This window comes from Miniopterus schreibersii, assembly GCF_964146895.1.
Source record: "Miniopterus schreibersii genome assembly, chromosome: 2".
Taxonomy (NCBI): Eukaryota; Metazoa; Chordata; class Mammalia; order Chiroptera; family Miniopteridae; genus Miniopterus; species Miniopterus schreibersii.
The window spans coordinates 116,745,864-116,890,042 of record NC_138102.1 but is presented as its reverse complement, the minus strand read 5'-3'; the positions used below and the strand labels follow the sequence as shown (position 1 = coordinate 116,890,042).

The 144,179-nt window shown below is 36.7% G+C and overlaps 1 protein-coding gene across 9 annotated transcripts; it reads right to left on the bottom strand.

Moving 5' to 3' along the window:
* Positions 1-81,626: 81,626 nt before the first annotated feature.
* SLC6A15 (solute carrier family 6 member 15) lies at positions 81,627-123,889 on the bottom strand. Of its 9 annotated transcripts, XM_081127404.1 has the most exons (13): positions 121,965-122,047; positions 111,818-112,286; positions 108,005-108,162; positions 107,513-107,639; positions 106,153-106,334; positions 98,716-98,826; positions 94,993-95,234; positions 94,699-94,891; positions 93,620-93,812; positions 90,607-90,766; positions 88,793-88,955; positions 87,601-87,730; positions 81,627-82,119 (listed from the first exon to the last, which is right to left on the bottom strand). In XM_081127404.1, exons 2-13 carry the CDS (start codon positions 112,104-112,106, stop codon positions 81,923-81,925), a joined length of 2,145 nt encoding a protein of 714 aa, XP_080983530.1. In that variant the 5' UTR covers positions 112,107-112,286; positions 121,965-122,047; the 3' UTR covers positions 81,627-81,922. The 9 variants fall into 9 exon arrangements, with proteins under 9 accessions (XP_080983530.1, XP_080983527.1, XP_080983531.1 ...); XM_081127401.1 differs by lacking the exons at positions 81,627-82,119; positions 121,965-122,047 and adding an exon at positions 123,540-123,889 and having other exon boundaries at positions 86,366-87,730; XM_081127405.1 differs by lacking the exons at positions 81,627-82,119; positions 121,965-122,047 and adding an exon at positions 123,540-123,846 and having other exon boundaries at positions 86,366-87,730; positions 98,716-98,754.
* Positions 123,890-144,179: the final 20,290 nt, after the last annotated feature.

Below are 144,179 nucleotides of genomic sequence, written 5' to 3'. Positions count from 1 at the left end.
TTTGGCGAGTCCTCCCCGCACACAGCCCGCAGGCAGGCGCCATATTTGAATCCCCAGCACCTGACTCACATCTTTGGCCCCGCCCCGTGATTCCCGGAGGCCCCGCCCCTCCCCACCTGCAGCTCATCCAGGCCATTTCCAGGGGCTTTTCTGTGCAAGTGGCTTCTCGAGCCTCATGCTTAGAACTTTCCTAAAATCTCTCAAACAAGCAGCAGCGGGTCCCATACAGCTTGGTAAGCTGCCCCAGGCCTGGCTCTAGTGGCAGCCTGCATTGGTTCATGGCTTGGCCTCTCCTGGACACTGCCAAGCCCAGCACAAGTAGCAGCCAACTACGGTTTGCTGTGTAGCTCATGCGGGGTGGCCCTGGCCAAGGCACTGGCACAGGCTGACTTTGCACCTCTCCAGAGGCCCCAGAGACAGTGCACCTGGTGGTCAGACTCGACCACGCTGGATTACAACCCTACCACAGCCACGAGTGGCACACTCAAGGGGCGCACTTGGTGAACCAAAGCTCCACTGAAGTAAATCCTGCTCCATAGGGGTGTCTCCAGCACAGCAGCTCTTTGGCTGTAGTTGCAGCTGGTCCTCACAGCTGATTGGCCTGGGGGTCAGTTCCTCCCAGTGACACCAACAGCAACCAAGGCTCAACTACAACAGGACAGTGCACACAGCCCACACAGGCGAGCACCTAGAAGGCCCAGCTCAGGTGACTGGGGAGGCTGAGCCACTGGACTCTACAGGACACCTACTACACAAAGCCACTTTACAAACTCCAGGAGACATAGCAGCTCTACCTAATACATAGAAACAAACACCTGGAAGCAGCCAAAATGCGGAGGCAAAGAAACATATCACAAAGGAAAGAACAGAAGAACTTTCTAGAAGAGGAACTAAATGAAATAGATCCAAGCAAGCTAACAGATACGGAGTTCAGAATTTTAGTTATAAGGATGTTTAAGCAGACTATTAGGAAAATAACTGAGAAAATCGATAACATAATAAAGTACCAATTTGAAATGAAGGCTACAGGAACTGAAATAAAGAATAATTTAGAGGGAGTCAACAGTAGAGGACGCTGAGAATCAAATCAGCAATTTGGAACATGAGGAAACACAAAACACCCAACCAGAAGAGCAAAAACAAAAAAGAATCCAGAAATATGAAAATAGTATAAGGAGCCTCTGGGACAACTTCAAGAGGCAAACATTCATATTATTGGGGTGTCAGAAGAGGCAGAAAGAGACCAAGAAATTGAAAACCTGTTTGAAAAAATGATTAGAGAAAACTTCCCCTACCTGGGGAAAGAAATCGACTTTCAAGTCCAGGAAGCACAGAGGGTCCCAAACAAGAGGAACCCAAAGAGGCCCACAGCAAGACACATCATAATTAAAATGCCAAAGGTTAAAGACAAAGAGAGAATCTTAAAAGCAGCAAAAGAAAAACAGTTAGTTACCTACAAGGGAGCCCCCATACGACTGTCAGCTGATTTCTCAACCGAGACTTTGCAGGCCAGAAGGGAGTGGCAAGAAATATTCAAAGTGATGAAAAACATGGAACTACAACCAAGATTGCTCTACCCTGCAAAGCCCTCATTTAGAATTGAGGGTCAAATAAAGAGCTTCACAGATAAGAAAAAGCTGAAGGAGTTCATCACCACCAGACCAGCACGACAGGAAATGTTGAAGGGTCTTCTTTAAGAAGAAGCTAATGAACAAAAGAATCTGATGAACTAAATAGATCCAGAGACATTGACGCATGCAACAGATGATCATATTTCAGAGGGAAGAGGGAAGGGGGGTGGAGGATGGGAAGAGATTAACCAAAGAAGTTATATGCATATATGCATAACCTATGGACACAGTCAATAACAGGGTGAAGGCCTGGGGAGGGGGTGGGAGCGAAGTGGAGGGGGTCATTTGGGGGGGGAAATGGGATACCTGTAATACTCTCAACAATAAAGATAAATTTAAAAAGTAAAAAAAAAAAGTTAGCAACATATAAATAATGCCAACTAATTGCCATATATTTACATAAATAATTTTCAAATATAAATGCATTTATTTAATTGTTCTTCAGCAACATTTGATTTAATAAAAATATTGCTAAACTTTTAACAATAAATATAGAAAATGCATTAGTACAAATCAGTTCGTATATTATCAATTATATGAAGGAGCACATAAAATATTTGAATTAAATTTTTTAAACAGTTTATATTTAATAGTACATTCACATTATCCCCAACTCAACTATTCATATAATTAAATGATAAATACAAAAAATGTACCATCATACATTATTATACCCCATCTCTTCCACTTACTATGTATATTAATTGTCATCTTAAGCAAATTATTTATACTCCTCATGCTTCACTTTCCTCATCTGTGTGGTGAGATGTTAATGGCACTGTTATTAGGTTAAAATGAGTTAGTAATACACATTAAGCACTTAGAATAGAGCCCACTAGGTTGTAATCACACAAAAATATTGGGAGCTTGTATTATTTATTTTAATTATGATTAATAGTAAAGAAGTTGTGAATAAGGTACTGTTCTTTGGGTAACCAAACTCCAATCTTCTTGCAGGCTTCACTGTGAAGACTGATATGGTTAAAACTTGCTTTCCCAGCCAGAATCCTGGGTCGGAGTAGCTATGTGACATAGTTCTGGTTAATGAGTCTGCTGTGAGCTTCTGAAAGCTAGTTTCCCTTTGCTTTTATTTATTTATTTATTTTTAAATTTATCTTTATTGTCGAGAGTACTACAGGTATCCCATTTTCCCCCCCAATTGATCCCCTCCACTTCGCTCCCACCCCCTCCCCAGGCCTTCATCCCATTATTAACTGTGTCCATGGGTTATGCATATAACTTCTTTGGTTAATCTCTTCCCACCTCCCACCCCCCTTCCCTCTTCCCTCTGAAATATGATCGTCTGTTGCATGCGTCAATGTCTCTGGATCTATTTAGTTCATCAGATTCTTTTGTTCATTAGCTTCTTCTTAAAGAAGACCCTTCAACATTTCCTGTCGTGCTGGTCTGGTGGTGATGAACTCCTTCAGCTTTTTCTTATCTGTGAAGCTCTTTATTTGACCTTCAATTCTAAATGAGGGCTTTGCAGGGTAGAGCAATCTTGGTTGTAGTTCCATGTTTTTCATCACTTTGAATATTTCTTGCCACTCCCTTCTGGCCTGCAAAGTCTCAGTTGAGAAATCAGCTGACAGTCGTATGGGGGCTCCCTTGTAGGTAACTAACTGCTTTTCTCTTGCTGCTTTTAAGATTCTCTCTTTGTCTTTAACCTTTGGCATTTTAATTATGATGTGTCTTGCTGTGGGCCTCTTTGGGTTCCTCTTGTTTGGGACCCTCTGTGCTTCCTGGACTTTGTAAGTGGATTTCTTTCCCCAGGTAGGGGAAGTTTTCTGTAATTATTTTTTTAAATAGGTTTTCAATTTCTTGGTCTCTTTCTGCCTCTTCTGACACCCCAATAATGCGAATGTTGTGCCTCTTGAAGTTGTCCCAGAGGCTCCTTATACTATTTTCATATTTCTGGATTCTTTTTTGTTTTTGCTCTTCTGGTTGGGTGTTTTGTGTTTCCTCATGTTCCAAATTGCTGATTTGATTCTCAGCGTCCTCTACTGTTGAATCCCTGTAAATTATTCTTCATTTCAGCTCATGTAGCCTTCATTTCAAATTGGTACTTTATTATGTTATCGATTTTCTGTTATTTTCCTAATAGTCTGCTTAAACATCCTTATAACTAAAATTCTGAACTCTGTATCTGTTAGCTTGCTTGGATCTATTTCATTTAGTTCCTCTTCTAGAAATTTCTTCTGTTCTTTCCTTTCTGACATGTTTCTTTGCCTCCACATTTTGGCTGCTTTCAGGTATTTGTTTCTATGTATTAGGTAGAGCTGCTATGTCTCCTGGAGTTTGTAGAGTGGATTTTTATAGTAGGTGTCCTGTAGGGTCCAGTGGCTCAGCCTCCCCAGTCACCTGAGCTAGGCCTTCTAGGTGCTCCCCTGTGGGCTGTGTGCACTGTTCTGTTGTAGCTGAGCCTTAGTTGCTGTTGTTGTCACTGGGAGGAATTGACCCTCCGGCCAATCGGTTGTGAGGACCAGCTGCAACTACGGCCAAAGAGCTGCTGTGCTGAAGACACCCCTATGGAGCAGGATTTACTTCAGTGGAGCTTTGGTGTTCACCAAGTGTGCCCCTTGAGTGTGTCACTCGTAGATGTGGTAGGGTTGTAATCCAGCATGGTCAAGTCTGACCACCAGGTACACTGTCTCTGGGGCCTCTGGGGAGGTGCAAAGTCAGCCTGTGCCAGTGCCTTGGCCAGGGCCACCCCGCATGAGCTACACAGCAAACCGTAGTTGGCTGCTACTTGTGCTGGGCTTGGAGGTGTCCAGGAGAGGCCCAGCTATGAGCCAATGCAGGCTGCTGCTAGTGCCAGACCTGGGGCCATTTATCAAGAGGTATGGGGCCCACTGCTGCTAATTTGAGAGATTTTAGGAAAGTCCTAAACATGAGGCTTGTGAGGCCCCTTGCACAGAAAAGCCCCTGGAAATGGCCTGGATGAGCTGCAGGTGAGGAGGGGCGGGGCCTCCGGGAATCACGGGGCGGGGCCAAAGGTGGGAGTCAGGTGCTGGCGATTCAAACATGACGCCTGCCTGCCGGCTGTGTGCGGGGAGGACTCGCCAAAGGAGCCAGGGCCTCTGCCAGCTCTTCTGCCTGGGAGGAAGCCACCCCTCCACCTCTCGCCCGGATCTCAGGCAGGTTAGTTCCTCCCCGAGTGTCCCGGGTCCTTTCAGGCTGCTGTCCGGCGCTGGGCTCAGAGGGAGCGTCCGAATGAGTCCGTGCCGGGCCCTTTAGGAGGAGCTTCTGGGGCTCCTGCAGCCTCTGTGACCCTCAGGGACAGTCCCCGCTGGCTTCACAGCCCGGATTTTGGGGATGTCCCTTCCCGGCCCTGGAGCCCTGGGCTGGGGGCCTGCTGTGGGGCTGGGACCCCTCACTCCTCTGGGAAACCCCCACCGCCGAGATTCCCTCGGGGGTTTCACGTGCAGTGCCGGGTGTGGGCCCCCGGCATGTCTCCAGTCCGCCCGCGCCTCCGCCCCTCCTGCTGGTCTCAATGCTCCTTCAGCTCCCTGGTAGTAGTGCTTCTGTTCAGCCAGATCTCAGGAGGCTCTGAGTGACGGTGGTTCTGTATTTTAGTTGTCATTTTGATGTGGTTGCGGGAGGCAGCGGGTGCAGCTGTTACCTACGTCTCCATCTTGTTTCTCCCCTCCCTTTGCTTTTAAAAGGGTCAGACCTAGATGCTCTCATACATTATTCTTTCTTTCTACCTTGGTTGCAGATAAGATTCCTAGAAATGGAACAGCCATGTTTCATATATGAGGAAAAGGCCAAAAGAATCACAATATGCCAGCCCTGAAGTGGGTGATCACCAAACTAACGCCTGAAGCTTTACCTCAAGACTTTTGTTCATGTGAGAACAATTAACATTTATTTGTTTATGTGTCCATTGGCAATTGATTCTGTTATTTGCAGCCAATTTGAGTATTGTGCAATTATTAAGCACAAGTACTCATATCAAATTTACCTTGAATCTGGAAGCAACATTTCAAGACTGTTTCTGAAAAAAACAAAAACAAACACACACACACACACACACAAACACACAAAACAACAACCCTAAATGTTATTAATTACTTCTGATTATTTTTATTGTTAAAATAAAAGCATTTGGGGACCAAGTCCTACTATCTTTAGAACTCCATGAAAGTAAACAGAGAAAGAATAACAAGACATTAAGAATTTGTTTTCTTCTAAACATTCAAGGTATGTTTTATTATCAAAGGAATGCCTCTAACCTTAATATTTGCCCTTTCTTGCTTGCTCTGTAAAAATGGATCTGACACTTTAAGCATACTTTTTCTTTGCCAGATGGCAGTAGGCTTTGTCAATAGCTGGGCTGGAGAGGTTTTGCAGGAGAAAAACTTTTTTCTCCGTGGACCAGGTGAGCTCACTTGGCAGGCTCGTGCAACACACTTGGCTGTTCTGGCACCGAGTAACCACAGTGTGGATGGCGTCTCAGTTTCTAGTGTCCAGTTCTTGGAGCACACACAGCTTCTCCATCACCAGGCTCCTGCAGTGCATGCACAACTTCTCTAGTTCCTGCCATGCACAGCATCTAGCAATTTCAGCAGCTCCCCCCAGAGGCCTCCTTAGATAATCCCACAGCAGAATGTTTCCATGACACACCTCTCTGTGAACAGCTTTCTTCTGCACCCTAGAGAATGAATTTCCAGCAAGTTCCAGAGGGAAGATTGCCAGCAAGTTCCACCACTGTCTCATCCCAGTGACTCCTCTGCCATTCAGTGAGAAATGGCCATGTTCTCCCCAACAAGGTGTAGCTTTCAGCCCTGGCAGGGTGGAGGGCAGGGACTCTTCCAGGAACGCTCTCTCTTAGCCTGGAGGTAATGGCTGAGCCTTATATCTGCTATTCTCATATTCTTTAGCATTCTCTCAGTTTATCCATCATTAATCTAATCCCTGCTGTAGTTTACAACTCTTTATATTAAACCTCCCCTGCTCAAATTACTGTGTGTCTCTCTCTCCTGATCAGACCCTGACTGATTCAGTCTTTAAAGTACTGTTTATAAAGTTACAATGACATTTAAGAAGTAATTGTTGTCCTGGCCAGTGTGGTTCAGTTGGTTGGAGCTTTGTCCTGTGCACTGAAAGGTTACAGGTTTGATTCCTGGTCAAGGTACATACCCAGGTTGCAGGTTTGACCCCCAGTCCAGGCATGTGAGGAAAGCAACCAGTTGATGTTTCACTCTCACATTGATGTTCCTCTCTCTCTCTCTCCCTTTCCCTTCCTCTCTCTCTAAAATCAATAAAAGCATGTCCTCAGGTGAGAATTAAATTTAAAAAATTAAAACAAACAAACAAAAAGTAATTGTATAATATTTCTTAAAGCAGCTCCTTTTAAAAATGTTTCTCAGAATCTGTCATGTGATGTGTTCCAAGAAAATGGGTTTCACGGTCCAATAACTTAAGAAATTCTCTTTCAATTAGAAAGGCATAGTGTCTATGAGCATATTAAATTACCCCAGAGAATTTTTGGAAAATATAATCTATTGAATTTTATTTAAGCTACCAACTCCTGACTTTATCTGAGCTTAAAAACAGTTTATTAAACAAAAACAACTGTAGCAACTTGTTTAGGGTGGGAAACAAATCTTGGAAAATGTTTTCTTAAAATATCAGTGTAATATACTACTCTGTCAACAAAAACAAAAAAGCTTTTGAAGAGCATGAAGAATGTATCTTCCTGAACTTTTGTGTCATTTCTTAGACTCTTCTTTTGCAAATATCATTAAAAATTTGAAACCAAGAAGGGTTCCTATTTTTACATAAATGTATTACTATTTATGTTGCATATGATCTGACATTATTATTTTATTTTTTAACATTTTATTAAATTTATTGAGGTGTCAATGGTTAATAGGAACATATAGGCTTCAGGTGTGAGTTTCTATGTTACAAGATCTGTATAGTGATCTGTGTGCCCACCACCCAAAGTCATATCTTCTCTCGTCACCATGTTAACACTCCACCCCCTTCCCTCTGGCAGACAACCACACTGCTGTGTGTGTTCACAAGTTTCAGTTTTATATCCCACATATGAGTGAAATCATATGGTTCTTAGCTTTTTCTGACTAAATTATTTCACTTAACATAATATTCTCCAGGTCCATCCCTGTTGTTGCAAATGGCAGTATTTCATTCTTTCTTATGGCTGAGTAGTGTTCCATTGTGTACATGTACCACATCTTCTTTATCCGGCCCTCTATCAAGGGACACTTTGGTTGTTTCCATGTCTTGGCCACCTTGAATAATGCTGCAGTGAACACAAGGGTGCATATATCTTTGTGAATACACGTTTTTGGGTTTTTCATGTATATACCCAGAAGAGGGATTGCTGGGTCATATGGTAGCTCTATTCTTAATTTTTTGAGGAATCACCAGACTGCTTTCCATAGTGGTTGCTTTCCATAGTCTACATTCCCATCAGCACTGAATGAGGGTTCCCTTTTTAACACAACCTCTCCAACACTTGTTATTACCTGTCTTGTTGATAACAGCCACTCTAACAGGTATGAGATGGTACCTCATTGTAGTTTTGATTTGCATTGCCCTATTTGCTAGTGAGGTTGAACATCTTTTCATATATCTATTAGCTGTTCATATGTCTTCTTGGGAGAGGTATCTGTTCAGGTCCTCTGCTCACTTTCTGATTAGGTTGTTTGTTTGTTTGGTGTTGAATTTTATGAGTTCTTTATATATTTTGGAAATTAAACCTTTGTCAGAGTTACTGTTTGTAAATACCATCTCCCATCTGCTTGACTGCCTCTTTGTTTTGCTATCAGTTTCTTTTGCTGTGCAGAAGTTTTTCAGTTTGATATAGTCCCATTCATTTATTTTAAAATAGATCTTTAAGTTGTGAATAGCTGGGAGGAAAAGAGGTTTGTTATCTCATTCTAATCTTCAGCATGTGTGATATTGTTCACTTAATTTGTTATGACACTCGCTCTTGATCAAAAATAAATTTCTAACTGAGGTCCGATGAGCCTCTCTCTCATCCAAAGATGATTTAAATAGAAATGTTGTTGTCTAATAACATCTGTGAGGAGGCATTGCAGAGGGAGCCTCGCTGAAAAAATCAACACTAACTGCTGTAATAAGAGAAAGTGACGTGTAATGGCGATGTAATCGTTATTTGTTTAGACTAAAACTACAAAGATTGCCATTCTTTTCCAAAGCCATAACAAATATCCAATCTCGCTGTTCCCTTTATATATCTCTGTGAGGGTAGATTACATTAAAAACTCAAACTGATTCTTTAGAAAACAGAGATATTTTTTAATTTTATGGATTAAAAAGACACAGCTAAAATATTTCAAGCTTTGATTCTCCCGAATGCTTGAGGTGCTTTATTTAAATTAAAAAAAAAAAAAAATTGACATTACTTTGACTTTTCTGTCCCTCGGCATTCAATAGTAATTATTATCAGGCTTCTATAGGAATTTGTACATGGTAGTTTGAAATGTTGGCAACTTCTTATATAGTTCATGAGAGCAGACTTGTGTTGCTTTTGTAACTCTGTGTACATAATAGATTCATAACATATAGTGGGTCTCCAATTAGTGATTAAGTCAGATTATCATGACACATATATTAAAGGACCTAAAGTTTACATCAAATGTTTAAAATTTAATGAATTTCTCTTTATGACGCAGTTCTCTGTCTGAATAATTCCACTCTCATAGTTTGTTGACACTCGTGATTCTTAACTACACTGCAGGTATATGACCGTTCTTAATGCCTCATCCAGCTTCCCTTTGCCAGCTCATCACACAGCCATCCTCTAGCTGCTCTGAGGACTGAAGCTAATGGCTTATAACTGTGATTTTCTCAGGAGAATTGCCCTTGGCTGAAGGAAACCAACTTGCCTGGAGACACTTGGGCATTTATACCACTCTGCCCCATTTGCTGACTTATAAAAAGATGCCAAATCATGTCCCTGTGCCTTAAGGTAGTATAACTCAGTGGTGTCATTTGCTCTTCAGGAATATCCCCATTCCATCTATCAGACCAAGACTAGTGTACGTCCTTGCTCAGATGGTTTTCCTGTCCCTTACTCTGCTTTCCTCATCTCCTTACAAGATTTTCCTGGAGAGCACTCATTCAATAAATCACTTGTATCTAAATCTCTGTCTCAATCACTACTTCTAGGGAAGTGACCTAAGGAGGAAGCCAACCCTAGAATGAGATTCTGGAGTGGAATCTCATATGGTGACCAGCTGGATACTACCCAATATCCCATCTTACTTGGGTAGTAAGTGGAAAATTGACAGTCTCTCTGGTATTCTGTGAAACTGCAATTTTTAAGGCTTTCACCTACCATGAATTTGGCTAAACTATAGTTGGGAAGGGGTGCACTGGCATTAGATATTTGGTATAATATATCTGGCCTGTAAGAAGTAAGTAAGAATATTACAGTAATAATATTAATTGGGTAATTAGATAGCTGTTGATGGGCAACATTGGTACTATGAAAAGAGAAAATGGCAGACTCAGGAAGATCATTTATTGAAAAGACTGTCTTTACTCCATTGTATGTTCTTGCCTCCTTTATCAAATATTAATTGACCATACTGGCATGGGTCAATTCTGGGTTCTCTGTTCTGTTCCACTATTTCCAAAAATTCAAATAAAAATGAGAAAGCAGAGGCTTCCTTAGCAACATTTAAAAAAACAATAATTTTCTGTAATGAGAAGGCTGATCATGTTGAAAATCAAGTATATAAGTATATTTTAAAAATAGCAAAATATAGAAGAATGTTGATAACTCATCTTGTCAAATCTCCTATATGAAACTTGGGTCCAATTATGAAAGACATGAGATCCTGAAACTTGAGATGGAAACATTAAGTAGATGAACTAGAAAATCTTGAGGGCCCAGATCCCCCAGAAATTTCTGGGCCTAAAAAAGTGACACATAGCTTTTATTAAAGGATATCATACCCCTTTTCCTTCAGGACTGTGGGAAACCCTCAAATGTGGCTGGTGCTTTACTAAGCAATGTTTGTCTTCAAGCTGCTCCTACAACCCCTTTTGCTTAACAAATCAAATCACAACATAACCATCTGGGTGCTAGGCCTGCTGAGAGAAAAGTTTACATGGCAAAGGAGCTGCCATACCTGCTTAGCATGTAGCATGGAGAACTGGGAGAATATAACTAGGAGCAGACCCTGAAGGAAGTGAATCAAAGGGGACAGAATATCAAGGGGAGAACGAGTGAGATTGTCAATATGAGTAAACTCTCTCATGACATAAAATTTAAACCTTGACTTGGGCCCAGCAGCCAGTTCTAATATGTTGCTGGGATGGAGTTTGTACACTTGGATACAGATTGCCCACGCTAAGTAAAGAAGATGCCAGAGCTGCCATGGTGGATTGTGGAGAAAAGTGGTCATGCCTGACGTGGGCCTGCTGGAACGGTTCTATTATGAAAGAACATAAACTGAACCAGGCGTCTATTCCTTAGGGGGCCTGCGGCTTGTCACTTAAAGACAAAAAGAAATGCACTGTGATTGGGCAGCAGCACTGATAAAATATTCAGTCATGACTCTCCTTTTTTGACTAGAATTATTGTTAGAAGATGCTGTTATGGGACAAGTAACAATGGAGCAATTAAATCTCTGAATAGCAGAGGCCAGTTGCAAGCAAGGTGAAGATAACTGCCATGACAGGACAGCAAGACTGAAATGGTAGCCTGTGGTGCGTAACTGTGCATAACTATATATGGACACACATGTGAAGATGACCAAAAGAATATGGTGGTTTAAGAGCAAGAGACATATGCAGAAAACAAGACTATATGTATAGTTATATATGTAGTTACGTTAGGTTTAAAAAATAGTACAGTACAATTAAGTCTAGATTCTTCACTAGTAACAACAGAGTAACAACTTAAAAACTAATTAAAAAGTTTGAAACCAAGGAACAATAGATAAATCAATAATAAGCAAATGAAAAATATATTATTAATATTAGCTAAAGTTGAATTTAAGTATAATAATAATAGAATAAATAAATCCAAATGTGATGCAATTGTCTAATAAAGTATATAATAGATCTTTACTTTTATGTATCAAATAACATGTAAGCTAATAAATCACACAAAAATTACTAAAAAATTCTTTATAACAATATAGTTTTACTAAGACACAATTTTTTCCAGATTGGAAAATATAGAGAAAAGTATAATAAATAAAATCATATAAGAATTGAATAATAAAATAAAAATTACTGAATCTATCTAGCATTTATTATTAAGTAAATAAATAATATGCATTATTTTGGTATAAATATAGAATATTTATAATTGATTATCACAAAAATTTTACATATTTAAAACAATTTTTATGCAGTTCTATGGTACCTGACAATGAACCAGTAAAATTGAAAATAATCATAAAATTATTTTAAAAACTTAAGAATGATGAAATTCATACCTATATAATCTTTCTATCAGAAAACTGTATTTTGAGACTTAGAAAAACTGAACTCAAAAGTAAATGTATAGCCTTAATGACTTTGATAACAATTAATAGAAGAAAATAAAAAAGGAAGTTCTTACTCAGTTTATAAATAATTTGCAAAGTATAAAATAAATTAAAGGAGGGAATTAATATGATTAAAATGTAAAATTAAGAAATGAAAACCAAAATAGAAAAAAATAAAGTGTCTAAAGGAGTTCTTCATAAATAGCAATTAGACTAGTACTGTTCAATAGAACATCATGTGATGATAGAAATGTAATATATTTCTGCTCCTTACCAGAGTAGCCCCTAACTGCATGTGACACTTGAACTGTGGTCAGTAAAACTTGGGAACTAAAATTTCCAAATATATTTAATTTTAATTAAGATAAATTTAAACTTGAAGGATTTGTGTCTAGTTGATAAATAGTAGACAGCAATGATTCAATTGGCTAATTCTTATATAAGGCTAGCTCAAAAATTTTAAACATTTATGGATTAAAAAATCTACACAAATTCAATGTAAAAATAATATATTTGGGAAAGGAATATCTTTGATGCAGAATAAAGACTGAGGGTGATATCTGTATTATAAAGGAGTTTTCACAAATTGGCCAAAAGGGGGTAAACAATGATACAGTAAGAAAAAAAGATGTGAAGAAATTATTTGCAAAGAATAAATACTTAAGGCCAACTGTGGTGGTCATATGTCTAAGATGGCTCTCATAAGTCCTTGGCATCCAGCCCTTCTTTTGAGTGTAGGTGGAACTGTAACTTTTTCTAAACAACAGAATATCTCTAAGATAAAGAAGTTTTTTACATCTTTACATAAGGTTCTTAAATAGCTGACTGAGTTCATGAAATGAAAGATTATCTTGGCTGGACCAGACCTAATCACATAGTCTAAGAGCATGTAGCACTTCCCTGAAGTTAGAGACTTGATGCAGTAGAATCTGACTTTCTCCATTGCTAGTTTTGGGGGGGGGCAGGTGGGAGCCACCATGAATTATACAGCCATGAAATAAATTCTGCCAACAACCAGAGGATGCTTAAAACAGATCCTTCCTTAGTCAAGTCTGCAGATAAAATTGCAGCCCAGCCAAAACCCTGATTACAGCCTTATGAGACCCTAAGCAGAGACCTCTTCTAGACCATGTCTGAACTTCTGACCTATGGAATCTGTGAGATGGGCATTGTTTTCAGCTGCAAAGTTTGTGGTAAATTGTTATGCTACAGTAGAAAACTAATACAGGAACAATCAAAAAGATGCTCAAAATATGTAGTGAGGAAAATGGAAATTTTTTTAAAAATGAGTTCTTTTCATTGTGATAGTTTTAAAACGTGACTAAAATTTCTTTGAAATTTCTTCCAACCAAAGGTGAAGTCTAACAGTCCATGAGTATAAACCAGCCTTAGTGACTGACGTTTAATGAATATAATGAGGTGGAAGTGATGCTAAATGACTCTCCTGGAGTGTCGAGTTTTCTCTCTTTGAATGCTTGCCCTTGGAACTTAGCCACCATACTATGAGGAAGCCAAACAGCCCTTGGAAAAGCTACATATATGTGTTCTGGCCACTGCCCCAGCTGAAATCTCAGCCAACAACCACCAACAACTTGACAGCTTGTAAGTGAGCATGGCTTTGGATGATTCCAGACCACGGCCTTTGAACAAGCGCAAATGAAGCTGAGTGAGGCAGAGATGGGCAATCCCTATCAAGTCCTAGCCATACTGCGTATTTCTCAGCAAACTCTCATTATTTTAAGCTGCTAAGTTTGGGGGAGGCTTGTTACAGAGCAGAAGATAACAGAACATGTTTGTACTCATCTGACAGGCAAATAAATGTTTCAGAGAACAAGAACATCTACAGCTGGCTGAGATGTTGGGGAAAAGCAAACAGGGAAGCAACAAACAGAATTGTTTGTAAATGAATCTGAATTGTCACTCTGATTAATGGTAAGACGATGCCAGCACCCAAATCCTGCTTCCCACAGAAAAAGTAGCTACCTTCAAACACTGGCAAAAGAAATATCAAATGGCTTCAGGCTCTCCAGGTGCTGGGCAGCTGGTTTTCCCAAACAAGTGTAAACATCTGATAATGAAAATCTACCTTACCCATCAAGAATTAGAATACTTATTCCTTCACTGACCAGGCAATAAACAGTGAATTGAGTTCCTCTCTTAGAATACTTATACAGTGTATTAAGGAAGTTGTTCTATCCCTGGCAGGAATCTAGCAGAGATATTAAGGATCAAGGATCTGTGCCTTCTCTTGTTGCTGAACCCTGGTATAAAAGTTTTCCTAAGTGGTCCTGTTCAATATTATAGAAAATGTCCTAAAATCTACAGTGGTTGAGCGTTGGCCTAGGAACCAGGAGACTGCAGTTCGATTCCCGGTCAGGGCACATGCCCGGGTTGTGGGCTCGATCCCCAGTCGGGAGCGTGCAGGAGGCAGCCGATCAATGATGACCCTCTCACCATTGATGTTTCTGTCTCTCTCTCTCCCTTTCCCTTCCTCTCTCTGAAATCAATAAAGATATATTTAAATAAATAAATAAATAAATAAATAAATAAATAAATAAATAAATAAATAAAATAATGTTAATATCTATTAATAGAGGAATAGTTAAAGACATTATTGCATATCAATAACATGGAAAATAATTCCTTCCTGTGTATAAACTATATATATACACATATATATGATTTTGATAAAAATGCAAACTATGAAGGACTCCATCCTAGGTTATTCATATGGACAGGGTAGGTGCAGAGAAAAAGAAAATGAAAGCTGGTTATTCTTTAAAACATAAAAGGACATGGAAGTCAATGTGTACCAACCTAAGTAGATATCTGTTATTTTAGTATGGCTAGGGTTTGTTATCTTAAAGATATAAATCAAATCATGGAATATTTTAGTCTTTCCTTAACTACTTCATTATTCAACACATGATGACAGAAATAATTATGTTTTCCCCATTCTATCTTTTCTATTTCTGACAAAAAATTTCCATTTTTGGTGCTCAAACCAATCAGTACAATAAACGACAGAACAAAAGAATGTTCCCTTCAAAGTCCGAGAGTCTGCGTTATTCCATAACTGAGGCTACTCTAGAAAAACCAAGCAGACAGTTGTCTGATTATTTCAGAGTTTCAAGCCCATGGGAAGCTGCTGGAAAGACAAACGAATATATTTTATCAGAATCTTTATATCTTCCTTTGCATCCAAAGTGCAAGTAGAATAAGTAAATCTAATTTTCATGTCCAATAAGACATTGTCCAGTCATTGGTTGAGGTCACCTCAGGTCTGGGGTGTAGATGTAGGGGAGAGTTGTTAGTTCCTTAGTTTTTATTTATTTTTTATTTATCTTTATTGTTAGGAGTATTACAGATGTCCCCCTTTTTCTTCCACTATTAGCTCTGTAAATTAGGCCATTCTCCGTAGAATAAAAATAATAATAATACTTATGCTATATATTTTAATGAGGATTTAATGCATTCATAACTTTAATGTTCTTAGCAATGAACCTAGCATGGTGTAAGAGCTCAATAGATGTCGGCTGATATTATTATAATTATCATTCTAATCAATTGAGCTATCTAGTTTCTAAAGCAGAAAATAATTAGTTTCTGTTATTTTCTAGATCAGTAAGGTGCTTTATTCCACTAATAATGACATTGTAGCAAACCTTGTAGATGTCCTACCATATTCCCTGGACATTTACACTTCCAATTACTCCAGCATCCTCCTCATGGCTTTTTCTAAAGAAGACTTTAAAACCTAAGAATCCCAAAACACCAATCAGAAAGAAAATATGATCTCTATGCTCATAGCAGCATTATTTACAATAACTAAGATCTGGAAACAGCCCATGTGCCCATCAGTAGATGAATGGATTTAAAAAACTGGTACATTTACACCATGGAATACTATGCAGCTGTAAAAAGGAAGGATCTCTTACCCTTTGAGACAACATGGAGGGACCTGGAGATGATTATGCTAAGCAAAATAAGCCAGTCAGAGAAAGACAAATGTCACATATCAATTATATGTGGAATCTAATGAACACAAAAAACTAATGAATAAAATAGAACCAGAAGCATGGAAACATGGGACAGACTGAAGAAGCTCAGAGGGAAAGGGTGTGGGCTAAGTGCAGGAAGAGATTAGCCAAAGAACTTATATGCACTGCCCGTGAACACAGACAATAGCGTGGTGAAGGCCTGGGGAGGGGCAGGAACTGGGTGGTAGGGGGCAAGGGGGAAAAGAAAAGGGGAACATCTGTAATACTCTCAACAATAAAGATTAAAAAAAAAAACTAGGGAATGAACAACCCTCCCCTCCACTCACACCCCAGCCCTGGGGCAGCTCTTGACCAATGACTGGACAGGAGTTAGTGTATAAAAACCCTGCCCATCAAGGAAGTAATTCTAGGATGTGTGTTTTACACTTTTACTAGAATTTCTCTGTTTTTATTAAGGTCTAGTCACATATGGTTTATCGGTGGCCATCCCTTCACTATTTTATGGTCTCAGTGCCCTACTGGGAGTGCATTGGAATCCTAGTTTCAGAGCGTATTTCTGAAAGAACTGAAACTGAGACAGAAACAGAGTAACATACACTGGACTTTTGAAATATCAAAAAATATATTCAGTAACCCCTCAATAGGTAAATTACATTACCTTTGGCTTATGAACTGCTAAAAAATAAAACTAAAAAATAATAATTAAACAAATAATAGTTGAGAGCACAGACTCCAGAGTCAGACTTTCCCAATTCTCATTCCACCTTAGCAATGCCATTTAATCTCTTTATACCTAAATATCCTCATCTGTAGAATGAATATTACAATCTTCCCAACCATATAGAGTTGTTATGAAGAGGAATTTGTATAATATGCAAAGCACTTAGAACATGATCACTATTGTCATTAATAAAACTGAATTGATACGTAGAAGCTAGATTGCCGTATTAGAAAGCAAAATTCTGACCTACCTCTCTCTCTCTGCCTCTATTTCTTGACCTAATGTTTCTAAGAAAACCTTGCTTCCTGGAAGACAAATGACCTGTCTGCTGACCTCTCTGTCCCCTAGTCCACTCATGCCTCAATAGTCTGCTATAACCACACATAACAATAAGTAATTCTACTCCATCTCTTGACACAAAATCCCCTTTATAATCATTCCCTTAGTTTGCAAACCAACACTAACATGTGACTCAAATTGGGCTTGGACAAATTTCCAAATTACTGCTTATTAGAGATTCAATGTGAAAAACTATGAATGTCCAAATTCCAAATCTGAATATCTATCGTTTGTCTTCATGATCATTAAGTAAGTTTCTAACAAAATTATTCTCCTCTGCCCTGGCCAGGTGGCTTAGCTGGTTAGAGTGTTGTCCTGATAGGGGTTCGATCCTTGGTCAGGGCACATACAAGAAGCAACCAATGAAAGCATAAATAAGTGGAACAACAAATCAATGTTTCTCTTTTTTCCTTCTTCTCTCTCTCTAAAAATCAATCAATAAATTAAAAATATGCTACCCTATATGGAATTTTCTTCTCATTTGAACTTGAGAAGACATCTGATGTCAGTTATGACAAGCTATATTAACTTAAAATTGGGGCTAATTAATAGGTCATGATTGCCTGTCCAACAGATGTTATCTTCTGTAGATGATCCTATTGAGGTTGGGTAGCCTCAAAACTGCCCCCTTTTCTGCTATGGTCTTTGCAGTTCTTGTATGTATTCAGATTCATATTCAAGCCTTAACCCATGCTTCCTCAGTATCAGAACCATCAATTTTCACCTGCTTTCCCTCCATCCTAGCTGGGATATGGCCTTTCTAAATTTCTGTCTTCTAAATTCTTCCAAATTTATGTCTTCTACCTTGAGTTTGTTTCACCGACCCTAATGTCTAGACTTTTGAAATATAATTGCCTTTTCCTTGCTTTTCTGAAGGGAGAGTAAGCTTCATCTAAAGCCATAAATATCAAATGTCCAGCTGTTGCTTGATTTAAGGAAATGTCATGTATCACAGAAAATGGAGCGAGGTGGGAGGTTGCTGTACATTCATAATTAAAAAGTTCTATCATTAAAGTTATTTGGAGATTGTGAAAAGAGAAATTATTTGTTAGTCTGCCATGAACTGCTCAAGGTCAGAAGCCATGTCTCAATCATCTTTGGATATTAAGCCCTAGCATATTGTGTGGGACATTAAAAGAGCTCAATATATGTTGTCTCTTTGTTGGTGGCTGAGTCAATTTATGAGATGTCAAAATGGGAAGACACAGAGTAATGCATGTTAGGTGGGTGGTATTTGACAATTTTTTAAAAGACCTAAAGTGGACCATATAACTTTATGCTCTGAAGAAATTTCATTTTATCTGACTAGCATCAATGGAGAACAGAAAGCAGCTAATTAGACCCTAGTAGACTACAGCTGTTTTACACAAAAGGGATAGATAATGTCCTCTCCTATGCCAGTAGACACACACCTTAAAAAAAAAAAAAAATCCCACTGAGATAAGCTTTGATTTAAAAGGAGAGAAAAATAGGCATTAGCTGAAATAGATTGTAATAAGGCAGTTTATTAAGGGCTTAAATGTCCACACTCCCAGAGGAGGGTGCAATGCTATGGTGAAGGAAGAAATCATAAAACTTAGCAGCAGGGGTTCATCATTTCAGGTATTAAATAGGTAATTAATCTTAACTGCAAGAGGCAATTAAGCCTCAGTAAGGTGAGGAGTTTTAGGCTCACAGTTAGAGCAAAACTTCATACCAAACAGAAAGGGAAAAGGCAGGAGAGAATAATAAATGTCAGCTATGCGTACTTTTCTTATGGAAAATACACTAATCTTCATACTACTTCTCTATTATTCTATATTGTCGTGGAGAAATCTAACTTGTGCTTATGATAAAATTTTACTTTTTAAAATACTACTCTGGATTTCTCTCTATGTTATGGATTTTTTTTGTTTTTCAGCAGTTACTGTAGTCATGCTACTGTAGATGCCAAAAATGTGCCTTTGAACATTCTACACACTGTAGAAATGTAAACTCACAAAAAATGTATTTAGAAATAGATGGGGGGGAAGCATGATTAGCAGTATTCTTTCTATATATCTATAAAAGAACCTAGGTTCTAATAAAAAAAATTATTAAAGTAAAATAGGATTAATTTTGTCCTACATAAAATATTAAACAAATCAGCTTAACAATAACCCACAAACAGATGGCCAAGAGACATGTAAAAAAATGTTCAGTCACTAATCACCAGAGAGATGCAAATTAAAACCACAATGAGGTACCACCTCATACCTGCCAGAAAGGCTAACATCAATAAATCAACAAACAACAAGTGGTGGTGAACATGTGGAGAAAAGGGCACCCTAGTACACTGCTGGTGGGAATGTAGACTGGTGCAGCTGCTATGGAAAACTGCTTTTTTTTTTTGAGAATTGATTAGAAGAGTATAATTATGGAGACCAGTTAGAGGGTAATAATGATAGTCCAGGTGAGGAGTAATGATAGTCCCTTGAGGAGGGTGCTAACAAGGGAGATACAGAGATGTGGGCAGGTTTGCACAACATGTACATCAGAAACTTGACTTCCTTGTGCATTCAATGAGAAAGAATCCCAAAGAGAGAAATCAAGGGTCATTTCCAAGTTCTTGGCTCTGAGAAACTAGCTGGATGATGCAAAAGACCAGATGAAAAACAGATTTGGAGGGTAACATCAAGACCTATTTACACATCATGGAAGATACTGTTAGCTTTCTCTGATATTGTTCTTTCCTTCTTTCTTACTAGTAGAACTAGTTGAGATTTCACTGAGCATGTGGTTGCCTAGAATAAAGACTACATTTCCTTATGGGGAGAAAAGCAGACCAAGTTCTGAACAATGGAACATAGAAGGAGAGGTGCATGTAACATCCAGAAGTATGCTTAAAGGCAAGCAAATTTTTCTTTCACAGTTCTCAGTCCTTCTGGGTAAAATATGGAGATGCTTGTAGGAACTGGAGTAGCCATATGAGTCCATTTATTGAGGGTGGTGAAGCAACATGGTACAAAAAAACCTGGGTTACTGAGAAATCATCTTCAGTATGGATGAGAGAGAAATATATTTTTCAAACCACTGGTGTACAGTTAGTTATACAAGTCTGGAACTCAGAGAAGTTGTCAGGAAAAGATATGCGAATTTAGGAATCATTTGCTTACAAATGATTTCTAAAACTTAAAACTGACTAGGATCACACAGGAAGAAAATATAGCTAGACAAACCCAGCACTGGGACACTAGAGTTGGGAAAGAGAAAGAAGCATCATCAAAGGTAGGCTTAAAAAGGAGTCTAGTGAGAGTGTGTAGTCTTAGAAATCCAGAGGACAAGACTGCAAAGAAAGCAGGGGTGGTTAAATAATAGCCAATTAATGAGGGCAAAGAAATGACCAATTTATTTTCGGTCTCAATGTTGGTGGCCTTGGCAGGGGCAATTTCAGTGGTTTGGTAGGGACAGAGACCCAATTTTCATGGGTTGACAAGAGAATAAAAAGAGAGAAAATAAAGACAATGATAACCACAGGCCATACATCTGAGACTTTGAGGGTTTTTTCCACTCTCAGGGAGTAGCAAAAAGACGCAAAAGCAGGAGGATGAGAGGAGGCCAAACAAAGGAAAATGTTTTTTTGTTTTGTCTCGGGGCAAATAATAGATCTATTTATTCTTTAAAACACTCCATGCCTGGTCTTTCTTACAGGCTTTTTCACATGTCTTCTCTGCCTGGAATAAGCAATGTTCATTCACACTTTTCTCCTGGCTTCTCCTTTTTCCTATTAGGTCTTATATACAATACTCATCCTCTATGGTCTTTCAGTCACCCCCGAAAATTGTGAGAAGTCAGTTGTTCATTAGTGACCAGTGTTGTTCAAAATTTGTACATTAGTGACCACTATTTATTTCAACCTGCTTCTGGCAACTTGGCCTTCTATATTTCCTAATTTCTTCCCAACCTTAAACCCTGTGAGGGCAGGCCGTGGGACTCTCTCATTGTTTCCTGAATCTTCAGTTCCTACCAACTGCCTATTATGTGTAGGGAGCCAATAAAATGGGAACAGCAGTGACTTCTAGTAAAAGACATTGTGGGAGCTACAGAAGACGGAACATGAAAACCATGTGGAACATCCTAGGTGGTGAGTATATTTGCGCTCATCTGTGTTTTTACTTAAAGTGAAGTCTTCTATGGACAGTTAAAAAATTCCAAGGACATCATGTTTTTTGCCTTTTTAAATGTGGGATTATATTATTGTTTTTCACGAATGACATCTCTACCCCCTAACCCAAAACTCACCTGTTACAATCAGCTTTTCTTTTGTGGTCTCAATTTAAGTATTTCATCTAATTTCGCCTTCCTTTGAAATGCTCTGTTTATGAGAGTGATTTAAATTTCTATGATTTACTTTTACAATTAAGTAGTGTCATTTGTGGAATATTGATATTTTTGTATTTCTGAGTTTAATCAAAATTCCTGAAAAATTCTTCTTAAAAAAGATCTCTGTGTGATATATATTGACAAGATTAAAAATATAAACCACATGAAATGTAGCTATCATGTTGTTGTTTTTTAACTTTAAATATATACTTCTATGGTAGGCAGAATACCAATGACTCTGTCACAAAAATTTGCCAGAAGCAGGTTGAAATAAATAGTGGTCACTAATGTACAAACTTTGCATGAACAACTGACTTCTCACAATTTTCTCAATTTTAGGACTTGGTCAGTGGAATATTTCTTCCTACTTCTCTAAATTCCATGCCCCCTAAATTGGCACTTGAGTTGTATACCAAAATTAGTCTTCTATTAAAGTATATTGGATAGAGATAGACTATTAATTTATTTATAAAATTTATTTTTGCTAGCATGAAAAATGGAAAGGCAAAAGAAAAACATTGACTAATAAGCAGTATGGGTCATGGCATATTTCTCAAACTACCTTAATGTTGCATTATAATGTATTTTAGTGTAAGTCAAACTACCTTAATGTTGCATTATAATGTATTTTAGTGAAAAACTAAAGCAAACAAAAAAAAAATTATCCGTTCAGTTTCTACCAGGAGAAGGAAATACCAAGAACTATATTAACATAACGGTGCCTAAAATTTTTCTAGCTTTTTTTTTTTTTTGTAAACAGGCTATACATCTTCAAAGGAATTCAGTCCTTTAGAAACTGATAAGCATTTGTTTTTCTAGCAGAAAAAAACTTACATGTAAGAAGTTCAACTAGCAGATATATCCATCAGTCACCAAATAAGTTGATTGCACTGGAGTAAATATTTCTGCTATCAGTGCAGTCTTAAGTGATATGTTTATTTTAGGTTCTCAGTGTGAAATGGAGCATTCAGAGACAGAATCACACCATGCTAAGTCAGTATTCTTTCAGAAGGACTCTTACTGTCACCTGCCCAAAGGAACACCAAAATTTTCATTGAAATACTCAGTGGGGACCCTTCAGACCAAATATCAGACTATACTATTTCCTGTGATTTATAGAATTTTATAAAAACAACAAACATGTTTGTTTAATAATGATTAAACTCCTGTTATAGAATGAAAATAATATATAAGTTACTAAACTGTTAACTCTTAAGCATAAGTATTAGTGAACTCCGTAGGAAAGATTCTCATCTATTCCTTTGTATTATCTTCCTCAGTAAATAAAGTAGTAAAATTTAGCCTAGGAATTAAAAAGTCTCTCCTTACAGAGAGTCAGATTTTTCCAGTAGAAAAAGAGGAATCCAAGAGTCAAATGGACCTTCTAAATATGTTATTTAATGTCGAAGTAGTGACTAAACCATTCTGTCTTAGTTTTCTCATCATTAAAAAAAGTTTTATATATACTATGCATATACATATAATTGAAAGTCTGATGTAAAACTCAATGAAATAACATGTAAATGGCTTTGTATAAAGCCTGCCACATACTTATATTTCCTAAAAGTTAAGTTTAACTTGTTTATTGAAAATATTACAAGAAATCTGAAATGTGCCACCTACTAGTTACTTAATGGGAAGGTATGACATATTTCTATGGACATGTCTGCACAGGTCTTTTCAAATTATGTCTAGGGTAACATTTATTATATAATTTTGAAACTGTTTTGTGTCTCATGTGACCTCATTAGACTATAAATGCTTCAAGATAAGGGCTATTTTTTACTCACTTATATAACCCTAAGGACATCCAACAAATGTTTGTGCTCCATCTTATGTCCCTTTGTATATGCCTATAATTCAGCTGTTTCTCTCATCTGCCGGAGTCTATTGCAATGTATGGTAACACTTAAATTCTATCCTTTTGCTGGGAAGTGTAACCTCTAGATTGAGTCCAAGGTTTATTGATAGTCTCCTATAGGCAAATGTTAAGGAAGCTGAGATTTTCTCCCAATTGTTTATTTCTCTATTTCCAGTACTTAGAATAAGACCTGGCAAATATTAGGTCTTCAGTGAATATTGTTGAAATGAAGGGAGGCTTGTGCACGTCACCCTTTTAACACTAGTAAACATCTTAATACTTAAGAATACTTAACTATATCAGAAATAGTTTCTTATGGAACAACAAAATTCCCAAAAGTATATATACCAGCAACTCTAACTTAAAATGAAACCAAAAAAAAAAAAAAAAAACAACCTAAAAAGTATTTCAGAAAGAAAAATAGGGAAAACTTTGACTATTGCACATAAAGGCTATTGCTAGATGATAAAATGCTCTATGTTTCCAAATCTCTCACAATCTCATGTCTACTATACAGTATATGTTTTCTTAACTGCAGGAGCAAACCTTTCCATCTGGTATGTTTTCTATGGTAAGAGTACAGTCAAATGACTGCAAATTCAAAAGGTAAAAGGGGTTTGTGGGAGGCCCACATCCCACTTTTGCAAACTGTGTGATTAATCTTACTGATTGACTCACTTCTTTCTCCACATCCTGCTTCAGAGGTAATAAAAATCATAAAGTTAAAACTGCCTACCAGACCTCCCCCTTTGGGTGTCCCATAAGTGTTCATTTTCTCCATCGAAACACCTTACATCTTTAACAATATTGAACAAATGCAATTCCATGAATAGCTTTTTGGGGAATTTATGGTAACTACACCTGGGAAGGTGCTGGCAGCAGCTGACCCCATGGAGCAGGACTTGCATCAGAGGGGCTCTGGTGCCTGATGAGTGTGCCACTTGAACGTGTCACTTGTGGAGGTAGTTGGGTGGTGCTTCAATGTGGTCTGAAGCTGACCACTAAGTACACTGGCTCTGGAGCCTCCCAAGAGGTACAGGCTATGGTCAGTCAACACCTGTGCCTGCTCAGGGCCACCTGCATGAACTACAAAATGTTCTGCAGGTGGCTGCTACTTGTGCTGGGCTTAGAGGTGCTTGGGACAGGCCAAGCTGTGAAGTGAGCCTGGCTGCCACTAGTGCTGGGCCTGAAGCCACTTAGCAAGAGGCATGGGTCACACAGAGGCCAGATGTGTTTGTTTAGGGTTTGTGAACCTTCGGCAGATTTTAGGAAAGCCTGAAGCATGAGCCAAGACAGGCTGTTTGCATGAAAAAGCTACTGGAAACTGCTTGGGTGGGCCCCCAAGTTGGGTGGGCGGGTCTCAGGAAATCACCAGGGCAGGGGGAACAGTGTTAGCCAGGTTGATGGAGACTCAGATATGGCAACCACCAGCCAGCTCTGTGAGGGGAGAGCTCAGCAAAGAAACAATGGCCTCTATCAGCACTTCTACTTGGGAAAAAGCTGCCCCCAACTTTCACCCCAAAGCCAGACAGCGTAGCTCATCCCCATATGTTCCTGGCACCTTTCAAGCTGCTGCACAAGCACTGGAGTTCAGAGCAAGTGAGTCCGAGTAAGTCCGTGTGGCCCCTTTAACAGAATCCCCTGGGATTCCAGCAGCCCTCTGTCTTACTCAGCCACAATCATTGCTGGTTTACACAGCCAATCTTCTCTTCCTGGCTCTGGAACCCTGGGCTGTGGGGCCTAGTCTGAGGTTGGGACCCCTGGCTCCTCAGGGGGGAACCTCCACAGTGGAAATATCCCTCCCAATTTTTAACCGCCACACCTAGGTGTGGGACCAGAACATTCCAAGTCTCTGCCCTTCCTACCAATTTCAACGTGGCTTCTTCTTTATAGCCTTAATTATAGGACCTCCGTTTGGCTAGATTTCAGGTGGTTCTGAGTGACGGTTGTTCTGTTGTTGAGCTGTAATTTTGATGTGGTTGTTGGAGGATGTGAGTATACATTTACCTACTTAACTGAAAGTCCTATTTGTTTGTTTTTAATATTTCTTTATTCTATATTGAAGACACAAAATATCAGATTATCACATATATCTTCTGGACACTGTTTTCTCAATTAATAGTAGACCTTATATATTTCAGAGAAGTAAGGTTATCCACTATTTTATAAGGGTAGACAGAGAAAGCTCCACAGTAATAAAGTTGCCATTGTCTTTCTATTGATGAGGTGACCTCCCTTTCCCTTTTATACCGAAGATGATTGATAATATAAGAATATTCAATTATATTAGTTTCTCTCATAGAGATATGAAAACTAATTAGCATGTATATATAATACATGATATAGCACAAGATAAAAATACTATATCATCTAACACGCTTTCTGATTCTTCCACTTAGAAATTCTATAATTTGTCTCTTAGGAATGTAATAGCCCAATCCATGTGGTCCCATCCTCTATGGTTGCATTTTATTGAGTCCCTGTAGTCCTGTAAGGAGTAAGCACTGGTCATATTACAAATGACCAATATATTGAGTGCCCAAACAAGAATATCTAGGATTCTCTGAAGAACACTTTTTTGACTTTGTACATGCTACTTTCTCTTCCTAGAATAGCTTGCCTTTTTCTCTTCCCTTTCTTCATCTGGTTATCTCCTCATCATGGGTAAGTGCCTTACATACACACACACACACACACACACACACACACACACACATATTTACATTTTTATATCTCTACATATAATTCTTTTTTGATAATTAACCCAATGACTTGCATTCATACAATCCCTTTTAGGAAAGAAATCAGTCTTAATACAGTGCTTGGCACATGGTAGATACTAAAACATTTAGCTCAATGAATAAATTGATGATATTTTACTTTACCATTTGACAGGCACATTGCAAAATATAATATGATCAATGATGGGGAGATGGATTGAACTAATGTTAGCACTATACAGGAAATGGTATATAATGATAGAATTTTGGATAAGAAATTTGCAACTTACAGATAGATGTAGATTCTCCCCTTCTTTCAGCAGCCGTGGAGACTTCAACTTCACTGGAGGAGACAATGCCTTGTGGTAAAGGGGAAAAAATAGACAAAAGAAGTTTCACCTTCCTCTGGCTTATACAGCCCATTACAAATAAAGTGTTAAATTGAGCAGTAAAGATATTATAAAGCCCCCTTTTTACTCATATAATCAATAATCAGTTCATTTTCTCCATAAAGGGAATTGTGATAGGGACATGATCTCTCAAGATTATAATGAAAGTTTTATTTGAGTTGGCCTAAAGACACAGGTGTCTTCTAAAGGGAAATTTTAAAAAATAAGTTGAAAATAAATGTACTCCTATAAAATCCCACATCTCTCTGAATTTTTTATTATGGGCTTTCAGTTGAACCAGCCAAATTGAAGAAACATTCTTTCTTCATTTTCTGCTTTGGTATCACAGCTGAAAGTATCAACAGTCAAAGTGTAGTTGAATTTCTCTAAAAGAAAAAATATAGCTGTTACAAATCAGCAACTTGTAAGAATTTTAATATTAATACATTTAAAAGCATAGAGATAAAGCTGCACCATGTTATTATGTTAAGAACTTAGTATATTTGCTTCATTAATAAATCAACTAACAAATTAGTACAGTTTTATATTTCTTTAGAACCCCAAAAGCAATTGATTACTTTTATGTGCCTTGAAGATTTAAATTATAAATACAAATTAACACTATTATATGAAAATATAAAAGTTCCTATCAATAGTTACTCTTTGGAAAATATTCTTCTTGATTTTGGACTTTCTTACCAAGATATCATGTAATTTACATTCCAAATCATGTTACATCAAACAACATACTGTATTCACTACCCTTTGGGTTTCTTAGAGGACTCTTAAGGTTGACTTAAATTTTCATTAGCCTTTTTTTGTCTCCAAGCTCCTCCTTTTGTCACTATCTTTCTTATTAGGTTCTATTGTACAAAGATAGAACATGGTAAACTTTCTTTGACCTCCCTTGCAGAAATAGTACTTACTAACTGATACTAAATTCACTACATGTTATTAAATGTATTAAATGTACAAGAAAAATTGAATCTCCATAATGACAGTTCTTAAGTTTCCCAAGTTTCTCTTTAAAGAAATATTCCTGATAATAAATTAAGAAGTAATGATAGAATTAGAATATCACCATTTCACAACTTCTAATAGTGAATGTAGGAAATGCACACATGAATGTCTGCTAACATAAAAATATAGTCAACAGTAGAATAGTTGTCAGCTGATAGAAGAACATAATACCACTTATGAACTATTCTTGACAAAAATATCAAACCTATATCTCATGAAGCCTCTGCATCTAACTTTCATTTATAGGAAATAGAAGGAACAGAAGTACATAACACCGCAGATATACAACCAGCCAAATCCGTCATGTGGTGAACTCTAAGGAAAAATGGACTTGTCTTCAACAAATAGTAAAGGAAAAGAGAAAGATTGAAAAACATATAAAACTTGGGACATATAACCAATTTTAAACTGTTAAAAGGTGAAATTATGAGACAGTTGGGAAAAGTGAGCAACTGGATATTCAATAATTTTGAGGATTTATTGTTCATTTAGGGAGCATAATAATGGTATGGTTATAAATTTTAGAAAAGCCATGTTTTAGAACTAAAATATGAATGAATTAAATTATATGATGACTGAGATTTGATTTAAAAGGATTCAGAGGAGTGTGGAAAGAAAAATGTACAGGTTTGTAGAGGAAACAAGATTGGTCACTGATTGGTCATTGTTGAAGCTGGGTGACAGGCACAGGGAGTTCATTAAGTTATTCTCTATATTTTGCATATGTTTGATATTTTCCATAATAAAAATGTGATTTTTTAATTTTTAAAAATTAAAACTCTGCCACTTCACCAATAAGGATTTCTTTCTAGTTCACCTTGTACCTGAGCTCCAACTATTTGCCCTGTGGCTCAGCACTCTTTCCTCTCTACTGTGTACTGTCCATTTCTCTGGGTCTGTCCCATTGACCAATTCTGCTATGTGCACACACACTTAATTCTCTCACTTAAAGGAGAAATTTGGTTCTCCACCTCCTAGAGCTACATGCAGTCCTGCCTTTGTGGATCCACAGACTCACTAATGGGTCCTATTAAACTATGGGCCACCTATACCAGGTGCCAACCTTGAGCATCCCAAACTGGCAAAGACACTAAAATGTCAGACCTCTAATCTCCTCTGACAACTATGCTCTATGACAACCAGGATCTATGAGTAAAAATATTTTTGTTTCCTCCACTGATCTGAATTATGCAATCACTACCTCTTCCATCTCTTTAAAAGACAGAATTGGCAGATATCAGGTCCACTTTTACATGACTTTTAGGGGTGGGGTCTCTCTCCATGATTGTTACATTTATATGAGGTATGTATATTGCCCTAAGGACATAGAATTTTGGAAGAAAACTCTTTCAGAAATTTAGATTAAAAACACATACCATGTTAAGTGAATGCTTTAAATCAGTGGCTTTCTAGTGAGGCAATTTTGCATTTTAATTATGTGCTTTATATCTTAATTTGGAAGAAGAGCTAGGTGTATCATCCATTAAAATGTCCTTTTAAGTCATTATTGGAAATTTTCTCTAAATTAGAATTACATATTCTAATTCTATTCCTCACTTAAAGTGTGTATATCACCCACTTGCATAGCTTTGAAAGAAAACCATTCTCCTCTTTCTTCACTTGATGGCAGACCATTCAGTTTATAAGTGTTACATGTAGAATTTAGGATAGAAAGCTGGGGTTAGTGGATTTCAATGGCTTAGTGAGTTTCTTTGATTGGAGTTTCTTTCAAAATGAGATAAAGGCAATTTGATGTATAAAACAAACAGCATAATGTTGTCATAATCCAGTGAAGTTAGTTGGGTTAAATGTATTTTTGCTCTCAATCACCCCAGGCTATCCTCCTAATTACATCAGTTCCCCCAAATGTAATAATGGGTCTGGAAAGCAGATCTGTTCCAAAGGGTGACTGGGAGTATTAGACATACAGTGGTACCTTGGTTTTTCAAATGTCTCCGTTGATGAACATTTCAGTTTACAAACGCCTTAAACCTCATGAGACTTGCAACCTGGGGAGCAATGGGCAGTGGCAGCTCATCCCAGGCTAACCCCTGAACCTGTCTCCAAGGCCCCCTTTTCTCTCACTTCGCAGTAAGTCAAAGTAGCTCAGCCTAGGCTCTCTCGCTACTTTTTCTATGTCCTTCCTAGTTTCACTGTTTTAGGTGTGTTTTTGCTGTGGTCAATAAATTTGTGCTTTCTATTCTACACTTTGTCTCAAGTGAACTCTTTCCTTCAAAAAGACAAGAGCCAAGGTCTCATGGTCTCACCAGTAACAAAAGCAGTTTATAAATATTTCCAGTCACCAAGCATTTGCTCCAGCCAGTGTTTTTGTCATATCCTTTCAGTTTTCCAAAGGTATTCTTATTTTAACCTTGGTTTTTTCTGCTTACAATCACTTCTTCCACTTTTCAAGGAAGAAAAATGTGACTCTTTTTAGTGTGATAGATAACACTGGGATTGGTGTCAGATCATCTTTAGTTTAAATCATAGTCCTGAAATTTACTAAGATTTTGGCCTCATGTAGATAACTTACCCTCAATAAACCTTAATTTTTTCATCTGCAAAAATGGATATATTTTATAGGGTTGTAAGCGAGATAATGTTCATAGGACATAAAGCACAGCACAATATATAATAGGCAATTAATCTTCACAGCTGATTGTTTTCAAGGGAAATTAAATAGCATAGCTTGCCTAAGGTTCACAATCAATCAGTGACATAAGAGATTTAGCTCTGGAGGTCCAGGAGGAGTCACCCCAAGGATGTGCCTCTTTGGTATGGCAGATTGTTTTGAGTTAAAGGCAACTTTAGCCTCAGGCTCAAGAGAAACTTCTGCCCACCCCCACCTTCATTAACTACCTAGAATAATTTTGTTTAGAAGCCTTGCCCAAAAGAGATTATCAGAGATAATTTCTTTTGACCTATCTATAGAGCAGAGCAAACTTTTATTTACTAAAGGTCTGCTCTTCCATCATTCAGCAATGATCTTTTGAAGCCCCAAACCTCATTCCTAGCTCAGGATGTCTTATATACCTCAATCCCTCTTCCTATTTCTGAATCTCTTGTGCATGTGGGGTTTCAGCACTCTCATGTATGCAGGTTCCATACATATGTATGTATTAAATTTGGTTATTTTCTTTTGCTAATCTGTCGCATGTCTATTATATTATTAGACCAGCCAGAAGAATCTTGAGAATAGAGGAAAGTTTGTCCCTCCTCCACAAAATCCAGGACTGTTGACCCTAGCAGCACCCCAAAATTCCCACATTTAAGAACAGCCCAATTAGCCTCTGCTGGTAGACTAAAGGCCAGTCCACACCTCACAGCAGTTAAGACTTCCCACTCATTCATAGTCACTAAGGAACTAGTTGCTGCATATATTGAAAGCCAGGTCTTCTGTTACCAAACTAAAGGGGTTTGTTCGCTTGCATGCATCAAAGCCCAATAAAAAATTAAACAGGAGTTTGAAGCCAAGAAAGTAAAGGTTTATTTAAGGAAATGGTGCCAAACCCAGAGGCACAGGTAAACTAGTGTTCTAAAACCTGCCTTCCTGATGACTTCTAGGGCATGGGCTATATATGAGAAAAAATATTAATCATGGTGGTTAAGGGAGTTGGGGTTGTGGACTCTACTTATTTGTTGGGGCCAGGGTAGGGAGTAGTTGATCATTGTATCAGGACCTGATGTCAACTATGGCATAGTTCTGTCTTGTTTCATGAGAGTGTGGTTCGTAGGGCCTTTCCCCTTTCATAAGCCTGGGGCTGAAGCACAAATGATGTCAAGACGTTATCTCTAGTTTGATGAAACTCTGTTTCAATAGACCTAAGGTTTTGTTCTTAAAACAATTTGATGCTGAGCAGAATCTGATGTCCTAAAGGCTTAATGATTAAGGAAGGGAGTAGCTGGACAGAAGGGAGAAAGGGTCATGTTAAAGTAATATAGTTTTTAAAGCAAATAAATAGCCTTAACCATGAGCTTCTACAAAGTTTTGAAAAGGACAATTTTTGGGATTATACACTAACATAGAATATTAAAAACAAAACAATGAAAACAACAACATATTTCTCTACTCTTAGGAGAGAATACCTCCCTCTGCATTTCTGTTAACCCATGTTATAAGCTTATCAGGGAAGACAGACCTTTCAGTGAGGAAACCTATAGTTCAGAGGAATATATTCAATTCAGGGACACATATTAAGGAGCGTGACTTTTAGCCCTATGTTGAACCATTTCTTCCAGTCATGCTCCTATGTCTTATTTCTCAATTGTTTCCAAACTCAATTTTAGAGTGATATTTATTGACTCTTACAAATGCTAATACCCATTGATAGTCAACACATGTAGGAAAGAAAGAAAAAAAAGACACAAATTATGGCTATATTTCTCAAGCCAGTATATATGCCTTACTGTGCTGTTTACCATCTACCATGGCAATTGGTGGTGCCAAGATTATGAAAGCTGCTTCACCTTATGTCCCAGATGAACACATACAGATGATGGTCCCACAATTACTATCTCATGCCTGTGAGGTCAGCTGGCATATGTGGTCAACTTTATGTATGTTACTTGTTTGTGTGCCTGTGGGGGTGGGGGGGCAAGTTTGTATGTAGGAGTGCATGTAGATATATGAAACCACTGAGATTTGGGGGTTCTTTTGCAACATTTTCACCTACCTCATTTTGACTAGTCTAGGGAATGGTACATAAATGTTCAGTGCTATGTAACAAAAGCTTAAACTACTACATTGATTTAGTGGTCACTTGGTCAGTATTAAGAAACTGTTATCAAAGGCTGAAAAGATAGTGTTCTATATCCTTCAGAGGCAAAATATTTGGTAAACTCTGATACCTGAGGTAACTTAGAAACAGATACTGTGCTATACCTTAAGGGAAGAGATTGGATAATAAAAAGTTTGTACTGTGTAGGTTTCTTTTTTACAAAAAGAGATGAGCCCAGAAAAACATTGGCTAATTTTAAGGGACTAGAAAGAATCTACAAATTGAGGAAACCATAGGATTTGAAAAGGAAACAACCTGCCCTCCCTTACAAAGAATGAACAATGTGTGTGTATGTGTGTGTATGAAATAGAGAGAGAGAGAGAGGTGTTGGTGAGGTAGATTTGCTTCAAAATAAATTAGCTATTTTCAGTGGGAAGCAGAGATCAAATTGTTGCATGCACTAAAACATGTCTTTATTTTATTCTGAATCTCTATATCTTTTTCTCTCTTTTATAGCACATCATTTGGGAGAGAAAAATCAATGATGTAGTTGCTGCCTTCTGAAATTATATGTCTTAGACGCGTGGATTCTTCGGGTCATTGCTTTTCTTCACTAATGGAAAATATAATGAAAACTGCATAATAGAAAGAAAAAAAATCCCAATGAAAGCAGGTTAAACTTGTGCAGAATTTTAAACTTGAAATGTGAGCTAAGGTATAAGTTTCTAATATAAGTTGTCATCTCTGCAAAAATAAGAATTTTTTGATATGGAATATCACTGGATTTTTTTAAACTTTCTAAGTTTAGAATCTTTTTCTGCATCAAAATTTTTATTTTACTCTTAAGTGAAGTTGTTACCATAGGTGGCTAGTTATTAATAAAGAAAAAAGAGCAATGGAAAGTAAGACATTGTTGAGCATATTCAGCTGGGAAGCAGAGTCCTATTTGCTTAACCAGGAAACTACAGCTTCACACTCCTCCCAGGAAACCACCAGTAGATTTCCCTACATATCACTGGGGGAAGGAGTAGAACAAAGGAGAGGTAAGCACATGAACGATGAAGTCAAAATGGCACAGGGAGAGCTGCTGGGTCATAGAGGGCTGCCAGTCTAACCTGGGAAAAAGATCATTGATCTAGGGGGGTAGGGCCAATGCAAGGCCACGAAAGTTTGGGAGGCTAGTTGGTTATTTTGAAAAAGCTTCTGGTTCTTCTCAAGCCTTCTCTCTCTCTCTCTTTCTCTCTCTCTTGCTCACTCTCACTCTCACTTTCTCTCTCTCTCTCAGCCACTGACTGCACAGGCTCTGAAGGATTATGAAGCAGAAACTCTGGGCACTGATCTTTGCCTTGGCCTTGTTGAAGATGTGGTTGTACTTTTTCCATGGCTTGAAAGATAGAGATGGGACATTGGGAAGCCAGAAGGAGAACTCTTTTGATATTACATCACAAATAAACCATACCACCACACCACAATCTGCCTTGTGTGGGTCCTTGGAATTCTTTCCTAGCAATCCAGTGGAAGAGTTTAATTTCCACTAACAACATTGTTAGCATCCCCAATGACTATAAAGCTATGACACAGACATTAAAAGGACCTGGTATGTTGTACAGGCAAGCAGTTCTATAAAATACAACCCTGAGGATTTATCATTTAAGAATTATTTTCATAAAAGACCTGTACTTGGAAAACTACGGGACACTGAAAAAAGAAATAGAGGAAGATATAAACAAGTGGAAGAATATACCAAGCTCATGGATTAGAAGAATTGATATCATTAAAATGTTCATACTACCCAAAGCAATTTATAAATTCAATGCAATCCCTATTAAAATCCAACAGCATATTTCACAGATCTAGAACAAACATTTCAAAAATTTATGTGGAACCAAAAAAGACCCCGAATAGCTGCAGCCATCTTGAGAAAAAAGAACAGAGTGGGAAGGATCACTTTGCTGGACATCAAACTGTACTACAAAGCCACTGTAATCAAAACAGACTGGTATTGGTACAAGAACAGGCATATAGATCATTGGAACAGAACAGAGACCGCAGAAATAGACCCACACCATTATGATCAGTTAATATTTGACAAAGGAGGTAATAGCATAAAATGGAGTAAAGACAGTCTCTTCAATAAGTAGTGCGGGGAAAATTGGACAGCTACATGCAAAAAAATGAAACTCGACCACCAACTTTCACCATACACAAAAATAAACTCAAAATGGATAAAAGGCTTAAATGTAAGTCATGAAACCATAAAAATCCTGGAAGAAAACATAAGCAGTAAAGTCACAGACATCCCACAGAGTGGAATTTTCACTGATACATCTCCTAGGGCAAGAGAAACAAAAGAAAAAATAAACATATGGGGCTACATTATCTACAAAACTTCTGCACAGCAAAAGAAAACAGCCTCAAAATACAAAGGAACCCCACGGTCTGGGAAAACATATTTTCCAAGGATGTATCTGATAAGGGGCTAATTTCCAAAGTGTACAAAGAACTCATACTACTCAGCAAGAGGAAGACAAACAACCCAATTAATAAATGGGCAAAGGACTTAAATAGACACTTCTCCAAAGAAGACATACAGATGGCCAAGAGACACAAGAGAAAATGCTCAACGTCACTAATCATCAGAGAGATTCAAATTAAAACCACAATGAGATATAACTTCACAACTGTCAGAATGGCTACCATCAACAAATGAACAAATGACATATGCTGGCGAGGGTGTGGAGAAAGGGGAGCCCTAGTACACTGCTGGTGGGAATGCAGACTGGTGCAGCCACTATGGAAAACAGTATGGAGGTTCCTCAAAAAGTTAAAAATGGAGCTACCTTTTGACCCAGTGATCCCACTTCTAGGAATATATCCTAAGAATCCTGAAACACTAATCAGAAAGAATATATGCACCCCCATGTTCATAGCAGTGCAATTTACAACAGCTAAGATCTGGAAACAGCCCAAGTGCCCATCAGTAGATGAGTGGATAAAAAAGCTGTGGGACATTTACACCATGGAATACTATGCAGCTGTAAAGAAGAAGGATCTCGTACCCTTTGGGACAGTATGGATGGACCTGGAGAATATTATGCTAAGTGAAATAATCCAGGCTGAGAAAGACAAACATCACATGATCTCACTTATATGTGGAATCTAAAGAACTTAATGAACTGAAGAACAGAATAGATTCAATGACATGGAAGCATAGATGAGACTGATGAATGTCAGAAGGATGGAGGTGTCAGGTGGGTGGAGGGGGAGAGATTAAGCAAAGAATTTTTATGCATATATGCACAACCCAAGGACAGGGACAATGATGGGGAGAGGGACTGGGAAGGGGGATGGGATGGGGTAGAATGGGTCATTGGGGAGAAAAAGGGACATCTGTAACATTTTAAACAAAAATCAATAACAACAACAAAAAAGAATTATTTTCATGTTGAGGGGACCAAAATTTTGACACCCCAAAAATGTGCCCTTTGGGATGTTGATTTTAAGCTGGTTATTAAGAAACAAAAGACTCTGAAAGAACCTTTGACTTTCCCCATTTGCTGCCTGAGGTAATTCATATTGAAAGGCCTGTTTCAGGAAAGGAATCAGCATAATCACCTTAAGAATTTTAACCTAATCTTAATTTGAATTAAGTGTGGTAGTCAGGAAGGATCCAAGTAGGGGCCTCTTAGCTAGATTCCCCCCAGTGTATCATTTCTGGTTTGCCTAGCAAAAAGTTGTTTGCCTATATGTTTTTCTTTTTCTCATATACCTGTAAATTTCTTATTTCCCATTCAAAATCTCAGACTCCAGCCCCCTTTACTCCTTTGAGCATAGTGATATATAATTCTCACTGTCCAAGGCCTTATGGGTCTCATTATTATGACACCCCCATGTCCATCTGTTGTCATCATAATTAGTAAGTTAATATTAATAAAGAAAAGAAAGCAAAGGGAAGTCAGATATTATAAACATGGTTATCTGAGCAGCTTCACCAGGATGCTACAGCTTCACACAGCATTGTTCCTTCAAGGGGAGTAACACTACTCTCTTCCCACAACCAGTACTGGATTGTTGGGGGAGAAAAGGGAAGGTAGGCACATGTGCAGTAGAAGTCAGGGTGGCACAGGGGAGGTGCTTGTCCCTCAGTCCAGCCTGGGGAACAATGGATTGGCTAGGGGGTGGACCCCATCAGAAGCACACAAAATCTTGGAAAGTTAATTGGTTAGTTTGAAGAAGCTCTTGGTTAAAATCCCCAAAGAGTTCCCTCCCTCTTGTCTTTCTTGCTTGGTAACCCACTCTTTCCCTGTGCATTCACTCATTCTTTCTCCATAGCCAAGCGGCCTTAGCAGCAGCATGGCCCACGGTCCATTTGGAGTTCACACACAGAATGCTGGGCTGGACTGGACTGGACTTTAATATGGAGCAGAAACTATGGGCAGTGGCCTTTGTCTTGGCCTTACCAAAGACAAGACTAGGCTTCTTCCAAGGCGAGATGGACAGAGATGGGACCTTGGAGGGGAACTCCCTTAATTTTACATCATCAATAAATCTTTCCATGAAACCCCATCTTCCGGTGGGGGCCTTAGGAAATTTATTTGTTCACAGCACCCCAAGAATTCTATTTCCACTAATAACACATCCATAATAATAAACCTTGGATATTTCTCCTTTAATCTATATTATTTTGATTATTAGTCCAGCTAGAAGAACTGAGATGGTAGGGGAAATATCTTTTAGCTCCCCCACCCAATATATAAAGGAAGCTAAGAAACAAGTAAGTATATTAGTCAGTATTGGTTAGACTATTCAACTATGTGTTCATGAAAATGACATAAATATTGAATATAAAATTGTTAAAGGGTGTTATCTCAGAAGAACTGAAACCCAGGGCATGTTTAATAACACAAATTTAGGAGGCGCATGATATTCCTGTCTCTTCCAAATGAGGGAAATCACCCCTTTTTCAAACCCCAAATAGGAATTTCTTGTCTTTCCACTCCGACCCCCCCAAGAAAAACCTTGAACTAATTTATTAGTCACATTATCATATATATAAAGCAGAAAGTGAATCAGGCTGAATTGGGAGCAGTTAACCAGACAACACAGCATTCAGATGATATGCACAGAGTTAAAGGAGCATGAAATGCAGAGAGAGAAAAATCTTTCCAAAGAAAAAAAAGCTTAAAAGGGACAGTTTTAAATTTTAACTATTAAAACCTGAGAATTTCCCACCAATTCTGAAATACATTCTGGAAGTAAAGAAACAGATTCCCAGCACACATAAAATTAGGAGAAAGAGTTATAAGATGCCATGAAGGTTAACAACATGTAGGAGTTATGTATTGCTGCATTAAAAAATTCCCCAAATATATCAACTTAAAGCAAGATTATTGCTGTAAAAATTCGGTGGGCCAGGGAATGAAGAATGGCTTAGCTAGGTAGTGTAAACTGAGTCTCTCATGAGGCTGAATTCAAGATGTCAGTTAGGACTGTAATCATCAGAAGGCTTAACCAGGGCTGAAAAATTTGCTTCCAAGATGGCTCACTCGCAATGCTTTGGGCAAGAGAACTCATAGGACTTGTTAAATGTTCCCATGATATGAAATCTAGCTTTCCCTGTGTGTGCCAGAGAGAGAAAGATCAAGGCAGAAGCCACACTTTCTTTTACATCCCATTCTCTGAAGTCACATAAAATATTTTCTGTTGTATTCCCTTGGTCAAACCAATGGAATACAAACCAATCCTGATGCGATGTAAGGGGGAACTATACAAAGACTTGTAAACCTGGAGACAGGGATCATTGTGAGGCAGAATAGTAAGAAGCCAGGAAAATTCCTTGGCAAGTGAAATGGGGATACTGGAACAGATAGCTGATTCAAACTGGCCTCATCCAGCACCCTGACTCACCTGCCCCCTTCTCCTTCACATGACCACTCCCTTAATCCCTGAGGACAAGGAGGTTCTGATGAGCATCAAAGAGTCTTAGGAACAAAGCCTTGGGTCTGTTGACCACAGAGACAGAGTTTTGGTCAAACTAGAGATAATATTTAAGCCTCAGCTGTGTTTCAGCGCCAGGCCTAGAAAATCAGCAAAACCAGATAAAGTGATGCCACAGCTGGCATTAGGACAAAATGCAATGACCAATGACCCTCTACCTTAACTCCAACCAATCAGTAGAGACCACATATTCTATTGAGATCCTCCCCTGGGACCTTCCCTAAAATTCCAGCCTTTAGAAAAAAAGATAAAAACCCTTAAGACAAAGTACCCAGTGTGCACTCTCTCTAGAGTACTTCCATGCCTTCTTTCTTTAGGCATGTAGCTTTGCTTTCTTTTTCCTAAGGGCCCCCTTGAGATTCGCAACCAGGGGAGCAGTGGGTACTGGCAGCTCATCCTGGGCTAACCTCCTGAACCTGTCTCCAATGTCCCTTCTTTTACCTCTGAAACTTGTTTTCTGAGTTCACACAGCCTAGCTGGCTCACTTCTTCTGCCTCTGTGACTTTCTTTCTAAAAGGCTTGAATCTTCTTTTCAAGTATACTTTTGCTTTGCATGCTAAATAAACTTCTTGTGCTAGAGTTCTTTCCTAAACTCAAGAACTGAGGTTCCAAATTGTTGCTAACAACTGGAGCCTCTTTGAAGTCTGGTTGTTACATGGAGGGCTTATAACTCATCTCTTTCTTCCTAGAGGATATCTAGAGACAGTGTTGACAAAAATCAGTTCCTTTTGTAAATATGCTAATGGTATTTTTATTAACTGTGATATACCTGGGGGAATTCTCATCTAAGAATGTTTTCATGTTATGTTTGATTTGTTGAGATTGATTATTGAAAATCTGGAATTTATCAATTGAGACACATGTGGCTAGGTAATGGAAGTTAACACACAGTCTCCCTACTCCTGCATGACTCATCAAGTATAAAAACTAAGAATGTCCAAACTTAAAAGCTTCCGCTGACCTTAAATATACTACCGGCATTTTAGCATTCAGCTATTTCTCTGAAATTAAAAGGTTCTTCCATGGCAAAAGAGATTATTAAAAGGTCATGTCTGATAATTTGGGAATCCCTACAGAAAAGAATGCTGAAGTTGTTCCTAGTTTTTGTTTATAGCATTTGATACATGTTATGGGTTGAATTGTATCCACCAAAAAGATATGTTTGAGTCCAAACTCCAGTACTGCAGAATATGAATTTTTTTAGAGATAAAATCATTGCAGAAGCATGCAGTTAAAATAAGGTTAAACTGGAATAGGGTAGGCCTGAGATTCATTATGATGTGTATCTTTATTAGAAGATTATGTGAAGAGTCAGAGGAAGAATGCTTTGTGACCATCAAAGCAGAGATTGAAGTTATTCAGCTGCAAGCCTGGGGACACCAAGAATTGTTGGAAATATCAGAAGCTGATATTAAAAAAAAAAGAAAGAAAAAGAAAAAGAAGGAAAGATAAGGAAAAGAAAAAAATACTAGAAACTGATATGGAACAGATCTCCCCAGAGCCTTAAGAGAAAATGGTTCTACTTTTTCTAAGCTCTACAGATACTGTGAGTTCAGACTTCTATCCTCCAAAACTGTGAATAAATTTTTGTTGTTCTAAGCAACCTTTGTTAAGGTAGCCTTAAGAAACAAATAAGCATTAGCAAATTTAGGTGTGAGAGATCTATTATGTAATTGAGTCTGCTGGGACAATTCAGCATTCTGTGTAATGCAACATAGTAGCAGTAGTAGGATTGCCATTCAGACCACAAATTATAAAGGCTAAAGCATTTGGCAGGGAGGGGGCAAAAATAATAATAAAAAAATAAAAGAGAGGGAAGAAAACACTGACAGGAGTTTGATAGTGGGATGTTATCTATATAGTCTTTGTATGAAGAGGTAAAAGCCTTGGGGTTTTTATTAGAGAGGACAATCTTACTAATGAAATACATTCACACCCAAGGAACTTGGCTAAGAAGATGAATTGGGAAGATGAAGCAGAGAGAAAGTCATCTAAAAGTTCTATTCCTAAGGGTAAAAATTAAACCCCTAAAGGATGAGATTAGAATAAGAAAGTTATTTTCTCCTTTCAAATGTATTGTCAAGGCGGAAACTAAAAATTAATATGAAAACCTTGCAATGTGTCATAGGTTAAATCCTGTACATATGCTTATTAACTAGATAATTACTTCAGTTCATAATGTGGCATTAGACATCCTCAAGTATTTAGGTGTTTTCTTTATAAAACACTGAGGTAAGAAAACCCATGGGGTATTATTATAAATAAGTGTCTTCAATAGTACAGTTGTATTTCTGTTTTTGAATTTCTCCATTGACAAATATTTTGGTTTAGGAACACCGTAAACCGGGAGGTAAATGCTTCGGTTTTCGAACATGCTTCGAAAGCCGAACATGCCACACACTTCCGCTGAGTGCAAGATCCTGAGGCCTAGCTGTCAGCTGTTGATCCCTCCGTTTTCAAAAGTTTCAGAACTTGAACGGTCTCCCGGAATGGATTATATTTGAAAACTGAGGTACCACTGTGTTAAAATGCTATTTCTTTTTACTTTGTTGTTCAAGTGGGAAATGTTTACTTGGTTGTGGCTTTAAAAGTTTATGATTTAATAAAGGTAAAATAAACGTTGAATGGATAGTGTCGACATAAGAAACGTTCAAACCTATAACAATTTTTATAAGTTTATTTGAGCCAAACTGATGACAATTGCCACTCCAATTCTGCCTAATGATCTGTGTGCCCAGGTGTGACTGACAGACAAATACCTTCCCAACTTTACTGGACATGTGTGTACCTCCTTTACTTTCTTTAGGACTTTGGTTTTACATATGTGTGTTGCAATATCAATTTTAGTGTGAATGTATATATTCTTGTGGGTCTCAATATGCATGCCTTCCTTTAAATGTTCCTGTTCAGTTTGTCATGGTTGTAAAGTTGGTGTGGAGTTTACCAGAACATGACAACAATGCTGGAGGAACTTTCTCAAGATAAGTCTCATTGGAGTTCTGGCAGAAGGTATATAAGAAATCATTTAGAGTTTAACATCTTCTTTAACTCATTTTAGAAAGGTAGCCCATCAATTAGCTGTAGAATTGAATATCTTTGTCAGGAACTGCAATATGCACTCTGATGATACATGGATATAAGTGTGTCATCCCAGCTCCCAAGTCTAGTGTGGAAATATACATATGTGAGTCACCATTTACAGTATTGAATGAAAACTCCCCTGGGGGAGATGGAGTATAGACAGGGAGCACTAGCAGCATTGTCAGCTTAGTGAAGCAGAAAATGTTCAAAAGTTAATGTCAGAACTTACTTTTCATAAATGAATGGTAACTTGCTAAGAAAATAAGGAAAATTACATCCCTAGCAGAAAGAATTATAACAGCAATAAGATGACCAGGTATGGGTGGCATGTTTGAGAAGCAAAAACTATTTAGTATTCCTGAAGTATAAGCACAAAACTTGTAGAGTCTTAATCCTAAACAGCCTTGGATGTTGTGCCAAAAAATTTAAATTTGATTTTGTAGATAATGGGGAGTCATTGAGGAATTTTGAAAAGGGTGGAACTGGAGGTGGAAATATCTGTCCCAGGTTGATAAAATTCCAGAAAAGAAGAGCACAGGAGTGTGAGGAAAATAAAGATTTTAGTTACTATTTATGCAATTGCATAAAAAGAATTAAAAGGAGGGAAAAGTCCATGATGATTTTCAAATTTCTAGCTTGTGATACAAGATGAATTATGTGTTGTTCATTCACATAGAAAATAATAGATTCAAAGAAATTCAGTGTGTTCTCCATATGTTACATCTGAGGTAACAAATGTGCTTGATTAAGTTTCTAAAAGAGACTTAGACATAAAATGTTGGGTTTGGGAAGGAAAAAAGAGAGATTGATTGTAAATTTTAAAAAACATTGTTGCTGTATATATAGTAATCCATGTCACAGGGGTAAATTTCCTAATAATTTGACTCATCAATAAATGTTCTTATATATCACAAAATTATTGATTTTATAACAAATTTATAACGAATATAAAAATAAAACCTAAATCTACACCCAAATCAATTTTATAACACAATCTCAATTCATGTATCATGGTGTCTCATATACTGTCCATTTCTCAACATGTGCAAAATCAGAAATACTTAAATCATTTAAACATTTTCCAGACTTATAGCAATTCATATAATTACATACATGTAGAACATATCTGTCTAATGACATTCAACAAAATATGACTGTTCCTGGAAGCCATGAAGAGATGTCATTGGCCAGAACACCGGTTAGGAAGCTATTACAAAGTTCCTAACTAATAATATATTGCCTTATAGTAATGAAGTGACATAGATACTGAAAAAAGAGCTCCAATTAAAAGCATTTCTGTGATCAAGAAAGAAGTTTGTAGTCAGTTGAATGCAGTAGTAGCCAATAACTAATTTTTATTTAATATCTGCTAGTTATTCTAAGCACTTTACATATATTGACTTAGTCAATTCTCACTACAGCCATATGAGATAAAAATACTGCTTCCATTCTATGGATGAGAAAACTGAAGTAAAAAAAAAAAGCATCAAATTCAGGCCAGAATTTATACAATAGTACACACTTTTCAAACAGTGGCAGTCTACGTTGTAAGAGTCTAGCTGTAATCCTGTACACTAGATTTGTGGTCATTACTAAATTTTGATACACTCTACTGTGTGTGTTCTATGAAGTAGTATCATATATATTTGTGATAACCATTTTATCACAAATAAAAAGAGATTAATTCATCTATAAATCCAAATTGTTAAACCTTCACAGAAGTGGTCCAGAAATATATATATTTTTTATTCTGTCGTGTGAATGTAATCTCAATAAATATAGGTAGGATTTATATCTGCTATGCCCCTATTAAACGAATATGGAAAGAAAGAGAAAGCGGAAGGGCGGCGGACGGTAGATGTTCCACTTCCCCCAAGGTCATTTTGTGCCATCATCACCTACTTCCAGCAAGGAGGTCCCTATCTAGTTTCCATGAACCTAACTCTTCCAGAGGGTACTTGTGGATCTGTTCCCTGATCTCCCTGGGGTTCTAATTTCTAAATTTTCTCTACATTATGGTAGAACTAATTATTAACTGTTTCAGCTAACCTTCCAAAGTTTCTTGGAAATTTTTCTGTAACAATCCTCAGTTAAAAGTAGAAAGAAACCTTTATCCAGTTGGCACAAGAAATCACGGGGGTTGACCCATATATTGACCTTCTTGGGTCAAGACATAGGTTGTCTTTCTCAGATATAATAAATTTATTAATGAACACTAAGTATTTAATTCTGCATGCCAGTAAAATATTTCAACTTTTAATTAATTCATTGACATGCAAGAACATTAATGAATCATGCCACTGTATCAAAATATTAACATCTGCTTCTACCTTTTCTCTCTTCATTTTTCTGCACCCTTACTGCCTTCTGCCAAACTAGGTAGTGAGGCTGTGAAAGCCCAGGGACTTTCTGGTGGAGTGGAAAGCTTTCGAAATTAAGTGATATCATAGATACCTTTTTGTCTTTAAAAGAAATTTTAACTGGGGGCTGAAATAGGTCTCTAGGAATGTTGACATAGTTAAAAATATAAAGTTCACAACAAACTTCACCATTTCCAAATATATTCAGTTTGATTCCAGGAAACAAATCAGTTTAAAATCCCTAAGCCTTAAGCCAATAAAAAAGATTATGTTAAATAGTATGGGCAGAGTTCGGAAGAAAGAGTATCTTTCAGAATCAAGGAGTCAGAGAAAATGGATTATGAGCCGGGAGAATGGGTTCTTAGTTCTGTAGGCAATGAGAATCTAAGCACTGTTGAACCAGAGGGAGGTGGCTCCATATTTGTAGATATGGTTGTATAGGGAGGTGCCGTATCTGTTACAAAAAGACAGAAAAACAGATTCAAAAGCTTAAACAGAAAGACAATCTATTGTCGTATGTGACTGAAAAGTTAAGGAGTTATTTGATCAGCGTTGAAATACACGTCCCAGGATTCAGTTTTAGGTTCTCAGACTTTTAATTCTACCCACAATAATATCAGTGTTGTTCTCCAGCAAGCTCTCTCCTCTTGGTTTTAAGATAAAGCAGCTCCAAACTATAGGTGCTACGAGCTTCATATTTTAAAAGAAATAGCAATATTCTGCTATTCAGTACACCCCCATTAGTTTTCGGTTTGTCACATGTTCGTCTATGAACCAATTAGTGTAGCCAGAGGAATGTGCTGCGCTGATTGCCCAGACCAAGGCAATACACCTATTTCTGGTTCTGGAGAATAAAATCAGCTTTGTTCAAACCACAGAGAATTAGATGGAAAGAAGTGAGAGTTTTCAAAAACAAGCTTGGTTTCCAAAAACAGAATACATAGATCCTGGATGCAAAGTTTTCATATCTTAAATCTAGCTTGAAAGCAGCAATCTGCGGGAGATCTAGGGAACGCTGCAGACTTATACCAAAAACAATATATATACTAGTGGTAAACAGTAAACAGAGATTACAAGTTATTACCTCATGGGGTGGGGGTGATGCCTATATTCTTATTTCTGAGTGAAACTGGAAAAGGAAGGAAACCCCTATAACGACTGAGATGGGATTTTCATCCAGTATAGGTGAACTGCAGCTCAGATAAATGTTAAGTTCATAGATTTAGAAAGTAACATTTCTTTTACACTTGGACTTATGGAGTAGGTTAATATCTTTTCTTTTGTTTCTTTTTTTAAAAAAAATATGTCTTTACTGATTTCAGAGAGAAGAAGGGAGAGGGAGAGAGAGAGAAACATCACTGATGAGAGAGTCATTGATCGGCTGCCTCCTGCATGCCCCCAACTGGGAGTCGATCCCACAAATCGGGCAGGTGCCCAGACTGGGAATCGAACCCCGATCTCCTGGATCCTAGGTTGATGTTCAACTGCTGAGCCACGCCCGCCCAGCCAAGAACATCTTTTCATAAGCATTTTAGACTTGCTTAGTAAATGCTGACCCAGGAAGGTTTCTGAACTTGTAAGGATAAATACTATCACTGGAATCTTAGAAAATCATCACAAAAATGTCGAACTATGGTGACTACATATGACTCGGGGTATTTCTCATTATGACATATTCATGAATTAATAAATATACAACACTATAACCTTGTAATAATATAATCATTTACTGAAACCTATCTTAAAAACTATACCTTTGATGCTACAGGGCCAGCACATGAATTTAAGAAAAATAAATAGAGTGGATGGAGGGGGACATTTTACTTAAGGAAAAAGCCTCTTTAAAGGAAAAAAAAAAAAATCAAAGAAAAAAACAAAATTCTGGATCATGTATCATATGCACTCTTGATACCCTCTTATTTAACTTATTTTTCCAAAATATTAAAAATATACATCTGTACTTCAGGGAGGAGATACCCTTTTGTTACCAGCATTAGGGTTGTGTTTTAACGTAAGAATGAAGAAAACTATAAATACGGTCCCAACAGTAAATATATATGAAATATTTTAAGTCTTAAAAGCCTGCCTTTTTGCTCACCCATTCCAGCAGAATAAAAAATGAAGCCAGATGACCTCCGGTGGTGACAGATGGGCTCAGCTTTTGACAACGTGATTCTTACATTTGCTCTAAGCTAGAACATATTTAAATTTTGATGAGGAATAAAATGAGAATTTTATTACACAATATGAAATAAGACTCAGTCATATAAATTGAGCATGAACCCAGAGCATTAATTTGCAATTACTTCAGCTACATATAATTATGCAAACATTTATCCTAAGTTGGTAAAGCAGAAGCAATTTTACTATATAGTAGTTCAGTTTCTCAGGATGGTGCAGGGATGATGCTTAATTAGTTTTCCCTTTTAGTTCACAAGAATACTTAAAAATTAATTCATTTTATTTCTCTTGGTAACTTGGTTAATTAAATGATATGTTTCCCCAGGAGATACCTTTCATGCCAAAAGTCAGAACGTTCAAAAAATCAAAGAAATTTTCTTTATTTGATTACCTGTATGTCTGTGGTTTAGAAGCCAATTGCTCCCTATAGAAAGTTTATTTTATTAATCATTAGGTTATATAGGTGTGGGGTTTTTTTCCTCCTGGTACCCAATGCATTTATTTAAAAAATCAATTTTCTTTTTATTATTTATAATGTTTTGAGTCAACAAATAAGAAAAAGTCCAAAGAAACTAAAAGTTAGAGATTTTACTTACAGCTTTTATTATCCCTCAATATACCGGTATAGACCAATTGCCAAACATTTATGTATTTATTTATTTAAATGGCAAGATACCCAATTTTTTCCAAGTTATTATGGCTAGCTAGAAATATTTTCATTTTAGTTTAAAATTGAATCAATGGGGGGCAAGTGTGCATGTATTTTAGAATATATCACAGAATGATTTTTCAATATCACTTTCCTATGGGAACACTCTGCTACCAGGCAAGTGTTTTAGCTGCTTTCCATCAGCTCATCTGTACCCAGTTATGAAATACAGAATGACTTTGAGTCTTGTTTCTTTCTTTCTTTTTTATTAGTTTGGGTTGTTGAAATCAATATCTTGGGTACATTAAAAAAAAAAAAGTATGAATAAATCAAGTAGTTCAGGAAAAGAGAAGACTTTCTTTTTGTATTATTTGAACAAATATACATGTGCAACAAATTTTTAAGTGTGATTAATTGAAATTTTTAAGACAAATTAACCAATCAGCTTTCTTAATTTTCTGCTATCTTTGAGTCTTTATTTGTTCAGGGAAAATCATATTCAATAGTGAATAAAAATACAGGTTTTCAGCAAGTTTACCTGGGTCTTAATGTTTATTTGTTACATGTGTAACTGTGGTAGTCAGAACTCATATGGCACAAATGACAAAACCCAACTTATACTCTCTTACAAGAAACAGAGAGAAATAATTGACTCCTAGAGCTGTAAAAGGCAAAATGTAGATTGAGACATCACTGTATTCAGGGGCACAAGCAAAATCACCAGAGCTCTGTCTTGCTCCATGCTCCAGCTTTCCTTTTTCCTGCAAAGTCTATTTTCAGGCAGTTTCTCTCATTATATTTACCAAAAGTGGCCACTAGCTGCTCGAGGCCAACACTGTGTCTACAACTAAGGGAAAGGGTATTTCTTGGGAATGACTCTGATTGGCTTGAAACTTGTTACATGTTCTTCTCTGAAGTGAATGGCTGTAGTTAAATGAAAGGGAATGATGTGTGACTTGTGTGACATAGACACAAACTCCAGATTGAAACCCCAATAGGTTAAGGAGGCAATTCCCAAAAGGAAAAGACGGTAGGCAGACAAAAAGACACTGGTAACCTTGAGCAACTTAACCATGATAAGAACTGACACCCTCTTCTATATATGTATAAAAAAATAACTCCTTCTATAGTAATAAAGACAACACAAGTCATCAGTAGCTAAGAGATTTTGTTTTTAATTCTAGGGAATCAAAAGCAAAAAGAACCCTACTGATAACTTAATAAAGTGAATGAAGTTACAGAGAAAAAATGTACAGGGGAGACCTTTAGAAAAAGCAGGAGTAAACCTGTCACCCTTCAAGAACTCTGAGCTTGAAATCATTGGAGAATTAGAAGAAATAAAACAATAAGAGGGTAAATTGAAAGTATGTTTAAAAGGCAAGTGGTGTTCCTACTTTTTTTCTTTTCCTAATCCATCTACTCTACTGCCTTGCTTCTTGGGTGCAAGTAGTTGACTATTTGCTCTCAGTCCAAAAAAGAGTCCTCTAAACAAATGAAACAAACTGCTTGAGGAAACCAGAGCAGAAAATTTATGCCACAGGGCAACCCCCCCCCCCCCCCAGTCAGGTCTACATCACATAAAAGCCTAGCTCTGCATTTCATAACCTAGAGTGAGGCCTCCAAGCAGATCGGCCTCCAATATTCACTATGCTCCCAGGAGGCTCCAGTCGTCTGGAGGAAAAACTCTAAAGAAAATAAATGACAAATACACACGTGCAATGGAAACGCATGCCAGTCACCAAGAATAACCAACTCAAGCTCTTCTAAAATATAACAGAAGTATTAAAGATCACTAGACATATGAAGAAAATCACAAGTATAAAGGATTGAAATAATATAATAATTTGTGATATACAAAATAAATAATTCAGGAAACAAAAGTACAGTGGCACCTTGGTTTTCAAATGTGCACTGTTCCGGAAGGCCCTTCGAGTTCTGAAACGTTCAAAAATGAGGAATCAGCAGCCGACAGCGAGGCCTCAGGATCTTGCCCTCCCCGGAAGCCGTGTGGCATGTTCGACTTCCGAAGCATGTTCGAAAACCGAAGCATTTACTTTAGAGTTTACGTAAACCGAAATGTTCGTCAACGGAGACTGTCAAAAACCAAGGTACCACTGTAACTTTTTCAAAAATCAAGCATCCTCAGGAATATTCAGGTCAAAATACTTTGTTCCCATAAAACAGAAACAGGTTATCACTTTAAAGCAACAATTTGGGAGTTAAAAATTCAAAGAAGAGAGAACAAATACAATTGGGAAGATTATAAAAAAATAATTAAAGAAGAATATATTCTAGAATTAGAAATATGATGAGTTTGGAGATTTTTTAGGGCCCCTATATTGCCAACCAGAATGAAGAAAAGATTATTTATTTATTTATTTATTTATTTATTTATTTATTTATTATTTTTGTTATTTCTCACCCAAGAATATTTTTTTCCATTGACTTTTCAAGAGGTTGGAAAGGAGGGAGGAAGGGAGGGAGAGAGAGAGAGAAAGAGAGAGAAACATTAACACATTGCACAGGCCAGCCAGGATGGAAACTGCAACCCAGGTACATGCCCTTGACCAGGAATCAAACCTGCTACCTTTTGGTGCATGGGCTGATGCTCTAACCACTGAGAACACCAGCCAGGGCACACTTTATTCATTTTTTAAGGTCTCCCTTACATTACTTACATGATCCAGGAACTAAATTTCCCAGAATTTCTTTCCCTGAGTGCTCTGGCTTAGAGCTCAGCAATACTAAGGAAGGGAGGCCCTTATCCTCCAGAGGAAGCTGGACTTGATGCGCTGGGAGATGTGAATCTGACTCACAGTAGCTTCCAGATAAAAATATGAGAATTACTCATTTTACTGTTGGAGACTAATACAATAAATAAATGCTTCTCAGAGATTCTTGAGTATAGCAGGATCTTCCAGGAAAGCTCTTGAAAATTATCCAATTTGCTCAAGGCTGAGCTTTAGAGTGCCATCTTCCCTGTCCCTGACCTTCAGAAGTGAGGTTCTTAAGCTTGACTCCAAATCTGCCAGTGTTTGCGCATGCCTCTAATACTATGCTATACCTTTTATTTTGGATTATATGGTATGGCATCTGCTTTCCTGACCAAATCCTGATTGATATGAGCTATAAAAAAAACTGGAAGAAGAAATTGAAGCTGATAAAACAAGAAATATATATATGAGTGGGCTGGGAGTGAGGAGGTTTTGATTGAGTACAAGAAAAAAAACCAACTATCTTGGGATATGTACAAGATTATCTCATATTAAGAATATTAAGACCCTCTTCTGTTCTTAATTTTGTTTAGTATCACAGGTACACCTAGATGTGGGCAGAAAAAATATGTGGATTATAAAGCATGGTTTTAAAAAAATATATACTGGAAGATATTAGGTTCAAGCACTACTGAGAAAGGGGAATCCTAGGCTTCAAGGAAGTATTAAGTTTGCTTAGGAATGTGCACATCAGTGTCAGGGAACTAGGACACAAAGCTAGTGCTAGAGACGGAGCAGTTATTTCATCATCTCTGCGCACATGTGGTTCCAGTCCACATCTGCTTTAATAAAAATACGACTTAAACAAAGAGTGATATCTTCATTCATTTATTCATTCCACTTTTTATAAATGTAATGCCTACTGTGTACAAAACGATCTAGACACTAGCACTGTGAGAGTGAATATATTCCACACATTCTTGGAGATTTTAATGTTATGTGTGATAAAATACAATCTGTAACTGTAAGTTTAAAGAAGTTATCTTTTTCTTAGTGTTAACCAGTTTCCACATTGTATCTTTTAATTTAAGAATGGAGATTTATCATAGAAAAGGTCAGCAAAATTTGCATATACGTATATAAATAGAGATTTTGTGTTATCAAAATTTGAAATGTCACATAAATAAAACATTTCATTATGCTTTATGAAAGAAAACTGAAATTATGATGTTGCAAAGTATTTTTCACTAGTACATATAAATTGGTAAAATAAATTTTATAAGGCTATTCTTTGATAACCCTTTTCTTTAACAGATAACTGTTTTACAATGTTTTCTTCTATAGAAACCATTGATGTGTTCAGTCTATGCTATCAATATAGTTGTTACTTTCATTAAGTATATTGGTAGCAAGGGCATAGATTTCCTTATAATATTTTATCTATTTAAATAGTACATTTCAAAAGATAATTTCCAGGAAGATATCTATGCCCCTAACATGTATATTATAAGTTTCTATAGTGTGAAAACAGGCTCTCGTTGACTAAAACAGTAAGTTAGCTGTCTTTTAAACTATTTTTTTTATTGGAAAAAGCTGTTATTAATCCATTCAAGTTCTCTGATTCTTACCAAGCCTGATTCTTCAACTTTGGAAGATTGTATTTTCCTAGGAATTTGTCCGTTTCATCCATATTGTCCATCATGCTGGCATATAGTTGTTCATAGTATTTTTTTACAACCCTTTGTATTTCTAGAGTGTCAGTTGTTATGTCAACTCTTTCATTTTCCATGCAAATGGAAATTTTTAAAAAACTGACAAAATAGACTTCAAACTGAAGGCCATAACAAGAGACAATAAAGGTAACTACATAGTACTAAAGGGATGGATCCAACAAGAGGCTATAACCCTGATAAACATATATGTACCCAATAGAGGAGCACCTAAATATATAAAAATACTTCTGGAGAACTTTGAGAGATCACCAGCAATAGTAAGGGACTTTACAATCATTGTAGGGGACTTTAACACCCCACTTACTTCACTGGATAGTTCTTCCAGACAAAAAAAATCAAGGAAACAGTGACCCTAAATGACACACTAGATTAGATGGATTTAATTGACATTTACAAAACTTTTCACCCCAGAGCTGCAGAATATACATTCTTCTCAAGAGCACATGGGACATTCATAAAGACAGACCACCTGTTAGGACACAAAACAAGTCTCTACAAGTTCAAGAAGATTGAAATCATATCAAGCATCTTCTCAGATCACAATGGCATGAAATTAGAAATCAACAACACTAAAAACACTCAAAAACATTTAAACACATGGAGGCTAAATAACGTGTTATTTAACAATGAATGGCTTAACAATGAGATCAAGGAAGAAATAAAAAACTTCCTGGAAACAAATAAAATGAACACACAACAACCCAAAATCTATGAAACACAGCAAAAGCAGTTCTGAGAGGGAATTTCATAGTACTACAAGCCTACCTCAAAAAGCAAGAAAAACTCTTAATAAACTACCTAACACCACAACTTAAAGACTTAGAAAGAGAACAACAAGAAAAGCCCAGTGTAAGTAGAAGGAAGGAAATAATAAAGATCAGAACAGAAATAAATGACATAGAGACTAAAAAAACAATACAAAACATCAGTGAAACCAAGAGCTGGTTCTTTGAAAAAATAAACAAGATTGATGAACCTTTAGCCAGACTCATCAAGAAACAAAGAGAGAGGACCCAAATAAACCAAATAAGAACATTTCAATTTAACATCTTTTGGACAACTATGTGTGACACTCTCTGCTAGTTCCAGGGACAAAAAGATAATGACTATTTCATTCCTTCTCTCAAAGGGATCAGAGATGGTGTGCAGTCACACACAAAATGTGTAGTTCACACTTTTTATCAGCTTCCTTTACCCAACCTAGTTTTGATACATATTTTGTTTCCAATCCATTTCGTCTTGCAGGCTGCAATCCCAGTTATCTTCTTTTCTCTAAAACCCGTCTCACCTTTTTACTCACATGTGTTAAAAAATCTTATGTTAAGTAATACCTTAATTTAACTGAAGTAATATCATGTAAATAATTTTAATACAGTCCCCCTTTGACTACTTTTCACTTGAAAAAAAATCAACTCAGTTATAAATTTTTGAATCATTTATTAGAAGAATAGGAGGAACATATGCACATTTAATTCAGTAATTTATTATTCTCTTTGCATCATTTGTTAGAAGTTTCTTAAAGTAATTTCTTTTATTGTTTTGAACCTGATTTTTAAAATATAGTGAACATTTTCACATGTCAAACAAAATAAGGATTTTCAACATTACTTTTAAGTGTTTAAAATTATTCCATCATGGAATTCTAACACGAGTTCTTCAACCAGACCTCAATTGTTGGACATGTATGTTGTTTCCAACTTTTAAAATGAAAACAACATTGTGAGAACATTACTATGAATGAGTTTTTGCACCTATCTTTTTTTCCCCAGTTTAAAAAAAATATTTTTCAATTACAGTTTACATTCAATATTTTGTATTAGTTTCAGATGTATAGCATAGTGGTTAGATAATCATATACTTCACAAAGTGATTCCCCACATATAGCTAAAATAAGTGCCTGAATGATTTAACATATTATACAAAAGTTGTTTTGGATTAGTCTTGACAGCAATGCTATCAAGCAGTCAGTATTTTTTTTTTAAAATATATCTTTATTGATTTCAGAGAGAGGAAAGGAGTCATTGATCAAGCCCGCAACAGGGCATGTGCCCTGACTGGGAATCGAACCCCGATCGCCTGGATCCTAGGTTGACGCTCAAACTCTGAGCCACCCCCAGCTGGGCAGCAGTCAGTATTTTTTGAGTACCTACCTGCGCAGGCACTATACAAAGAAATACTAAAAATGAAGAAAAAAAAACTAAATAATGAAATACACAGAGAAACAGACAGAGCACAACCATCAGAAAGAAAAACAAAATGACATTAAAAAAACAAAAACAATTAAAGCTGGCATTTGGAAAGAATTAGAAAATGGGAAGTTATGAGATTAAAAAGTTTAAAGGGCAAAAAAAATGAAATACAAATAAATGAAATACAAATCAGAACCAGCTTGGTCAGAATGAAATGAAATATAGTTTGTAAGAGGAAAAAACATTACAGAACATGTTTCTAAAAACCCAAAGGCCCATCACAGTCCCCTTAAATGTGAAGTTCAGTTGACGTAAGTGCTTAGTAAACAGATACCTGTAGTTAAAATTGGAAAAATAATTAAGGTTAAGTTGGTTAGACTATAAGTTTGAAAGATATCTATCAGATGAAATCAAAGGTAAATGGTTTATAACAAGTTGAAATAAATGGTGCTTGAAATATACCTCTTCCAAAAAATACAAATTGGAATTTCTCAGTGTAAAGATATGCTCTCACTATAGACATGAGAGACTATCATTTGACATTTGTTGCTTTTCAAAGTTTATCTTTAGTATAACATTTATTTTCCTGGTCTCATGTATAAAACGTAAATGAAAAAAACACACTTTTAAAATTTTTTCTATGAAAACTTGTGGTTAAGATGTATTTGGAATGAAGTTATATTATACAGTACTTTTTTAGCCTGTGACATTAAAGAAGTCCTCATTCCCAATCCTAGGAGAATGGAATGGAATTTTCTATCTTGACTTGTAAAAGTGAATAAACCTAGTCGAATAATGAAAACAATAAAACAAAAAGTGTTCCATTTTGAAAGACCTTTAGAGGGATTTGGTTCTCACAGGAAAAAAAAAAAAAAAATTATTGGCTTTTAATACGTGTTCCTAAAATGTCCAAGTAAGTACTGTGTATATTTGATTTATGGACCTGCCTCAGAGCCCATTACCTAGAGTAGATAAACTATGTAATAAATGGTTTCACTTTATTCATCAGTGTGATTTTTAGATAAGAAAATATAGCATAGAAAGATGTCAGGGTAAAAACTTTTAAAGACAAAAATAAAAATTATTATAGTAATTCTAAATGTTCTTTTTCTTTTTAGTAATAACTAAAATAAGTCATTACTATTATTAAAATTTAGAAAAAGTGTTTGCATTTAAATTAGTAACTAGTCTAACAGATTCTGTTACCTGTATAGTAAAATATATATATATATATATATAGTATATTATGCAGCAAAGGGGGTGAGTTCTAGGACCACACTTTTTGAGTTCAACTCTTGTCTCCAAATGCCTTGGCAAATTATTTAACTTCCTTATGCCACAGCTTTATATCTGTACTTTGGGGATAATAATGTTACCTCGTAGGTTTGTTGTAAAGTTAGTATGTATAAAGTGCTTAAAACAGTGTTTCATGTAGTATCACTATTACAGATATTAATATATAATACACTAGGAAATGGAACTTGAAATTAAAAACTATAAATATGATAAAGTATTGAGTACTCACCTGTGAACCTTTTCTGTTCTCACTGTGAGCATGGGATCTTTCAACCCGAGAGTGAAGGATGCGGCGTGTGGTGGAATAGCAAGCAACAGAGGAGAATTCTTTTCAAGATGCACTTGCCTAGAATCCATATTAAAGCCTACTGAATTAAAAACTGGGGGTGGGGTGAAGCAAAGAGGAGAGATAAGTCGTGTGTGTCACTTTCTCATCAGCAACCTTTGAAAGCCATCCTTCCAGGATCTAGATCCAGAAGGATTCACCCAGCTATTGACCAATGCTTAACCCCTGCAACCCTCCTTTCCTGTTTCTCAGTAAGGAATCCCAAAGAACAAGGGGTGACAAAGTTTCACTTATTCTCTTCTCTAGAGAGACAAAGAGAAGAAAAATGTAATAGTTCATGTCCCTTTTCTCTGTGTCCTTTGCCTCACCAAAGTCTTACCTAACTGTCATGATTTAGAACTCTGTGACTCTATTTTTTAAAAGAACAGTGAGCACATTATTGTTATTGTTACAAGATCAAAGGAATGGCAAAGCTGTGCATTTCAGTTGCTGGCTTCAGGGTTTACTTTTTTTTTTTTTTTTTACACACACAATGAGGCAACTGTTAGAAAGAATTAAAAGAAACCTCAAGCCACATTAGAAATAGAATATTGCCATCCTACTCTTCCCTCTTCCTATAGAAGGCAAGAGCCAGGGCATAGCCCCGACTAGTGGATGGAGCCCTTTCCTCCAGAGGTGCGGGGCAAGGGGAATGGAGCCTCTTTGCCTTTGACAGTTTACTCTGGGCTCCTTCTTTTGACTTTTTTCTTGCTTGAACTTTTCTCATGGTCTTGAATATGTTTTATGTTTTTCTGACATTGTAGTGTATGGTGTTTTGATGCATATAAAAGTCTACTTTTTTATTTGCTTGAACTTTCTTTGCTTATGTTGTTTCTACTCCATTTGTGAAGAGTCTGATAAAAGAAGCTCATCCTTCCATAAAAAATAATGAAGCCTTACCATTTGTGACAGCAAGGATGGGCCTAGAGGGCACTATGCTAAGGGAAATAAGTCAGCCAGAGAAAGCTAGCTTCAGATTTTAAAAAAATAAACAATAATAAAAAGATTAGTCAATTTTAAAGGTGAGTAAGATGCTTTGTTCTTGTTCTGAGAAAGTGGTAAAAGAATTTTAACAACAAAAATATTGAAATGCTGAAAATTTGAAACTAACGATGTGGTTAAGAGAAGGCACGTATATTGTCTTCTTAAAAATGTTGTTAATAATATTCAAATGCAATTTTTTGTTTTAAAAATAATCCACACTAAATTTTTGTCATCAAGTTTTGCCTTAGTGTATTTGCCTGCTTGTAAGTAACCTGTGTAACCAACCTTAATGATACACTGAATTTTATAGCAAGTTGTGTATTCTGTGCATTTAGAAGACTTGTTAAATGGAATCTTTGACCTTAGCTAGAGATCCAAAACTTCTATCAATATTCAGTACATGCACTGAGAGACATCACTAAATAAAAATTGTTTATATTTAGATGCAATTTATGATTTTCCCAATCTGTAACAAACACATTACTTGGAACTGACCATAACTAAGATAGTACTAGGTACCCCTAGATGGACATAATGATTTCTGAAATGTTAGTTCCATTTGCTTCTTTGTTAATTTGGTGACTGAGTTCTCTCTAGTTGTGTGGCTATTTATGAGTCCTTCACCTATTTATTCAACAAAATAATTATGAGCCTATTATTACCTGGCAAAACAAACAAGAATAATGTACAGTTCTTATCCTCTGTATCACTGGGGGGAAAGGCTGAAAATCACTGGGGAGAAAGCATAAACATTAGCAAAAGAATGGAAGGCAACTCTCAAGCTAGCTTGCTTGAATATAGGGATCAATTAGGAATTGGGAATTTCAGGTTAAAATCTAAAATGAAGAGAGGATACTGAAAAGAGAAGCCTAATATTATGAGGGAATATTATCTTCTGATTTTTAGGGCACTGTATAGACAATAGCTATGACAATTTCAATAGAGTAAAAAAGAAAAGAAACTGTTTCTTTTGAATAAACAAAGCAGGTAGAAAGAATCTTGGTGTTGATCAAGGTCATTAACTGAGGAAAATCAGTAGATCCCGTTCATCCAGTAATTTCCTAGTTTGAGTGCCTGTAATATATATAGAACCATGCTAACCGTCATAAAACAAACCCAATGTCTACCCTCCCAGAGTTTATAGTTTAGCAAAGGAGCCAGACAAAGTATATTTGTAAATTGTGACAAGTTCTGTGACAGGAAAGGAAAATAGATGAACCTAATATTTCTTCAGTACCTGCCATGCGTGCCCAGATACAATGGCGAGTAAAGCAGGCTGGCTTCCTGCCTTCACAGCTGAGGAAGAGATGCCAGTCAAATAAGTACACACATGTGCAAACTGGCACAAGCCACAAAGGGAGAGCATGGTGTATCATGTGGAAGCGCCTAAGGGGTTAACTGACTGAAGGTGGGGACTTAGGGAAGGCATCCTGGAGTAAATGATGATTGGCTGAGAAGCAAGGGATTTATCTGGAGTTTACTAGTGCAGAGAGATGAACCGTGGGGTCGTAAGAAGCAGGCCCAAGGCAAGAAAGCACCTTTACCAGTGAAGATAAGCTGCAGTTGTCTGACCTAACCTGTCAGAGCCTGACATCTCATCCAAAATGTTGGACCCACAGGTCATGGTCACTCTCCTTCACCCTGAAAAGTGAGATTCAGAAAGAGACTATGGAAAACAAATCGTTATTTATTTGAGGGGAAACCATTTCTAGCAGAATTCTACATGGCAACTATTTTGTCCCAGTCAAAACTATCAGAGTGAGGTAAAAAGTCTCTCACTGAGTAGACATCAAAAAAAAGCAGGTAGGACAGGTTACGAAGTTGGGGAAACTAAGACGGTGTCCCTGTGTGTGTACAGGCCGTCCTGCCCAAGCCGCAGGGTTCATGTGTGGCCGCTGAGACTTACAGAGATGGTGACAAGATCAAAAGGAAAAGCCTGAGACGTTTCAGAAGACCAGGTGGCCAAAAAGCAATGCAATTCTTATTAAACAGCAGGTGTAGAGTGCAGTGTGAGGTAATTTAAGGCAAGCGAAAGTAATGCAAAGTTTTTAATGAAGAGAGCATATGGCAGCACCCCTAGCAAAGGAGCAGCGATGGGAGTGAGGAAGGGATTTTGTGATTCAGTTTAGCAAGTCTTGCACTGTGGCAATCTGATGCCAAACAAATTGGAATTGAAATCTAAAAATCGCTGCAGACCATCTAAAAGCTTGGGCATTAGCCGAATTAGGTTGCTGTATTTCACAAGTTTATAAATATTGCTTGAGCCCCTACTCTGTTCTAGACACTGTTCTAGACACTAGGGATACAGCAGTGAACAAAAAGCCCTTGCCCTCATTCTATTGGAGAAGACTGATAAAAACAAATACATCTTTAGCATGGCAAATAAATGATAAATGCTATGGGGGGAAATGTGAGATAAGGGGGTTGGAAAATGCTGGGAGTGGTCAGTCGAGCATGTTTCAGTGGCAGTGTGGCATTTAAACAGGGAGCCAAAATAAAAGAGAGAGAGAAAGCAAGAGGATTCTTAGAGACGTGCCAGGCAGACAAGAAGAAATCCAGGACCCTGACTCCAAAGATTTCCTCTTGAGTCCCAGATTACTTAGGTGGACATCACTAGGGAATAATCCTAATAGTGGCTGAGGGAGCACTTACTGAGTACTAGGTGCAGTTCTTAGAGATTTACGGAAATGCACTTGAATAACTCACTGAATCCTAACAACCATCCTATAAGGTATATACTATTATCATTCTCTATTTTATAGATGGGGAATTAAGGAAAATAGAACTTCAGCAATTCGTCCAAAGTTACACAGCTACCACAGGGTATTTCTGGGGTTTGAACCCAAACATTCTGGCTCTGTATTCGTCTTCAGTCCTTCACACATTACAACCCATCTGATCTTCCACGCCACATTTTCTTCTGTCTCTGTCTCTTCTGTCTTCTGCTTCCAATTATAAGGACCCTTATGATTATATTGGGCCCATCTAGATAATTCAGAATAATTTCTCTATTCCCAAAGTCAGCTGATTAACAACGTTAATTCTATCTGTAACCTTATTTCTTTTTTGACATGTAACAACAAATTTGCAAGTTCTGGGGTTTGGGAATCATCATGTTTCGGGGGAGGGAGAGGTTATTCTGCCTAGCACAGGCTCCGGCTCTGGACTCTTGACCACGAAATGACTCTGCCCTTGTAAACATGGCCATAGCACAGTTGGCTTCTGTTGGTCAGCCAGACTCAGCCTCACAGCCTCTGCGTAGTCCAGGGCACCCAGATGATTAAAGCCAGACAGATTTGTATTTCTGAAATATGTCTTTAGTCCAGTCATAAACTCAGTAGGTACTGAGCTGAAATATAGAAAGCAGAAGTGCTACTCATTCAATTGTCCTGGGATTTTAATGATATAGAATTTGAAACACAACTTCATTATTCCTATGTTGCAAAAATGCTCACATATTCTTAATTTTAAAAAATCTAATTTATGCTCTCTTTTCACTTAGTTTAGTTCTATTGGAAATTATCTCACTTGCTTCCAGTAGTTTTTCTCAATCTTTTTCTCTGTATTTATTCATTTCTATTTTACATGAGAAGCTGCAAATGTTATTCCTGTTTGTGATCTGTGTTCATCCAAACATTTAAAAGCAAAAAAATGAGTCTTTATCTACCAAAATCATTTACCCCACAAATTAAGTCCATTTACCTTATGCTTCCTAAATACCATTTACTAAATTACCTCCTATACTTGTCATATGTGTGCCCTTTCCCCACTGTTTCCTCATCCTGTCTACAGACCTGCAGGTTAATTCTATTCATCCTTCAAGGCCTGGTTCTCTTTTCTTTGTGCTTCTACTAGCCCTGTTTTTCCTTCTTTATGAAGCCACATATTGTATTTTGTCATAACTTATTGTTACCTGTATCCATTGTTGTGCATTCTTTATCAGATTTTATGTGTAGCAGGAGTGAACTTTCCAGTGATTTTAACAGAAAAATGGAACTTAAAAAATATTTTTGTTGAATCAGTACTGTGAATTTTTAAACCTTTCAGACATATAAAAATTTCCTTTTTATAATTTTCTAATACTCCATGACTTTTCTGTAATGAAATACATAGAAAAACATAAAATAAAATTACCTGTACAGAGTTAAAGTTAATCTAATGCCTGAATTTTGGCATTTGTGAAATAAATATTTTTAAAGTTCTAATAAAGCACTGCTTTCTCTCCCTTTGTCAATGCTCTGGCAGGTCTACACTACATGACGCAAAGTGGTCAGAGGCTCATGCCTTTATGGAGGATAATAACAGTGGATTCAGAACCACAAATGCTGACCCATACTGTGTATATTATATTGTCCTTAACTATTATTATTGGAGTTACTATTATTTATCTTGCTTCCCACAATATTAAATACCCTTGGTAAATTCCCAAACAGAACAGTGTATAATTTCCCCTTGATTTACTCAATAGCTATATCTCTATAAAATTCAATGTACATTAACATTATGCAAAAAAATATCCTTTGTGTTTATACGTAAAATAAAGGGAGATCCTAGTCTCAAATGATTGAGTTTTTCATCTGCAAGACTGACAATGTAAATGTTTAAAAGTCATTAGGACACAGTAAATTATTTTTGAATTGGACTCTTGCATTCCTGCATTTCTAACACCCTGAATGCTGGCAGTAGAAAATGATAGTGCAACCAAAAACTTACTTCACAGAATTCCAGTCCTACCCAGCTCTCAGGAGTTAATATGATTATTTAAAGACCCAATCATAAGATTAATTTTAAACTGGGAGAAGCATCCTATCAACACCATCAGCATCCAGAATGACTGAAATATTTCTTAGTAATGGGAAAGTATTTGAAGACTGTCCCCTTCCTGTTCTCTAGGAACTAAATATTTAGACAATGTTTTATGAACCATCAAGGTCTATTTTGAAAGAAAAAAAAGAATATTCCTGTGGAGGGATAAAAAGACCATGGACAGAACCCCAACAAAGTTTTCTAAACTATGTTCCCCTCCAAAAAAGGGAGAGAGGTAGAGTCCCACCGTTGAGGAAGTGTAAGGTGAATGGGGCTTGCTTTTATTTGTTTGTTTGTTTGTTTTAAATTTAGAGGCCAAGTTTATTCTGACCTGCTATCCAAATGATGGAGGTCATAAGACATTTCAGTTGCCTCTGCTAAGCTGACCACAGGAGCTAACTGCTCTCCTTCTAAACCACCGTCTCCCTGATGACTGCGCAACTGGGAGGCCAGGAGATTTTGCTCTGACCCTTGGGTGGCTCCCCCTGAGTACAAAACCACAGTGCATTGGAATGCATGTCAGTCTAAAAAGCGCTTCTGAACACCTAGCAGCACAATTCGAAAGAGACGCGAGCTCCACATCTGCCTTTGCGGTGAGAGTGCTAGTGAGTCAATCGAGAGGTGGGGTGGAGTCACTAACCTCCCTTTCCGTAACCACCTCCTCTACCAGAAGCACCACAAAATCCAAACACACTTTGGCAAAGAGTAGATTTCAAACACAAATTTTTAATTGATTCTTTCTCCTACTTCTTTTTCACTATTTACTCCCTCTTTGAAAAAAAAAAATTTTTAATAAAATAAATAAAATGGTTGTATAGAGTGTGGTTTTACAGCATTATCTCTTAAATATTCTGGGATTTTTCTAAATTTATACTGTTTATACCTTTAAAATTCATGTGTACACAGTATGCAGCTAATAATTGATCAAACCAACTAATAATGACCTGCGTGCATGTGCAGGTATTACATTTTGAGCACAGAATAGGAACTTTAATAAGTATTGGTTAAACTGGATTTAAGATCATTACAATCGCCACATTCATGGGTTTTTTTTCTTTTTTCCCCCCTTTTTTAGATTCTGCATAATCAGAACTGCTGAAGTTTTGTTCATAAGTGCCTTGTACAAAACTGAGTCCATTTTAGAATTCAGTAAATATTCTTGAGTAAATTAGTAAATGAATGGCTGAATAAAGTGACTACTAATTTTTAAGCAAGGGGTTTAGCAAGAGGTCCAAAATGATCTGCTTTTAGCTCCTGTGGACTCTAAAATGATTATTTTTTATTTTAAACGTTATTGTAATTTTAGAAGCTAATGCCATTGAATTTTCAATTTGAAATGGGAGGGTTTTTTCCTTTTTTCCACCTACTTGTGTTTGTAGTTAAATCAAGAGGAACAACAAATGCACAACCATTTTTGGATCTTTTGAGTATGGTCTTCTGAGCCATGAATTATGTAAGTAAATCAGCACAATTGGATGACCTAGGTCAGGAAAGAACACACAGATAGTAGCTTCAAGTCTGTTTAGCAAATCTGGGCATCGGTGCCTATGTGTGCCATCTCAGTGTGGCAGCTACAGGGTTGCCGAAGTGCTGTATAATGGAAAATATGGACTCCTCCATTGGGTCAAAGTAAACAACTATGAAACAGTGAGCTCTTGATAGACCACAAGTATATTTAAGTAGTAAAATAACATCTCACCATGTGATTACTTTAGCCAGCTGTGTGAATTTGCCTTGAGCTGAACCAGGCTTTTTGCAGTGCCAATTCTTCATTAGAACTCTGAATAAGCATCTTTTGGAGCCAAGAACATGGGATGGTGGGGGAGGAAGAATCTAAATACCTGGGTGCTTTTTGGCAAGCAAACCAACTGGACACAATTACACTCTAAATTTTGCTTGTTGAAAAGATCATAGCATAAATGTTGGGAATAAATGTCTAACTGATTTGTTTGCCCTTGCTCACTTGAATAAAAGAGCACTAAATCAGCCTTCAGACAGTGTTTTATACCCAGAGAAATGTAAAACAAATTATTCACTACATTATAGCAATGCAAGGATAGCTTTAACCCTCCTCTGCTGTTTTTTAAGAGTCAACAAATATTTATTACCCCTCTACTCTGTGCTAGGAGGTGTTACATTTACTTAGCAATACCTCTGAAAAACTGTCACTATCCTTAAAGAATTTATGTTCTTATAATAAGCTCAAAAACAAATACAAATTATATATGTGTATGTTGTGTGTAGAGAGAAAGCTTGAAAATACCTAATAAAGTAAGTAGGCTACTATAATAAAGAGTGATGACGATAGGAAGTTTGAAGGTAAGTGCTTCTTTTCCTGGGACAGTTGCAGATCTCTCTGAAATGATGCCTGAGTTCATATGTATTTATTTGTTAATGAAGCATGTACTATGGGTTAGAAATTTTTCTGTCAGTTTGGTGATATCTGTAAACAAAGATTCCTACCATCACCACTTTCTAATAACAGTGGAGGAGAGGAGTAAGAAACAAAAACTAACCAGTAAACATAACAAGCCCTGGCCCTGGCCGTTGTGGCTCAGTGGGTGGAGCATGATCCTGCGACTGAGGGTTCGCAGGATCCTCTGCTCAAATCCTGGGTACTCAGCACGTGGCCTGAGCAACATGAGCATTGCCCCGGAGCTTGTTAGCAATGCAGAAGCGCAGGACTCACCCAAGAAGTGTGGAATCAGAATCTATATTTTAACGAACACTTCAGGTGACTTGTATGCATATTCGAGCATCACTGCCTTATCAATTCTTTACATTTGGTCTGTGTAGATGTACCCCAGTACTTCAAACCTGCTTCTTAGCTGGAAGTAAATGTAGATCACTGGTATAAATCTGGGCATCGGTGCCTCCAACAGAAACTCTTCATGGGACTTCTTATGTAAATCTGTTCTGCTTTCTCACAGTATTTTTACAACCTGGAAACAATTTGTAAAATAGTGTATAGTGACCAGAAATCCATCATGCTAATTCTATGCAATTTGATACCATAATAACATTATTATTTTTTTAATTCATTGGTAAGACATTTCAAAAATATTTCTCTGAAGCATTCTTGAAATTAAAAATTTCTCTTCTCCTAGTTTGAAATATGATCAGGCACTTCTGCATGTATAAAATTTGAATATGATCAAATTCATACAGAAAAAAATGTGTAGGGAGTATATCTCTCAAGGTCTGGCAATAAATGTAATCTTTTTTTTCATTTTGTTATTTTTCTCTTTTTGTTTTCAATGAGTAGACATCAGTATTATACTTATGGGCTCTAAATTCCTTCCTATACATAATTTAAAAAAAATACATAATAGCTTATAATCAAATAAAATAATTTTAATTAAAAAATAAATTGGAAGTATTTAGGGCATTTTCAGAATATATGTATATAGAATATATATGTGTATATATTGACTACACATAGTGTTAAATGCACTGATATCCAGCAAAAATAATAGACTTCAAAACAGTATGTAATTATGCCCACATAATTTTGGCAGCTCTCAGAGTAATATCTCATAAACCCCTAAACCATCACCAAGGGACAAAATAAATATGTCAGAGAATATTGTTCTCTTTAGGTTTATGACAAAGAAGATATAATTCTGATTCAAACATCACACCTGAAAGCGCATATGTTGCAGATATAGCAACTTGCGAGATTGGCTGTGGTTGACGATGAATTGAAGCCATTCCCAATGACTCACAACTTTTTTTTTTAATATATCTTTATTGATTTCAGAGAGAGGAAGGGAGAGGGAGATGAGAGAAACATCAATGATGAGAGAGTCCCCAATGCTCACATCTTTTTCTGCATTGGCAGATGGGTGAAAAACTGGTTAGTCTATTCAATATCTAATTTTGAAGCTAAAGGTGTTTCTCCATCAAAAGTCCATGTGCCTTGAGAGAAATTTTATTTGAAAAGGAGAAAGCTGATTTGTTAAATGATATTAGTCCAATTTTGTATGGTACACTAAAGACTATCACTTGCTGGTAGGAATAACCTCTAATAATGAAAGATCATCAACTGAGCCACAAGTCAAAAAAACAATCAGTTCAGGAGTACAAAGTAAGCAAAATACTTTGCAAAAAACATCAAAATGCTCTCATAGGGTTTACAAACTGACCTGCACCTTTGAAATTCAAACTTGACTTAAACTTATCAGATAAAACTTACTGCATGTAACAAAAATGTTATTTAAAAATAATTCATAATTTTTCTACATTTTAGGAAGTTTTTATGTTCAATTTTTTATTTCAACCACACTATAATTCTATGAATTTAAAAAGACAAAATTTTAAAATTGCCTCTCAGAAAACACATATTCTTTAACCATTTTTTAAACCATCTTCCATCTATATGTGCATACTTCTGAAATAACTCTTTTTTTGCCCCTTCCAACTTTTCTAAATATTCAGTGTTACAAGAGGCATGGAAGGACGATGAGAATGCATGACACTGGTAATTTTATTCGTTGGTGTACACAAGATTCAAAAGGAAATGCTCCTATTCCTCCATTTTTACAACTACAGAAAATTTTCATTATAGCTAAATTCAATTGCCCTTATTTTAACTAAAACCATCCAAAGGTCTAATACACAGCCAAGATGGTAGAAATGAAAATAAAATGAACAGTTTTCCATCTGGTATTAAAGTAGTTTGAATAATACAGACAAAAAAACCTTTTAGGGAATTATCTTGAGGGAAAAAAAATGAGTTGAATTTGTTTTCTTGAGTTGCATGGAAATTGGAGAGATAAGAAACTAACTGATTAGTGATGACTTATTTTTAGCAATTCTAAACAGTGTTATCAAATTTTTCTTCAAAATGTAGCCATTGTAAGACCAGAAATACACAAATCTGGGTCACTTACAAGAAAGTTTAAACATTTTGAAAACTATTTTTAAAGAGAAACAACTTCCTAGTGACACACACACATCTTTTTGTCCCTATTTCAGTGGTTCCCAAACACTAAAGTTACTCATGTTATTTAATAAAAATGCAGATTTCAAAAATTAATCCCTGCAGATTTTGATTCAGCAAAATTCCAGAAGTGGAAAAATTTTTAAAGACATTAACAGACTTGAAGGGGGTTAGTATAGATATAAGGATTTAGGATCAATGCCAAAAATACAGGATCATGCTAAAAAAATAATAAACAAACAAATTAAAAAAAAGGTAATATGTAACAATTGCCTAAAAATCTACCAATATTATATTTAAGTGCTGGTACTTCTTGAAAATGGAGATAAATTGCACTTAAAAAAAAATAAACTCTTAAATCTAACTTGCTTTAAACCATTTATTATCTCAGAGATCAACCGTATTAACCACTAAGTGCAACTGGGCACTCATGCCAGTGTCCTGTGGTAAGCCAAATGATTTCAGGCAAGAAGAAAACCGCACCTAAATATCTCTGCAATTATTATTTTCCAGACTCCATTATGTCATGTTTATTCTCACTACTTTTTCCTATGAGATTATTTGATCTATGATTTTTTCAGGATTCTGCTTGAGAAACATAAAAATGAAATGTCTGGTGTAGAGATTTTAGGACTGCTTAGAAAAAGCTCATAAAAAATTATTTTTCCAGATTATTTTCTGGTTGCTGAGATTATGAATAATTTTATTTGCTTTTACAAATTTCCAGTATATGATGTCTATGAATTACTTTCATAATTAGAAAAATTTTCAAAATTATACCAAATGGGAATTGTAAATGGCATGAATATTGTAATGATCAAGGATATTAATACCAGTAGAGTTACTCAGGTGGCAAGATAATTTATCAAGTTGATAATTTGTGTGTTTTCAATTTTGTTAAATACCTTTTATCAAGTCTCGGCTTTGGGCTCTTCTGCCTTAAGGGCAGCCAGCCTGCCATACTTTTCTCTCAAGCAGAACTTTTAGCTCATTGAGTATAAAGACTAAGAGTCTGAGGGGAAAGGAAGGAAGAAAAATGTCCTCAGTAGATTCCTGTGTGGTAGATCTAAGGAAGCAAGATTCTTTAGACCCAGGTATCTCACAGGATGCTGGAGCTAAAAGCATTGTTTACGTGGAGTGAAATAATTTGTGCACCTGAGTTAGTGAAAAATAATACATACCCCCTACACTGTTTTTTCTACTCAATTATGAGTTAAAGTTTAATATGTTTCCAACCTGTGGAAGAATATTTCTCACAGTAGATTATACATATTTTTGCATTCACACCCTCAAAGATATTAGTGAAAAATGCCGGTTGCTGAGTCTATCTCAGGCTTATTAAATCATCCTTTCTTAGGATATGAAAGTTATCATTTATAAGCTTCCTAAGTAATTTTACTCACAGTAAAGTCTGAAAACTTGTTATAAAGACATAAAATTATATTTATTAAACACTTTTATATTGAGCCCTAGCCAGCTTGGCTCACTGGTGAGAGCATCAGCCCATGGACTGGAGGCTCCCTGGTTCGATTCCCGGTCAAAGGCATTCCCTGGTTGCAGACTTGCCCCAGCCCCACTTGGGGCTCGTGCGGGAGACAACCAATCCATGTCTCTCTCACATCGATGTTTCTCTCTCTCTCTCTTCCACTCTCTCTGAAAAGCAATGGAAAAAATATCCTCTGGTGAAGATTAAAAAAATAAAAACTTTTATACTCAGAAATAAACATTTATCATGTCATCACTCATCACATCATCATTTGTACTAGGGGCAAACCTTTCATGCATTACTCAGTCTAAGAGGATGTCTTCTCTGTTCACAATGAGATGGGAAAATAAAGATAATGCAGTGAGTATGTACGTGACTGAGTCACCAGCCTCTCTCTCTCCTCACTCTTGACCCGTTGGAAAACTGATTGCTATGAGCAGGGGAATAACAAATCCTTACATTACCCCCATTCACCTACATTAATTTGCTTCCATATAATGTAAAGAAAGTAAATGTGATATTTTATTTTTCTTCCAAAAGGACCTTTTGTAGAAGAAGATACTCACAAGGGACAGATGCTTGGAGAATGCACAGCAATTAGCACTATTTTTCATTGACCCATAACCCTTTGTATATGATTTTGGAATTGAGAGGAGAAGCAGGGGTGTGAGCGAGACCACTTTGGTATCTACATGATAGGTAAAGTATCTTATCAAGAATACAGTATATTTAATATGAATCTGAACCACAATGACCCTGAATTATTGTTTGTTGGGTGTGGGTCTATGTCCATGTAAACATTTTGCATGAATTACCTACTAACAACCAGATGTCTTCAATATACCTTATTGGAGAGGCTTAGAAAGGACTGAAAATTGGAGTACCCAGATCTGACCCAGACCTGTGAGCTACCCCTAAATTCTCACATCTCATCTGCAGCAGCTCTGTTAGACCCTCTCGTGCACTCCCTATGCACAGTTTGTTTCAAACAGAAGAACTTAGATCTATGTTATTTACTCAATTACTTTTATTGCATCCCTCAGATTGTGCTAATAGAGGGGGAAGAAGTGATGCTAAAACGAGACCAGACTCTACAGCTGTGAGTGGAGTTTTCTAAGGGGGAGGAAATGGAACTGTGGTGGTGTAGATGGAAGTGTTTCTCAGGAGATGGAGAAAGAAGCAGCTTTGACATAGGGAAGCATGACTAGGTAGGGTCTGGGAGCCACTCATGGGGAAATGGATTCTTCTGAAAATCCCTTGGTTAAACAGTTTATAATAGCATGAATGTTTTCTTACCCTTATCATAAAAGGAAAGACATTTATTCCCTTATTATCAGGGAGTATATATGCAATTCGGAACTTTTAATTGTTGACAATTGACCGAAATATCTGTGTGAATGGTCACAAAAGAAGCTAAATTAATCATAATGAAAGGAACATGTATTAATTCCTTGCAACTTTTTTAAAATATGTTTTTATTGATGTCAGAGAGGGGAAGGGAGAGGGAGAGAGAGAGAGAAACATCAATGATGAGAGAGAGCCGTTGATTGGCTGCCTCCCACACCCGGACATGTGCCCTGACCAGGAATCGAACCCCGATCTCCTGGATCAGAGGGAGATGCTCAGCTACTGAGACATGCCAGCTGCACAATTTCTCACAATTTTAATGTTGCTTGTAAAAAAAAGAGAAGAACCATCTGTTGATTGACCCTTATCTCAAATTAGGTGATCAAATTATGATTGCTTTTAATCACAACCCATTGTTTCTGCCCAAGAGGAAGTAATAAAAGTAGCAAAAATCCCTCTCTACCTTGCAACCAACAGTCACATGATTGCAAGTTAAACCCACTACAGAAAGCCCAGAACTGCTCATAGCTTCAGAAAAGAAAGAGGAAGAGGAGTCACTTTAATTTGCTGAAACACGTTAAGATAGAACCCGAATGTGTTTAATATGTTTGTTTGTAAATAATAAAGAGACACAGTGGATTGGCCTCTGCCTCTGTGTAACCTTTGTTTATTTTAGGAGAACCAAATTAAAGTTATCCTATGTCTCAGATTTGCTTTAAAATACTCTGGTGGGGGGGGGGGGTAGTTTTGAAATAGATTTAAACAGGTAAGTCAACCCTTTACAATTATTCAAGTGGGTGAACAGAGTACATGATAGTTTATCAGATCATTATCTCTTCCCTGTATATGTTTGAAAATTATATAATAAAAAAAATCAGTGTGTTCTATCCCAGAAAATGGTGCCATCTCTGCTTTAGCCAGCTCTAAAACAGTCACCTCATAAAAGTTCTTTTTTTTTCCCATACTGAGCTATGGAAGAAGCCGTATTCAGTGTGCAGGTTCTGTATTTTTTCTTCTATCCTTAAATTTCCTAGCTACTGCCATTTCTCAGTAAAGTCTTATAAACGTATATAGCCTTCAATGGGGGACTAGAAAGGTGCTACACAGTAAAGTTTGACCTTTTGCATGTGCACATCTCTGTTGAAAACATGGGAGCATTATCCTAGGAGGGTAGTGATCCTGAAACTTTAGACCATAATCAGCAGAGAAGTTGCAGGGAGTTGCAGAACATTTCAGAAGTGGGAGACTTGGGAAACAACACTAAAGAAATCTGCTTTTAATTTATCTACTTAGCTGAAGATATAATTGCTTTCGTTCCCAAATATAGCAGGGGAGAATGAGCTTTATGGGATATCTGTGACATGTCTGCATGTGCCCATGTTAAATAGGGATAGTTACTGTCTTTTCTAGGGAAAGACTGACTTATATTCTTATAGTTTGTTATTTTCCCATTGTATTAAAATGTATTTTCTTTATGAAGTGGTGGTGCATGGAAAAATAGTTTAACGTTTATTTTTTATTTTTCATAATAGTTCTGAAATTGTTTCCAAAATTAAATTAAAAATGTAACTAACTTTTTAAAAATCACTAACTTTTTTTAAATCTCCATTTTGTCTATTTCCCTCTCTTCATCTCCTTTCTCTAATCATCTGCTTCTCCAATTTCTTTACTTCTGTAATTATTCTCTTCTCTACTCTGTAAAGCTTGATTATGCTGAGCAATTTATTCTATTGCATATATTTTTCTTATTCTCTTTTATCGCTATTGACTGTGGTCCCTGTGTAAGACCCCTAGGGGCACGCAATAAACTTGTGCAACAGAAAGATACATAATATGTAGGAGTAATAACTTGATCTTTCATTTTATAATAACAAAGAATGATGGAGTATTCTTAAAAACACGTATTTTTAACCATGTATATCCAGCATTTTTCCAGAAATCTGTTTACTGATGATATTATTAATAAAAGTCGATGAAAACAGAAACCATACTAGCTATTTTAGTGGTGAGAATTTAATATAGAGAATTGGTTAAAGAGGTATTGGTGAACTCAAAAGAATTTTTTTTTAAAGACTTCACAATAATAATAAAGGGAGGAAGCAGCTACCAGCTACTATCATTAACTTAGGGAAAGAAAAAGTGAATGAGAGAATTAGAACCTAGAAGCTTGAAGAGGGATTTCTGTGGAGCTCTCAGTCCTCTTAGAAAGGGAGAAGGGGCTCAGCAGAGCTGAGGCCTAGCCTGTGGAATAGAAGACGCTGCCTGGCTGATGCTGGCACCTCAGGAACTCAGAGCTTTGCAGAGATGAGCCCAGATCTCTAAGGAGAAACTTCTACTCAGCTGAAACTGGTTCGCCTGAGGGGACATAATGAGGCTGTTTGGGGAAATGTGCTTTAAAAAGGCTGGAAACTGGAACTAAGTGCTGTTCCCAGAGTGTGTAGCTACTGCTGAGGCAGGACTGTCGGGAACAACACTGGGATCACAGAGCAGAGACTAGATCAATTACCAGCAGGGTGAATCCCTTCGGCTACTCATCCCCTATATACATTCTTATTAGAGTGCCCGTTAGAATACCACATAGCGACTATAACAGTTTCAAGCTTTCACCTAAAATTATTTAACGATCCTTTTCACACATGAAGATGTTCTCATCTACACCCTAAAAAGGGCAACACAAAACCCAATTGGTCAGAGAATCCATCACTGGATATGGTTAATTACTGCACTCCCCATCTTCAGTCCTGGTCCCACCTGAATATTCTATAATCTAAAGACAAACTTGTAAAGTTAACTGCTCACGACAGTTCTTAATAAAATAATAAAGATGAGGGTAAGAGTGGAGGGCAAAGTAATCTGCACACACACACACACACACACGCTGGAGAAAACATGCATAGCTGCTATAGGGCTTGTTTTTGTAATCAGTCATGAAGCCACAGTTGATACAGGCCCTGCCTTGTAGAATTTGCTGATTTCTGTAGTATAACTACTTCCAGAGGCTGATTTAAGCTTCCAAGGTGATGTCACTAAACACAGAGTTGAGAAATAACTCACATAACCGCGCGTGGGAGTCCGTATGTGCCCGCCCCGGTGCACCGCTGCGTTCAGGGCACTGGCCCTTAAAAGGGCGGCTGCCAGTGCACACTCCTCGTGTCACTCAGGCGAGAGCCAAGGAGGATGCTCTATCGGCCAGGGTGGGGGATCGTGATTAGCAAGAATCAGTTGTGGTTGCTGCTATGAATAATCCTAGTCAGATATTCCCAAATCCCTCACTTTGCTTTTCATTACACAACTACAATGGGTCCTGGAGAACTAAAGATAAAACACACTCACCTTCAACTGACTTTAAGTTGCAAAGAAGTAAGCCATTAATTTGGATACTGAGCTCAAGAAAAGAAGAACACCTGTCTCCTATGATAGATAGTATTTATTGATTCTCAGTATCATCCCTGCCCTTCCAATCTTTCTCAGAGATTTCAGGGGGAGGATACTAAAAGCCACATTTTCAAGACTCCTTCACCAGCTGGAAGGTGGAGAGGAGGAGGCGTGGGTATCCTGTGGCAGCTGCAGCCGGAGGCGTGGGCATCCGCAGGCAAGCAGCACATGAAGGGTATTTTTAGCAGCCCCTGGAATTCCTCCTGAGCATGATCCACCTCAGTGTTCTTGCCTGTAAGATTATTAGTGGAAGCTTCCTGAGGCATTCTGGGCTCCTCCTAACAATAACCCACACTGGGGCTGCAGGCAGCTGAGCTCACCGGTGAGGATTTCCCTGTTCTGTCTTTATTTTTCCATTTCCTGAAAGTGCTTTCTTGACCACCACGTCCTCAGCTCTTGCAACCGTTTGGAAAGCCTCTAGTTACCTATTTGAATGTCCTTTCCGTCTCAGATTAATCTAGAAGGAATCACCTCTGAATAATACACCATTCTATCCCATATTCTTTTCCTCATAAGTAACATGATAGAGATGGATGAAACAGAAAGAGGCAAAAGAGAAGGTGGAAGGGATAAATATTTGTTGATTCGTCTTTAAAATTAATGCAAAGGTTTCCTAGTCCCCAGGATCCTTGGAGAAGGGTCAGATAAATGTTTGTCAGAAAATACTGAAATACAGTATTGTTTCAGGAGTTTACTAGTCACTTCTAAAATTACTTTTGATGCTAAAATATTGTAATTCCATGCACCATCAGGTAGTAGCTAAGGAGTGGGCATTCAGAACCACTGTGGCATTGCTATTAAATTATCTAAAATGTGATAGGATAATAGCGGTAATCACACTGATAGCTTACATTAGCACTTTAAAATGCTTCAAGGTACAATTTCCTCATAAAGCATTCACTGTAGAAGCATTATTCTATAAGTATGTCCTCACTTCTAATTATTTCCAACTGATATAAAAACTAGCAATCAACATATATACTGTATACATGGAATATTTCATATATAAGACCTTATACTATGCATGTACTTTGAGACATACCAAAGAGTATAATTTACTCACTCCCTTGTTTTACAGAGTACTTCAGAGTCATCCTTAATTCCTCCATTCAATCCATCGGCCTGGGGCTGTGGGTTCTAACTCCAAAATATATCTCAAAGGTACCTATTGCTTTTCATCTGCACTGCAGGTGCTGACTAGGCAACGATCAGCTCCCACTGACCGGCCCCTCGCCCCTGCTCTACGCTTCCTCCTCACTCCACCGCCACCAACCCAATTTACACTTGGCACGCAGAGTACAGCTTTAAAATATAAATCGTAGCATGTTAATTACCTGTTATAAAACTTTCAGGGCTGCTTCTTTCTTCTATGAGAAAAGTCAATGGCTTTGGCGAGCAAAGCCCTGCAAGATAGGGCCCCCGCACACTTCTGAGGCCTTATCCGGTGCACACCGCACCCCTTGCCTCGCCATCTGCCCTTCTGTCTCCACTTCCCTTCTCAGCTTTAGCACTCTGGCATTCGCTCTTCTCTCTCCCGAGTACACTCCTCCCTCTCGCTTTTATGAAACCTCTATATTTTGAAATAATGTATAATTTACATAAAAGTTGTCAGATAATATTAAAGCCTCCAATATATCCTTTGTCAGGATCAAAGCACTTGCTTTCATAACCATAGGAAAATCACAACCAGGAAACTACTATTGACCAAATTTCATTAAATATTACCACCTAATCCAAAAAATCCAGTGACTGTCATAATAATGTGCTGTAAAGAATTACGAAAGACCCAATCCAGAATTTCATGATGCACTTAATTGACATGTCTCGTTAGCCGCTTTTAAGCCAAACGTGTTCCTCAGGTTCTCCTTGTAGCTCATGTCTTTGGCAGGTTTAAAGACTACAGACCAGTTACCTTATTGATGTTTTGTATGGATTTATGATGTCATTACATCATATTAGAATGTACACCATGGTTGTCATCTCACTGGTGATGTTAACCTTTATCATTTGGTTAAGGCAGTGCCTGGTTTTTGCATTGCAGAATTAATTGCCTAATGCATTTATCAATAATAATTTAAAAGTATTTGGTGGAAATATACTTGGATACTCTAAATATTCTGTTCCTCATCAATTTTCATATTTATTTAAGATGCTTGCATAAATTATAGGTATGAAAGATGCTGATTTTCCAACTTCAGCATTCCTTTTACATACATTAGTTGGCATTCTACTTAAAGTAGAACTTATTGTCTATTCAATCTAATGTATACTTATTTATTTTTGTATACATGGGTTTTGAATATCGGTTTTACTCAAAGTGTTAATAGTTGTTACTATCGATGTTCAAATTCTCCCAAGTTTGGTCAGTAGGAGCCTTTTCAAAATTGTTGCTGTATCCTTTTGACACAATTCCATCATTCTCTGAGCACTTCCTTGTTCCCAGAATTGTCCCAAACTCATCCTGTATTTTCCTTGCCCAAGCCCTGGAGATGACCACTTCTTCAAGAAGTCCTGGTACATTTTAGTGGAGAATAGAGCTTGTAAACCAAGCTCTCGGTGCTAGTTGTGCTAAATGGTAGGTCAGTACTCATTGGCTGGTCAGTGGGGAGACCTGGAAAATACACATTTGCATGCATACATAGACACATAGACACTATCACTATATAACATGTACATTTGATATGCATTGTTCTAGGTTAAATCAAATTTTTAAAATATGATTTAATTCATTATATTCTATTCTGTCCACTTATTGTTTTATTTTTTGTTAGAAGTATATCTATTTCTATACTTATTCTACAATTTATTTTAAAAATAATTTGACACTGCTTACTCCAATTCTAGTCTCCCTTTCTATGTTTGTAACTCCGTTTGTTAACAGTGAGAAACTTGCCTGTCATTTTCATAAATTTATTTGCCTATTTTCTCCACCTTCCTCAATCATATATATCAATATTCCAGCAGTTTTGCGAAAAGCTCACTACCTATGGGGGGGGGGGTAAAAGAGGAAAAGGGAGAAAAAAGGAGACCTCACCATGTCTTCAATTTCAATCTTGGGTCCTAGCTCAAATGCAACTGTGTTTTAAAATGGATCCTTTTTTACACAGTGACATATAGATCATAAGTAAAAATATAAGATTGACTACCTAGTTTAAAAAATTTGTCAAATTTTGATGTTTTATTTCAGCAAAATTGTTAAGATCTCAGGCTCCTGGAGATGTGACTTTGCCACTTACTAGCTTGTGAACTTGGTCAACAGATTTGAATCATCAAGTTTAAAAAGGGGCTCATAATATTAAGATAACTAACTCATATGGATGTTGGGAAGGATAAATGAGATCAGAAATGTAAAGTTCTTGCTGTGAACTTTATTTGGCATGTAGTAGCCACTTAGTCAAAAAAAATTTTAGTTGCTGATGAAATATATCTTGGGGAGTATTATTGATATGAAATTCAATTCATGTTAATTCTAGCACTTCCATTTCTCAGATTTAAGTTCTGCAAAAATTTACATATCCCCAAAATCATAATCATATATTATATAACTGTCATTAAACTACCTGAAGGTTCTTCTTAAGAAACATTATGGATTTACATCAATGAAAAATATTGCGTAATAGTGAGCATATTATACAAAATAATGTGAGTACAGTTATTTTCCTAGATTGTCTATTACAAAGAGGTACTCTTTATTTTCAAAGATGATTCATGGCATTCTACACACACTAAGACACACACACACACACCATAAATGTCTATACAGGGATGAAAAATTGCCTAATATATTTTAACTACTTATATTTTAACATGGGAAAAGTGTTCTCAAGATATTTTACTAATGTCCAGAATTGTTACTGGACTATCAGTACATTATGTTAATTTTTTATGGTTGTTTTCATTTAAGAAAATAAGATTTGGAATTATTGTTTGTCTGTATTTTGTTTTTAAGAATCAATTATGTTGGTCTTTTTATATTTTATACGTTTTATTTCTGCATACAAATAATTTTTCTTTTAAAGTTACATCATAATAAAGGTGTAAAATCTTTAAGCCATGAAAACAAAATTTTTACATAACTATATAACATCCAAAACAATTATACTGTCACTTAGTCATAATGTTAATGAAAATACTTGAAAACCTTTCAGTTATCGAAATGTGCGACTGCCCTCTAATGGGAGGTACTTGAATGACAGTGGTTTTTGCACATCTCTTTTGAAGTGGAGAGAAAAGATTTTTTAAATATGATTTTAATTCATTATATTCTATTCTGTCCACTTATTATTTTATTTTTCATTAGCTAATTTCCTTAATACAAGACAACATTAAAGAAATTTTTATTTGTATAATTTTTCCCTTAATATAAAAATTTCTACAAATTTATTTCTCACATAGTGTTCTTTGAATTTGAACAAGAATTAGGGTAGTATATTTAATGAAAAACTGAAATGTAATAGTTGAGTTTATGCTGGGTAAAAATACTCATTTTAATATTAAACCATGGCTGATTACCATGGCTGGTTAATCCATATGGGAAAAAAACTGAATAAAATAAGAAAATGTTGAAATAATAGCACTATATAACATGTACTATTTGATATGCATTGTTCTAGGTCAAAAGCACTTTGCATATATTAACCCTCTGTATTCTCACATCAGTCACATGAGGTAGGTCCTTTTATCATCCCTAATGTATAGATAAAAAAAGGTGGCGTGGAGGAGTATATGCACTACTCAAGGTCACTTGGACAATTCGGGGCAGACAAAGCTGGTATTTGACCCCAGGCTACCTGGTTCCCTGTTTCTCAGTCCAAAAGCCTACTGGTACTCTATGATCAAGATAATTTATAAAAACATCTGATCATCTGATATATCTATTCCTAAAAGGAACCCAAATCTTGTCAGCTCATCTTTTGTTAGATCATTTTAATGAGTTTGAACAAATTGAATCAGTAGACTAGCCTGATCCTACTTAATAAGAGTGTGGGCATTAGCTCAGCCGGTGTGGCTCAGCAGTTGGGCATTGACTTAGGATCCAGGCGATAGGGGTTTGATTCCCGGCCAGGGCACATGCCCGGGTTGCTGGCTCGATCCCCAGTCCGGGCCGTGCGGGAGGCAGCCGATCAATGACTCTCTCATCACTGATGTTTCTGTCTCTCTCTCTCTCTCCCTCTCCCTTCCTCTCTCTGAAATCAATAAAGACATATATATATATTTTATAGTGTGAGCATCAGATATGGCCATTTTATTCTCTGATTCTTTCCAACACCTCCTTCTCTCCTCTTCCTCCCTCCTCACCCCCCCCCCCCACCATAAGTTGCATGTCCATTCTGTGCCAAGCAATATCTAAGACCTGAAAATACAATTCTAAATAAAACAAGACATCTAATTTTGAGGAGTTTATGGGCAAATGTGTGGAACAGAGAATTTGAATATAGTGGGATGAGTGCTGCTGCTCCAAGTACAATCAGAGGACAGAAACAGGGCAAACAGCCTCACAAAGGAAATGCCATCTAAACTGAGAGCTGAAAGGTGTGTTGATTCTAGCTTAAGGCAAAGAAAGGGGTGGCGAGGAATGGCAGTCATTCTGGACAGTATGTGCAAAGAAACGGATTAGAAGGAATTTAAGCTTCAAAGAAGTGTAAATACAGCACTCGCATATGGCAGGGAGTGGAATATGCTAGGGAAGAGATGAGCCAGAGGGAAGGCAGAAAGCTATTGTGGAAAAACCAGTTCTACCATCATCAGCACTTTGAACTTTACCCTGAGAGAAATGCAGAGCCTTAGAAGGTTATTTAAGAAAATGGTAAGACCATAATTACACTTTTAAATGTTCCAGTTATTTTCATTTTCTCTAGAAATTAAAGAAACTAGTGAAATCTATAATTTATTATTTCAACAAGGAAGCTGAACATACAGGAACACAGCTGCAGCCTCCTCTTCAGTGGGTTGAATTGTGTCCCCCCAAAAATATATTGAAGTCCTAACTCCTGGTACCTCTGAATGTGACCTTATTTGGAAATAGGGTTTTTGCAGATCAAACTAAGATAAGGTCATACTGGATCCGGGTGGGTCCTAATCCAAAGGACTGCTGCCCTTGAAAGAAAAGAAGAGACATGGGCATGTAAAGAGAGAACACAGTGTGACAATGAAGGCAGAGATTGGTGTGACGCATCTACAGGTCAAGGAACACCAAAGACTGTCCAAGAGCACCAGGACAAAGAAAGAGGCATGGAACAGACTTTCCTCTAGAACCTTTGGAGAGAGCATAGCATGATTTCAGACTCCAAGCCTCCAGGCTGTGACAGAATAGATTTCTGGTTTTGTTAAGCCACCCAGCCTGTGAGACTTCATTATGGCAGCCTTAGAAAACAAATACACCCTCCCCCCTTGTTCTGTCTTTAGGATTTCACATCAGGAGCACTCCGGAGCACTCCAAAATTGACCAAGTGACAGGCAGTTGGCTTATGAAAAAAGGCCATCATATTTTGCAAGACATTTTTACACGTTTTCCCCTTTCTGAATTGTCTATATGATTGTGTGTTTAGGTAAATATAGTTGTCTAAGCTGTCTAAAATTTCATAGGTCAAGTCTCATGTCTTATTTGCCTACTGAGATAACAGTGCATCGAGAAATTCTCCCTGGCCAGGTGATTGATTCCCAAGATTTTATATCGACTCCATGATGATAGTAAGAACAAATGAGATATTGTATTGTAAGCTGATTGTAAGCTGGCAGCCTGTTAGCAGAATTTGGCCCTTGGCTGCGTGTTATTTCATTAGCATGTGTTTCTTAGTGTTTTAACAGGCATTTTGAATGAATTTAGAAATGTAGCCTAGTCTCCAACATTCCCTAGTGCTCTCTAGATTCTCAAATTTATTTAATTTAAAGGATGTGAGTTGGTCAACATATATTAGCCACCTTGCTTTGAATATATGTACCTGTCAGCAGGGCTATATTATGCTTATAAAGGGCAACGATGGTCAGCATTGATCTGGTTCATTTAAGCCAATACAACAAACGATTTCTATCCCCATATGAGGGAGATTCCAGTATTTCTGTCCACAAAGTTCTGGTTCTTCAAACCTCATTCTTTCCTTTGTTTCTTTGTTCCCATTTCTTTCCTGACCCTCTGACTCTTGACTTCTGGGCTACACCTTCTGTCATGAGCCCTGCAGTCACTGGTTAGGTCCTATAACATATTTGGCTTCTGTAATTTGGCTGTATTTTACACGTGGCATTGGCTTAGGAAATGTCTTTGAAATGGAAAAGGAGTATATAATGCCTTGGCCACTTATAAATCAAGAGGCTTAATTTGTCTTAGCAACTCACAATTAGTCTTACATATAGGAGAAATACTTATATGTGGTTTGATTTTTAAGGATTTTGGAAAGCTCCCAGCCTGAAAAGGATCACCTGCAGCTTTTGAAGGATGCCTAAATATAATTGCCACTTAATATGGACCAGCAACTGTGCTGAGCATTTTGTCTCACTATCTTCTTTAATTCTCAATAACAGACATAGGTGGTAGATACTATTAGTAATTCCACTTTACGGATAAGGAAACTGAGGCTCAGATTGGCTTGATAAATTGTCCAGAGTTACGTACTAATAAATGGTAGCGCTCATACTAAGAAAAATATAAATCTGAATTCAGGGTCAACGTTTTTTTTTAATTTTCATTTTTTACATAAGTAAAATAAGAACATTTGCATGTAGCCTTTTGTAAACTTGGAATTCATTTTTAAAGAAATGTTAGCCAATCTAAAGACTGAACAAAGTGAGGCCGCTTTGAGTTGAATAGAGGGGCATGGAGTAGAACAGGAGCCCTTCCCCTGCTGCCCCCCACTAGGGCTCTCTGATTAAAGGGACACTGATTTGAGACTGTACTCTATCGAATGGCAGTTGTCCCTGGGAGTGGAGCTAAAACCTAACACTTGTACTAGTCACCTATGCCTTGACTAGTAGGTGTGGATTAAGGACACCAAAGAGCAGAACATTGCAGCCTGAACGTGGGCAAGGACAGAGGAAAGAGCTGAGGGAAATGGAGGTGACTTAAGTTCAGGGCTAACCAGATGAAGCATATAAATACCTAGCTTAAAGGGTGTCAAAGAATTAGGGATGCAATAACTAACTTCTCTATACCTAGCTGCCCAGGCCTCAGTATTAGAGCTCTTAAATGAAATGTTTACATGTCACTGTTTCAAATGTTTGGACTACAATTTTCAGTAGCCAAGTCTCTAGATTTTCAAATCCATGTTACCTGAAACATACTATGCTTCCTTAAATGTGAATAGCAAGTGAGAGGTATTTTTTTTCTCTTTTCTTTAGCTTCCATAGCTTATGCTCAGCAATAAACCTCTCTCAACGTGTTCCCTTGTGCTTTTGAAGATGGAGCTGCGGTTAGGGCTGGCTATATTCTAAGGTGACAGGTCCTAGTATTTTCGTGTGAAACCAACTGGACAAATCTGAAACCTCGACAGCACAAGCTCCAGGTCAACCCTGAGAGCTAATCAATAAGAGCAGAGAGGGCTGCCAATCCTGGCTGGCCAGTGAAGGCTATCGCAGCCTGGGAAAGGAAAGCTAGGTCCCACAGTCCATTCCTCTGTCTGTTCACACAGGTGAGCTCTTTGGCTAAAAATATCTCCCTATTTTCTCTGAACAGAATAAACTGGCTGCTTTGTTTTTTGTTAATGACATACAGGCAATACTTTAAAAATAGGCTCATAAACATATAAATTACTTTCCTCTTCCACTACCTGAATAATGTAAAGACAAAGATTTTGAATTCTACTCATACTATTGTCAAATAATCATCATTTTCACTCAGAAATAGCATCATTTAATGCAAAAGTATGTTCTCCCTTTTTCAAAAATATCCTTTAGGCCCGGCCGAGTGTGGCCCAGCGGTTGAGCATTGACCTAGGATCCAGGAGATCAGGGACGGTCAGGGCACATGCCCGGGTTCCAGGCTGGATCCCCAGTCAGGGGCATGCAGGAGGCAGCCGATCAATGACTCTCTCATCATTGATGTTTCTATCTCTCTCTCCCTCTCCTTCCTCTCTCTGAAATCAATAAAGATATATATTTAAAAAATTATTTTTTAAATATATCCTTTATGGCTTTAACATTACCTGAAATTATTCTATCATGAAAAAGGACATACTTATACCTTAATCATATACAACTGAGTTCCTATGAAACCAACTACTTGTGAAATGTCAAGTATTTTTTTATTTAATCATGGCAAATCAAGGAAAAATCTCTAAACTAGCGCTTGTCATCATTGTGTGTATTATAAAGTGTACTTTTGTGGGGAGAATGCCCCAAAAAGTGATGTCTCTATCAATCAACCTCATCCCAGAGGTGTCTGACTGGCTCTGCCTGAAAATACAGAACTAGTTTTAACAGTGTAATTTAAATAAATTGAATTTGAAAAATTAAAATCTTTAAAAAATTCAAGTTTAGGATATGGACTACTATAGTTTCTAAAAGAAGAAAAAAAAGGCAAATTAACCACAAAATGATGACAAAAATGCATGTTGTTTTTCTTACTGTAATTCATCCATAAATTCCAACAGGAAAGTAGCTTAATGTACTTGTTTAAATTGGGATTTGTGTGAATATAAATATTTTGTGAAGAAGTGAGGGAAAATCAAAGTGAAAAAGTTTTGAATGAAAAAATACTCAGTACTGCACGGATATCAGTTATGACAACAACTTGAAAAGTGCAAATAAAATAGACAATAAATTTCATATGATAATAAAGTGTACATTATATAAATAATTAGACTTACTCTACTGAATCTAAGTCCTAGAATGTTTATTGGTGACCTCACTTGGCTAAAAAAAAACAATGGAGAATAGAGGTTTATTTCACATTGAAATCAGACACGAAAGGCTCCTGTTGCCCTTGGAGACCAGTCAAATAATTAGAGAAGAGGTTGAGTCTTTGTGGCGCCTTTTATTATTCAGATGACGGGCGATTTGACAGAGCAGCAGGTGTAACGCCCTGGAAAGACCGCTCTGACGTTTCATTTCAAGCCAGTCCTTACACAGGGTTAGAGGGTGGGGGGAAACGTAAAACCAGCGAGTTCCCAGGATCTGCTCTCTATCATGGTCCTTGCACAGCTTGGCCTGGATCGCCATCTCCTTCAGGAAGGTTCTGTCCTTGATCCGCTCTGAAGGGGGGCCTTCGGAGCGCCCGGCTCCTCTGGGCTTTGAGGCTTCCTTTGCTGCAGGCCCTGCTCTTCCTGCACCGCCTGCTTCGGTTTCCCACCGTCTTGGGGCTGCCTTATCTTTAGGTCCTTTTTTCCTTCTTGCGACACATCCTTCTTCCGTTTCCCAGGGTCTGTAAGAAAAATCTCTTTTCTCTGTGAATAGCTATAAAACAACTGGGATTCTATTTCTATTACATGACCCTCCCCTATAAAAATGGCTTGCGGGCTGGCATTCTACGTGGACACTGCATTACTTTATACAGCAACTCAGACAAAAGGACTGAGATAATTAAATCTCTTACAGGACCATTTACAAAAAGGCTTAATTAAAACAATTCTACCCCAAAGTCTATTAAGGAAGCACACAGCTAATAAACTTCTACTGTTTTTTTTTGTTTTTTTGTTTTTTTTTCCAGAGATTGGACCATCCAGATCCTCTTTTGCTCAGAAAGGCTATCTTCATTGTTTAATTCTACCAGTTATTGATCTGACTTCAAATCTCCCATTTTGAGCCTTTTAATATTTACCCAAAACAAAGCAAACCTTAAAATAAAGGGGAAAAGAGCATATTACTGACAAAAGAGAGAGTTCTCTAGAGGAATAAATATAGGCCAGGCTTCTGCATCTATGAATTTGGTGGACCTGGTTAATAATGTAGGTAACTGCTAGCGAGGAGCAGATAAAATAAATGCCACCATTGCTACCATGCTTCCAAATTTTAAGGTTTACTCAGTCTTTTCAGGTTGTTGTACACTGGGACATCACGTTCTGCTTTTTGTTTTGCTTTGTTTTATAAGCATTCCTTTATTTATTTATTTTCCCCACTGACCCCCTCCACCCCACATCCATCCCACCCCCAGGTCTTCCCTACACCAATGTCTGTGTCCATGGGTTATGCTTATAAACATGTAAGTTCCCTGATTAGTCTCTCCCCACCCACACACCCCTCCCCGCCTTTCCTCTGAGATCCCTCAGTCTGTTCCATGCTTCTATGTCTCTAGACCCACTTTGTTCATCAGTTCTTTTATTCGATTCCACATATAAATGAGGTTATTTGGTACTTGTCTTTTTCTGACTGGCTTATTTCACCCAGCATAATACTTTCTAGTTCCCTCCATGCTGTGCCAAAGGATAAAAGATCCTTCCTCTTTACAGCTGCGTAGTATTCCATGGTGTGAATGTGCCACAGCTTTATCCACTCACCTACTGATGGGCACTTGGGCTGTTTCCAGATCTTAGCTATTGTAAATTGTGCTGCTATGAACATAGGGGTGCATAAGTTCTTTGTGATTGGTGTTTTGGGTTCCTTAGAATATATTCCTAGAAGTGGGACCACTGGGTCAAATGGCAGGTCTAAGCATTCCTTTGAAGAACAGTGAAAGGACATATTTTTTGCAGCCCTTTTAATGGCTTTTTTACTGAGAAAATTGTATTACTGAAATATGTCAGTCTCTTCTAAAGAATCTTTATCTTCCTTAGTATGCAACTGAATATGCCCAGATAAGGCCACCAGTGGAAACAGAACAGCAGCTGCGATATCACCATTAATCTATAGGGCACGGTTCCTTTTCTTTACATGTCACACACATGACATTGCATAGGCACCACATGGCACATTTCTTGCCGTTCGTATAAATCAGGTGTTTTGTTTTGGGCGGCGGTGGTGTGGTAGGACATACATCCGTGTGTTTTGATGGTGGTGCCAGGAATCACTGCGGTGTGTTAAAACATTAGTAGAATCCAGGAGACATTGTTTTTAGGACAAGATAATGTCCCAGCCCCTTTTCTCTTTTTACCTCCACAGGATATGTGGGAATGCATATTAGAATAACTAGCAAATCAGCCAATTTTGGAGTCAGTCATTTGAGGCAAAATAACATATGGAACGTTTTTACTTCAGTTCTAAGTTATGAAGGTAAAAATATGCTATGCTCAGTAATGGGTAGCTTATGGGAAGTGTTATCTTTAATATTTCCAACAGTCTTCTAGAGTTTTATGGTTTTTCCCTTTTTGTCAAAACATTATGGCTCAAAAAATTTACAACTAAAGTTTATGGAAAAAAATCCATGTAATTGCTATTGATTTCATTCATAATTCAAACAAGATAAATATGAGTTCACTCTTTGGTAGTGTTCAGGAAACACAGTAACCAGAACAAAATCAAAAAGAGAAAGATATTTTACTTTCAAAGGCTTTATTATAAATTTCAGCTTCTATCCACCAAATTATTTTCACCCGTTATCACAATTATCGCATCTTTATTTTCATTCTCTTTGAAGACAATTGGGGTTCATACTTTACTTATACTTCCTTTTATCTTCTTCATACATATGGTACCTAACTAAAAATGAACATTACAATATGGTTTTTTAAAACATTCATGTCCTGCATCCAATCCCAAACGGATTCATATTCAGTATACTGAAAATGTCTTTTAAAAGGACACAGGTAACTCAAAAGCATAATTATAATTAATAAGCACTGCATCTTGATCTTAAACTTTCTGCAATCACGTACACATTTGAAGATTTGACAAAAAAAGTAATTTCGGCCCCAAAAAATGCACATAAATGCAGACACATGGAAATGCAAATATTTCATAAAATTACATCCTAAGACGTCAATGCAACCAATATATTAGACTCCTTCATGGTACTTTTCCCCCCTCCAGTGTCTTTTACTCCATTCTAAACACACGATCAGCTGTCCTGTCACACTCCCCAGCCTGCCTTCCATTTGAAGACACACAATACTTGGCTATCTTACATCTAGGGACAAGTTCAGACTAGAGTTTACAGAAGTAGTGGAATGTAATACAAAAACAAGCAGCCTCAAATTTTAGAGTACAGGGAAGAACACTTCAAACTGTCATTCACTGATTAAATACCACATGCCTGAGGAAGGGGAGAACCTAGGGAAAAGACAAACACTTCATACTCTACTTACAATGGTGCGTTGACTTACCACTAAGAATAAGGTAGATTCTTGGTGAATAGATGCTAAAAGAAAGATCAGCAAATAAATAAATAAATGGATAGCTGAAGGACTGACTCATGAAAAAATAAAATAAAAACAAAAAACAAAAGGAGAGACCTTGTCTATTCAGCTTTAACTTCTATGGCTTGGTTTCATCTGCCAAGTGAGGGCATTAGAAACAGTTTAGATTCTCTTCTTTCTCAAAAATCGGATTCCTGCATTCTTCATAACGCTCTGTGAACAGAAAGGTGGGGACCTATTCCCTACAGAAGGCAGGTATCCAAACTGTAATTAAAAGCCCTTGTGGAAAGAGAAGGAGGGGGGAAATGGTGCCATTTGGCAATGTATCATGATAAGCTAAAGGCTGACAGATAAAGTATTTGCTACAAACTTTTAAATATTGGGGTAGCTTATAAAAATATTGCTTCAACACAACAATAAATAAAATGTAGATTACTTCAACTTCTGAAATAATGAAGATCTCTATGCCTTCATATGAAACACTGTCCAAAATAAATTATTCATTGAAATAAATAAGATTCAGAAGAAAGAATACAGAATCTGTCAATTACGTAATGTGTGTATATAGAGCTACTCCCGAAGGATAATAGTAAACCGGTAATGGTGGTTGCCTTCAAAGATGGGAACTAGAAGGCTAAGAGAAATTTTAGGAGGGAAATTTACTTGACACTGTATTACTGTAATTTTTGAGTTTTGTATAATGTGCATATATTGCCTATCTATAAAATATTTTTAAAATATTTAAAAAATCTATAAAATATTTTTAAAGAGATACAAAATACATTGAATATGTAAAACCAAAAAAAACTAAAAATTTTAATCACCGGTGAAACTATTTTAAATAGTGTGATGCAGTCTGTAATATATTTCTATAGCAGACCAAGAATATTTGGCAAAAATAAATCAATGGACATGGTGTAGTCCTGCCTCCCCTATTTTGCTGCTTTACCCAGCATTATTTTTAAAAATGTAACTAATATAGTGGTAGGACAGGTGTAAATAAAAGCCTTTTAATGAGATGGTACTCAGTGGAGTTCTGCTTCATCCAATCTCATATATACAAGTTTCATAAAAATCATCATAATTTTTTATATTTAGGAGACAATACTGACCAGCAAGCTGTCAACTGTACATTTGGTTTCCTGGGAGACTACAAGTATTTTTTCAAGAATTGTGGGACTACATTAAAACACCATTTAACCACAATACTTTGCTGTTGTCTCTAAAGTACTGGTAACTCTGTTAATCAATATATTAATATATTAATATATTAATCACTTGGAAGGTGATGGTTAATTATGATGAAATGCCTAAGTGCTGACTCAAATGCCAAGTAATCCAACTCAGATGATACAGGAAAAATCAATGTGGAAAACAAATGTCATTTTAAAATTTTATTTGTAGATTAAAATGTAATGCCATACAATTTTAACAATCACTTAAAAAAGGATTTATATTTGCATAAAACAGAAGCAAAACAGAAAGATATGAAATAAAATGCTATCTTGCTTCAAGTTTTCAAATCAGTACTTAGAGTACTAATATACATCTATATACACTGCAAGTATATTATATAAATATACTATGAGTAATCTTGAATCCACAATAAATATCAAGTAGGTTTTTTAGGCACATGGCATAGAAAAATGCAGAATCTGCATAATTCTTGAGAGTGCCAAGTGACTCATACTTAGATCATTTTCACACATATTTTACACAGAATATACAGCCGTCATACACATAATCCTTAGTCACCTCTGAATATAACCTTTCATCCCAACATTAGTGCTTTCTTATTCTTTGATACTATTTCTCTATACAGCTACTACATAAGAAAATATTTTGCAGTTTTCTTCAACTATTTGCCTAACAAGGTACCAATGCAACCAAAATAAGTACAGCCTATCTACACAATACAGTCGTGGAAATGTGCTGAGGCGCCGACTTACAGAACTGTTCATTGTAATACGGAGTGTTACCCTGAAGGCAAACTTATGCAGTTTAAAGTATACCATTATTGAACTGCAAATACTGTTACATCCAGAAATTATTAGAAACTGAAGTAACACCTGTGTGTGTTTTTTCAGAGATAGAAATACTTGAAAAATCACCAAAAGTGTTTTTTAAAAATTCTGATGAACATGAACCTCAGTCACTATAAGCTTTGTCTACAACTCTTACTGTGCAAATGTAAACTGAAGAATAAAAAAGAATACTCTAGCTGAATTTACATACGCTGTTAGGATTAAAGATCACAGCCATGGAACACCTGAGATCACCCTCTGATAAGTGAAGCATAAACTTCTCTTCGTGGAGCCAATGTTCATTGATAAAAATGAACCAAATAAAACCCACCGATTTCCCACTCCCCAGCTACAAGTCAGATTCTGGCATATCTGGCATATCTGCCATCAAATACCCTATTCCATATCGCCCGTTTGGAGCAGTATCCAAAGATGGTGATCCACTCTGTTTCCGATAAATATTTTTACCAAAATTCGGAGATGACATCTCACTTGGTATCTTTCCATGAATGAGGCTTGCATCATCTCCCTCTAAGTTTACAGGCTCCTTTAGCACCCTTCCTCTCTTATAGGTCACAGAGGCTAAATTACCAGAACTATCCTCTATAAAGTTGCAGCGACGAAAGATGAAGACAACCGGGATGGGGAGTAGTCCTAGGCACATCAGAGAGACACAGACAGCCATTGCCCACGTTGGAAATCTCAGAAATTCCTCAGATGCCTGTGTTAACACCAAAAATATGTATTAATAATGTATTTTTCCCTGCAAGTATGGGAAAAGTATTATATTTGACTCAGGTTTGTAAGCAAAGAATCTGAGCTGGTCTGGTGACTTGCTATGTTCAATAGAATTACGTGGAAGTGACAATAAGCCACTTCAAGGTTAGACCTAAAAGGCCCTGCAATTGCCGCTTGTTTCATAGAATGCTGCCCGAGGTCATACTGGTCGGAAGAAGCCAAGAATGAAAAATTATAGGGAGACACTGGCTCTCCAAGTTCAATCAACTGCATGAGTTAGCTCAGGCAAGAGCAAGAGAAGAATCACCCACCTCACCCATAGCACTCAAGAAGTAATAATCAGCACTGCTTTCAGTGACATTGGGGGGTAGCTTGTTATTAAGTGACAGGTACCCACTACACGTGCCATATCAACTTTCTAAAACCTAAAATCTAAACTCTGAAGCACTTCTGGCCCCAAGGGTTTTGGTAAGGGATAGCAGACTTTTTTATGCCCCAGTCATGAATTCACTTGTTACTGTATAGAATTACTGACCGTAGAATAAAGGTTCCTCTGAAAAATAAGCCCTCTAGTTTTCTCGGGTCTCGTGCACACCTGGTGGTTGCATTATGATCTGGGTAATGCCGCTTGACAACAGAATTGCTAATATAAAATAGTTCTAACAAAACTCTACTTTGATAGTTCTTTAAATTATATCTACATGGTTAATGTATATTTTCCATATTATATAGTATCTGGTATATGATTTAATAAATTTACATAGAAAAAATATTTCTGGTGGTTTGAGCAACATGTTTTCTAGTTAAAGGCTGAATTTCATTGTCTCATCTATGGTGGCATGAATAAAGCTCCTTTAGTGAGAACCAAGTTAGTATTTCTGATGTATTTTAAAAATCTACAATGTATTAAAAAAAATCATACATGTTTGGGAACAAACAAAACATAAATCTCAAGATCCTTGCATAAATGCAACACCATTCATTAAATAGCAAAATATACTGTAAAGGAAGCAAAAGACAAAATTTCCTTTATTTTGTGTTTTACCGTTTCTCCAATCCATGCGTTATAGCCAGGAGGGGTCAGTACCATATTCACAACACAAGCTATTAGCAGTGACAATAGCACTAGAGGGGAAATATATTTCCACGTATAGTAGTAATATATGCTGGGAGCAAAGCCCATCATATCTTTTAGGTCTTCCATAAACCTAAATAAAAAGACAGTAATTATTCCTCAAGTTTACGTACCACCTTATAAGTGTGCATTAGATCAATGATTTGACCGGGGGTTAGACATGATACCACATGACATTTTATACGGAATCAAAAAGTCACACTGGAAGATGACTTATAAATTAAGAACATATATAAATTACAATGGAACCAGTTAATTACATACTGTAACTTTTATTTAGCTAAAGCACTCTTAAGCCAATTACTGAAATGTCTGACTTTCTACTCTATGAACACAGCATTTGCAATACATTATCAAATTTCAACACGATGCTGGCTAGAACTTGCGGGTAGCTTGACAGCGTGTAGAGATAGCTGGTTTTGAAATTAAGATCTAAGTTAACGTCCTGACTCTACAACTAACACAGTAAAGCCTCCTCAACAAGTAAGGCCAATTTTCCATGTGCGATGTGGGTGCTATTAGTTAGCACAGAGTATTTTTATGAGGATTAAGAATTAATGCATGTCAGACAGCTACTGCTAACTATTGCTATCTAGTACAAGATTATAAAACGAAGTTCCCCTACTTTTCCTTATCTGGAGCTTTTGACAGTAATAAAAAACATTCTCTAAGCTTTGTCACAAAGTTCACTCAATGCCAGTTATGTTCCTCTCTATGTTGTTCAAGAGGGCTCTGGTCTTCATTCAACACGCTCATTCCTACTTTACAGAGGCCTCTAATAAGCTTGATGATCTTATTGTCTTAGTCCATACATGTTCACTAAAGACAACAACTTTAAAAAATATTGGCCAAGGCCTCCAGGGACACTTTTCTTCTGAGGTTACCCTAACACTTCATCTCATAGCAAGTATATATACTTTTCGCATTAAGCAGGTAAATAATTCAGAGGTTTAAGGCATCTAGTGAATTCAAGTAATGACTCCACATAAATATGAAGTTTGTGTATAGCAAATGCCATATATATCTCAGAGCAGGATACATACGTATATATATACAGGGTGTCCCCCAAAAATGTATACACACACTTTGAATAATTATAAAGGCAGTGTTTATTAAAATACATTTCATTTTCAAACTTGAGCTATCAGCTGCTAAAGTGTGTATACATTTTTGGGAGGACAACCTGTAGTTTCCCAAAACTGGCCTGTTACATAAGGCACTATGTAGCATAATAAAATACAGCATTGTGTAGCATAAAAATAAAATTCCTTTCATGAAACAGGTTAGCAAAGTAATTAGGAGCATAGGCTTTAGAGTTAGGCAGAAATGACTATGAATCCCAGGTCTCCCTCTGTGCAGGTGCGATGAGCGAGTCACTTAGTATCTCACTAATCCTGAGTTTTCTCATCTGTGAAATGCAGATAACAGTAATAACTCAAAACAGCAAGATTTGTGGAATACAGCTAACATACTCACTAGATCTCGGAAGTTACTGTTTGATAACCAGAATTAAATCCAAACTTGAGAATCCTAGACTATATTACCATCTACACAATTCTATTTAATTACTTAATAGGAGAATATGCTTTATTAAAATTGTTGAATAAAGAAGTCTTCAAAAGACTTCATTTTGGCATTTTTCCTTCTAGTCATTTCCCTCCTCTTCTAAATGAAATACATAAAGACAACTGGTGTTTCCAAAATACAGATGAAAATATACTTACTTATCTGTGCCATAGACAAAGGATACAGCAATAACCTCAAAAATGACTATAATTAAAAGAGGCAGCGTAGCAGTATAATCATCAAACATCGTAACAAAGTAATTTCCAGAGCGTTGCACAAATATCAGGCCAACAGAAAATGCCAGAAGACAACAGAGAGCTGCACAAAAGGAATAAACGAAAAATTAAGCCCTTATTCAGAATCAAGTATTTTAAACTGTACTATGAATTATTATATTCAAATGATAATTTTGTTTTCACTTTTATAACTTGTCAATGATATAACTAGGCAATATCTTTCCTGATATTGTGGAATATTACATGTTGGGAGTTTGTTACCTGGATTTAGCATAGATTTAATATAAATTCATTGTAAGACAGTAACTCAACACATCTTCCGTAGTCTGTGCAAACTTACTTACCGAGTACAATTAATAAATGAGGCAAAACTGTGAAGATTTTAAAAGTACAAATCTCCACGCCTTTCTTCTCTTAATTAATAGCAAAGTGACCTTTTCAGGCAGCAAATTTTCATAGGTCATTTTCCTACTTTTAATAATGTTTTATAGTTTTGGAAGCTCTACTGAATTTTTGCATTGATAATGAGAGTAATGCAGCTTATAATAAGATTGTGATAAAATATACATTTTTACATTTGATTAAAGTATGGTTATTTTTAAAGCATAACTGAAAAAATTTGATCAGACCTTGCCTTAGCACCAACTCAGATCTAGACCTTGATATTGCCTGAACTGATTAGTTGGCAGTACAATTACGACAGGGTCGGGCAATCTGATTATCCAACTAACAAAGAAGAACTACCTAAAAGAAGTTTCTGCGGTAGCATCTAAGAAAGATACAGAAACCTATGACCATTAATATAAAAACTTAAGAGAAATTTCTGGGATACATATAATAATGAATAGTTTGGTTCAACTGATTATTCTCTCATGCACATTAGTAGAGAAACGCTCAAAAATGAAAGTTGGCTATGTGTAGTTCAACCACCTTTTAGCAGGGGTGAGTAAAAGCAAAAGAAGGTGAGAACACAGAAATCCCTGGGTTCGAAGATGGGGTTTCCCTAACAGTCTCAATAGGTGTGGGTCAAATTAGGCCATTACCACCATCTCTAAAGCACTATGCTCGTGTTATGAGTTACATACATAAACAAATACATATAAACATGAATAGAAAAGGAAAAGTAACACGTACTATACTTTGAGTCTATCACATATTGAAATATTTAAATGCTTGTCACAGTATACTTAAAGTCTCAGGATGGAAGTAGTAGAGCTTGAATATGAACCATACCCTGTGTCACTTTCACTGTGTCCTAACTACACCGCAGTGTAAGGTAAATATGAAGAAAGTGTATTCTAAGTAGTACAAACAGAGTTTTGCTGGAGATGTGAGAGGAAAAGATAGCAAGTAATTCACTTATCTAGGTCCTACTATCCTATCAGAGAAGACAAAAACACATCTGACAAAGTTAATGCAGGAACATTTCATCAGGGTCAAATGTAACTTGAAATATAGGTATGATCCCAAAGACAGGTAATGGGGAAGGAAAGAGAATACATTCCCCTTTGCTCTGACTAAATAGGAGGCAGCAAACACGGCCTTGTGTGTTCTTCCCTCTACACTGTTGCTTTTTCCTTAATTTTGCAAGCCCTCTTACCTCACGGGTTTTGGATATGAGTCAAAGATGAGGAAAGCAGCAAAGATGACTGTTATTTAGCCTGCACATCAGGCAGGATACTGACAGCCTTAAATGAAATAGAAACTGGAGAAGTAGAGACTGCCTTTTGGGAGAAGGTAAAGAAGTTTCTCATTTATGTTCAGCTGAGTTGAGGATATTTAGTATCAATATTTAACAAACTGCTTAAATTGTTTTACACACGCACATACACACACACACTTAGCAGAGCAGTAAGTGAAAAAAAGGTGTATATTTGAGAGTTATTTACACATAAATTATTACTAAATCTTTCAGCGCTAAAAACAGATCCTCAGGAAGCTTATGTACCACTGCCCAGCATTCAAGATCATATATATACATACACACACACACACACACACACACACACACACATTGTACATATACATATACACACACACACATATGATCCAATTTATTTTTGCATCACTTACCAACACTGTTCCTGCACCCTGGTCTGGCTGGCTTCCTTACCGCTCTCTTTTTATCTATTTACATACGCTTACTAAAGCTATCCTCTGACCTGTAAGAAGGACTCTCCTCTTTCCAATTCAACTTCTATCTCTTTCATTATCAGTTCAATCACATATTTAGATGACTTTTGTTTCTTCTTAATTTGTATAATATGTAAAGTCTCTATTATTCTATCTATCAGTATATTACGTGGTACAAGTCTTTTATCTACCCAACTTGATTTTGATTATCAGTACTATTATTTTGCAGAAGGGGCTCTCCTCTATCTTTGTTTCTCTGTTATAATTTCTCATATGTCTGACAACCCTCAAATGCAATACAAGACTGGTACTTTAATAAATGCTTGCAGATTGGACTTATTAACAAGCATCAATTGTTGTTTTATTTACTTTCCTACCTAGAGATTTTAACTACTAGTAGACCACAACCGCTATTTTATATGAGAAGTTTAGATTTATCAATTTCAGCTATGCACCTTTTGGGAAAGGAATATTGGATCTGAGCTACGTTTTTATAATTAATTATTTCACTTGCATACAAACTTGTTCATGAACACTATGACTTTATTCTAACGCCAGTAATCTGCAATGGCATCACTATTAACAGAAAGCAATATAATAAATAATCACTAATAATATGATGCATTACATTTACCATTTGCATATTATAGAACTAAATAAACTAACAAATAATAGCAATACATATTAATAAAAAGACATTAATAAACCCCCAAATATAACACTTTCGTATTTCTACTGATCTCTCACCAAGAGTAAAATGGCCTGTATCAATCAATGGAAAGTCAAATACATAAAAACTCACCAGTAACAATTTCTTTCTTCACTTTGAAGGTGTCCACAAGAGGTGTGATGATCCCTTGCATGGTTCCAAACATGCTGCCGAGCCCTAGATTTATCAGCATGAGGAAGAACATCACCGACCAGAAGGGAGAAGCAGGGAAACGTGATATCGCTTCTGTAAAGGCAATAAAAGCTAAACCAGTTCCTTGAACAGCCTGTAAAATATACAAAAGAGCAACATGACTACAGAGCCATTTTAAATGATGGTACAAAGAACAGGAAGAACTCTGAATAATGCCTGGGATGGACTGGAAAGAAACATGCAGAATCACGTTGTCTCCTAAGAAACCGTGCCTTTCAACTAACTTCAAGTTGATTGTGTTAAAATAAAGAAAACAAATAAGCCAGAATTAAAAAAACAAACAACAAAAAAACTTTTAAGAGTGAGATAGTAATTGTCTTTCCTTACAGAATTCAGGATCTTTATATTAATGATGGCTTTATCCATAATTTCCTGCACATGATTCTTTATGTTTAGTCTCAAGTATAGTTAGATATCTTAAAGCAAGTGATTAATGGCTAATTTCTCTATGACATTTTATTTTTGGCAATCCAGGGAGGTGACAAGCAATACAAGAATATTTATTCATGCTCACCTATTTTATATTTATTAAAATATATTACAGTGGCTAAAAAAAATGACAATCAAAACTTGTTGAACACAATTATTAAAATGGCCAAATATCATTCATGTGTCAAAATAATCATAAAATATGTAGGTGATAAACACAATACAATTTTCATAGTAAATATTATACCAGGAAAGATATCAGACTCATTTCATTTTATATGATGGAAATCACTTAATTTATATTCCAATCTTAAATTACTGGGGATTAATCACTGAAATTGTTTTTCAAAGTAAAGCAAACCTTTAACGATTTAAGAAAGTTGTTCTCTGAAATAAAGAATGTAAATTTTAAGACAGCATACTGTTCCACAGCCATTTAAAAGGTCATTTTCCTAACAAAAAAGTCTCCTGGCACATGAATATTTTAATGGAATGATACTTATTTCATTGCTTAAACATAGCTTACTAACTTTATTTAGTTCATCTTCGATATTACAGGAATCAAGATTAAGGGCAGGAAACTCTTCATCTTTCACTTTTTTAATGATGTCATAAATTTCGTGATATTCGAGTGCAGTACTAGCTGATAAATTGAAGCGATGGGGAATAATATCTTGACTAATGTTGCCCATTTTTATATATGTTATAATCATTTTCAAATTTCTGAAAAATAGAACAACATGTTAATGAACACTTAAGAGTTTGGGGGGTAAATTTTTTATATAATCATGCTATCAAAAGCTAAAGGAAATTAATATACATACCTTGCAATGCATTTCTCATTTATGATATTTCCTTTGAAGCCCAGAACTGCAAACACCACCAATGTTGCCAAGATAGAAGTAAAAAAATTGATGAAGGACACCAGTACAGCATCAAACTGGCAGTTGTTGTCTTTCGTGTTGTAGCTTGAAAAGGCAATGACACCACCAAATCCCAGACCTAGAGCAAAGAACACCTGAGTAGCAGCCTCTCTCCAGACTTGGGGATCCAGCATTATTTCAAGCTGTATAAAATTAAACATAATAGAAATCAGCTGCAAAATGATATTTCAGAATAATCTACATGGGATTAGCTGTAGTGCTTAAATTTATCATAATAATATTTATGCACCCAAAGGTTATTTAAATCACGGGGATAATCAGTTCTTAAATTGAAATAAAATTTTTATTTGAAAATGAAACAAAGAATATGAAAAAGAAATACTATAGACTATCAAGTTTGTAGATGGAGATTTTACTTACTTGGAGGTTTTCTACCTATATGGGACTTTTTAAATATCTTTAAGACAAATCACCAAAGGACTATTTAAAGAGAAGTGAACTATTTTCAATTATTTCCTATTTATGTCTTTATGTTCTTTCCAAAGCAAAATAAATCAATATCAATAAAAGTTAAATAGTTACTTAACTAATACCCTATGTTTTGTGTTTTCTGGTGGAAGTCATAGAGCAGATAATAATTAAAAGCATGGTACAGTTAAACTTTATATTTTGCATATTCACATATGTATTACTAATCCATATGTTATTCATTCAGTCAAATAGGCTTTCCCGAGAGACTTTTATTTTAAAATTAGAGAAATGCAACTACAGGGATGGGCAAAAGTAGGTTTACAGCTGTGAGTACACAAAACAGTTTATTCTTGTGTTATTACTTATTTATTAATTATTGTATTATTTATTTGTATTACTTGTCTTATTATGATGATTGCTGTTCTTTCATATCCTTACTTGATTTATTTTTTATGTAATGCTGGCTGGTAATTTAAACCTACTTCTGCCCACCCCTTTGTATCATTTCTAAGACCATTTCAGATCCAAAGGACTAAAGTTCTGAATCTGTGCTGAACATATCTCAAGTAATTCTGCTTTACTTCTTAGAGAATTATCAAACTTTTTAAATGGGACAATTAATATTAGTCATATATGACAAAGACCACAATAAACAGTTAGGTTTGATTTCAGTAACAGTAGTGTTTAAACTGGCATTTTATCTTTTTTTTTTTTACAATTGTGATGAAACTGCCTTTACTGGGAGCAATGTCAAACATAGGTAAGAACATGAGTTCCACAGACAGTTTCAGATCCTGATTCTGACACTTAATAATCTAAATAAAAATAGTGCAATCTAGGGTAAGTGGCCTGTACTCTCTTTTTCTGCTTCCTCAGCTGAATCATGGGAGTAATAAGACATACAACTTACTGCATCGCCTACCACACTCTAAGTGCTCAAAAATTGCTAGCATATGTAGACCACAGTGTTAGGCACATTGATAAGCACTTCATATAGATTACCTACTTTAATCTTTACAATAATCCATGAAACTGTTGCTACTGTTGTCTAAATCTTAGAAAGGTTAAGTAACCGGTCTAAGCTTGTACAGCAGTTCTGGGTGGAACTGAAATGTGAACACAGGTAGATTACAAAATCTATGGTTCTCTCAAATATCAGTATTGCTCAATTCATTTCAGTTATTATCATTGAAATGTATGAACTTTTTTCATGAAATACTAATGTTTATAACTTACGTATAATTAACTAAGATATGTATATTGTTTATTGACCACTGCTATCTTACTATTCTATGGTTAATACTGATCTACTCAAACACTACAATCAACTGTCTGTCTCTACTTTGCCCACTAGATGGCAGAAAGAACCTATTTACTAAGAACATTATTCAGGTTGCTGTACTTCTAATTCAGGAATTAAATCTACATTCAGGGTTTTGGGAATATTTCCTGTGTTCAGATACTTTCTTATATAAACAATGTAAATTAAAAGTAATTAACAACTTCTTATTGTTATTATATCAACTATCACATCCTACAGTGAACTAATACAGAATCATATCTACAATGAAAAGTAAGCTGAAGAAAGAATTAACTATATTTTAAGCGATCCATAGACCTAGTTTAAAAGGATAATAATGCGGTTTTTAATATAGGAACCATGTAAAAATATCATAACAAAGGGTTTACATTCTAAAATATCTATTTAAATCAAATATTTAAAATTATGTCTCAAGCAATTGCCAACTTAGAAAAAAGTGCTATGCCAGAAATGTATGCCAAAGCTAATTGTTTTAAACTCAGAACACGTTTATTTTTCAATATTACAGATATAAATAATTTTGGTCATTAAGTATGTCCCATTTGAAAATGATTTATATTATAGTGTAGCTAAAATTTATGAATCTTAACTAGTTATTCAGTGGCATGTCCCAACAATGCTAAATGTTAAACAGGACTTATGAGCTATTCAAGAACACCAGATACCAATGTCAACGTTTTTGCTACTAGAGAATGAATACCAAGTTGGAACCAAATACCCAAAGAACATATCCTCTTTTACATAGTATCAAGGCAGCTGCCAGGAGTGACAAAGAATTCCTGCGAAGTTAGCACCTTCTGTCCAAATCTCACACCATGATCATTCTTCAGATATCTTCCAATTTCTGACCTAATTTTGAAATTGTATTTTTATAACTCAGTGTCTGCCTGAACAGTGTTAGCAAAGTAATAGTGAGGTATAACTTCATTTCAGTGACTAACCAAATAAATACATGCCTCAAAACTTGGTTTCCTTTCCTGTCAAGTAAATATAACAGATCCACAAAGACTGATATATGTGTTCAGTGTGCCCAGCATTGAGTTCAACTCTAAACTGAATGACAGGGCACAAGTTCTGAGCCTTTTATGAAGTCAAATGAGAATTTTCCTCAAATGTACATGTATCTGTAAAAGTTACAGAACTCAAATTCACCAGGTACATACTATTCTAGAAGGTCCAAAATCTCAAAACAATTCGCTCTGAGAAGGGACTTAACCTGGGTCCACGGATTTTAGATGACTTGTTTACCTCCTGAGACACTAAGCAAATTAATATGTTCATTATATTTTTCTGGTAAGATCCTATTACTGTTTTTTAAGAGGTCCATGACAGAAAATGTTAAGAACCACTGAAATAGAGGAGAAAGAAAAGTAAAGACTGAAAAGTTCTAAAATTTACAAGCTTAAAAATTGGCAGTTAGGCCATCCAGCAGGCCTCAGCAGTTGCGCATTAACCTAGGATCCAGGAGATCACAGCTCGATCCCCAGCTGGGGGTGTGCAGGAGGCAGCCGATCAGTGACTCTCTCATCACTGATATTTCTCTCTCTCCCTCTCCCTTCCTCTCTTTGAAATCAATAGATTTTTTTTTTAATTGGAAGTTAATTTAATATAAAAAAGAAATTTTTAAAGTTTAAATAGCTACAGCCTTAATCTAGAATTAAAATGGGACAATTAAAATTGGAGATAGATGGACATAAATACAGATATATAAAAGCTCTGGTTTATCTAGGCTAGATAACATAACAGCTATAATCTGAAAGCATAGTGTATATGTTAGAACAATTATCCCTTGAATCGAACTATGGGAACACTTTAACAACAAACTTAATGCTTTCATGATCATAAGCCTTAAATAGAAATGCAGTACCTACCTTAGGGGTGAACATGTAGAGGATGCCATTAACTGAACCCTGTAGAAAGAGTGCTCTGATTAGGAAGCAAAAAAGTACCACATATGGGGACAGAGAGCTAAAATATACGATCTGCAAAGAAAAAAAAAAAAAATAGGTGAGACACACTAACAACTATATTCTTTTTTATCGTTCATACTATGTTCTGTTCTATACTTGGACAGTTTTTATATGATTAATAAAATAACTTGTATAACTATCTTAAATGGGCATATTAATCTTGATTTAATATGACTTATTTAATCCTCTTTGAGATGTACTAAAAAATATGAAAGTTTTCTTAATCTCCTTTAAAAGTCAAGAGGTATTGTGTAACTTAAATAGGATTGATTACTTATAATTCACAAACAGGCAATATTTAAGAGAAATAAATGGGCACGAACTCCCTAACAAATTCTTTATTGTTTTAGGTTTTAAAAAAGCCATTTTTTTCCATTAACCAAACTTTCATTATTGATCTTGTAGAGCTTCTGTAGTGAGTGGTCGGTCCCTCTTAAGTCTCCTAAAAAACTTCAACAAATAACCATGTAAAGGTTTGACTTTCTGCTTCAGCAGTTTTCACTATTAAACTTCAGCAAATGATTTTTATAGAAAAAGAATTGTCCTATCCAGACATTTACTGCCTCCCTGACATCTCCATGTGGAATCCTATTAGGTCTCTCAAATTTTCCGGTTCAGATAACCTCAATTTCCCCCAGAGCCATGCCCACTCATCTCCACCTCAGTAAATGGCCTGCCATCCATCCAGTGGCTAAAGTCAACAATTCAAAAGTAGCCCTGCACTTTATGTTCCTAAGTTCCCACGCTAACCAGATATAACTTGGATTAGCTCATTCACTGCTTAATATACCCCAGGGACTTTGAATACAGTTGGAATAAAATCCCAATTCCTCCCTCTGACCTGCAAAGCCTTGCACCAGAGCTCTACCTGTCTGCCCCACCACTCACTCCCCAGCTGAGCTCTAGGCCCCCAGACCCTTGTTACCTGCCCGTAGACCAAGCTCTTCAGCTTCAGGGCCAGAGCAGGGCTGCATTCATCTCCCTCATTCGCACAGGACTTTTCTTATTTACTTTTCATCTTTATCTTTTCCAGGAAGTCTTCCCAGACCAACCAAAACAAGGCTATGCTTTTTTCCATCCAATATCCTCAACTAGCCTCTCCTATGCCCCATAAACTCTCCATGACATTATCTTTTGTTTTGTTACAGCACTCATGGTTGAAATTATTTTTTATGTTCATCTATTAATTTCCTGTCTCCTCTACTGGAATATAAGCTCTGTGAGGGCAGAGGCCTTCTCTCCTATTCACTACCATATCCCAAACACCTAACACAGTTGCTGGCATATAGTAGGTATACAACATGTATCTGGTGGGAAGAAATAGGGGAAGTGTGAAGAATGGATGAGAAACTGTCACAGCAGTGGATGGCTTAGGGCAGGTAAGAGATATTGAATCCAAGAATAACTATAGGCAAACAACATATAAGTCAACATTATAATTTGCACTTCTACAGTTCCATCCACTTTTAATTGCATTTATTTCTATTATTTTTTAATTATTTTATTAATTTTTATTAATTGCATTTAATTGCACTTATATTTAAATGCATGTGGAACACCCTAAGAAAAACTAAAAATTTCAATATACTTAAAATCAATATTTTAATTAAAACATTTTAATGCAGTTATAATAAAGCATAATTTTTCAATAATTTCAAATTGGTTTAATTCCTTGATTACTTCAAATCACCCACATTTCCTTTATCAGAATGCCTTCAGATGGAATGCTTTTATTCTTCTTCTTGCCTACTTTCAGCATTCTTTAAATTTGTCAGTCCATTATGTATCTGAGTAGCCTTGATCTCATTTGAATTAAAGCAATTCTTTTTATGATTCTTCTTCACAGATCTTGATGCTAGCCAGAGGCAAGAATTCAATTTTGCAAAACAGCTTATCATTTTTTTAAAAAAACAAAACTCAAATTTGCTGCCTCATAAATGACTTAATTTCATTAATCCCACTTATTTTAAAAGTAAAAATGAAGGCTACACACTAGTCTGTATAGGTTGATTATGACTTTCCCAATAATGTGACATATTGTCAGCATGTTCTTAATATAACTTCAAATTAGAGACTCAGGGAAGAAATGGCTCTTCTTTACTTTTATTTGTCCAGGCTAACCACACCCTTAATATGTCCCTCTTGCCATGTCCCATAACCAACTCATCAAGCCAAACTATTGATTCTACCACAGAAATCTCACATATGTCTGTTTCCATCCTTAGTAATGTGTCACTATTATAATAGTTTCCTGGTCATCTTACCTCCTGATTCTCCCTGCCAGCTCTCCCTTCATCCCTGAAATCCATCATCCATACTACAACCAGAATGACCTTTCTAAACTAAAGACCCGATGGTGTCAATGAACTGCCAAATATCCTCAAATGTTCTACATAATTTGTTAGATAACAGCCAATCATTCTAACAGTGCCCACAGATACTTTAATATCTGCAGTCAACTTACATTTCAAGTTTCATCTCCCAAGAGCTGCACAGTTGTATGTAAAAGTCACAAAGGGGTACTCAGCAATCTTTGGGCTTTGTACGTTTTCTGCGCATCCACTGTTCTTTCTCTGAACTTTCTGATGAACTCCTCCTCAAACACATACTCTAATCCAAAAGTTACCTCCTCTATGTAAACTTCCCTCAAATCCATGTTCATTTCAGTGGCTACCTCTGTGCTATCATGCATTTAAAAAAATTACTTATTGATTTTAGAGAAACACTGAATTGTTCCACTTATTCATGCATCCATTGGTTGATTCTTATATGTCCCCTGACAGTGGATCAAACTGGCAACTTTGGCAAAGCGGGATAATGCTCTAACCAGCTGAGGTACCAGCCAGGGCCTGTCATGCATTTTTTATATGCCTCTATTACTGCATTTATTCTACTGTAATTATCTGTCTCACCCATTAAATTATGGGTCCCATAAGGACAAAATGTGCCCTGTTCATCTTTGCATATAAGTTAGTTCCTGGCCTAATCAAAAATATTGTACAGAACTTATAGAAAATTAAGTTTTCCTTTGTACATACATTCCCTAAAAAATATAAACTCATCTTTATTCTGAAGTATTTTTAAAATTATGGACTAATTATATTATCAGAATCATTTCAATTTTCATTTATTAGTTCAACAAATATTTGAGTTCATAAAGACCCTGATTTGGATTCAATGAAAAGACTCTAGCATAGCTTCCTAAAGAGTAAAATTTTATATTTAATGTAACATGGAGAAAAATAACCCAAATTTTAAACACTTAAGTAGTATTAAGTAGGTTACAGGTGTCCGGTCTGGCGTGGCTCAGTGGTTGAGCGTCGACCTAGGATCCAGGCGATCGGGGTTCGATTCCCGGTCAGGGCACATGCCCGGGCTGCGGGCTCGATCCCCAGTCGGGGGCGTGCAGGAGGTGGCTGATCAATGACTCTCTCATCATGGATGTTTCTATCTCTCTCTCCCTCTCCCTTCCTCTCTCTGACATCAATAAAGATATATTTAAAAAAAAAAAGGTAGGTGACAGGTAAAAAAAAAAAATTATTAAATTCTGAGATCTAACATGAATCTTAAGTCAGCTCTTTACAGAGGAGTCCATATGATGTTTTTAAATTCAAATTCTTTACCTTTAATCATATGGGTATAATCTTATACCAAAATAGTTGCATATTGTTTTTAAAAATAGGTTACTCTACATGACTATATATAAAATGCTACACTTTCTCTTTACCACACTTTATCTTGAATGAAATTATTTTACGAATTTGTTTGTTGTCTTCTTCTGCCATTATAATGGACATTCTATGAAGACTGGCATTTTGTCTGCCTTGTTCATTGCTCTACCTCCAAAACAAGGTCAGTGCCTGGCACATAGTAGGTGCTCAATCAATATATGTGCATTAAATGAATTAATGAACGACTACGTTGTCCAGAAAATATACACTTTTAAGAACTGGGAAATGAAACAATGAAATATGTTTGTTTGGCAAATTTTAAGACCCTCTGGGTCTTGACAACTGAAACACTTTTCAGTAAGAGATTAGTTTATCAATCAAAACATTGCATGAAAATATTTTCATTCCACTCAACCACTGAAGAACATAAAACATTATTTTGTTGTTTTTTTCTTTACATTAAAATGCTTATTATAAACGCACTTTGAGAAAGCCATTTTCTTTGAGGACTTCACCGCCAATTCTGGCCAATTATTTAGTCTCCCCAAGTTTATTAACTTCACAGGAAAATGAGGGTAAAACCATGCAAACCATCTGGCTGACAGAAAGGTTTAAACAAGCTAATACACACAGTCCTTAGCATGCAGGAGGAACAGTGGCAAAGCAGTGCTCCCAAACCAACAGTAACCTAGAAAGCTTAGAGCTTAGAGCTTCTCGTTTGTAGCCTTCACCCTGGGGCAGGTATCCCCTTAACAGAGGCTGTAAGAGAGGGACGTGCAGGCTGTCTGGCCAGCTTCGATCATGTCGAGCTCACTCCCACTGAGACCAGCTTCGCTGTTACCAGGCTGGCTCCCCGAGGGTCCTCCTTTCCTTGGAGATCTACCCCCCACCGCTCTCCACAGCCCCCAATGTCTGACCGCAGTTCTGTCCCCCGCAGCCACACGGAGGAAGCCTTATCCTTCCTCCATTCAACTGGCTGAGGACTGTGACCGCAGGGCTGAGGTTTCTCTTCTCCATCATAAAGGGGGAAACAAAGATTTCAGTAAGATCCAGGGCTGCAGGCCTGGTCCGACTGAGGTGTGCAAAGGAGCCCGACACTATCACACTCCTCTTTTAATTCAGAAAGTTCCCAAGGAGCCCTTGTGGGGTGTGCGTGCACGGGTGAGTGTGAGTGTGTTCATGCGTGTGCGTGCATGTATGTGTGTGTGTGTGTGTGTGTGGACAAAGCATACCACAAGTTGACTCTTAACTGCTAAATCCTCTAAACAGTGTCTTTCATACACTACCTATAAACCATATTACCCTTAAATCATATTTCTCTATACTGTCCTTGTGTGATTATTTATTTGGAGGCTTTTTTATCTGACAGGCAAACAGAGAGCTTTATATTTACTTCTAACAAACATTTTCCTATTAAATTTAGCTCATTTCAAACTGAGGAATTGTGACAGTTTAGATTTTTATATCTTTGCTCACATGACAGCTTTCTCCTCATCGGTGCCTACTGAATTCTTTCTTCAAATATTGCCCAAAAGCCACTGAAGCCTTCTCATTGAAATAATAAACTGTATGTAGCATATAAGTTGTATTAAATTTTTCTAAAGTTGTATCTTATGACATAAGAAAAACAACTGCAAAATTCTGTGATAAGAAAAGGATGAGTATTTCTTTAAATAATGATAAGACACACTCAGACTAAAAAGAAACAAAATGTGGCAGTAAGACTGAAGCACAAAGATTTTTGGACTTCTCTGGCTAACCACCACCTCTGGTTCTCTTTCTACCAAATGACATTATCTTGGGAAGCACGTAAATGTGGTTAGATGTGATTTAAGAATCTATTCCTTTATTTAAAATATGACTGTAATGTGTCTCGGAATGGTAGAAGAAACTGAACCAATTAATCGATCTTATTTAATTGTAAAAACCATCGACATTCAGAAAATACGAAAAGATATTCAGATGTGTTATCTATCATATTCATTTTTCCAAAGGAAAAATGCTGTAGAAGTTCCAGCAGGAAGGTAAATATAAAATTAGTTGTGATTTACAAGTTAAAAAAAATCATCAAACATTTGTTGTTGTTGTTAATCAGCACCAGAGGATATTTTTTCCATTGATTTTTAGGGAATGGGAGGGAAGGAAGAAAGGAGGGAGGGAGGGAGGGAGGGAGGGAGGGAGGGAGGGAGGGAGGGAGGGAGGGAGGGAGGGAGGGAGGGAGGGAAGGAGGGAAATATCTATTGGTTGTCTCCCACAATCACCCCAACTGAGGCCAGGGATGGAACCTGCAACCCAGGTAAGTGCCCTTGACTGGGAATCGAACCCCCAACCCTTCGGTGCACAGGCTGACGTTCTGTCCACTGAGCCACACCAGCCAGGGCAATCATCAAACATTTTTAATTAAAGATGAAATAACAGGAAGCAAAGATGAATTACATAGATTCCTGACCTAAAAGAGTTAACTATATGGTGTGAAAAAATATTACAGTGAGAGGCATTATAGTGTAGCAATTAAATAACGGGCTCTAGATTTAGGCAGAGCTGGGTTTGACTCCAGGTACCAGCAATTACTAGCCACAAGTCTTTGGCAAGTTACCTAATTTCTCAAAATTGTTTTATGTCTGTAAAACAGGCCTGAGAATAGTAATTACTACTTAGAGTTTTCTTTAGAATTAAATGGGATAACGTATATAAAGTACCTATCACAGTTCCTAGAGCAAAAAACACATGCAATAAATATTAGCCTCTGTTACTGTTCTTGCTCTGATTACTGTGAGAGTCATCTTCACCACCATCATTTATTACCACTACTACTATTATCTCCACTTCTACCAGTATATGATGGTGAGTGGTCATATATTAACCTGGAAAGATATATAATCAGATCTATGCTTTGTAAAGAAAAAAATAGTAGAGATGGATTGTTAAAGAAAAAGACAAGAAGAACCAAAATTCTTGCTATGGTCCAGCGAAGAGACATAAGAACATTAAACAATGATAATATTAATGAAAAAATGCAATATGAAAGAAAAAAAGTGAATAGCACTTTCCTAATGCATTCTTTAAAACAAAAAACAAAAAAATCAAGACTTCTAGAATTCACTTAATGTCTTTTTCAACCACAGCCTTTTTAAAATTTCCATTTGCCCTAGCAGGCATGCCCTTTAATCTTTTACATTTACTGAGTTCCTAGTTGAGATGATCGTAACTACCTAATGGTGTTCAGATCTTTAAGAAACCCTCCACACTAGAGACCATATTAAAATATTTTATGTAACTATTCCTTAGAGCAACTATAGGAGAGAAAGATGAATGGTATAAGACAAATAAAATGAACAAATTCTTCATTCTACCACTTTCTCTAATTTCCATGTCTGGAGCTGACTGGTAATCAGAAAACTAAAATATTAGGGTAAACTAAATAAATAGCAAAAAAATTAAAAAAAAATTGTACTGACAAAAAATTTCAAAACTCTTGATGAAATAAAATTATAAATTACTTTAGGTTTCAGAATAAAACATTTATCTCTTTACTTACGTCGTTGCCTTAATATAAACACATTTTACAAGCACCACTTTTAACCAATCTTTAACTACCTAGAATGAAGTGCTATGTGCAGTTTGCCCACAGAGATTACAGAATCAGGAGGGGCTCTAACATACTAACTTTTCCAGAAGACTGAATGCCTTTGATCATAGCCAAGCAAACCATGAGCCAGGCAACCAACAAGGAGACGGTCATCTTCCAGTTTAAGCCACCACCATCAGAAATGGAACTGGAAATATCCAGTGCTTTTCTGAACCAGTAATAGGTGGTGGAGGAAGTTTTTTCACATTCTGGCTCTACAACTGTAGAAAGAAAGGAAACACAATAATTTCAGACTCTAAAGAGTAATAAGAAAAATTTTTTCCAGTGAGCCTATAAATCAATTCTCAACATTTCCTAGAAAAATATTACTATTCTACAGAAGCATTTAAATTCACAATAAAAACTCAACTGCAAAAATGTGAAATCAACACATATATATCCTCTTTGATATTTCTTATTACACATTTATGAATAAAAACGTGAGCTTTTTATCAAAGTAATTAAAACATATCAAATGTATAGTCCCTTCCATTCCCAGAATTATCTTCCTGGGGCACAGCTGTCAAATATGCCAGTGGCTAGCTGGCCATGAGATTTTGCAATAAGCTAATCCAAAATGACATGTGCTATAACATAAAATACAAAGGGAATTTTGGAGACTTAGTATGAGAAAAATAAGGCAAATTATTACATTAATAATTTTTACATTAATTATATGTTGAAATGTTAATATTTTGGATATATAGGATTAAATAAAATATTTCACCTCTTTCTTTTTTGAAATGTGGCTATTAGATCATTTTATACATAGTCTATATTTACTGGCCATTGCTATAGGGAAATATTCCTTATTTATACTCTAGGATATAAAAATAAATGATAGAAAAACTATGAAACAACAAAACAGAAGACATAAAAACAATGACTACAATCTAAATTCATTTTTTCTGTCCTTTAACAAAAACCTGTAAGGCATCAAAAGAGGTGTACAAAATTAAAGACTTCCAAGTTAACAATTAAAGGCTTATAACATTTCAACCTAAGGTCATGGGGCATGACAAAATAACTTGGGAAGGAGAATATAGTCAACAATATTGTGAAAAGTTTGCATAGTGACAGATGGTTACTAGAATTAGTGGGGTTATTACATTGTAGCATGTAGAGATGTCAAGTCACCATACTGTATACCTGAAACTAATATAACTAATATAATAATGTATACCAACTATACTTAACTAGGAAAAAGTAACTTGGGAAGAGCTAGAAAACTTAGATGGTGCTAAAGTTCTATCTGAGTATAGTGATCCTAAAAGTGAGGAAAGTTGTTATAATAATCTTGAAAGATTTTTCTACATTATAAAAAATCTTGAAAGCTCATGCATGCCTTTACCACTTTATAATCATTAAATATAAAAACATTATATTGTTCATGTCTTACAAGTATGTGAAACATTTTTCACCAAAGGACACTCATCCCAAGGTAGAGGGTGCTGAAAAGACTGGGAAAAATAAAACAAACTCCAGCCGATGATGACATTGTAATAGAGGGCCACAAAAAAGCACACCTGCAAAATAAAATAATGATTACAGTAAGCCTCTCATGCCCCTTCCTTTGAAAGGAGACGATATGTTTATGACCCCATTTAACATTTTAAAAATCCTACTCACTTTATTTTCATTTAAAACACATTATCTTTTCTAAAAAAAAGTCTCTCATGGGTCTTAAGAACATGTATTAACAAGATTGAACTATATTAATATAGTTCAGCTTGTTTTATATATTAGTGCAAGCTCCTGTAGTGTGTTTTTTTAAAAAAGATGATTAAAGAGTTGAGTAGAAATACACACTCAAAAGTTTTATTTAAATACAAACAATATAAATCCAAACCTTATAAAAATTATATGGCATATGCCATATCAGAAAACTTACTACACAACTTGAAAATCCAATGCCACTTAGTTTAGGGTTTATGTAATTCCACACACCGATGCTTCCTCGTCGAATTCTTTGACCCACAGCAAGTTCCAGAAAAAAAAGTGGAATACCTATTACCATAAGCAGTATAAAATATGGCAAAAGATATGCACCTACGGAGACAAGAACAAATAAAATAGATTATATTTCCAAGTACAGAAGAGAATGCACTAATTCTGATTATCTCATAAAAGATGATATTTGAAATTTTACACGGTATAAATATAAAGGACTTGAAAGAAAATGCAATTTCATTACTTTAAACTTTCTAGTACTTGAAACCTCAATTTGACTGCTACAAAGTTTCTGATAAAAAATAATTATGATAAAAGTAAGAATATCAATGAATAGTTTTGGTTTCATTTTATTGAAAGGGTAAACAACTTCATTTTCCATAAAAATAAATGATTTCTTAAAATTATTTTCTCAAGTAGGTTTCATAAACTCGTGGAAATCTTATTCACACAATGTTTATGAAGCCATTTATTAAATTTTATTCAAACTCATCTATGGATATAAATCATGTGTTGCAAATCTGATAAACTAAAATGAATGAGATTTTATGGAACTAAATTTGACTTTTTTTCCTTAAGTAACAACAAGGGAGAAGAAACAGCTGCTTCAACTAAAAAATAAAATAACCTCTATCACATTTTTCCCATATATACTTCAGATAAAATGTATACTTTAGGAACAAGCAATTTTTTGTTTTCCAAAATTCTGTGATGGGGTGGTGAGATTGACAGAAACAAAGATATTTCATATCTATTATAAAATATGTACTATTTTCCTTGTAGTAAGGTTTCCATGCTTTAAAAAAATCATTTTGCAGCTAAGTCTCAAATTAAGATATATGAATAGTGATTTTAAAATGTACTAGTTTGACAATGTTAATATTAGACTATTAATTGATAAAGTTAAATATGAAACCTATACTCATTTCTACATGAGAATATGTATACAAATCATTCATTAAATAACCTCTAAGATCTACATTCAAATTTCTTATTGGAGTTTTGTCCAACCAGACACTGTCCAGTGGGTTATGCAATCTATGGTACTAAATCCCTTTTTAAATAAGAGGTCATTTATTATATTTTCCCATTTTTAAAAAGTGTTAAGTGGTACTGAATAGGCTTTGGAAGCTATATAAATTGTTCGGGCATTCTGCAGAAGAGTTAAATAAATTTTTTTTTAATTATTTATCTCAATATCTATTACTGAAATAATGACCATATGCAGAAATTTCCCCTAATATAGTGGTCAGTAAAAAATCTCTACTGTCTTATGGCTGACTTTCAGTCTTTTGGACTTGGGTTGATTCTACAAAGGGGTATGTAATATAAAGCACGGATGCATGAGCTTAAAAAACAGAACTACCAAATTTCTAATTCTAAAATGATTTGTAACATTCAGGCACTAGTGACCTGAAAATGTTCCCCAAAGAACTGAAAGTGCATTTTAACACCTGCATCAAATCCTAGAATGTGAATGGGTTTGTGTGTGTGAATGACGGAATGGCGGGGTTGGTTATGAATTAACACTGGATTCATTGGAAATCTTCCCTCAGTTATGTATGCAAGACATGCTATTAGATACTTAGCCTTTTCCTCTAACTCAAATTACTCTTCACTTCAGCCTCTCCATATTAAACATAATCATGGCTAAAATACAACTATTTACCATTTGTCAGTTACATTTCTAAGCCTGTTACACATAGTTAGTTATTCATTTATTCCTTACAAGAACCCAATGGGGTAAGTACCATTATTATCCTCATTTTACAGGTGTGGCGAGAAGAAGTAAGTTAACTTGTAAAGGATCACATGACTAGTGTCCGAAAGAGCCAGGCTTCAGTCAAATGGATTTCAAAATCTGAGCTGGCAGCATCTACGTTACACTGCTTATTAACCTTAACTGCTGTGCTTTAAGTGTAATATCTTCAGACAGATCAACTTATATTAGGTTTATTACTTTTTATTTCTATTACTCATAAAGTGCCTCAAATGATGAATAAGTAAGATTTAGGTAGCGAGGCTCTTTGACCCAGCAGGCAGAGGACGCTCCTCGAGTGCCTGGAAGGCTCCGTGCTAAACCGCACGCCGAGGACAACCTTTTGCACTCGGACACCATCTTCACACGATAAAAGGCCATGGTGTTTTAAAATATCATTCTGTAGTATTTGTGATTAGAAGAAAGGAAACAGTATTAGGAAGGGCATTTGGACTTCTTTTACATGAAAATGAGAAAGAGGAGCCTCTTTTGCTCATAACTAAATATGAAATTCTTTAGAGTACTCCCTCAAGACAAAAACTGTATTAAACGGAAGGCAACCTGACTGCAGCTACGACAACCTTCTCCTTAACAGTATGGACAGGAAGGCTCATAAGGTGAGAAGTCTGAAAATCAGATTTCATCTTCTCAAAGTCCTGGCACATGCAATGATTTTTGAGAAACAAAAAACAGGGTAGTACACGACTGTTTATAGCTGATTTGATAAATAATTCATATGTGATGTCACTGACCAGCTAAGGAGCTCACAAGTTCAGTGGAATGATATACGGAGCGCAACGGCAACTTCGTGTATTGATTTCTACCTCTCAAAAAGATTGCCTAACAGGCTAATTTTTTTAAACCGGTTTATTTTGTGCCTGGCTAAACTAAGTGAGATTTTAAACATGTTGTCACTATAACACTTTTATCTTCTTACCTCCTAGTGGCTAAGAAGAGATTTCACATTGGTTATATTATTTCATTTGATTTGTAGGTTGCACTTACGTCAAAAATAAAACCATATTTTTGTCCAGTCAACAAAACTATCACAAACTAGAATCAAATACCAAAATATTCTTTCTATCCTTTGGGTACTGAAATGAGGTATATAGAATATTTAGCTTTTAACCACCTTATTTTAACAACTTCTGGGTATATAAATAATAAAGCTTCAAACCAAATGTTAGTTAACATTCATTTGGACTTACTATAAAGATGATGTCCTACATAAACAATCTACTCCTTTGTATGTGATTCCCCCCTTAATTTTTAAGAAATGATTGCTAAATAACCCATGGTAATTATACGCACAAATCCCCCCCCCCCAAAAAATTACAATATCATGCTGACATAGATTTTTTGTTTAAAACTAAGGATTATAATTTCTTTAAAATTTTCTTTAAAATAAAACATTGTCCCCAAATACTACAGAATTGGGAACCAAATACATATCATATCTAAAGATGAAGAATGCTTGATGTTATATTATTTATCCCATTAATTCTACTGGAATCTGCAAAGTTCTGGTCAGCATTTGAAGACTATAATCATTCTAAATTATATGTAATTTTAGCTTTTATGAAGAGTAAAACAACTTAAAATTCAGAGTTAATAAGTCATAGAGAGAAAATTGTCTGTCTTCACCAATATTGTCATGCCAGAAACTAGGTTTTTCTCCAAAGAGAATAACTGGTGGGCACAAGGGCTGCAACCTTTGTTAGAAAAGTCAGTAATTTAGAGTATTTCATAGCATCCACAGAAAGAATCTGAGAATGTATTCCCCTTAAAGCAAACCTTGTGTATTAATAGCAAGCCATCTGCTCCTATAGAAAACTATTCTGAAAACAAAGTTAAGCCCACTTTCAAAAAATGAGTCTCCCTAGCTTTTAAATTCATATTTTCTAAAATAATGAGACTCCAGTAACAACAGCAGCTGTTTGAGATAATCAAATGAAATTTACTCAGCAATGTATCACTTAAAAAAATAAAACTTACCACCCCCATTTCTCTGACATAGGTATGGGAATCGCCACACATTCCCTAAACCTACAGAAAATCCAATTTGGGCCAGGATGTATTGTAGCTTATTGTTCCAAGCTGGTCTTTCATCTTCGACTCCAGATTGCCTTTTAGCATCTGTATTTTTCCCTTCTTGGACATCAATAGTTAGTTCAGTTTTCTTAAAAACATCATCAGCTGGGTCTTCATAGGAAAGAAGGTCTTTGGCAGATTCAATAACATCATCATCTAATTCTCTCTTTACCACCTTGCTATTCTTAGGCATTGGAAAGTGTGGGTTGTATTATTTTTTTACAATTTCTTTATGGCAAATTTGTTAATTCTTTTTAAAAATAATTTAGTTGGTATGAAGAAAAGACAGAGGAAGGTATCAAAATAAATCCTTGATTCAAGGTGATAAAGTCTTATGTATCCTGGATCTGTGTGTCCAATATTCTGTAGGTATCTGTAAAATTTTAAGTTAAAAATGATAATATTTAATGAGGAAAATATTAAAAATACTAAACACCCTTTTTATTAATTTTTATGATGGAACCTCTTTCTACAGAGTATAAAACATATGATTGTTGGCCTTTCAGAGCTTAACATTTCCCCAAGTGTAAGAATTGTAAAGTACACATGAGCTTCACACAGATTTTCTTCTGGCTAACATCTTCCTTCTTCTAAAATTCCACTTTGATCTAACATACTCCAGTGCATAATGTATACTGTTCATTAGTAATTAAAATTTTGTGACTCTTTTTCTTAATTCTTCCTTTTTTCCTTTCTGACTTAAGTATAGCCTTCATTTTATTACTTATACAATTATATATATACAATTGCATGCCACCAGTGTAAATTTCTCTTATATAAATCTGTTATGTATTCAGCTGTTCACTCATTTGATATTAACTGTTATGAACATTAAGGGATACAAACATTAATGAACATACAATATCTGCTTTAAATTGCTTATAGCTAAGAGAGAAAGGCATATCTCAAATAATTAAACTATATTGCATAATTTTAATAATCCAGCATCATTACAGTAAAAGAAATCAGGAATGTTGGATAAAACTGGCATTACAGTTGGGAAGAATGAAAGTGAGACCACACCAAACACGAGGAACAGCATAAACAGGCGCAGAAAGTAGTAAAAAAAAAAAATTTCACAGTATTTGTGTGAACATTCTCTCAAACAACTCAAGAAAAGCACTGCCATTGTTATCAGAGAATTGCATGGGTGGAACTTCTCTGATGCTAGTGAGAGTGGAGGTCTTACAATATCTTGAGAAAAAGAATTTTCTAAGACTCACATGGGAGCATGAGATGTGGCAGAAAGGTTTATTTGCATATAGTTATATCCTTTGGTTTCCAAAGTCCAATTTCCCTTAAACCAGTCCTGGAAAAGGTGCAGCTGGGGCTTCAGCGGAGCTAGAAGCAAAGCCAGTGTCCAACGTTTCCATTCCAGGCACAGCATCAGGCTGGCTGTAATCCATCAGTCCGCTGTGTGGGGTCCACGTGGCCATGAGCCATGTGGGTGAATGCCGGGCAGTGGACCCCCTGCAACAGGCGTCCCAAGAGCGCAAGAGGAGCAAGAGAGCCAAGAGACAGAAAACTCCTTTGTTCAGGAGCTTAAATATCAAACCTTCCCACGCTTCCAGCGGCCAGGCCTACACGCCTGCTCTGGCCAGTGACTGACAGGCAAGCCCCTTCCCACATCACCCGGACCTTGCCGGATGCCTCTATTGCCCAGTCCCTTCCCCCAGTGATCTGCGGGGAACAGGCCCGGAGAGTGTCACACCGCAGCTTCCTGGCCAAGCTGTAAGATGGCCTGCCTGTATTATCCAGCCTTCCCCTTGCTCCCTTCTCGTTACTGATAACCAGTTACTGCAGCGGTGTCACCATCACTTTGGCAGTTTTCCTTCCTCTGGTTCTTTTTCTGTTATACTTTAGCTCAATCCTTTTCTCTATTCAGCCACAGACCAAGTAAGTGTACAAGGCTTCACTACAAACCAATGAGAATGTCAATTTTAAAAGGTGACTAAACCCCCTGGTGGGGCTTAGCGGCTGAGCATCAGCCTAGGATCCAGGAGACCGCAGTTCGATTCCCGGGCAGGGCACAGGCCCGGGTTGCGGGCTGGATCCCCAGAGGGGGCGCGCAGGAGGCAGCCGGTCAATGACTCTCTCATCACTGATGTTTCAGCTCTCTCTCTCCCTCTCCCTTCTTCTCTCTGAAATCAATAACATACAAATATATATTTTTTAAAAAGAAAAAGAAAGCAGTTCTTAGGCTTTAAAATAAATAAATAAATAAATAAATAAATAAATATAAAAGGTGACTAAACCTTTAGAAGGTAAGTGCTTCTCTTCAAAGTTGGATCAGAAGGCTTTAAAAATGATATCCCAAGAATTCTACCATTCGTTGCTAGAAAAAATGAAATTCTTTGATGGAATTGCTGTTATTTTTACATTAGAAGTCAGGGAATCAGCCCAACATACTTTAATTTATAATCTTAATGAATAATACAGGGTGCAGCGTAACCCAAAGAAAAAAATAATCATTTAACTTAACCATGTAATCTATATTTTTGCCTTTAAGATTAGATGTTTAGTTGTTTCCAAAACTAGAATATATACCCTAAGAGCAAATATTCATTTACAATTTGGTGAAGGTTAATAGGAAAGCTGTGAAGGAAATTCTGAAAGGGAGTCATTACCAATATTTTGAATAATAGGCATATCTCTAGAAAAAGTACAAAACTTCTCATGATGACTACTTTAAGTTGGCCAACAAGGTTTTGATATGGAAATAGTTTTAATTTGCATTATTTCCCTCTAGAGCTCAATAAATACTAGCTGACTAGATGAATAAATATAACCATTGAAAAACTGAAATAAGCTAATTTTCTAAATTACTTTTACTGGAAGAACACAACCTGACATACAAGAAATTGTGATTTGCCTGACATGAATTATCTAAAGCTCTACATTTATTGAATTATCTAAAGATAAGCTGTTGGCATAGTAATTTAACTAATACATGGATAAGAGCATTGGTTTTAATCTGACCAACTTGGAGTTGTGTTCTCGCTCTCTTACTTACGAGTTGTATAATTTCTAGTAATTATATCACACTTAGGCTGTTTCCTCAGTAAACATTAGTCTGTTATTCCTTTTGCTTTTATTCATACAAACAGAAAGCTAAGGAACGTATCAAAGTTTAGAGATACTATTAAATACACCCACCATTTCATAAAGAAAAAATTAAAAGATAGTGTTACTCATGAACCTCTGCCATATTAATTATCTCAGAAATTGCTGTATTTCTTCTATACATTTCTGGGCTTGAAGGAAAAAATACACAAACAAAAAAATCAAAATGAAAAATAATACCTTTGGACTGGGCTGCATGTTTTTTACATATCCAATGAATAACAACACTGATTTACATAGAACAACCTTTGGCAAAGTCTACATTTAAAAATACCTATTGCCCGGCCGGGCGTGGCTCAGCAGTTGAGCGTGGACCTAGGATCCAGGAGATTGGGGTTCGACTCCCAATCAGGGCACATGCCCGGGTTGTGGGCTCGATCCCCAATTGAGGGAATGCAGGAGGCAGCTGATCAATGACTTTCTCATCATTGATGTTTCTCTCTCTCTCTCTCCGTCTCCTTTCCTCTCTCTGAAATCAATAAAGATATATTTAAAATAAATAAATAAATATTCCTATTAACTACCCAAAGTTCGTATTTTCTGTAAAAAAAAAAATCAACATCTAATGTAAACAAACTTTAAATGCAACTTTATATTACAAATGCCTAAAATATACATAACTATATATGTGGATTGCATAATGCAACACTACTAATTTTTTATTTGCATGCATGTAGGGTTCCTTTTCTAACTAAGTAACAATGTACTGATGATGATATTACAAGTAAAATAACTTAAGCTCTCTTTTCTTCCTCTATTTCTTACCCTCTTCTATCTCCTGCTCTTATCTGGGGTGGTTGTAGGAAAATATGAGGTAGGGTTGCATTTAACATTAAAATTTCCACAAAAACATGTTAAGTCTGGGGGTAAAATATCTCTTTTCTTTACTAGACCATAAACTCTGCCTGCAGAATAATTTTATCATACGAATCTATCTAACATTCTCAATGTATTCTTAAACTTGTCTGTCAAATGAACTAAAGGAAGTATGACAGAATATTATATAACTATAAGAATTTTACATTATTACATGTTTATCTTTTTTAACCCCAAGGCGCTATTGAGTCAGAGACATTCCTTCAGACTGTACAGAGCCAATGACATGAGTTTCTGAATGCATTTGTAAGCACTTAGTATGAGACACCAATTTATAAACCTAATTAATTTCAAATTTTCAAGACCTGATTTTTTTGAAAAATAAAGTTTTTTAATGAATGCCAAAAGCTTAGTCAATAAAAGTAGGTCTTAAACATAAATTAAAAAGGGAATAAAAGCAAGGTTGGCAAGGTTGACTATTGATTGCCAAAACTGTGCTACTGTTTATACTTATGGGAATAGAAGAAATAAACCAGTAATGTCCAGGAAGAATGTGAGGTAGAGGGTGATAAAGTATCAATACTCTACAAGCGGGACAAGTTATCAATTGCACCTAGGAGGTACATTAGCTGCTCTCATCATTACCTGGTAAGGGCCTCCTATCTATAACTGAACAACAGACATTCAAGAGCAAGGGTCAACAAAATATTGCCCATGAGTCAAATACAAGCCACCGTCTGATTTTTATTTTTTTATTTATATTTATTGATGAAACTATTACAGATGTCCCCTTTTCCCCCCATTGACCCCCTCCACCCCGCTCCCACCCCCTCCCCAGACCTTCACCACAGTATTGTCTGTGTCCATGGGTTATGCATATAAGTTCCTTGGTTAAGTCTGGTATTTTAAATAAAATTTTATTAGAACAGAGCCATACCCACACATTTACATATTTTCTATGGCTAATTTTGTACTGCTGCAGCAGTCACTTTGTATTGACTGCAAAGCCTGAAAATACTTGCTGACTCTACTGAAAAAAAAATTTGGCAGCCACTGATCCAGAGAATAAATCAGAATTAAAGGTGTAGAGTGCCTCAGCTCACTCCACCTATGCTCCATTTGTATGTCACTAATTTCTTTATCAAATAGTATGACAAGATAGAAATCTCCCCATTCAGGGAGTAATTACTAAGTATAAAAGAGTTTTACATAGACACAGGGAGATGGAAGGGTAGCAGTTGAGAGGGGAAGAAACATAACCATACAAATGTAGAATATATATTAAGAAAGAGTGCTCCAGAGTTTCAAAGATATTACTTACTAAAAAAGAGGGGGGAAAAGAGCTCAGAGATTTAACAAAGGAAAGATAAAAGAGTTTCCCTTAATAAAAAAAAAAAAAAAAAAAAAAGCTCAAGGAAAACATAAAAGATTAGCAGGAAAAAATAAGTTAGATAGATGAATACTGCCTACAGATAATAAGAAAATTCATTATAGAAATAAGAGGCATATTAGAAAGAAGTAAAACTAGAATAAATGCTACTGCAACCACATCCAGAGATATGGAGGACAGGCTTAACAAAACATCTCAAAAAGAACAAAAAGTAACAAATATCTTAATATAATTTAGAGAAAAAGCTACTGGGGAAAAGTTAGATAAAGGTGATCCAATAAACTTAAAATTGATGTGCTCAGGCAAGATAATAGAATTAATAAAATACAAAATACTAAGTGACAAAATAAACAGAGGTTTTGCTTGGACTTCTATTTTCAAATAATATAATTACTATGTAAGTGTCAATACTGAAAAATTACTGGGTTAAGATTCCTAGGGATTTCAAGCACAAGTAGGGAGGGAAAATAAAGACTTCTCAGGATATTCAATTACCTCTATTATTAAGACTAAGACAAAAAAAGTACTTGATCTTCAATTTTCACATTCAATTACTTTGTACTCCAACTATAAATGCCACAGGCAAATATTTTTATCCATGACAGATCTGAAAAACCCTACTGGGAAGGAAGAGGAAGAGGCTACCTGATCATGAAATTTAGCCAACCATGACAGAAAACAAAGTAAAGATCTCAGTAACAGAGAAGCCATGTTAGAGAATAGAAGTGAAAATTAATTTACACAAGAAAATAAACTTTAAAATCTGTAGAAATTATGTTGAGAGGAAACTATATAAATTAACACTCATAAATAAATAAATAAATAAACACTCAAAAGTAACGTGACTAACAAAATCAGGAATTGAAATGGAATAGAAAGAAATAAAAACATGAGAAGGTCTCTTCTCTTATAGTGGGAAGAAATTTAGGATGCTGTCTAAATATGAAACTCATAGTCTAAAACAGGAAAATGACCTCAATGTCATCATGTTTTCATGTAATCATTCTTATTTAATTTTAATGGGATCTTGTGGGAATTAATGTTTCTTGCTCTGAAGAGATATGTAATGGTGCCAAAATTTTATATCTGGGTTCTAGAAACAGACTAAGTTGAAATTCTAGCTCTTTAACTACTATGTCATTTTTAATTTCCTTCACAGTTTCCATATCTTTTCTCATGCTGCTGAGCATTCTTATGATCAGTATTCTGAACTGACAGATTGCTTATCTCCATTTCATTTAGCTCTTCTTCTGGAGAATTCTTTTGTTCTTTCATTTGGGGCTTTTGTCTCCCCATTTTGGCTGCCTATTTGGGTTTGTTTCTAAGTAGTCAGTAGATATGCCACAACTCCCAGTCTTTTGGATAATCTTTGGGGCAGACCAATGTCAACACAGTTTGTAACTGGCCTTGAGGACTCTGTTTGAAAATTGCTCCACTCCACAGCCTGTGGTTCCCTCTGCTGGGGCTGGGTGCCTTTGGGAAGGACGAAGATGTGCACTAAGCTCTGCTTTTCCAAGCCCTGGGTCCAGAAGCAAATCAGGAAAAGACTCAAAACACCCAGACGCTGATTGCTATTTAGTCTCTTAATGAGCCTCAGGCTGTAGAAACTCCACGGGGTGGGGAGGGATGTTTTCTAACAGGGTGGAGCAATTGCTTCCTCCCCAAGGCAAAAGCTGCTTGGGTGGTAAATGTCTGCCTGAGAAAGATGTCCTCTGCTGTATAGAAGAATGACTTAGCAGAGGAATCCAGATGGCTGCCCTCTGAGCTCTATCTCCAGACCCCACAACCCTAGATTCTCCTCACACAGCTCTAGTCTACTTTGCCCATGGTGACATTTGTAGAGTACAGCAGTGTCACAGCTGGGGTGATGGTGTGGTCTACACTTTAGGTCCTTGGTTATGAGGGTGCCAAACAGTTGTCAGTTGATTATTCAGGATGGTTTTCTATATTTTAGTTGTAATTCCAGTTTGGTTCTTGGAGAGTGTCAGTGTAGCTTCCACTCAATCAGCTACCATCTTGGAATCTACCACCACATTTATGTTGCCTCCTCCTCTTCAATGTGTGTCCATTTATATCCATAAATAGACTCACACAAATATGCCCAACTGATTTTTGAGAAAGGTGCATAAGTAATTTCAATGGAGAAAGAACAGCCCTTTAACAAACAGTCTGGAAAAACCGAACTAGGCAAAAATATAACCTTGATCTAAATCTCACACCTTATACAAATTTAACTCAAAATGAATCATGTACTTAAATGTAAAACATAAAACTATAGAACTTTTAAAAAGAAATCATCAGAGAAAATCTTTGAGATTTTACAGCTAAGCAAAGAGTTCTGAGACATGACACCAACAGAATCCATCAAAGCAAAAATTGGTAAAGTGGATTTTGAAATTAAAGACTTTTTCTCTGTGAAAGAACATATTAAAAGCATGAAAAAATAAGATAAAAATTGAGAGAAATTATTTGCAGACCACATATCAGAGAACCAGTATTTAGGATCTATAAATAATAACACATAAAACTCAGCAATTAAAAATAATTTAGAAAATGAGCAAAGAACATAAAGGGACATTTCAGTGAATATGTTTAGATGGCAAATGAGCATATGAAATGAGTTTTGACATTATTAGCCATTAGGGAAATGCTAATTAAATGTACAGTGAGATGTCACTACATACTTATCAGAATGACTAAAATATGGTGACAAACAAATTCTAGCAAAGATACAGAGAAACTGGATCATTCATACATTAGTGATGAGACTATAAAATGGTATAGCTCTCAAGAAAATTAAACAGGCCATTACCAATTAACACATCAATTACACTCCTGGGCATTTATCCTAGAGACATGAAAACTTATGTTCCATCAAACATGTAAATGAGTGTCCAAAGCAGCTTTATTCATAATAACCCTAAACTGGAAACAAGCCAGATGTCATTCAATGGGTGAATGCTTAAACAAACTGGTAAACCCATACCATGAAGTACTACTCAGAAATAAAAACAAACTACTGATACACACAACTTGGATGAATCTACAATTATGCTGAGTGGAAAAAGCCAATTCCAAAAGGCTGCATATTGTATGATTCCATTTATATAACATTCTTGAAAAGACAAAATAATAAACATAAAGAATAGTTGGTGGTTACCAGGAGTTGAGGGGTTGGAGCAAGAGTGAAATGGTTGTGGTTATAAAAGGGCACCTTATAGTGGTAGAACAGTTCTGAAACTGTGAAAGGATACCTTAGTGCAGTAATCACAAAGAAATAAAGTGACCTTTACTACTGAAAATAGCTCTATCCTATATCAAGTGATACTGTACATTTAAAATCACCCTGCATCCCAGTATATAGTTTGTTTTACACCAAGAGATATGAGACAATCACTATAGGTCAAAGTTAATATATAAGCAGATAAATTTGTTTCTTAAAATATATTCACTAAATATGTCTAGAAGAATAGATAGGACTTGTTTTATGTTATAAGGAAAACTGGAAATAAATCTGATACCTTCCACGTAACCTTAAATGTTTTTGCACATCAGACTATGCCTATGATTTTTGTTAATAAAGTCATCTGCTCAGAAACTATTTTGCAGTCTGCTCTGAATAGGAATATGTTGTTATATCCAATCATGCATATGTATGTAGTAACAGGAATTAAAATCCTCTCCAAATGAAGTTGGGAAGTAAAAGTTTTCAGAGCTTTCGATAATGACCAAGGTTCCTTTCAGGTCTATCATTCCACTTTAGTGATTTTTTAAATACTTGGAGGACAACTCCAGAGTTCAAAAGGATACAAATGTTTTGCCTATTCATAAACAGGTTTTGCTTTTTGACAGAAAGTATATTTTCTAACACGCACACAGTAAAATATGAACTGTGATCAGAATAAATCCATTATAAATGTAAGATTTTAGGTTTTAGTAATTATTCCAACTTATTTTAAATGTTTAGTAATTGAAAAGTAAGGCATCTCATCTGATTATTGGCATCTTGAATAGCTATTATCACATTTAAAAATTCTTCACTATTTGCTGTGGTTTGAATGTTTGTGTCTTCCCCCCTCAAATTCAAATGTTGAAATTCTAACCTCATGTGACAAGGAGGTGGGGCCTTTGGGAAGTAATAAAAGAAACCCCAGAGAGCTAACTTAGACCTTGCACCATGTCAGGACACAATGAGGAGGCACCATCTGTGAACCAGGAAGCTGGCTCCCACCAGACACCTAGATCCTGCTGCTGCCTTGATCTTGGACTTCCAGCCTCCAGAACTGTTGAGAAATTACATTTCTATTGTTCTCAAACCACCCAGTTCATGGTATTTTGTTATGGCAGCCCGAAGGGACTAAGATAGTATTTCCTATTTATTAAGTGATCGAGCACTTATTTCCAAGAAACATGTATAAAAACTTTTCACAGTGCCATTAGAATACTACATCTTGAGTTGCACACATTGGAAGAATAAAGTAATTCTTGAATCAGGTATACAACTGCAATCATAAAAAGAAGGATCAACAAACGGTAAGATTGTCTTCCTTTCAAAACTTATTTTCTTTCTGGAAAAAAATTTTTTAAAAAGTAATACTTTGAATGCTTCATTTGGAGAAAAAAATCATCAATGCATTCATTTTAAAAGTTGGTGGAATAACATATTACAACAAATACACACGCATCATCGGTCACGGGGGTAGAAACGGCACTCATACTCACAAGGATAAAATAGGCGACTCTGATGGTCGAATACTCTGAATTCATAAGAGCAGTGCACCAACTCGTCAAGGAACATTCATCCATCACCCACTAGTTAAGCACCTATTACAAGTCCAGGACTGGGCTCTGAAGACAAGTAGGTCGGTCCCTGCATGGTTCCCGCAGAAACGGGCTGGCTGGGTGGGGGAAGGCTCTGGGCGGAGCTGCTTGGACGGAGAGTGATCTTTCCTAAAGCAAACGCATCGCTCCTGGGATTCCGGGACAGCAACCAGGCAATTAAAAAGCCATCCAACAGCCTTAAACACGGTGAGGAGTCCAAATGCGGTCCACAGAGCAAAGAACCCAGTCCTCTGGCTTTCCGCGTAGAGACCCACACACACGGCACGGACGAAACACACGGTCTACCTTTAAGACCTGGAAGGCAAACGGCCGAGACCCGCAGAAACGGCCGCAGGGCCATTTGCATATGCACCCAAACACTGCTGACGTCACAACGCCCGAGCGCGGGCCCCGCCCAGCCTTACTCCAGCGTGTCCCCGCGAGGGACCCGGGAGGAAAGCCGAACGCGAGAGCCCGACAGACGCCGCCGAGCGCGAGCCCCGGGCTCCGTTCCCCGCGAACGCGCAGATGCAAATGCCGCTTCTCGGCTTAAAGGAAAAGAATTCCGGCCCCTGAGGTCTCTGCGACCGAGGGGGTGACAGCTGTCTCAGGGACACCTCGGGCGTTCAGATTCATTCACATTTATAAGCCTGGAGCGCCTTCAAGTAGCGACCGAAAGGCTCTCCTATACTCAAAATGGTCCTCTGCCCAGGCCACGCACAGACCAGCGCTGTGGAGGAGACCCAGAGATGGTCTGGGGTTCCAGTCCCCCTCCGCCCCGCCCCGCCCATCGCCTCCTTAAAATCCCCGCACCGCCACCCTCACCGCCACCCTCTCCAGTTCCCGGAGGCGCGGGAGCACGTGGGCTGTGCTTGCCGCCGTAGCCACGTGCCTCCAGCTCAGGGAGACGCTCCCTTTGGAACGGTCGCCGCAGGATGCCTCCGGCAAAAGGCAACGGGCCACGTGAAAACACACCTCCGTCGGAGGTCGCCTGGAGTGGTTACCCACGCGGCCAGCGCGCGAGGGGAGCGAGGCCGCCCCTCTCCCCGCCTCCCCGCTCACCCGCAGGACGGGCTCCCAACTCGCCCCGAACCTCGGGCGCCCCTCCCAGCCTTCCTCTCGGACCTGCCCCCGTCGAACCCCACCCTTCAGCCAGCCCAGATTTCACTGGGAAACGACCCGTCTCTCGGGCGATGTCCACGAGGAGATGGAAAGGATGGCGGCACGTTTCGACCCACGTGCTTCCCCCCGTCCGGCGGTGCACGGGTGCAGGACGCAAAGCCTGGAGGGTCTCCGGCGGAGCCCAGCTTTTGGAGTCTCCCTCCCTGCGCTCACCCCAGGACACACAGCCGGAGTCCTTCCCGGGGTCCGGCCACCGATCCCGCTCACGTCCCGGGTCGCGGGGCTCCCAGGGGGGCTGACGGCAAGCCGCACACTGCCTAAGCCGTGCCCTGGGCGGTGGGAGCGCGCCCTTACCGTTAACAGGCTCCTCCCGCCCGCTCCCACGTCCGACAGGAGCTGCAGGGCCAAAGGGCGGGGTCCGGCGGCGGCGCTGGAGGCCGCGGGGGCGCAGGCGGGGAGGGGCAGCTCCCGGCCGAGGGCGGGCCGCGGGTCGGGCTGAGGAGTCGCTGTCCAGCGGGTGAGCTGCGGGAGCTCGGCGCCCTGTGCGCTGGGTGAGGAGCCCGAGCTGCCGTGCGCGCGTGTGAGTGTGAGTGTGAGCGTGAGGGAGGCGGTGACGGAGGCGCCCGCGTGCGGGACCCGCCCTTGCTGCCGCCGCGACGGGCTGCGGGGAGAGAAGGCGGCTGCGGGAGGCGGCTGCGGGCGGCGGGCGGCGGGGGGAGGGAGCCAGGTCGCCCCGCCCCGCCCCGCCGCCCCTCCCTTGGCGCAGAGGCCGCCGCAGCTGCCCCGCCCTGTTCTCCCGGCGCTCGGGCTGCGCGCAGAGGGGGCTGGAGGGACCCGGGAGCGGGCCCAAAGCCCAAGCAAACACATCCCGCAGCCATCCTGGCCTCCCCAAGGCGCTCCAAAGGGTAAGCACCAGCCCCGCGCCTCCGCTTTTGTCACAGCCCGAGTATAAACCATAGAAAGGGCCCTACCTCTCACCCTCTGAGTATTCTCTGAGAGTCGGGAATGGGACTAGAAGAAAAGGGTGACTCTAAGAACCCCTTCTTTCTAGCTTTCTCTCCAAGCCAGCTACTTACCTCTTTTGCAACTAAAAAAAAAAAAAAGAAAAAAGAAAAAAAAGTCACTCTGGGCATTCGTCCCTCCAGCTGTGACTCTGGCCATGTCAGGAAAGGCTGTTTCTGGAGCTGGTCCTCAGCCCATGTTGGCCCCTTAGCTTCCAACTCTTCTCCAAGGGGTCTCATTACAAGGCGAAGGCTGACTTACCCCTTGTAGCAATCAAGACATCAAGACATAATCATAATTAAGCCACGTGGAGAATTCCTAACATATACATCACTGAGCACAAAGCTTAGTCTCCTTTTGACAATGGTAAAATCTTCCCCTAAATGTGGCATATGCTCTAGAGATTAAATTTTAGTTCCTTGAAACTTTCAAAATTTGAAGTAAATGCAAAATGAAACTAAAACATGTTATGGCGGAAAGGTTCAGTGCTCTGGTGAAGGATATTTTTTACTTCCAGATGATTAATAAAAATACCTCTGCACTTTTAGGCCTTCCAACAATCCCACAGATTTTTAATGGTTTGTATAGAATTAAGATTGAATTAAATAATAAGGCCATTGCAGACAGGTTTTTCATGCAGTGAAAAATCTCCTGGAAAGAAATCACAAAACCTAAATTTCAGGTCAGAACATTGCTACTAATCCTTAGTTTTCAAGACAGCCAAGAGAGTTTTTTTTCTCAGTCTCTTTAAAATAGTTTTGTTGGTTTTTTTAATTAGATTTGATCCTGTGGATACCTTGCCATGAGTAAAAAATACTCTGAATGATGCCCCACAGGAAAAAAATAACAGTTACAATAAACCTCTTATAAAACATCATGTGTAATTTGCTTTTTGCTTCACATATTGGTGACAGAAAAATATTTATGTTCATATATATTATTTTATATATATTGAAATTGAGATACAGTGCAAATAATGCTGATAACAGTTGAGAAGAATTTAAGAAAATAAGTAGAGGTATGTCCTCCATAATCAGGATTAGAATTTTCTGTGGAAAACAATGTTTTCTGCCTGCTTGCAGGAATGGTTTACAGTAGTAACAAGAAGGCCTACTTGCCTACAAGTATTCCCCCCTCACTTTTTCACTGATATTTGACACCTATCTCAAATGCATGTACAAAGCTCCAAATCACAAAATATTTGTGGAATGATACCCTCAAACATTACTAATACTAATTTCTGTTGTGATGCCAATGAGGAAAAATAAGAGAAAGTAGCTATTGAGTTTCCCACTAAGTACCTGGGTCTTTAAAATGGCTTATTTAATCTTTTGAATTAAATAATGAGGTGTTTTTTCCTAATTTAGAGATTATACAGAGGTGATACTCAGGGGGAAAAAAAATGCAAAAAATCACCCAGCTAGTTCAATGACAGAATGGAGATTTAAACCCAGATCCAACAGGCTTCAAAATTCATGTTTTTCATGCTATCTTGTGAATGTATAGATTTTAACATGGGGAAAATGGAGTGTGTAGGGGTTGGGGGGAGAGAAGATCCCAAAAGGCGAGTTTGACAACCCATCACCAAGGTAAAAAGTATCCGTTTTTAAACTTTAACAATAAAGACCCTTCAAAAATTTTAATGTTCAGTTACTATATTTTATCTAACGATTACTGAGAGCTTGCTCTGTCACAGAGTGGAAAAATGACCCCATGGTGTTGGTGTGGAAGGAGGAAGCAGCACACCGAGGGAAGAGCAGAACTTGGAAGATTTCAACCTGCAAGAAAAAGAAGACTGGTATTTTGGCCACACTGTATTTTTTTTATATTATTAGCAGGTATTGATTCCATGTTAAGTATGTGCCTTTGCAATGTGTGGAATAATTTATATGCCTTATTTTTCTGAATCCTTACACCAACCCTGTGATGTAGGTAAAGTTATTAGCCACACATTGCAAAAGAAAACACTGACACTTTGGTTGTCTGAGTTCACACAGTCAGAGGCATTTGTTACGTACTGTAAAAACATCACCTACCTCTTTCTAAATCACTTTTTGAATTTGATACTTACTTGTAAGCACCAAATCCCTCAAAATTACAATATTAAAAGTATTCAAAGATTTAAAAAAAAAAAGAGATTTTAAAACACAATACTAAAGGAAAATACTAAAATGAACTCTCATCATGAAGTTATATTAATTCATTTTCCTACATTGGAATATGGAATATACTATGGAAATTCTTTTTTTATTCTAACAAAATTTTTGTTATATTATCCACCATACCCAATGTTACTTGATATATAGTTTCAAAATTTTTATGAAACCAAAGTCTGCACAATCCCAAAATATCTAGTGAATATTCTGTTCAGCCTACATATTCATGACTGATGAAGATCTGAGGGGTAGAAGCAAGGCAAGTAAACTAGATTATCTGACCTCTTTACAGGTAGAGGATGGCTTAACTAAACTGACAAAGGTCAACACAAATCATTCAGAATGGTTTACAAACTCACAACAATATAGTTTCAACAATTTCAACAATCATTTGAGGAAAACAAGACAGATAAAAGGTTCTTTTTTAATGTTTATAAAAGTAAACGCTTACAGTTTTCCTCTGACATATCTGATGTATTTGGTAACTCTTTACCCATCTTCTTTTTTCCTTAACCTTTTTTTTAAATTGTTCAAAATATTACAGCCGTCCCCTTTGCTCCCCATTGACCCCTTCCACCCCACACCCACCCCCTCCCCAGTCCCTCACCACACTATTGTCTGTGCCCTTGGGTTATGCATATATGCATATAAATTCTTTGGTTAATCTCTCCCCACCCACCCACCCCACCTTCCCTCTGAGATTCGACCCATCTTCTCCTCCTTCTAAATGTTGGTAGTTTTAGGGCTCTATCCTTGGTCCTTGTGTCTTTTTTCTCTCCATACCCTCCTTGAGTGATATCATTCACTTACATATTCTTTCATATTTGATTCAAATAATGGTGATATTAAAAATATTTAATTTTAGTATCCAATAGCCATAATTGGCACTAACCGAAGGAAATTGATTATAGAGAGGACCAGGGTCCCACAAGGGAGCCAGGGTGACTGAAGTAGCAGAAAGAAGGCACTTGTGGGACTCAGGGCACTGGTATTTTTACAGCAATATAAAAATATTTCAATATTCTTCAACTGGTACAGCTAAACAATGTGTGATAACTAAAAACCATTCTTCATATTGCTGTGTTGTTTGTTTTGGCATATACTATTTACCATACTAAAGAATTCCATTTCTAATTTACTGCATTTTTAAATCATGAATTATTTTATTCAACAAATATTTATTGAGCACTTACAAAACACAGGCACACTTCTAGGTGCTTGAGACACAGCAGTAACCAAAACAAAGACCCCTGCCCTCATAGAATTTACAATCTAGTGGGGTGGGGTGACAGAAGGCAAGCAATCACAATAAGTATAGTAATAATTAAATCATATTATAAGTTAGAATGTGACAAGTGCTATAGAATAAAAAAAGAAACTAAAGTAGGCCAAGAGGGGGTGCGGGGGAAGATCGGGGGAAGATCAGGGGAAGGAGGGTGGACTTCAGTTTTAAATAGAATAGTCAGAATAAATCTTTCTGAGATTTTATTGGAGCAATGACTTGAAGGACTTGGAAGAGTTATCCTTGTGGATATTGGGAGGTGGGTATGTTCCAGGAAGAGGGGTCAGTCAGTGAAAAGGCCCTAAGAAAAGTTCACCTGGCATGTTTGAGGAAGAGAGAGAAGACCACATATAGCAAAGGCTTGTCTTACTCTATAAAGGTGCGCTTATGACTTTTAAACTTTAATTTGTTTTATAAAATTTATATTTACAGATTTTTCTGTTCAACCATATTTGCATTCTGGAATAAATCCTACTTGACTATGATACACTACTATTCTTTATATAACTTGATGCTTCCAACTTTTTCATATTTTGAGTTATTTTAAATCTACATACATAAATGAAATTGATCTCTGATTTGTTTATGTTTCCCTTTCAAAGTTTGTTTGTTTATCAAAGTTATTCTAGCAGTGTAAAACAAATTTACACTCCTATTCTAGTCTCTCTCATACTCTTTCATAAGATGAAAATTATTTATTACTTGCTTGGGAAATTGAGGAAAGTAGGAAGTAGGTGGCAAATATAGACTTTCTTATTTTAATTTTTCTAATTTAATAATTTCTCATTGAGTAAATTTTGGTAATTGATTTCTTCTAAATTGTTCATTTTATCTAATTTTTTATTGTGTTGCAATAAATTTGTTAGTACTGTTTTTCTTTTCATTTTAAATTCTAGAATACACTTGTAAATATATGTACTTCTCCATAATGTTGTTTATTTCAACCTTTACTCTCTTTTCTAATCAGTTTTCCTAAATATTTGCCTAGTTGTCTTTTCAAAGAATCAACTTTTGTTATTGTTAGTGATGAATTTTGGCTTTTTAAAAAATTTCTTTTCTTATTTATATATTTCTTTTCTTGTCTTTTTCTAGCTTTTGTACTTGAACAACTACTATTATAGTTTAATTTGTACATTGCTTCAAGTTTATAATTTAATCTGTAAGTACAGCTTTAGTTGCAAACTACAAATTTTTATTATAATTCTGTAATTAATTAAGAGCACCTTTTAAATTTAATTCTTACTTGCATAATTTATAAGCATATTTTAGTTTTATTTTTACTGCTGATCATTTATATTGACACTTTAGTCAGATTTTAGTCAGATAGCTTGATCTTTATCATATCAATTCTTTTGGAATTGTTGAGAGGTACTCATTCAATTTTTTAAAAATATTTTATATTGGACTCAAAAGAGTGTACATGTTCTATTTGTTGGGTTAAGCTTATTAATTATGGATATTAAATCTTTAAATATACAGCATGAGCTTTTCAGACCCATATAATTACATAATTCTACTCCAACTAGATTTTAAAAGATAAAATGTGTGTTTTGTTTGTTTTGTTTTTGTCTTCTCTACTTCCCAGGGAAGGCTTTGGTTATGCTATGCCATGTTTTTATACCTGAACCAACTTATATGGCTTTGGAAATGAGATTCATAGTTCCATAAAGATAACAAGGAGTAGAACAAACTTCTCCCAGTGAAAGAAGGCACTATTTTAAGAAAAAGGGCATGAGAGAAGAAAAAAATTAAGTAGGCAAAAATATGATTTAACAGAAGAACCCCAAAAAGCACTGTATGCAAATACATTCTACATTGAATACAAGGAACTGGGAGTTGGGAGTACTAGTCAGCAAGAGGGCGTGACTTCCACCTACCTGGGGCTGGACCGGGGCAACCACAGGCTAATACCCCCTCTCCTATCCTTGGAAGGCACATTCTGCCCACCTTTCCCATCGCCAGACCCATTTCAAGGATGCAGTCTTGAGAAAGCAACATGTTGAGACAATGTGCACTGTATGCATGACTGAACCGCATTAAGACCTTTATATAAACTCACAAGATTCTGGCGGGGGGTGCAGATTTCTACTCTGCTTGCTGCTGCCCAAGACAAGCCTCTTCTATAAGTTCCCTTAGTTATTAAAACTGCAATCTAACAATTTGGAATGATTTACCTCTTTTCAGTCTCTCCTTGCCCTCCATGTATGGGGGCCAGTTTCAGATTTCAGCTAAGGAACTCCCAAGGTTGTGAACGCACAAGTGGTGAGCCAGCCTGGAGATCCAAGGAATGGGTCTTGGGAAAGGGGCATCTAAGGGGAAAATCCCGAGTTGGCCATCAACCTCTATGTAGTGAGAGGTTGCTTTATTTAGGTTAAAGTAATATAGATATATGTTATTAATATAAGCACTCCAGAAATTATATGAAATTCCTAAAAATCTGATATATCCTGGTATAATGATATCAATCATAATTCTAGTTATCATTTTAAAAGAATGTCACAGAAATAACCAAATTTTCTTGTCAATTACATTATGCAATAAACTCTCATCAGACCTTTAACTATGGCCATTTTTAAGTGTTTTTTCCATTTATGGACAGTTATTGTTTTATTCTGATGTTTTGCTAAGTGTTCCTGAAAAAGTACCTCATTTTAAAGGAGATTCATGGAAAAAACTCTGAAAAGTACATGTTTTTGATGATTAAGATTATTACCACTGAACTAAATAAAAATGTACAAAACTAATAAGAAACTGATGACTTTATAAAACTACTAACAAAAGATCAAAATTATATAGAATCTTCGAAGTAAATGCACTGATGAGGATGTTTATAATTTGTAAGACTTTTTATTAGAAACGTTGGCTCTTTTATGTTTTGTTTCTTACATATTTAAAGGAAATGTTTTTCTCATTTCTCTTAAGTCAGCAGCAATTTGCTGGCTTATACATTTGTGAACAAAGATGAAACATTTATCCCTTTTATCCGTACCTGATCCAGAATTCAGAAACTCTTAGCAAGTATTCTTATTTTCATTGCAATAGCGTAATTTTCGTCAGTTCAGTAAGAATCCTTTGTCTTTGTAATAAGACACAATTAAAAACATTGGCTTTGACCTGGCTGGGCGGCTGAGCTGGTCGGAGCATCGTCTGGTACCCCAACAGGTTGTGGTCGGGGTACCTACCTAGGTTCCAGGTTTGATCCCTGGTCAGGGCCTGTATGGGACGCAATCAATTGATGTTTCACACGTCTCTCTGCCCCCACCCTTGAATCTTTCTAAAAATCAATAAATATATATCCTTGCGTGAAGATTAAAAAAACAAAAGAACGAAAAACATTGGCTTTAACTGTAATGTCCCTTTTGAGGATGTGCATAGAATCAGATCTGACCAGATAGCTTTAAGGAACAACATCTCGTGGAAGAGTAGATAATCATGAATAAGCCCTTTGGGGTCAGAATATGTGGAAAGACATTTGAGTTCCACTGCAAAAGCCTAAGGCATTTCTCACATTTTTCACATCGTGGCTTAAAAGATGCTCCCTCTCTCAAGCATGCCTGTGCCTTTCCCCATCCCCTTCTTTCCTGGAGCTCGCTTTCTCTCTCTGGAGCATGCCCACCCCCTTCCCTCTCTTCTTCCCCTAGGCCCATTACCTTTGAGTTCCTTCTAAGCTCCAGGGATCCTTCTTTTGCCTCAGTGACTTGTTTGCCTCAGCTCAGCCGTCTCATTTCTTTCTACCTCATATGCTGGTGGCGAAATGGCACCAGGTGTTAGACAGGTGGAATCAGATGGGACCTGGGTTCGGCAACCTCAGTACTTGGTTTCTGGCCAAGAAAAAATTCAGAGCCAAGACACAAACTATAAGAGTAAGTATTCAGAAAGTCACAGAGGTAGAAGAAGTGAGCTATAGAAGAAATGGACTCAGGAAACAGGTTACAGAGGCAAAAGAAGGACCCTTGGAGCTTAGGAAAGAGAGAGGCAGGAAAATGCACCTGGGGATGGGAAAATGGGATGCTGATATCCCCTGGCAATCAAGAAGCTGATCGCCTAGCCCAGGCAGGAGCCCTAGTAAATGATCCCTCAGTAGATACAGCGGACTGAGTGCGTAGGAAGAGCAGCCACTTTAGTGCCAGGGTTGGATGACGTATAACCAAGGGTGCCAGATTGTCCTTGAAATATAGTGACATAGTATATTCTAAACAACACCCAAGGCAGCTGACAAAGGTGTCTGGGGCCATCCACCAGAGTTCTCAACCAGTGAGGGATTGAAAAATTGATTATATTATCTCCCTCTGTACAAGTGGGTTTTCTAACTATGCTTTGGTTTGAGTCTGGCCTAACTCAAGCTTTTTCCTGTCGCCATGCAAACCAGGCTACCACTATGGTATCTTTTGATTATTAGGGTATCTGTCTACAGATGTAATCACTAAGAGGCTCACTGTGTGTGCTCCCATGATCCCTTCAGTTTCTGTGAAATACTATTACTTCTATTCAAAGTTTGGGGCACAGGAGTTTGCTAAGTCAGAGAAACTTGTGCCTAGGGTTCTCCCAATCCTACAGTTGTTTTTTCTAATTACTTGTTTCCTCTTTAACAGCAGATGCTAATACCAAGCCAAAAGCTATTAAGGGTATAATTTATGTGCAGTTTGATAACTATTATATAAATACCAATGTGCCATCTTTGACAGCCCCCATGTGCTGCCAATATCCTTCACTGGGAAGCACATACAAAGTCATGACACCTAGAGAATGAAAGCCTCTGGGAAAGATTTCTTGATGCCCTCAAATACCCTCTGATAGGAAGAGTACGTAAGTCGAGTTGCTATGAGATAATGTCTAAGCCTTCAAATGACAACATTGTAAATTAAAAAAAATGATTCTGAAGATCTCTGCTGTATGAGAAAACCCAAAATAAATAAATGCAAAGTTACAGTAAGAGAATGAGAGATAAAGGGAGGGAGCTTATTGTAGTGAGAAAGGAGCTACATCATTCATGACTAAGTAAGTAAGGGGCAGAAACAGTTGAAATCTATATCAAGTATCTACACTTAAGGTTCAAATATTGTAAATTTGTAGCCCTTATTGCTTAAGGATAACTCATACTTCTCACACTTAATATTGCTATTATTACTTATTCTCTGCTGATATTGGAAAGACCATCAAAATCTCTTTTATCAGTTTCAGGGGGTTCACTAAAGCCTTTAAACATAACTAAATTCTAGAATCATTTCCAGACTCCTTTCCTTAATATTCTGTTCCTCTAGAAGCATTCTGGTATGAACATTTGTATTAGTCTTGATTTGGTTAGCAGAGCAGGCCATTATATATATTACAAGATAAGATATTTAGTATAGGTAATATAAGTTTAAAAATATGAAAAGAATTAGGGCACTGGCCAATGTGGTTCAGATGGTTGAGGGCTGTCCTGTACACCAAAAGGTGGTGGGTTTGATTCCTGGTCAGGGCACATACCCAGGTTGTCAATTCAATCTCCAGTCTGGTCATGTGCCAGAGGCAACCGATTGAAGTTTCTCTCTATCTCTCAAAAATCAACAAAATTGCCCTATCCAGTTTGGCTCAGTGGTTGGAGATTCGACCCTTGGACTGAAAGGTCTCCAGTTCGATTCCTGGTCAAGGGCATGAACCCGGTTGTAGGCTCGATCCCCAGCCCCTATTGGGGCAGGTGCCTGAGGGAACCAATGGATGTGTCTCTCTCACATTGATGTTTCTCTCTCTCTGTCTCTCCCTCTCCCTTCTACCTCTCTAAAAAGTCAATGGAAAAAATATCCTCAGGTGAGGATTAACAAAAAAATAATTGATAAAATTAATAATAATAATAATAAAAAGAATTGGGGCACAGGAGTAAAGGTCTAGAATACTACAGCCAGACAATCAGAGAAATGGTCACTAACAACTTCAGCCGCAAGCAGTGTAGGGGGTGGAGATGCCCATCTCCCAGGAAATTCCAAGAAGCCATTGCATCTGGCTTTGTGAGCTGCTGAGAGTGGTGGCTTCCACTTCCCGTCTGTCTTCCAACACGTATGTATTCCTCTTACTGGTAAACCTTGAGTCAGATTATGGGGAATGTCATGCCCACCTGAGAGAGAAGTAATGGTGATATCAAATTGACAACAGCCAATCTAGCACATAGCATTTCCACCCATATTGAATTTTTAAAGTGAGTTTTTTTTTTAATTTTTAGCATGATATTTGTGTTGGGTATTGTTATGGTTATGCTGATTTTTAAAAATGAATTTGGAAGACTACATTTTACTGAATTATTGAATACTGTTTATATATCTTCTTGGTATTATCTCTTCTTTGAAAGATTGAAATGAATTAGCTTGTAAAACCATTTGAGCCAACTAATCTTTCAGAGGTAATTTTTTCATCGTTTTTCCAAGAGGCTCTACAAACTCTGCCTATTTATGTTTTCTTCTTCCTCTTTAGTCATTTTAGATCCCTCCCCCCAGAGATTATTCTTTATTTCAACCCAATTTCAAACCTAGAGTTCTGCATACTATTATTTAATACCTAAAAAAAATCAGTTTTCTAGCTATGCTTGTAAGTTAGTCAGCCTTGCTGCACAACTTACCACCCAAGAATCTCAGTTTCTTACAACAACAAACATTTTTTACTCAAACTACGTTTCAACACTGCATTTTGCTCTTTTTTATTTCTCTAACACCTCATATATATGAATTAATTAGATTAGTGCTTTTTTATTAAGGCTTTTTTCACTCAGGATAATATTTTTTAAAGTCATCCGTGTTGTAGAAGTAATTCATTCTTTTCTATTAATGAGCAGAATTCTGCTGTACGTATACAGGGTGGGGTAAAAGCAGATTTACAGTTGTGAGTTCTCAAAACACAGTTTATTCTAATTAAATATTGTGGGGTTTTTCCATATGAACAACTGTAAACCTACTTATGTGCCGCCCTGTATAAATACATAATGATTATTCAGACTCCTATTGATTAATATCTGGGCTATTTCCAGCTTAAGCTATTATGAATACATTTACTATAAACATGTTTCACACTTCTTTTCAATGATGTATATTTTTATTTCTCTTGGGTAAATTCCTAAGAATAGCATTCCTGTACTGTGTGGTAGGCTTATGCTTAATTTTATAGGAAACTGGATAACTTTTTCCAGAAACCTGGCTTCAAAGTCTGTGTTCTTACTAATACAATATAGAGTTGAAGTGGGCCTTGCAGGGGGGGAAAAAAATTGGATTTTCCAAATAGAAAATTTAGGTAAAGATATTTCAGATAAATATATATTAGTTTAAGAGAATTATATTAATAAAAGCATATGTTTGTGAGAGTGCATTTTAGTCCAGAGAAGGAAATGATGCATGTGCTTGCTATAGTAAGAGATGAGATTGCAAAGGTAATTAAATAACTTCCTGGATCTCTGCTTGATCATAGTGCTAAGATTTATGGCTTAGTGCCAATAAAAAAAATGGGAAATTCTAAGAGTTTTTTGGGGAAGATGTAATCATTCATTCATTCATTCATTCTCTTCAGTAAACATTTGCTAAATGCTAAGCCTATGCAAACACCACAGAGTTTTTGCCGTGTTCTGAGAAGAGGTGCTGAAGGTCTAAGATAGCACAATTTTAGGAAAGAAAAGAATGCCTCTGAGAAACACCTAAAATGACAGTTCTAAAGGACTTGTGGTTAATTAGATTTAGTTTCCTAAAAGAGTGTAAAGGCTTACTATTAGCCAAAGCTTGAATAATCAATCAATTCAAATTGCCCTTAACAATAGTAGAGAATTTAAAAGACAAGTAAGTGCTAGCAAGCTGGAAGCTAAATGCGTTTTTAAAGACATTTCTTCTAGGGAACACAGTAGTTCTGTTATAATATGGAGCCCCTTATAATAAAAGTTCTAAGTCTAACAGAGTTTAAGTGTTCCAGGTTTTTACTAGAAAAAAACTTATTTAAACTACTCTGTAATAAACATAGGAAAATTTCAATTTCAATTCACAATAAAGGTCATATATGACAAACCAACAGCTCACATCATATTCAATGATAAAAAGCTGAAAGCTTTTCCTCTAAGATCAGGAACAAGACAAAAATGCCCTCTCTTACCACTCCTATTCAATATAGTACTGGATGCCCGGCCGGGCGTGGCTCAGTGGTTGAGCGTCGACCTGGAATCCAGGAGATCGGGGTTCGATTCCCAGTCAGGGCACATGCCCAGGTTGCAGGCTCAATCAATGACTCTCTCATCATTGATGTTTCTATCTCTCTCTCCCTCTCCTTTCCTCTCTCTGAAATCAATAAAGATCTATTTAAGTATATATATATATGTATAGTACTGGAAGTTTAGGTCAGGGCAATTAGGCAAAGAAAATAAATAAAAGGCATCCAAACAGGAAGGAAAATGTTAACCTGTCTCTGTTTTCAGATGACATGATCTTATATATATTGAAAACCCTAATGGTGCCATCAAAAAAATGATTAGAACTAATAAGTAAATTCTGTAAAGTTACAGGATACAAAATTAATATACAAAAATCAGTTACATTTACATACACTAAGAATGAACTATCCAAAAATGAAATAAAGAAAACAATCCCATTGATAATAGCATCAAAAAGAATAAAATACTTAGGAATAAATCTAACCAAGAAGGCAAAAGATCTATACCATAGTCCAATTACATTTACTAGTTTTGTCAAATAATTTCTTAGAATAGTTTTGTTGTAGGAAATAGAGCTAGGAAGATCATATTTCCTTTGAAAGTAACAATATTCAAGGATTTAGAAATTGATTTTAGGGCTTTTAAAATTTAATAATGCATGAGTATTGGTGCTTTTTTGAACTTATACCAAACTAATTTGCAGAAGTTAAAGGCAGAGGGAGATATAATTGCATATTTTTCAAGGAAAAGCAATGTGCAATCATAGTTAATAATGTAAGTTACTTTAATGGTATGCCTATAAATAATTCGGGGATATGTGTAAAACATGAGAATTCAGAGTGAGTCAGAAGAGAATATATACTCTAATAAAAGCTCTACCAGCAGTTTTTCTCTGTCATTATTTTCACACACTCACCCCAAGTCTAATTGTCATATTGTAATCTCCTAGTTATTTGCACGTTTCTCTCATGAGTAATCCTTAAGCATTATATTTCCCACCCAGCTAAGTAGATTCTTAAATTAAATTCTGCATTTTTTTCATCACTTAGAGATTCTCTCTTTATTTGATAATGCCAGGACCACTATTTAATGATCCCTCTGCACAGCTGTCAATTTCTGGTTCTCAAAGGTATGATAAAAGTAACCATTCAAAATAATAGCAGGAAAGGAGTAAATGTGAGGGACTAGGGAGATTCAATTGGAAGATAGTATTAATTCAAAAATAAAATGAGGAGCACTGAATAAGTTAGTTATTGCCACAGTAATGTTGCAAAAACAAATGATTCCCAAGCTGAGTGGCTTAAAACCACAATTATTATCGTCATCACATATGTATGGGGTGCTCGGAAATTACTTTATTTAGATCGTCCTGGCTCTATTGGTTCTAAGCTACATTTAGGCCTGCTCCATCTTTCACCCTCCCACCTTTAGACCATTAACTTCCAAGGTATGTTCTTGGAAAGAGGCAGGAGTGCAAAAATGGCAATAGAAACTTGATGCCTCTTAAGGCCAGAATTAGAACCGTCTCACTGTGACAACTGTATTCTACCAGCCAAAGCAAGTGACTTGACCAAACCCATACAATGGGGCAGGGAAATATATTTCTCTCATAAGGTTGGGGAAAGGACTCATTACTATGAACAATAATCTAATACAACCCAGTCACTTAAACAATCTAAAATATTTCTGTAGTTAGTCTTCACTCTAGAGTTTCTTACCTATGTATTTTCCTACCTAGCTGTCCGCCCAGGTACCTCAGCTTCTCAGTCCTTGGCAATTCTAATCTTGCCCAATGACATGTTTTGAAGAATTTCCATTTGTAGGCACAGCCTCAATCAGTCCCTGAATCATCAATAATGTAGAATGCAATTTATTAGTCATGCCATTTCTAAGAAGTCTTGCTGTAGAAAGTAAATATCACTGTGCCTGGGACAGGACCTACAGGATTGCTGAGCACTGACCTGTTTTCCTCTGAAAAAAATGTTTGCAGGGTGTGGGCAATTTTTAAACTAGGATTCTGCATCAATTTTCGAGTGCCAAAAAGGAATTTGCAATAGTTTACCCTAAAGAATGCATTGTGTAGTATGAACGTTTTAACGATATTAATTCCAAATCCCAATCCATGAACATAGATAACATTTTCATTTATGTCTACCTTTTTAAATTTCTTTCATCAATGTCTTAAAGTTTTCAGTGTACAAATTTTTCACTTCCTTGGTCAAATTTATTTCTAAGTATTTTATTATTTTTGATGCTATTATCAATGGGGTTGGATAGTTAATTCTTAGTGTATGTAAATGTAACTGATTTTGTATATTAATTTTGTATCCTGGAACTTTACAGAATTTATTTATTAGTTCTAATTGATTTTTTGGTGGCACCATTAGGGTTTTCAATATATATAAGATCATGTCATCTGAAAACAGAGACAAGTTAACATTTTCCTTCCTGCTTGGATATCTTTTATTTCTTTTCCTTGCCTAATTGCCCTGACCTAAACTTCCAGTACTATACTGAGTAGGAGTGGTAAGAGAAGGCATTTTTGTCTTGTTCCTGATCTTACAGGAAAAGCCTTCAGCTTTTTACCATTGAATATGATGTGAGCTGTTGGTTTGTCATATACGACCTTTATTATGTTGGGTATTTTCCTTATTACCTAATTGAATGAGAATTTTTTAAATGAACAATGTTGAATTTTCTGCATCAACTGAGATGGTCATATGATTTTTAGCCTTCTGTCTGTCAATGTAGTGAATCACCTTTATGGATTTGCATATGTTGTAACATTCTTGCATTCCAGGGATAAATCACACTTGATTACAGTGTATTACCCTTTTGTTGTGTTAGATTCAGTTTGCTAGTATTTTGTTGAGGATTTTTACATCTATGTTCATTAGTGATATTCGCCTCATAAAACTGGAAAAAATATACATTTTTATACACCAAGACAACATAAATAAAATTAAAAGTCAATTAAAAATAAAGACTGTATTGTTAGTGCAATGACAAGGAAAGAAATCATTCTCATTCTAACTTGTTTAATCAATAAATATGATTGAAAATCTAGCTTATGTTAGATTTTATTCTAAATTCTAGATTTCAGAGGGATAAGAAACATTTTGACAAGAAGCAGGCCTTGAACTTGGGAACAAAAAGTAAAACAAATGATAATGATAATGATAATAATGAAATGATTATTTGTTTTGCTTTTCAACTCTAACACACTCTGCTCTGCAGCAAGCTATATATTATCCCATATCCAAGTCAAAGCGCAGATTTAAAAAAAAAAACACCTATCAAAAATACCAATCAAATCCATGATCTTTTTAAAAACCTAATCTTTGAATATTAAAGGTTCATTTAATTGTCTAACTTGGTAAGGATAAAATGTCCCTATATCCTTTAACTTAGATTATTGGTGTTTCACAATATACCCAATGAGTATTTGAAATATTTATGATATTGAATCATAGATAAATCTTGCTTTATATTTGAATTTTTCAATTCAAAAGGTTTTTCTGATTTCTTTAGAAATAACTAAATTCAAAGGTACAGCCAATTGTGATTTTTACAGAAAGATGTATTTTTCAGGTAAAATATAACAATAAACTTTTTTCCCTGTTTAGTGGTAAAGATTAAGTAGAATTTTTCTCTTTATCCTGAGGACACTACTAGACTCCAGGGCATACAATTGGGAAAGTAGGTCCATATACAAATAAATACAGTCACAGAACAGTAAGCCCATTAGTAATAAGTATTATCCTTTACTCTCAGAAGAACAGGCATTTCATAAAATAATAATAATGTAACTTGCACTCTGTAAATAACTGAATACATTTAATAGTTGTTTAGTCTGTGATATGAAAAAAGTTGGCTCAGGCAATTTAAATGAATAGTTATCTCCAGAACCAAAAGTGACATTTTTGTTCTGTGGTAATTTGTCTTTCTAAAGAAATGATTGATGTAAATACATTTAAAGTGGTTTTTCAGCCTCACTATATTTAATTACTAACAATATAACCTATAATAATATTAAAGGAAACAAATAAAATGTACCTTTCAATATATCACACCTTTAAAAACTAGAGTTCTAGCAGAAAACTTTTTTTGCTTTATAGAAGTATTTCTTAAAATCAGAGACGTAATATAATAGGAAGTAGGCCAAATAAAGGGATTTGATAAAGCATTTTACCATTTAAAACATAATTTACTTAAAAATTAGGAAATTTTAAATTTTGTAGTTAAAATTGACTAAGAAGACCACTAATTTACATAAAAACTGGCGAATTATCATACCAGCTGCTGTAAAATTTGTGAAGCAAGTTTCATGTTGGCAAGCAGAACTACAGGCTGTCTTAGATGTAAAAATATCTCCAAGCATAAAATATGTCCTATGCAATTAGAGAATACAGACCCAAATTTCTGAGGATTTCTCTTGTAGATGATTTTCAGTTTCAGTGAAGATGGCAAGTTATAAGGAAAGGTTACTTGAGTTTGGTGATGTCCTGCAACTAATTTTACCCATTCTTAGATAAAGTATTATTATAGATAAAGTTCCGGAAGCCGTTCCGTCCTTGCTGCTTGACACGGTCCTTCAAGGAGGAGACCTCTGCGCGGCCAGTGCTCCACGGGACCTGGCGGATGGCACGTCCCTCTCCCCATGCTTGTTCCCCTTCCTGACGCTCTGTGTCCTTACCCGAGTCACTGCACCAGAAAAGGGGAATTGCCCTAGCTGGAAACCCTTCCCCAGCAGGGGAGTCGGATGGGACTGGAAAAGACAATGATTCAGTAAAAGCCCCAGGGAGTAGGGGAAAATCATGTGCCGCTCATGAGGACTCAGCCTGTCAGCAGAAAGCTTAGGACTTGTCAGGCCCATCACCGCAGGAAGCTCCCCACCGGGGAAAGGCCTGGGTCCGGGCCCTGCTGACTCGGGGCGCAGGGCCGTCCACAGGGAGCCCACCAGGGAGCTCCCACAAGGAATGGATTACTGGGGGATGTTTATACTAATGGAGAACTATGGGAACCCCCACAAGGAAAGAGCAGGCTAGGAAAGAGATTATTTCAATCTACACCTGCACCCTTATCCTACACAGAATAATCCTACACAGAATAATCCTACACAGAATAATCCTACACAGAATAATCCTACACAGAATAATCGCACACAGAATAATCCTACACAGAATAATCCTACACAGAATAATCACACACAGAATAATCATACATAGAATAATCATACACAGAATAATCCTACACAGAATAATCCTACACAGAATAATCGCACACAGAATAATCCTACACAGAATAATCGCACACAGAATAATCCTACACAGAATAATCCTACACAGAATAATCCTACACAGAATAATCCTACACAGAATAATCGCACACAGAATAATCACACACAGAATAATCACACACAGAATAATCCTACACAGAATAATCCTACACAGAATAATCACACACAGAATAATCCCACACAGAATATTGCAATGAGGACGGAGTGCTGCGGGGAATGTATCGGGGAGACTGAGGCTGGTGCCAGACAGGCGGTCACCACAGCTAAAAACAATCACGGGCAAGCTGCAGAGCCAAAGCTGGCTGAGTTATTCTCCTTTGAGCTACGTGGTAGAGCAATAAAATAGCAACTTCAGAATATAAATAACAAACTAGAGATTAACCTGTAGAATAGCCTATAGAAATATAAACAGTAGGTAAGACAAAAATTAGCATACCTAAACAGATGTAAATTCTTTAGCAAGGTCAGATAAGGAGGTATATTCATTAACTGTGAGAGGCCAAAACAGAAGCCAGAACATAGCATAATGTCATGTTGTTTAACCAGCAATAAAATCAAATAGTATAAATACAGTTGTAAGAAGGCAATAAAAAAAGATGATTGTCCTGATGCTCTGAACGCTGTCTCCGTCCACACCTTTGGGGACCCCTGGACCGCTGGGGCTGGACCCTGGCAATAAAGATATAGAATAATTTAAAGAATGAATTGAGGCTTGGCCTGGTGGCTCGGTTGGAGTGTTGTTCTTTATACCGAAAGGTAGCCTGCTTGATTCCCAGGCGTGGCACATACCTAGGTTTCGGGTTCCGGGCATGTAGGGGAGGCAACCAATCATTTCTCTCTCTCCCTCTCCCCCTAGCTAAAATCAATAAACATATCGTTGGATAAGGATTTTAAAAAGTGAAAAACAAATAAATAATCTTAATGAATTGACTTGCTACCAGATGTAGATGTGCATTTAACACTTTGCATAATAAACTGGAACCAACAGGTATTTCAGACTTTCTTTCAAAGTCTTTCTAGCCTTTATTTCTGAGAGAGCTAAGAATTTTGAAACCTTTCTATGTGGTTCCACTTGAATTATTTTCCACGAGGTAGTAAAATAGTAAAATATCTTTAAAAAAAACTTTCCAAATATTTTTTTTCTCTTGCAAATTTTGACAAGCCAGGAAAAAGAAAGAAAAAGAAAAAGAGAAACAAACCAACCCACAAGCTGATGCTGTTGAAATAGTTTTGTGATTTGTATATATTATTCTCTATTCCATGGAGGCTGTTAAAGGTGAAATTTTAGAAGAAAAAATTATAATTTTATCCAATGAACTTAGATCTTGAAAGAGCAGATACTTCAAAAGTATTTTTAAACTGAACTACTTCTGTTACATGAAATTCTACAACCCCCTATCGCTCACCATTTTGTCCCATGCCCTAAATATCTTCACCCTCTCACTTATAGTTATTAGTGTTGAGTGTGTTGAGTTTATTTTTTTAGGTAGAAAACTCTGGTTCCAATCACATTGGAATTTAATTATTAATGTAAGCCTAGCTTATGTGGGCAAACTGTGGTTATCCCAAAATGCAAATAAGATTCTTTACTTCTTTATTGATAAGACATGTTATGCCAAAGTACTTTCTATATAATTGCTTACCTCCTCTAATTTCTTGTCTTAGTTACCTTCACTAATATTATGGGCTTTAAATTAAAGTAACATAAAAGAAAAATAGACCAATGTAAGTAAATAAATTTTTACTTCATAAATTTAAGTCAAAATCTGTGTCAAGTATTTTTTACTTTAGGACAATATGTCTTTTCCAAGATCAATGTTAAAATGATATTTCCCTCTGTAGAGTGTAAAAACAGGGTGTGTATTTTCAATTTGCTATCAGCTGTAGGGGCTACATTATTTGGTTTATTTTACTATGTAGATAAAATTATAGATGTTATTGGGCATTTCTGTTCATTTTGTACTATATATTAACATAAACTTTAAAAACTATAAATAACAAAGATAATTATATTTATTGCACTAATTTTCATGTCTTTATGAAAAGAACTATATACAAGCATAGCATATTAATTATTCCCAGGAATATCTCATTAAGTTAAATTTACATCTCTTTCATGGGGCAAATTGAGAGTTAAACTAATATTTCCCTTTTTCCTTCTTGTTTTGTTCACATTTCTCTTTTACTGCTAGTGTCTCTTGATTGCATATTTGTATCAAGAATACCAAGAATTTAAAATTCTCTCGCCATAATAATATTAAGACTGATGACAGAATTAAGCGAATTAACCTTTGTAATCACACTGTTTTGTTAAAATAATTATAAGTATTTATTGTCCTTAAACATATCCTTAAACATCACCTCACAATCACAGAAGAGTTAATAAACAAATTTGGTAATTTCCATAAAGTTTTCCAAATCTTTATCTACTTTAAGAAACCTAATCCAAGAATATTTACTGAGTACTTTGTATTGTTAAGGAAGAGTGAAACATAAAATTTGCACCCCATCCTTGGGCAACTCGCCATCCCCATGTGAGATAGTACAAATATCCTTGAAAGGTATCCTTGAGATAATACAAATATCTTTGAAACATTCTGAGGGAATATTTTAGCATTACATGACCATTTTAACATAGTCATCTCTAACTCAGTTTTTATAAGGAAAAAAAACATACAAATCAAATCAAATTAAAATATTAATAAGCCTTCAAAATACATGAGGAAACCGACTACAGTGGCACCTGGGTTTTCGAATGTAATCCGTTCCAGGAGACCGTCCGAGTTCTGAAATGTTCGAAAACTGAGGGATCCACAGCCGACAGCTGGGCCTCAGGATCTTGCCCTCAATGGAAGCCCTGTGGCATGTTCAACTTCTGAGGTGTGTTCGAAAACCGAAGCATTTCCTTCTGGGATTACAGTGTTCGAAAACCGAAATGTTCATCAACGGAGACATTCGAAAACCGAGGTGCCACTGTGCTTCTCTCTCCTCTCCTGTCTCTCGCGTGTGAACCACCATCTATCTCTCACCTATATTACTTCAATAGCCTCCTGGTTAGGAGGCCTCATTCTGGCATTGTCCCTCTAGATATTATTTCTAA

Coding starts and splice junctions, on each gene's coding strand:
- SLC6A15 (XM_081127401.1), bottom strand. CDS start 112,106: ATGCCTAAGAATAGCAAGGTGGTAAAGAGAGAATTAGATGATGATGTT. Junction 90,767..93,619: donor GAAGAAAGAAATTGTTACTG/GTGAGTTTTTAT, acceptor CCTTTTGTGCAG/CTCTCTGTTGTCTTCTGGCA. Junction 88,956..90,606: donor TTTGTCTATGGCACAGATAA/GTAAGTATATTT, acceptor CTTTTTATTTAG/GTTTATGGAAGACCTAAAAG.